The 144179-nt window shown below is 40.6% G+C and overlaps 7 protein-coding genes across 20 annotated transcripts; 1 reads left to right on the top strand and 6 right to left on the bottom strand.

Annotated features, from left to right (window-relative positions):
- Positions 1-1615: 1615 nt before the first annotated feature.
- On the bottom strand, positions 1616-18625 carry stox2a (storkhead box 2a). Of its 2 annotated transcripts, none has more exons than XM_069167133.1 (4): positions 18067-18625; positions 8782-8934; positions 4129-6709; positions 1616-2459 (listed from the first exon to the last, which is right to left on the bottom strand). In XM_069167133.1, exons 1-4 carry the CDS (start codon positions 18425-18427, stop codon positions 2258-2260), a joined length of 3297 nt encoding a protein of 1098 aa, XP_069023234.1. In that variant the 5' UTR covers positions 18428-18625; the 3' UTR covers positions 1616-2257. The 2 variants fall into 2 exon arrangements, with proteins under 2 accessions (XP_069023234.1, XP_069023233.1); XM_069167132.1 differs by lacking the exon at positions 18067-18625 and adding an exon at positions 10700-12159.
- A 1876-nt stretch (positions 18626-20501) lies between these two features.
- On the bottom strand, positions 20502-26173 carry casp3a (caspase 3, apoptosis-related cysteine peptidase a). Its single transcript, XM_069167681.1, has 6 exons — positions 25988-26173; positions 25516-25649; positions 22949-23077; positions 22639-22814; positions 22420-22528; positions 20502-22324 (listed from the first exon to the last, which is right to left on the bottom strand). The coding sequence occupies exons 1-6, from the start codon at positions 26050-26052 to the stop codon at positions 22095-22097; spliced, it is 843 nt and encodes a 280-aa protein (XP_069023782.1). The 5' UTR covers positions 26053-26173; the 3' UTR covers positions 20502-22094.
- A 3042-nt stretch (positions 26174-29215) lies between these two features.
- Positions 29216-40593, bottom strand: LOC138209010 (oxysterol-binding protein 1-like). 5 transcript variants are annotated; one of them, XM_069167312.1, is made up of 18 exons: positions 40512-40593; positions 39528-39698; positions 38878-39086; positions 38538-38700; positions 37977-38088; positions 37674-37872; positions 37428-37542; positions 37231-37294; positions 36970-37137; positions 36627-36872; positions 36027-36147; positions 35695-35798; positions 35495-35590; positions 34847-35031; positions 34344-34573; positions 34169-34207; positions 33937-33984; positions 29216-32115 (listed from the first exon to the last, which is right to left on the bottom strand). In XM_069167312.1, exons 2-18 carry the CDS (start codon positions 39659-39661, stop codon positions 31973-31975), a joined length of 2376 nt encoding a protein of 791 aa, XP_069023413.1. In that variant the 5' UTR covers positions 39662-39698; positions 40512-40593; the 3' UTR covers positions 29216-31972. The 5 variants fall into 5 exon arrangements, with proteins under 5 accessions (XP_069023413.1, XP_069023415.1, XP_069023416.1 ...); XM_069167314.1 differs by lacking the exon at positions 40512-40593 and adding an exon at positions 40230-40335; XM_069167315.1 differs by lacking the exon at positions 34169-34207.
- A 1571-nt stretch (positions 40594-42164) lies between these two features.
- sart1 (spliceosome associated factor 1, recruiter of U4/U6.U5 tri-snRNP) lies at positions 42165-44993 on the bottom strand. Its single transcript, XM_069167373.1, has one exon. The coding sequence runs from the start codon at positions 44692-44694 to the stop codon at positions 42316-42318; it is 2379 nt and encodes a 792-aa protein (XP_069023474.1). The 5' UTR covers positions 44695-44993; the 3' UTR covers positions 42165-42315.
- A 130-nt stretch (positions 44994-45123) lies between these two features.
- pcm1 (pericentriolar material 1) lies at positions 45124-67537 on the top strand. Of its 9 annotated transcripts, none has more exons than XM_069167363.1 (40): positions 45124-45250; positions 46563-46677; positions 46933-47181; positions 48222-48551; positions 49575-49745; positions 50307-50426; positions 50696-50882; positions 51138-51247; positions 51515-51788; positions 51877-52027; positions 52408-52623; positions 52862-53028; positions 53607-53836; positions 53947-54089; positions 54176-54305; positions 54912-55082; positions 55197-55378; positions 55602-55841; positions 55932-56190; positions 56349-56494; positions 56579-56832; positions 57381-57561; positions 57652-57959; positions 58183-58344; positions 58590-58646; positions 58853-59025; positions 60020-60151; positions 60942-61071; positions 61550-61711; positions 61818-61912; positions 62180-62314; positions 62422-62628; positions 62721-62774; positions 62865-63015; positions 64531-64679; positions 64793-64853; positions 64937-65205; positions 65347-65439; positions 65547-65670; positions 66744-67537. In XM_069167363.1, the coding sequence occupies exons 2-40, from the start codon at positions 46582-46584 to the stop codon at positions 66767-66769; spliced, it is 6495 nt and encodes a 2164-aa protein (XP_069023464.1). In that variant the 5' UTR covers positions 45124-45250; positions 46563-46581; the 3' UTR covers positions 66770-67537. The 9 variants fall into 9 exon arrangements, with proteins under 9 accessions (XP_069023464.1, XP_069023469.1, XP_069023468.1 ...); XM_069167368.1 differs by having other exon boundaries at positions 64940-65205; XM_069167367.1 differs by having other exon boundaries at positions 48225-48551.
- A 685-nt stretch (positions 67538-68222) lies between these two features.
- On the bottom strand, positions 68223-74058 carry asah1b (N-acylsphingosine amidohydrolase (acid ceramidase) 1b). The gene is made up of 14 exons (XM_069167776.1): positions 73939-74058; positions 73743-73789; positions 72195-72285; positions 72009-72095; positions 71840-71918; positions 71650-71724; positions 71514-71559; positions 71285-71429; positions 71089-71143; positions 70932-71013; positions 69573-69704; positions 69089-69212; positions 68867-68923; positions 68223-68772 (listed from the first exon to the last, which is right to left on the bottom strand). The coding sequence occupies exons 1-14, from the start codon at positions 74005-74007 to the stop codon at positions 68683-68685; spliced, it is 1179 nt and encodes a 392-aa protein (XP_069023877.1). The 5' UTR covers positions 74008-74058; the 3' UTR covers positions 68223-68682.
- Positions 74059-75424: 1366 nt separating this feature from the next.
- frg1 (FSHD region gene 1) lies at positions 75425-87072 on the bottom strand. The gene is made up of 9 exons (XM_069167930.1): positions 86951-87072; positions 85666-85733; positions 84855-84977; positions 81400-81457; positions 80958-81072; positions 79396-79500; positions 79085-79176; positions 76334-76444; positions 75425-75575 (listed from the first exon to the last, which is right to left on the bottom strand). Exons 1-9 carry the CDS (start codon positions 87007-87009, stop codon positions 75539-75541), a joined length of 768 nt encoding a protein of 255 aa, XP_069024031.1. The 5' UTR covers positions 87010-87072; the 3' UTR covers positions 75425-75538.
- Positions 87073-144179: the final 57107 nt, after the last annotated feature.

Raw genomic sequence — 144179 nt, forward strand, 5'->3', positions numbered from 1 at the left:
TATTTCTTCCATGTTTTCTTACATACATGGTTATGGCCATTTAAAATAAGTTGTAGACTTTAATGACCATGTTATATTTGTTTCTTTGAGAAAAAAAATTATCATGTAAGAAAACACAAAATATAGGCAAGAAATACACACATACAGTGACTAAGTACTGGCTCACAGGAAAGCCAAATTCACACAATAAACATTGATGATAAAACAGCAACCAATGACTGTTATTTACTCACGAAGCAGGTGATGATCCGACAGCAAGCATACAAGTAAACACAAACATGATACAGCAGAAGCAGCTCTGCACCGGCTGTTATGAAAGCCAGATTTTCAAAATATCTTGATGATAAAAGAATTGACCACTGACATTGTTAATATTCACAGAAAGAGCAAGAGCATCCAACTATCAGTTATTAGACTAATGTGCATTTAGGCCTACAGTACAATGGCATCATGTACATACTTTCTTATTTTACTATTCTACTTATTTCACTAGCAGGACCTGGTTGTTACCATGGGATGCCTCCAATTTCATATTATCCAGGTATGTTCAGTCTGGATTTAAAACTGAGCTGCTGCAGGCTCTGAAAGACAGTAAAGTCGGCCGAGGACGAAGACCGGCCTAAGGGTCTCTTAGGGTTGAAATGTCCTTTTATCCCATATGAACTGAAGTTGTGTATGAAATGTGCAACACAAATAAACTTACCTCGCCTTGTTGATGATCTCGTCATCTCCTCCTCATCCTACTTGGCTGCTGTTAGCCGCTAGCTTAATCCGCTCCTCCAGCTTGATAACCGCTGGCTCCCTGCTGCTCTCACTGGGAAACAGGGCGCGGAGGTACCCGTCTCTCATCGGGTTCGCTGCCGGTCTAGCTATCAGTTGTTGATTACGATACCATTTTGCACCAGAATAGCTTCATAGTGAAATCCAAAATTCGCACATGGTTGCCTTGGTTTGGGGTCACCAAGAAACCTTTGACCTGAAACGTCACTTCCGACTGGACCTAAAGTTTGGAAAGTGTGGATTTCAGAAAGAACTACAACCTACTAAAGTAGAAAAATGACCGTTTGAGTGTTTTTTTTTAAAACACGTACAACTGTTGCAACTGTGATTGCAGTCAACTAATTCTGCCTATTGTTCCTATAATGCACTTACACCCCTCGACATGATGACACTTCTCTACCGAGGAGTAGAGAAGTAAAGAAATCAGGATATAAGAGTTGCATAACCCCCAACGTTTGACACTAACACCACCTTTGAGACTTCAGAAACATCGAGATAGTTTACATTTGAATTCCTCCTAATAAAAATTGGACTAGATTGAAAGGTCATTCTTAATTTTCTTGTAAACTCCAGTTGACGAAACAAAACCAAACACATTACATCTCCTGAGGAGGATCACGAGACGTGATTGAAAGCTCAGGAACAGCTACAAAATGTATGTTGTGGCGAGACTGTTTTCTCAGCTGCTGAAAACTGGGCAAATTCCATCTGCCAACGAAGATCATGTTATACTCCAGAAGCTCCAGATTATATTGAGTGAGATTGTACTTTGATTGTTGTGTAATGTCCATGCAGGTGAGGAGGTGTAGCTCACTTTATCCAGACACCATTTTGGTCACATAGCATCTTTAATACCACCATTATAATAATTAGGATATCAAAAGTATCGAGTATACATACATCATTTGCATTGCGGTACACAAATCTGAGCTGATTTATGTTTTTATATCTTTCATTCGTTATTCTCAGGATCAACTTTTATTATCTCGACATTGTGCTGATACATTAAATCGTCCTGAAGAACTTGACGCTATTTCAGGAAGGAGAACATTTAATTGGACATGTAGTGTTAAGCAATATAAAAAGTTTTTTGATATTTCCAAATGTAACTTGAATCCTATAGTCTACTACTTTCCAATACCAATAATCAAGAATCTTGATATAAGCCAAACTAGAGTCCATGTCACCAAAATCAGAGTACTTCAGGTGCAGTAGGTTCCATCACCTACAGTGGTCGTGATATTCTGTAGTTTTTCTTCTCTTTTTTGCAGTTAAGTTCTTGAAACTGTGGGAACAGTCTCTTGAAGCCATGCCTGTTTTTATAACAGTCCCAGTGAATGGATTCTCAGGAGTCTGAAGATGTACGTGTGTGAGTGTTTATGTGTGTATTGGTTGAGGAAAGTGAGGGTGAAAATGGTGAAACACCTCACTTCCTCTCTCCTCCACCACCGTTCATGGTCTCAGTCTGTGCTGCCTGTCAGACGCTGGTGATGGAGGCCAGGCAGTTCGATGACTTCTGGAGTTTCTCAGGCTGTGTGGTGGGGGGCTCTGGGATGGCGCGAAAGCTGAATGGCAGTCCGATACTACTGGTGCCAATGTGGCCTGGGCTCAGCGCTGGATTTTGCCGTCTATTGCTTTCCACTATGCTGGATGTGTTGGATGCAAGGCTTTCACGTGTCCTGCCCAACAAAGACAACATAACATTAGGCTGTTGATTTGAAATACATCATGAAGTAAACCATCAAACAACAACAACAACAACAATCTTCTCAGAAAGGAAAAGCTTTCTTTCATTTAAAAAAGTTCATAGATTAGAATAAAGGACTTCATTTGTCATGCATCCTGAAAAACATTGAAAAAAGGTCATAGAAAAGAATAAAGCAACTTAATGAGTCCAAAAGTTGACACATTATAAATAAGTCACAGTGTTATATATGCAGTTATATAACTGCCAATCATTTATTCCTGATATCTTTACAGGACCCCATATTTGCAGTATTTCTAGAATATCTATAATAAAGCAGCATTCCATCAATATTTCACATGAAGATCAGCCTGTGAAAACAGCTGTATAATGTCATCTTATTATAAGGGAGTTTTTCTAAAGTTTGAAATGGTAACTCAGGTGACGTCATTGAGGTTCATTTTCTCTGGGGGTTTATTGGGGGTTGTGAGTAACTCAGAAGACAAGACAGGTTGAAAGACAAAGGTTTGGAACAGGTCTAAAGACAGATGCTACTGCATTGCATTGTGGGAAATGTAAGCTCTTGAAAATTTTTAGCTTGACACATACTAGGCAATAAAAGTTAGGATAGTTCAGCCTCTGTTGTTTTTGTTTTGACTTTTACTTTTCTAATCTGTCTACCAAGAACACTTAGTACAACACCAATTTGATGGAATACCCCTTTAAATGTCAATTAGTCCATGGGTAGGTCACAACGGTGTTCAAGTGGGTGCATATTTCCCTCAACAAGCAGAAATAGCTTTCGAGATAAACAGATGTTTGCAACTGTTTTGATATAAAGTTAAAACTATTCATCATGTCCTCGTGTGCTTCATTAATTATGTACTTCTTACAATCACTGTACTGTTTAAAGTTGAGGCAAAACCATTTTTTATTGTAAGATAGTTATTATTACAATAAGTCAGTTACTGCATTCAAATCAAAAAAGATAATAATGACCCTAGTATGTCACAATTGATCAACTTCTAGTCAGATCAACAAACAGATTTAACATAATTAACTGTTTTTACGCAGATTTACCGAAACTGACAGTAATGCAAGTTAATAGGATGACTTTCATCTTTGTAATGAAAGTTTAAGACTGCTTTTGAAGGTGGGTACCCTTTGATTTACAAGTTCACAAACCTAAATGTCAGCTTTACACAAAATCTTAGTCCGGGACTAACCCGGTGAAACAGGATGTGAGTATAAAACAACAGTCTGACTGTCTGGTCTTCGATGGGTTTGGCTTTCAGAACTGTTACTGGACTACTATCAAATCAGAGAGCTGGTACCTCTCTTGTAAAAGAAGAGTGCATGAGGGTCCATTCGAATTGAGGACATACTATTACATTATATGTATATAAAGGCAGGGTAACAGGTGGATAAAACATTTTATCAAAGCAAAATGTTTGTAAAAAAAAAAAAAGAAAAAAAAAAAAGTACATTGACACCTTTCACTTTGCTTTATAGTGAAGACTTAGTTTAAATCACGAACTTTAAATGTACCAATAACTGGTTAAACAGCAAACCTAATATGTAGGCCTGAGAGTGTTCCACTTTATTCTCCAAACTGCCCTATAAGTTGAAGTTTTATGTCATGTACAGTTCATTTCAGCACATACCTGGGGGAGTTGAATCCACTGTCCACCGTGACACTGCTGCTGTCCATGCTGTCCAAACGGGCAGAGTGGGCCGACTTCTGGCTGCTGCTGTTCTCTGTCTCCTTGGGGCTGAGTAAGGTCAGATTGGTCTCCAGTTTCCGCTGCAGATCGTGGTCCTTCTCCCGTTCCAGGAGCCACTGCATGGTTCCCTCTCCTACACCACCACTGCCCCCACCATTACCACCCCCTTCCCCATGGTCTTTGCTGTCCTCTGCTGTCGCCAACTCTTTGTGCGAGTGCTCCTCTGCCTCTTCCTCTTCTTCATCGTCCGATACATTATAATAGTCAAAGGAGGCGGAGGGGACTGTTGGCTCTAAGCAGCCCTGTAAAACTGCAGGTGATGCTGAGGAGGCGGCTAAATTGGAAGGCTGCTGGGGCTCAGGATTGTCTAGGGCCTCTGTTGATTTGGCATGTGAGGCTTTCCGCAATGTGCCGGACTTGGTGTAGCTGCTGTCCACGTAGCCAGTGGACAAGGCATTGTGTGGAGGTTTGAACAAAGTGTCCTTGCTGAAGATCTCTTTCCTCTTGATCACCATACCACCTCCTCCCCCTCCGGGATCTACATTGTGTTGGTGTGGCGTCAAACGGGCATTTTGCGCCGGCTCCGGCGTCTGGCTTGGCGTCAGTCGCGCCGAGCCGTTCTGTCCCTTTGCTGCCGACAAGTCCTCTTTGTACTCCATCGTGTGAGGAGAGGTGAGGTGAGGCGTTTGGCGTTCAGCCGGAGAGCCCTTTCGGAGTCCCCCTGATGAGGTTAATGTGTCATATTCTGATTTTGCCTGAGGCGAAGGGGCAGTTAGGATTGTTTCATTTGACGTATTGCACTGAAAGTACTCATCTGTTGAGGGCTTAGGAGAAAGTCCCATTAGCTCATTGTACGTTGGCAAGCTGTCTCTGCTTTTGTTCCTCTCCATCGTACTCCGGATCCTTGACTCGTCCAAACTCCCTTTCCCCAAATCAGGCACATTAAAATCAGAGTGGAACTTAGCAGCAGAGAACATGATCCTTGAGTAGTGGGAGGATTTCTGCGTGGCCCGCAGGGTGCCATCGTCAGTGTAGTAATGACTACGCTCCTCCAGACTGGGTTCAAAGTCTTCTGGCGCCCCCAGTGATGGGCCCTTGAGAGAGTTGTCCATGGACCGAGATCGTTCTTTAGCTTGTTCTGACCTCTCGTGACGCGACTTCCTGTCCTGATTGTGACTGTGACTTCTTTGCACTCTGGACTGGCATGTTCCACGCGAAGGCTCGGGGAAGGGCATCTCTGTCCGTCTCTTGGCTAGCTCCCCAGACACGTCCCACTCAGGGGTAACAGGGCAGTACGATTCAGTAATGTTGGGGTTGCTGTGCACCAGGTACGTTGCGCCTCCACTTCGCCGACGCTCCAAGGTGTACATGGCCTCCCGTGGCGAGCGAACTAACGAGTGGCTAAAGAAGCGATAATCCCTTTCCATGAACACCAGATCCCAGTTTGAACCCTCGGATGGGTCTCCCCTGGAGGTCCTGGGTTTGCTGTGAGAGCGGGACTTACCATGTGGAGCCCTCCGGTGGCCTCTGCCCCTCCTGCTGCGTGCACTGTGCTGGGCCGAAGACCCCGCCTTGTTCTTCTGTGTACGCTCCTCCTCCAGCCTCTTCATCACAGCTGTGTGCCTTGCAACATTCTCCACGGTTAGGTCAGGGTTGATTCTGCGAATTATCTCCATCTCCACCTCACGGGGAATGGGCGTGGTTGGCACGTCCTCATCACGAAGGGGCCACTCCTCTGGGGGGAACTGGGCTGAGAAGGTGGCCAGCTGCCTCATTTTGTCCTTCTTGAAACTCAGTCTGAACAGCCTAAGTCCAAACCTTTTGGATTGCTTCTCGCCACTTCCACCACCACCACCACCACCACCACCACCACTTCCTTCTTTCTTTTTGGTCAAAGTGTCAGTTTTATAAGCGAAAGAAGTGATGCTTTTGCTCTTATCGGCTGAATCTTTAGGTGGCGGTTCGGGGACGGGAGGGGAGGTGGGAACCGGGGAATAGGGGTATGAAGGTGGCTCTCCTCTGTGCTCCTTGGCCAAAGTGGTTGGATCCCCGCCACTGTGATCCTTGGGTGGCTTACTTTGATAGGAATCTCCCCTGTGCTCCTTTGGTGACTTACTTTGGAGCGCAGAGGAGTGAAGTCTGGACGGGTCTTCGCGGTAGGAGTTGTATGAGTCACTGTGATTCTTGCGAGGAGGCCTCTCTCTCAGGCAGCCAGATGTGGATGGTGTGACGTTGCCAGACTGAGGTGAAGTACAATGCTGAGGTTGCTGCTGCTGCTGTTGTTGTGGTTGCTGTTGTTGTTGTTGTTGTTGCTGCTGCTGCTGCTGCTGCTGCTGTTGACGCTCTGGCAGCCGATCATCCAGGTGATACCACTTGTTGTTTGTTCTGATGAGGGAAGGGGTGATAAAGTAGGTCTGGGGAGTGACGATGAAGTAGCCCTCTGGAGTTGGGTAGATCTTCCTCTCTCGCACCAACATGTTCAGGGTATGTCGCAGAACCTCGGAGCTGGGTGTAGGCACGCCTGCAGAAAATAGAGTAGATTGAGTTGAACCGCTGTTCCATGAATTTGGATTTTTTTTTTTTTGACAGTTCAAACATATGGGAACATTTTGTTGCATCCTGGGGACAATTTGGAAATAGTAAAATAATCAAACAAAGAAAAGTTTAGGGAATATCTTGTTTTTTTTTTATAAGCATTAACTACATACTATTGAGTAAATAAGCACTGGCTGACAGTATTCAAATGATTAACTGTTTTTTCATGGACAACCTCACATCAGTTACAATATATATATAGATACATCACATTAGATGCATACGAAAGATGACATGAGTAAAAAGCAATAACTAGACAAAAGACAAGAGACAATGATGTCAGGAATTTCTTCTTTTTTTTCAGGTTATGATGGAAATTTTAATTAAAAAAAATACACAATTAGAGCATAAATGACCAATGCCAAAAATTACTAACCACAACTGCAAACACATTTTCAAATCTTCTGATTAGCAACTAAAATGAAGTATTGTTTAAGAGTAAATTTATCTTCTATTGACACACATTAACTTTGTTAAATGTTCAGTCCAAGAACAAAGCTGCAAAATTCAACATGGAAATATTGTAGACACCTCAGACACAGCATTTTACTTAATTTCTACTTTGTCTTTTGTCATTTTAACAATATAAATGTATCATTTTATTTTCTTTATATAATCTAAAAATGATAAGAGTCAGTTAAAGTTTATTTTATGGACACGAGCCATAGCTTTTACATCTAGTAAAATACTAACACCACAACATACTCAAGATTTAATCTCGCTGTTAAATAAATAAACAAATACTCCAGTTCCCCAATGACTTGTGAGAATTTTTAATAAAGATACAAAGTACTATCAGTTGCATGAGAGACCTAGTTTTTATCAATATCAAATGAACATTAAAAATGGTCCATTTCAAACAACACCACTCACAACGTGTCTAGACCTTGTGTTGCCGGACATTACATCATCCCAGTGAGAGTTTTTACCACAGAAATGATGCATGAATGTGAAGGACATGCTTCCCATCAAATCTCACTAAAAATTGGCGACAGTGAAAAAAACCTGGACTTTTATTTGTGTCAAGAAGCCTACAATGAGCATCGTATTGTTGTGTTTCAGGGCATTTTACGCTTATTTCACTAATACTGTTCAAAAACAAGGCTGAAGTCAATTGTCTTATACATTAACAACAAATATTTTAAAATGCTTGATGATTTTGTTGAAGTACAGGAACAATACAGGATCATAAATAATTTGTTCATTCACACTGTCACATAAAGCAGTATTATTGGAGGATAAACAGGGAGCCAAAGTCATTCATTGCCTTTTAGTATATTTTAAGTATTTAAAAGTTGGTATGGATTTAATATTCCAGTAATTGATGAATAATTTGATCTAGAAAATATCAGTAAATCGAGAAAAATGTTCATCAGATTGTCTCAGTGCCTAAAGTGACATCTTCAAATCATTTGTTTTGTTCGACCAACAGTCTGAAATGTAAAGACATTTCATCTTCAATGGCACAAGCCAAAAAAAGCCTTAGTGGGAGATGGGTGGAGAAACTAGAACCAGCACTTTGAAAAAAATTCAAATTCAAATGTTTTATCGATTATAGAAAAAGTTGCAAAGTTATTGTATGTAGATCGACAAGCTGCCTGTCGAATGATCCCTTCAGCTCTATTCCTGTTTAAACATTTTGATGCTCTTTGCAAGATTTTAAGCATTTAAACTGAATGTTTCAAAAATGTAGTGAGAACCCATCAGGGGAAATCAGTACATGTTTAAATACTAAACAGAATGCTATTTTCCTGTTTGAACATAGACTCTATACTGTTTTTGATGTGTAAATATGAAAAAGTGTGATTGAATATGATTAAATATGATTAAAGTGTGTGAATCTTTTGCTGGCAGAATTTAAAACTGGAAACAGACACCAAATTAAAATACAACAAACTACATAAATAAATCAGGATCACAGTTTAGTAAAAATTTTTTTTAAAAGGAAACGTGTCCGCATGCTTTGGGGCATGTTAGGAAGCAGGTGAGAGGGCATACCTGGGAAGCTGGCAGTGAGGTGCTCCACCAGTGCCTCCTGGTTGACAGGCTTGTGGGCAGAGTTCATAGCAGAGATGGCCAAGCACAAGATCTCCCCCAGCGGGATGAACTGTGACTGGCTGATAGGTGACATACTGATCGGAGACACGTCACCTGCAGGAGGAGGAGGAGTAAGAAGAGGAGGAGGAGGAACAGGAACAGGAACAACTGTTAGATCATGAATGAACAGCAGGCGCAGCGTGTGAAGCTATGATGTAATGGTCAAACAGCAGCAGTGTGCATGCTGCCTGAGAGAGCTCCACCCCTCCTCTCTGTGCTTCCTTAGCCTCTCGCTCCTCCTGTTTCTTGTAGGTTAGCAAAGCGAGGCAGCTGCTGCAGCAACCCGAGTGTGAGATCACCTGAATCTCTGCAACCCGGTTCTCTGATTCACATCATGTCACAAACAGCAAAGAGAGCTCACGCAATCCTTCAGTAGATTAAAATCTACATTCTTGAAATTTGACTACATAGAACTGACTTTAGCATCACAGTGAGAGCTAGCACACAGAAAACCTCAGTTGCCTTAAGCTGGCTTTGCTGTCAGCAGTAGTCAGCAGTGAGATCATCCAGACGGCCGGGCTTCAAGCTCCTCTGCGAGCAAACATCTGTCCTGCTGAAAGGTTGCAAAGCAGCACACTGGATTCACCGCTGCAGCATCTGTGCTATAGTGACCCTGTCCTCTGACCTAAATCGACAGAGGATCACACGATATGATTCAGGAACTGTAACATCAATGCTTCAGTGTTTCATTTATTATTTGTTACTTGTGTTTTCTCATGTCCACTGTGAAACAACAGATTCAATGTTATTGATCACTGTTGTAAAGTTTTGGTATTATTTGCTATCCATGCTTCTTTTACCTGAGCTGAAATGTGTGCAGGGCTCTGCCTCCTCAGCACACCCAGCTGAATGGTCAGTTCAGCAACACGATGACGTTATCTCTGCTTAGTATTGCAAGCCCTTAAGCTTTATGTGGCTTTACTTGGTTTCTAGTAAACAGGAGAAAAGCCGGATCTGCTTGTGCATCGGCACAAAAGGAGATCATTTTGTCCTTTGCTTTTATAGCATCTTATATTGAAGCAAGAGAGAGGACAGAGAAATATGCAAAACATGATAATAAAAGGGACAGAAAGGATCTGATTTTCTTGGAAAGGACATAACTTCATGACATGAGATGTCATTTTGTAATCTGAGCTAACAAAAAAACATGAATATGTCACAAAATGAGGCACAAAGGTGATGCAATCCTTCAGCTACTTAAGTTGGTGGTATTCACATCTGAAAAACATGCAAATCGTTCAAAACTGAAATAGTGCATTTTTTTGTTTTGTTTTACAATCAGTTTTATCGACATTGTTTAGGTTAGGTTAGGTTAGGTAGTTACTTTATTAATCCCCGAGGGGAAATTTTTTTCGCTACAGCAGCATACAGAAGCAATAAGATAATAATAGAATAATAGAAAAGCAATAAAATAGCAGTAAAAAATATTAAATATAAAATGCACAGTATATACAGTACAGTATATATATCTATATATATTATATACTATATATATATTATTTAAATGTGGGTCAGTAAATACGAAAAGAAGGTAAGAAAGTTGAACAGATTTCGACCCACTGGAATACAGTTTAATGAATTTTAAAACAAGCCAAATGAGTCGAGTAGGGTCTAAAATAAGGAGAGGCTTTAATAATTCAACATAGCATCGCTATTTTGCTGAAAATGACACATTAAAAAAGCAGAAGAAAAACTGTCAACATTTCCTACTAATAATTGTGTCCCCTTTAAACTCCAAATAAAACTGTGACTTTTACAAACTCTGAGCAGCCGTGCGTGGGGTGGGTGGAGCTTCTGGGAGTGGGAGTTTCTGACTCACCTGGCGCACGATAACTTGGCGGGGATGGAGAGAAATGAGGAGGAGGAGGAGGAAGATGCTGCTTCTGCACACGGACGTCTTTCTCACTACGGGAGAGATTGTGCTCCAGCGGGCGATCAGTAAGCTCCGAGCTGGGCCAGGCCCGCCGCAGATTGCTGCTGCGGTTCTTCTTCATCGTGACCCCTTTACCAGGTGGCCCTCACCCCCTGGGGGCTTCTGGGATAAGGTGGGGGCGGGGGGGGGGGGGGGGGGGCACGGCGGAATGGGGAGGAGGAGGGGAAAGGAAGGAGGGGAAGGGAGGGAGGGGGGGTGTGCAGGGGGAGGTCGACCAACCTCAGGCTCAGTGCCTCCCCCACATCAGTAAGAACGTCCCGCTAGAGCGATCACACACCAGACATGGCAGGAACCAGTGTGCACCTTCACACACATACACACGACTCATTTACATCCACGAGCAAGCTACAAACGACTGTGTTCGCACTGTGGGTGGTTGTCATCGGCTGCTGGGCTCTCCCAGGCTGATATGGAGTGATGGCAGTGGCGGCGGAGGTGCAGGTGATTGCGCGAGGCATCACCCTTTCATCGACATCAGTCCCAGCCACCATTTGTAGCATCCCCATTTGCATGCGTAGGGAGGCACATTACGTAGCCACTCTGATGTGGGAGGAGGGAGCAGGAGAGAGGTGGGGGGGCAGGGGTAGAGATGAGGGAAATGGGGCATTGGAAGCAAGGAGGACGGTGAGGAAAGATTTCAGGGGAGATTTTTGGGGATCTGCTTGTTCCTTTTTGAGCAGAAGGTAACGGGGGAGGGAAGGGAGGGGATGGATGGACGGTCAAAGATTCAAAGCTTGAGAGGCCCAGTCTTCGACAATAGCTCAATTCACCACAGGAGTGCTCGGCCGATCCCCGTAAAACAAAAGAGGCCACTTAAAAACAGAAAAAAAAAGAAATAAAAGCTCCATTCACCCTAATGGGCAGTGAAACCTCAATAGTATGCCAAGCACCGGAGACGCCACGTTCACCTCCATCTTTATCCGATCAAGCACAAGACCCCATCGTCCTTTCGACAACAGCACACCAGCAGAGGGTGGGGAGAAAAAAATGGAGAGCATAGAAATAAATAAATAAATTCAAGAATAGATATCCACCGCTTCCCGCAATCCAATGGAAGAAGCTCCCGAGCTGATCGCCATAGCATCCATTCATTAACAGTGGGGGATGCAAACTCCAGTCAACGGCAAATCTCTTTCAACGCTAATGCTGCAGCTGCTCCCAGCACCTCCAGGAAGGGTGTGTGAGTATGTGTGTGTGTGTGTGTGTGTGTGTGTGTGTGTGTGTGTGTGTATGTGTGTGTTTGTGTGAGCGTGTGTGTGTGTGTGTCAGAGAGAGAGAGAGAGAGAGACAGAGAGAGAGAGTGTGTATGCGCGCATCCGCCTGCTGCGCGCGATTCTGCGTGAGCATGCATGCGTCTGTGTCTGGGTGATTGAGGCTGAGGGGAGGGGAGGAGAGGATGCAAGAGAGAGAGAGAGAGAGAGAAAGAGGGAGGGAGGGAGGGAGGGAGGGAGAGAGATCGAGGACATACATAAGGCAGAGAGGAGAGTAAATATCAACAGCTCGAAACACACACAAACAGAAAAACAAAAAATATTCAGCCCTCAGATGATGTCCAGGGAAAGAACTCTGGCTAAATCTCCATTCTCACCCGCCTTCTTGTTCCCTCACCCTCTCTGTATTCCTCGCTGCGCTCTTGAAGGATGAGGGGCCCCTTAAACCACCATCCTCCCTCTTGTTGTGTCTCACCTAACTTTAAGACAAATCCACAACCGATGGGAGTCGTTTTAAAAGGTGCTGATTTGTGTCCCTCATCAGTGCTTCCCACTGGTTAATTCAGTCACTAAACTGTGTGGCGCTGCCGGTTTAGAAAAGAAAAGAAAAACTAAAAGTGTCACCTTAATCACATCCAAAGTGGCAACCCCTGCTCGAAGCAGCCTCCTGCTGACTCACATGTGTGGAGTGTGAATGGACCGTCGGAGGGACAGAATAAGGAGCAAAGTGAGAGGGCAGGACGGTGCACGGGCGGAGGGAGGACGGTGTCACAACCAATCTGCTCCAGTTCACTGATACCAAAAAGAAAGAGGAGAGGAAGGGAAGGGGAGGAGGGGTGAGGAGGGGGAGGGAGAGCAACACCACGCCAGCCATTTTATTTCTCAGTAGTGCTGCAACAGCCTTTGTTGCCATGACGACGCAAGCCGATGATCTCATAGCTGTTACCTTTGAGTGCTGTTCCCTTAAAGAGCCAGTTACTCAAAATAGAAAGCAGACAGACACCACACAGACGAGGACTGACTGTCGATTCTACGGACAGAAAAATACTCCAGCATCGCTGCTGCAAAATCTAAATCCTTCAACACGTCAAACTGTTCACTACTAGACACAAAAACACTAACTCGGCTAAAAGAAAAAAGCATAACGTGGTGATAGTGGACAGAAATTTGAAAAAAAAACAAACAAACATGTATCTGCTGTGAATACAGTGATTTAATTTTTTAATTATTACAAGATCTCCCCAGGAAAATCCTGGTTTAAATGTGAGGGACCTAGAGTTGAAACAATTAGTAGATTATCCAATTCAAAATTGGAAATTAATCAGCCTATTTAATAATCAATACTTTTTACCCATCAACATTCACTGGTTGTGGCGTCTCAATTGTGATGGTTTCTGTTGTTATATATGACAACAAACTAAATACCTTTGGGATGGTGAATGCACAAAACAAATCGGAAGAGGCCACTTTGGAAAATTACAGTTTTCTTTCTATTTTATCACATCTTATATGTAATAAGATGACATATAATGCAAGAGTCTGAAGCCACACTAGCTGCTTTGTGATGTTGTGCACAACAGTATGTGCTTGTATGTAATGCATGTCATTTAGATTTAAGACTTTATTAATCCCGCAGTGGTGAAATTTGGTTGTCACAGCAGCATAGAAAAAACAAAAGGTACACATAATATGAAAACCTTTACAAATACATATAAGATATAAGAAATAAGATAGATAGAAAAAAATAAGAGCAATAATAAAGACACACAGACTATACACACAAAAAAATAAAATAAAAATAAAAATAAATAAATAAAGTTTAGGAAAAAAGTGTCAGGTGCTATGGAATGAAAATGAAATGAACAGTGCAACGTTATTATAGGGTGGTGTTGAAAAGTCTGACAGCCGTCGGAACAAACGACCTGCGGTAGCGCTGTTTCCTGCACTGAGGGTGCAGCAGTCTGCCGCTGAAGGAACTGCTTATAAAATAGACTTAGCTTGATCTTAAGTTTGCAGATATTTGGCCATTAACAAAAGTACTCAACAAACTAAAACTTTTAACCCAACAATGGTGCAATAAAAAATTAAGTTGATAAAACAAAGTACCAGATTATACAAGTATGTAGTCACATCTGCGTAAACATGTTGAATGAAATAATAAACCTAAACTGTTACAGCTTGTGCCGTAGTTTGACGAGAGGTGGTTTAGCATTTTTCTCATTAATACCGATAAAACAACAGTAAAGGAACTCTGCATGCCGGAAAAAATATTACACAAAACAGATATTAATGCTGCAATATGTTTTAATATCCTGCCATTTAAATGCTAGGAACCAGGTGTTGTATGAACTATAAGAAAGTAAAAATATGAATAATGGACTGTTACAACCTCAACTTCCTCACAAACAGGAACATTCTTGCCAGCAGTCTGCCACCCAGTGGCACATTCATGACAACACACCTCTTTCAGAAACCAGGTGGCTCTGCCAGACGCTGAATGAAGAGACAAAAGAATTTTTGTCACAACAAACTACATAACACATCCTGACCTGTCACTAAGATATATGGCGAGAGATCTCTGTGCTGCGTCACACATTTCCCCCAATTCTCTGCCGGGACCCTCCCTTTCCTTCCAGTGCAGAGCTGTGCTACAGCAGCTGAGGCAGTGGAGGAGTTTTCCTGAGCAAATGCAGCACTTTTCCTTCCTAAGCCCCCCAGCTCCATTGTTTACAGGCTGCTAAACGGATACAAAGTCCCTCAGTTAATCAGATTGAGTTGTCTATTCAAAAACACTCCGTTTCCACACAGCTAAAAATCCACAACTTTAGTCTACATGTATTAATCCAGCTGCTATTTGGCTCTGAGCCTGAATCAAACATTTTCCAACAGTTTGGTGGATAATCTGGACTATGTGAACCTGTAGCTTCAATATAAGTAAATTCACTCTGTGAAAGTCTGAAAACAACATTTCGCTGCCTACTGAGATTTTACAGAACTTTATTTTCAAGCGACATATTTTAATCAATGTTTCCCTGCAGCCTCAATAATAATTTTGTTTTCTTCCTGTACAGTCGTGTTTGAGGCATGTCCATTAAAACTTTCTCAGATGCCTCCATTTGTCCAAAACATTGTTAATAAAAGGTCATATCATTGTGCATACATACATGACTCTGATCTTCCACATACATAGTTCATGAACAGTCGATTGTGAGAATTTGTCAGTACTCTGTTTGAACACCACAGTTGAGAAAATGAGTCACCGAATCCTGCAGCTCACTCTTGAAAATCAACACGATACTAATTTTGATTTCTATACTGTCATTAACGACTGTAGGAGGTTTAAAAGCAAATTCAAAGTTATTTAGAGAATTCCAGGTATAATCTAATCGACTAAGAGAAGTTTTCCTAAATCTCCAAGAGGCACAATGGTTAAAATGTAACTGTTAGTTGAATTCACATGACCTTATTACTAAACCAAAGATTAATTGAGATGCCTGACAATGTGGTAGCCACAAAGGTAAATACAAAAAAAAAACCACCCTTCCTTGCACTGTATTGCAAAAACACAACAAAATTATCTTTTAATATTGGTCCCACATAGTGTTCATGTCCAAGTTAATATCCCAGATTGTGAGAAAGATTATGTATATCAGGTATACAGGCTGTTGGTTTAGGCATTATAGAGTCTGGTGAGTTATTAGCTGAGAGACAAACATTCCAGAGCTTATCAGTGTTTGCTTCAGGAGTATCAATGAAGCTCTGCCACCTCTTCTGACACACAGACAGAGAAACAAGCAGCGACACAATCACAGTCTATCTTTAGACTGTAACACATCAGAGCTTTTCAGTTCAATACAGCTGATGTCTAGCAGCTCAGTATAGAAGTCTGATCGCAGGCCACGAAGAGAAAGAACATTGATCACTTTAAATGTATTACCGAGTTACAGTAAAGAGTCTGGTTGGTGCTGTGTGCACCATCAAACATACAGTGATGAATCCCAAATGTCTGAAAAGAATCAGATCAATTATTTAAGCTATAAAAAGCAACACAGAGGACACACTGCAGAGATTTCCTCCAAGAAGCATGTTTGAGTCAGAAACTCAACATGCTGTAAACGCAACATGACGTGCTGCTTATTCTCAATATAAAGTTGATAGGGGGCACACATGCTACCATACTACCAACAGAAGAGCACATTTGGAGTCACTCAAGTGCTCTATTCACTCACTTTTTAGATCTGATTTGTTCTACACAAACACCTCAGAGAAATATTAGGCTGCATAGCTGCTCATTGCTCCATTTTGTTTACAACCAAGTCATTAACTGTGTCTGTACGGCTTCAGTATAACTTTTTCACAAAAAAAATCAGATGTTTGAAATGACACTGATGAGAGACTAAATCCAAATAGTGATGTGGGGCTTAAAATCTCCCCAAAACAAGCTAAAAGATGCTAAAATGCTATATGGCGATAAAGGGGGCTGCAAAGCCGGGTGACAGCTGTTAGTGAATTAATCCCTGCCAGTGACAGCTGACTCAATGTTAAAATAAAACTATTGATTGGTGCAGCCTTAAATAAATACTGCTATGTAGCAGTAGCACTTTACTCTTTTACCTAGAATGTTTGTATTCTGTTTCACAACAGTGTATTAGTTCTTTATGATGTTAGTGGAGTTGGTGGCTTCCACCGTAAAGGACTGCCAGAAACTCTGCTACTTTTTCCTTTAGCCCTTCAAATTGCAGGGAAAATGCACCAGGTAAATAATAATATTGATTGTGCCTTTACAATACATCGAGTGTGCAATCAATACACAGAACAGACAAAAATGTAAAGCTCCACTAAATCTTTCTCAACTCTCCCTCCTGCTTTGTAACGGTTTGTATTTTCTTTCCTGCTGTTTGATGCTTCTCAGTGATGGGATAGACAATTCAAACTGAGGCTCTATTGTGAGACACATAAATAAGATGATCTCTGACATGCTGAGACACACACACACACACACACACACACACACACACACACACACACACACACACACACACACACACACACACACACACAGGCTTGTGAGGGCACTATGATGGATGCAGCGGTTAGACTTGCTGACAATACGTCAAGTCGTCCAAACCTGTCTCAGCACATACATGAGTTATGGCCTTGTCAGAAGAAAAAGACTTTGGGAATGTTGAACAGGAGTAATGTAAGAACTGGGACTCAGTCCCGGCTCCTCTATCTGAATGAGTAAGCCTGTGACATGAAACAGCTGAGGTTATGAGGTGAGAGGATGCCCAAACTCCTTTTTCACTCAGACTAGCTTCGACGAGTTTAATGCACCCTGCCGGCAGGGATCCCCAGCTTGACTCACAGATTCATAATTTCCTATAAAAACCTCAGGGGAAAGTATTTTATCTCAGTTAATAAGAGGGAGGGTCATTTTGAGTTGAACACCAATCAGCAGCATTTGTCATTGAAGTGAAGAGCCATGAATGATGAGAAGATCTGCATGTTTAGTCTTTGTTCCTAATTGTCCATGTGTTGAGGAGGCCAGTGGCATGTTGGGATGCTCCCCCATGTATATTAAATTATGAACATACATGGCCTACCAATATGATTAATAGTTTTCTTTAATTATCTTGTCTTCTGTCTTCACATATTATAAGCAGGAGGTCTGATTAAGTCCTTTTCACTCATTTTTAAACACCTTCACACTTAGTTTATTTTTTTTTAAAAGAAAAAAAAAAGCCTATTTCTTTTCATTAGTCAGTCTCGCAGCTGGATATGCAGGAGTCTGTTTTTTGTTGTGGTGAGTGAAATTCCCCACACTGCACACTGAGGGCTTAAACTGGCCAAGAGAGCGATAACAGTCTCCAAACACGAATAACTCCCAACTTGTTATGGTCTCAGTGCTGTTTCTGTAACCCAAGCACGTTCAACCAAATCACAACACATCCATGAGGAATGAAAATAACCCAGAGGAGGATTGTGCAGCTTTCTATGTTGCTTCGTGGTTGTTAGTCGCACTTGTCTGAACAATTTACCCACCTATGTATTTGATGTCAAAGCCCCGTGGTGGTTTCAGGGTCCGTCTCGTCCATCCGTTCCTGAGGACCTGAAGGTGCACTTCTTTCCCCTGGATCAGCAGCACGCGCTCGTCTATCCAGCCGAGGAAAAAGATCTCCGACAGAGCATGTGTCAACATCTTGTTCCAGAAGTGTTGCATGTTGACGGCTTTGAAATTGGCGAAAACCTCGTAGCCGGTGTGATGCTGTAACTTTACGGAGAGCGCGGCCGGTGGCGGTGGTGGTGGTGATGATGATGATGGGGAGTCCTCCTCATCCTCCCTGCAAACCTGCGACAGCACCAGAGCCAGGGAGTGCGGAGTAATCTGGAGGAACTTCTCCATTCTCGCTTCAGTCAAACTTGATCCACATGGAAATGAAAGACAACCTCCACAGTGTTCAGTCCACGCAGGTGTCTCACGGTTCTCACCAAAAACTGATCTTAACTGGTTGAGTCATGTTAAAGAAACAGGTGGAAGAAAGTTCGCAGCGCTGAACCAGAGTCTGCAGTCAGTTGTTACGAGTGTTAAACTCAGGTGCTCCATGTAAAACAGGGAAATCACCAACCGATATACCGTCGGTCCACTGCAGTCACCACCTCTCCCCAACTGTCAAGGAGTATCAAGGCCTTTTCTCTGCGACAAAGGAGGCGAGGACTTGTGCTGCGTTCAAGAGCTCCTCGTAAACTACTGATCTACTACCTCTTTGGACGGCCAAAATGGTTTACCAATCAAATGTTGATCTAACTCTGAACCAAAACAACAATTTAATGTATGACTCAAAGCACACAAAAGGCTCAACACTAATATGAAAAAAGAGCCCTGGAAATCGATAAAAGCCTGACTGATTCCATGCAATATTAACTTAGTTAAAGGACAGAGAATATCTTGCAGCCGGGTTTGCAGAACAAATACAGACTTAACCCTAATTAAACACATATATGACTCAAAACACCAAAGGAAATTAAGCTAATATGGCAAAACAAAGAGCCCTGGAAAAATATGAACACATGTATGATGCAATGCAATGCCAACTTCAACTTAAGTTTACTTGTAGGAAATGACATTTCTCGCAGCCAGGTATGTAGAAATAATTCCCACGTAAACATTTGAAACATCAAAAAACATATAAAACACAATCCTACTACAGAAATGTGTAAAAAAAAATATATATATATATCCTCAACATCTCTATGCAAGCATATCACATAAAACATTGTACACCAGTGCCAGCATCATAAAACCTGCTGTACATCAGGACATCATCATCTCACCCAAACAACAAGACTACCATCATCACTATTAACATTACAGGTATATGGAAGACTGTATGCCTTTGGTAACCTGAGTGTTTGTCCAGAGGGAGGTTCTGATATTTTCTTAAAATGCTATTTTTTGTTAAGACTACTTAGTTGTTTGTGTGTTGCCTCAGTTCTATGGTTGATAGTAGGCTATAGGCCTACTGTAGTTGTACTGGACCGCAGTATCCTGAAGGGAATTTTTGTATTCACCTCATTTGCATGCTTTTGCATAGAGGCCAACTTCTTAGGAACACCTCACAATATCTTGCAATCCAATAAGGCACCACAGAACACATTTTAGGAAGCACCCTTCAAAATAGTAGTATTTATAAAAGGATTTTTTTTTTTTTTTTTTTTTCATCCTGCATTTTAAACCACCAGAGCCATCTCATGATCATTTATAGGCAGAAATCAATGTCAATAAAGTTAATAAAAATCAATAAAGTTACTCTGTATCGGTTGTTTTGCATCTTCAGCTGCAGTAGATGCTATTAACCGCCATACTTATTCCATAACAGTGTTTTAATTAATTGATTAGGTGATTGTGATATAGGGTATTATGATGAGCATTTTCCAAAAAAAAATTAATAATTGGGGAAAAAAAATTAGCACAAAGTTTTCACCAGATTACTCATAAATTGTTTAAAAAAAATTGTAGTGAAGAACCAAACTATTGAGCAAGAGATCCTAAATTAGAAGGTTCAGAGTCATAATGGAGTTTTAATATGTAATTTAAAGAGAGATCAGTAAACCAAAAATACTGGTTTGAGTCAGGTCAGTGTTCACACAGTGGCTGGTTGGATGGAAGCAGGTAAAGAGCTTCTGTGCTGGCAGTAAAAGAATCAGAGGCCCAGTTTTATTTGGCCATGGGCTTTGGGATCTGGTGGCCCAGTTCTTCTCACCTCCAGGCAGGCCAGATTTAGAATAATCCGGCCTGTTTACACTCAACACAGCGCACAGAACCAAATCCATTATTGATTGTAGAGGTTGTACGAGATACAAACAAAACCAGCAAGATTATCGTGAGAACACATCTGTAAGAGTTCAATCATTTTTGGTGATAGTTTAATATTGTTAAGATCTACAAGCCTAAAAACAAATATCACAGTTTTACAACACAGAATGAAAAGTGGTCTTTATTTAGGAGAAACACAAAACATCAACCTCACAGTGCAGCTGCTTACAAAACAGCGTTGTTCATACCAAATGTTGCATAATATGACTTATTAACTGAATTGTCAAACATCGTATATGAATGAATATGAAATACAGCACATGTAACAGATACAGTGAGTTCGCTGTAAATATTGAAAACTACTCAAATGATGGGGATCAGTACACATTCAAATTGTGCTTTGTCCGTTATAAATAAGCTGATGCTGTCTGACAGAGTTGTACAATGGTCCACTGTAATCTGGTTTTCACATGATTTCACATAAGTACAAATTCATAAAAAATTTGCACCATTGAAGTATAAAAGTTAGCCATGTTGGGTCCTTCATTCTCTATTATGTCACTCTGCTTTGTTAGTGTAACAGTCTCCAAATCTGTTGCTCATTTGTTTTTGTTTTCCGTGTCATGTAATTACACGCAGAAAAACTCAAGCAAAACATGATTATTCCATCATGAGTACTTAAACCTTTTTTCACTATCACTATCAGAGGCACATCATTATTTCATGAAGAATTTTTTTTACATGTTTTTTTGCTTAAAGAAAGAAAGAAAAAGAAACAACCTTGAGATACATTTTCTGCCAATTGAGTAATCAATAAATAAACTTAATAATCTAACTTTATCCCTAACTAGCCCTAACCTTTGCCCTTCATGAGGTTCATCTGGCCTTTTAACGACTGCTGAAAGTGAAATGTAAAGTTCAGTTCAAGTATGAGTAACGTCAGCCGAAAAATAAAACTATAAAGAAAAATCTATATCTGAACTTTATAACCCCAAAATCCCATGTCATCTTACACAGTATTGTCCTGATTAATTTACACTTTGAGCTCAGGTGCCGTTTTCATTCAGGCTTCACAACTCATCAGGTACTAAGATTATGTTTTGGTTGTGCAACCTTCAGGTTAGGTGTCACGACACTGACACAGCATTGGAGAGCTTACATGAGTGTAAATAAAGACAAAAGAATTGCAGACCGAATGACTGCATAACAGACTTTCATCTGGCTCAGACCCTCGAGTTACAACAAACGGCTGGTTTGTAAAAATGTTGTTGTTGCAGGGCAGAAGCCCGTCTATGATATCGTGATGACAAAAAAACTGAAGTCAGACTTCCTATTAAACTGGTTCCCAGCATGTTTCCCTGAAATGTGTATAGTGTAAACAGCAGTGAGGCATCGACTGGTAACACACTGTCAGCTTTGACCTAAAGGTCCATTATTACATGCAGGTCTTTGATGATTTCATTTTATGATGAAATTGTTTAAAAAAAAAAAAGAAGTAAGCTTTTTAGATTAAATATGTAATAGGAGAGCTGCTTGAATAAAAAATAAAAAAAAAGCCATACATTTAAGATCGACACTCCACCCTGAAGGCCGTTATAATGCCAAGTTGGTGAAATATGGCTGCGACTCTGCATCACATGTGCAGGTTTCAAGAGAAATTCAGTTAGAAACTGTAAACTAAAATATTTCACACCCTCCCAATCAACTCGCCTCAGCCTTTCATCTGCCAGGCTCAAATTTTCTAATGGAGACGACATCAAGGAGAAAAATACATCTCTTTGGTCAGCATTGACACAATGCAGGGGATTTGTTTCCTTGCATCAAAGTCTGGAGAATTGGAGACAGACTCAAACTCTACTGCCACCTTGTGGTTGACCCGGGTCATGATGTGCTGGAGCTCCAACTCCCTTCCATATTTGCCAAACATCTCGCACAGTGACTGCATGAACCAGGACCCAGTCATAGTATTCCTCCAGGAGTAGTAGCCTGTGCATGGATGAATGATAGAATATGAGGTGTATCGATACAAGGTTTAGACAGGAAAAATTATATATGCAAAATGACCCGTGTTTAATATTGACCTGGGGCTGTGGAGAAGGCGTAGAGGAAGTCTGCTTCCACAGGGATCTTTGTCATGCCTTCTCCGCTGTCCGTTTCAATTCCTGCATCCAGATCAGTGCCTCTGCAAGCCTACTCAATGTGCACACAAATAAACAGGATGTGTTTACAGGATAGATATACCTGAGCAGAGCCCGAGGAGAGTTTGTGCTGGTGGACACATAGACAGACTCATGCAATACCTGGATGAAGAAGAGTTTGGGCTTTCCCACGAGCGACTTGCAGTGATCGCCGCGAAAAAGTGACGTCAGGTTCTTTAGCGCTATGGAGCCGTCTGTGCCGAAGAACACACCTTCATCTCCGTGACTCAACAGAACACAGATAAATGAGGCTGAGCCGCTGTGATCTTCCGTTGACGCTGGAAACCAAAGATGAAAAAAACCAAATGTACAGCGGACACATAATATGTAAAAGACGTCGAACAGTACAAGCCTTATGCGTGTGCGTGTATAGGTTGTGGGGTCATTTGTATGAGTTTTGCACTTTACTTACCAGCCTCTAACACCTGTTGCATCTGCTTGACTGACTGGTCATTGTGAACCTTCACTTTATATCCCAACTTTGTAAACACTTTCATTGCGTTGGCTGCATCTACGTCTGTACCGTTTCGCTGATTCATGCCTTAAAAGAAAGAAAACAATCAGAATAGTTCTGGTTACTTGAAGGCCACAAAGTAAACAGCACATTTAACTTTCTTTTTTCTTTACAGGCAAAAGACTAAAACACGTTTTCCATATGGATTTATCTGCAATACTTCATATGAAAAATGGTTTCATTGGTCTGTCTAATTTACGATGCTGTTGGTACACGGAGTATTTTGTTTACGTGTCACACAGCTGTTTGATTTGGGACAGCACAGGTGACATTTTCAGTTTCATGCGCATGAAGAGAAAACTATGTCAAACCTATAATCTGCAGTGACCTGATTTAAACTCCACCCATCTTTAACCTGAGCAGACGGCCAGAAACAAAAGTATGAAAGGACCAACACTGGTGTAAATAATACCTAATGAAGGTTGAATGTGATTTTCTTGTTCTTTATGTCACGCTGTCATGGCTTCATGGGACACTTGATTAGAGCCATTGTTAAGGTTCAGGTAACACATGGGCTTTTCCCACGGTGACAAACCTAATTCTACATTCACTTCATATCAGAGATACTTTTTTATCCACCGTAGTTTTCCACTTGTAAATAGAGCACACATCAACACCCAAGTTGTAATTATTACTGGGGGAGTCTAGTTTTTCTGAACGCTCCAATGTATCAATGACACTAAAAAGTGTCATTTTTCAGGTCCATTGTTAAAAGGTAATATGCCGAAATTGTAGTGCTTTAATAAAAAAAAATTTAAAAAAAAATACTGTACTTTTCAACCTCACACATCTGCAGTAAAAAAAATTAAATAAACTAGATAATACAGGATCAATTGCTGCTTCAGAGCAGATACCCCTGAAATCGATATTGTAGGGACAACTATTAGTGCTTTCGCTAAATAGTTACACAATAAGATGTTCGATAAATATTTATTACTAATGTGGATGTAATGACTAAAAGCAGGTCATGGCAAATAACAGACTGCTATTTTTGGAAGATTACATCACTTTACTGTAACGCAGCCTTTAAAACCGGTGAAAGACAACACTTATGCCATTGCATGATATTACGATAACCAAATTCTACGACCATATCTTGTCTCTTATCGCAATATATCAATATATTCCCCAGCGCTTCATCTGATGTTTACCTGACTCGTATGATGTACTTGCTCCTAAAACATTAACATATTTGTTGACTGATATTTGCTTTTCCAGTCCTGCTAGACAGGTTTTCGAAACACAAGTCTCACAGCTAGATAAGACCAACATACAGCGACTGTAATTCTCTATAAGAGCAGACTGAAGCTGCCTTCCCTGGCAGTCTTAGCAAAGGTCTTCTCAGACAGACATTAGAGGTTCTTTCAATATTAGCAGACACGACTCTTCAGTTTTTCAGGCTCACACCGTCCCTAAAAGGCAGGCAAGGACTGAGGCCAGCTGAAGCTTTCATACAGTATCTCCAAATACTGCAGACATAAAGCAGTTATATCCTCAGAGAAGCAATTCCAGGACATAGTCAAGCTTCACAAAATTATTATAGACACTCAAAGGACACATGACAGTTGCTGTAGTTGCTTTCTGTATCCTGGCATCCGAAAAAAAGACTACCAGAACATTCAAGTGCTTCGGCCATTAAATTATGCACAGAATGGTAATCCTCATGCACATAATCCTCTATAGTGGTGAAGAGGAACTCATTAAACAGTGGATGCCCATGTGGTATGCATCAGATCATACTGCAGGTCATGTGGGCGCCTGAACTTCCTGAGCAGCCGCTGAATTGTAATATGTTATTAAATGTAAGGATAAATACTTGTTCTCATTCTGTCTACAGCTAACACAGCCTGCCACAGAGCTAACCTGAACGTCTAATTAACTGGCATGGGATGCAGTTACAATGGTATCCACAGCAGTAAGTGTAAGTTGAGTCCCGTAGCTCACCGATCACCTCGTGAAGTGTAGATATGAGGTGACCGACCTGCTTTATTATACACCGAGATGACGAGCGTCAGAAGCAAAGCCTTACTCTGGCGCCAGCATTGGCCTTTTCTGTATGGAGTTCAAACCACTCCAGTGTACCTAACATAATGCAGTGAAATGATAAATTGTGACAAGGAGGGATAAACACCACAAATAATCCCCAACATAAACAGACACTTGTCAGCGGAGCAGACGGGTGAAAGGTGAGCCCTGCTGCCTGAGATTAAAACATCTGCACTCAAGTAGCATCCGCTCAAAACAGAAAGCTCCCAAGTAGAAAAACTCACATCCACCGACTGGAAACAATACAACAGGTAAAACAACTCATTTGGCCCCAAGTGAAAAGAAACAGGGTTGCAATAGGCTGGATTTTAAATCATTTCTGTTATCACATATATTTGATCTCGAGTTTGTTTTGTACAGATATGTATGTCAGAGAATAAAGTGACCACAGGCCAAACCAAATAAAACCAAACAATCACCTGTTCTTCTGTCAAAGTTCTTGTTGTTGATGATAACGCACTGGCCGATGCTGGGGAAGCTGAGGCTGTATCTGAAGCTGCGGGACTGGGCCTTGGCGTCCACGGGGACAGAGGAGGACGAAGACCCCGCTGACCTGGAGGACAGCAAACCAAAAGAGTTTAGACTTTATTAATCCCACAGTGGGGAAATTCGGTTGTTACAGCAGCATAGGAAAAAAAAAAAAAAAGGTACACATAATATGTAGTGTATTACAAACCGCATTGTTTATATACACTACATATTATGTGTAACCCGTGCGTACGATAATAAACATGCAGTAAGGAACGCTTTTACACGAGTAAAATAAGCGGCAGCTTCCTTGTGACTAACAGAATACGTCCAGTTTCCTGATTACTGTGCGCAGACTTAAAACAGGACAAAGCAGAGCTGCTGCAGATAAAACATGCTGACTGGCTAAATTAACTGACTCACTTCTGTCCATCGTCTCGCCTTGCGTCTGTAGAGTCCTCTCCAGGTCCACGTCCGTTTTCCGACATATTGTAGAGTCAGCAAAACTAAACGGTTGATAAAACAGTGAAATTACACGCCCTGTGAGATAAGCAGCAGCCCCAGCAGACAGCCGTGTTCAGACCAAACCGAGGACGTCGCACTAAGTGCTGCGCCTCGTAAACAAAGAAGATGATGTCATGCGCAGATTCGCTCGTTTTAACCGCCGTGACGTCCCGCGCGGGAGGCGACTCAGGGCAAAGACCTGTCTGATCGGATTACCAGTTAGGATTTTAGAAATACTCTTGTAAAATGTTGTTGCCTAATTGTAGACCCAAACCTGAAAATCCTTTATTTCTAACCTCTTTATTTGAATTTGTATATCCTTTTTTTTTTTTTTTTAAACACCAGAAATAAAATATAAAACTGAATTAAAACTGAAAGCAGTGATAACGGGCCCTCCCACGCTGAAGTGAATATCCCTGTTTAAAGTTGCTATTTTTGTCTCGTTTCCTGTCTCCAGCAGGGGGCGCTACGACTGTGACGGAATATTACTATCAGGTGAAATTAGGTGTCGGAGCTGCAGTTGAGGAGGCGTGGCGAGACGTTTGGCCACGCCCACTCACAAAACACATCCGACACGAAACGTGTCACACACATCCCGGATCGTTGTCTCACCACGCCGGATGTGTGTGACGCGTTTCGTGAGGTTTCAAGCATCCTTTGACCTTAAACATCAACTTCCTGTGTCACAGCCAGACCTCAAACTTTGCCGCATCGTCACGGCGACGCCCATTGACAAAATACTTATATATATCATCAACTACATGTTTTATGTTATTGTGACCCGACTTTACGTTCATGTGATCAACCAGCTCCACGTAGAACGTGAAAGTGTCATTTCCAGTGTCCACCAGGGGGCGCTATGACTCAATATTACCACACGGGGGTCTTCAGGGCTCTTTATCATACCTGTGATGTTTGGAGACGGTCGGTCCATGTACATAAGATTTAAAGCAACTCGTAGTTTCATATGGCGAGGCCCTCAAAATGGCCGCCACTTTACAAGCACATGTATAGACGAAAACGAATTATTTCTATGAATGTAGGTAAATGTGGCCGCCGGGGCATGTCTTTAGGGGGCGCCGGCGAGCCATTCGGCCGCGCCCACTCGCGACTCCACTAGAATATGACATTTTTCATCGGGAGACGTGTGTATCCACTTTCATGAGTTTTTGAATATGACAAAGCCTCCAAAAAGGCAGTTTTTTTGCGGAGAAAAATAAAGAACGAGAATAATAATTTTACGAATAACAATAGGGCTTTCGCACCTTCGGTGCTCGGGCCCTAATTACCTCATCCCGACAGCAGCTACATGCTGTGTCAAGACCCTCCATACAGTGCCACGAGGAACACACTTGTGACTGAACTTTTTTTGAAAGAGGCCCTGCTTCTGTTTCCACTAATGTGTCAAAAGATTTATGGTTGTTTTTATTTTTCAGTGATTGAATGTTTTTCTTAAAGTCATCTTTCTGTCATCAGAAGGCACCAGCTGAACCGTCATGTGGTCACAGGGTTATGAGAAGTTGGTGCACAACACTGTGACTTGACATGTGACTTCCTCAGACAAAAAAACGTGTATCTGTTCTGGAGACACGTCTTAAAACTAAAGGTGATGAAGCATTTTCAGTCAGAGCCCCCAATTTATGGAACGAGCTGCCTGAGGGCCTAAAGTTTACAGAGTCAGTGACATCTTTTAAGTCTCTTCTTGAAACATACTTTTATTCGGAGAGCCTTTGCTGATTCTAGATGATTTAAGTGATCAATTCTTATTAGGGCCCGAGCACCGATGGTGCGAAAGCCCTAAACAGACGCCCCGGCTGCTACATTTACCTACTGTACATGCACGAAATTCCGTGGACATGTGTATCACACCGAGATGTACAAAAAAGTTCTGATGCACCATTATGTCAACTCAACAGGAAGTCCGCCATTTTGAATTTAGTTGCCATTTTTGGTGATTCACACATGTTGTACTTTAACAAACTCCTCCTACAGACTTCGTCGGACCGACTTGAAATTTAGTCTGTGCAATCTTAACATGTTTGGAATTAAAAGTTATCAAAATAATTTGTTTTCATCGATCGGTGTGCCCGTGGCATGTCGTCCAAAAAGTGACCCAAAAATGACTTAATAGAGTATGATTTTTTTTTTTTAAAGTAATAACAAAGGGGGGCTTGAACACCCAAACATTATTGCTGAGAGGCATCACTGCTACCCACTACACCATCAATCTTCCCACAAATTAGTCTGCATTGTAACAAATCTTTGGCTCACTGCAACCTATAACTCCACTGTCCACAAATATTCATTCAAATGCGACCAAAATTGCCGCAGACATTCTTTGGATAGTAGATACACGTGTTTCTAAGGGGGTCTGCAGTGATATTGAATATCTTCCTGTAATGTGTAGTGTATGCAAAACTTTTTCAATTTCTCCAAACGTTTCCACTTCACTGAAAGTTGAATCACCATCAACAGGCCGAGGTGGAATCTGAACCATTAATAGCATCCTTGGTGAAGGAGAATCTTTTACCTGTTGAGTTAACCAGACTGTTGGCTGTGCTTAGAGCAGTTGCCTCACAGTGAGAAGTAACTGGGTTCAATCCCCAATTCAATTGTGTGGTTAAGACTTGTTAGAATTCACTTGTTTTAACGGCTTATTTTATGTGAAGCACTTTGTAACTGAAGTTTAGAAAAGTGCTATACAAATAAAGTTTATTATTATTATTATTATTATTACATTGTTCAAGTAAAAATAGTTCTCCTCCTAGAGAAAATACTGACTCTTAAAGTCTAGTTTACCCGACAATCTCTAGTAAGACATGTTTCCATGGTAACCAGAAGTGGGAAAATATTGACACAAGTACTGTAATTAGGTAACTATTGTAGACTTAACTACAAAAGAGAAGAAAAGGTAGTCAAACAGGAGCAGCTCTACTTTAACAACATTTAAATGCTGCAGAGACGCTATACTGTACTCTTAATTCTACATCTTTCTTTCTAACTACTTTTCTTAGGTATAGGCCACCCATACAGTAGTTCAAACAGTTAAAAAAAAAAATAAAAGCCTTCTTTGAAAATTGTATTAACCAGTATAAACCATTTTGTGATACTTTGTTGGAAAAATGAATGACACCACAGACAGGCACATAATCTCCATTCAGACTTTAATACAGTCTAACACAATCCTCAAAAAAAACAACTGCGTTAAAGGACAGAAAAGGTGAAAAGTTTGCTCAGAATTGCAAGTCAATACATACTGTATTTTTTTTTTACAAATGCTGAGCACGACAGGACACAAGGTTTGTCCATAACGGACTCACACAACAACAAACTGTTCAGTAGCCAACATCCAAAGCTGATTATTTATTAGTCGAATAAAGTTTGAAATCACTCATGTTGTACTAAAGTGCAAGAACACCGTCAGTCTCTTTTTAGGAAATGTAAGACGTTGCACTGTGGACAGTGGCAGTTTCCACAGTGCAGGTTAAACATCATAGATGGAAACAATTAAAGGGATTTAAAAAAAAGAAAAGAAAAAAGAAAAAGGGAGATCCTTAAGAAAAAAAGTAGGTAGAATGGTAGGGCTACACAATTAAAACCGTTGCTCAAAAAAACAAAACAAGGTTGTTTAACAAAAAGACTGAGAGGACAGAGAGAAACCTTTTAACCCGCTCTGTAAAAAATGCAGTGAATCATCTATTTAAATGGTGCATAATGCAACAGTTGAAGGTCGTAAGGAATCTTGTCGGTCAAAAACAAATTATAATCATTTAAAACAAAGCTATAATTGGTGGCTCATTGGAACATGAAGCATTCAGCTTAGACAGGGAATCTGTATCAAGTTCTGAGTGAACAAAAAAGACAAAAGAAAAAAAAATGAATTAAAAGTGCATCATCGCCTTTAACCAGTTAATACCACAATTACAATTACTTCACTATTTAATATATTTACAAACAAATATTCGCAACATTAGGTTTTGTCATCATATTTTTGAGTGTTCTTAGTTTAAGTACACTTGAATATAAAATGAAATTTTTTTATTTTCATCACCCACACACTCCTTCCACTCACAACAAACAACAACGGAGACAAACGCAAAGATGGAGTTCAGTTTTTTTTGCAGCTTTATAGTGTTCGTGCTTTGCGCTGCCCCCAGTGCCACGTGTATCGGCAGAGGCACTGTTATTGTTGACTGCTCAGAATCAACACTCTCAGCACGCAAACACCACAATATCTGTTATCAAGGTTAAAGCTATGATCAATATGGTTGGAGGAAACACTTCATGTTTCACACATCATCAAGCCAGTAGAAATCTGCACACAGATCAGTGACAATTTAGAGCACAGCTCTCCTGTTTAAATGTAATCTCAACTTCACATGAATAATCTCAACATTTACTCTGAATTGAAATGGTTGATGTTAGTTAGAAAAATACATCTGAATTTCATGTACTTGGGAGAAGCAGGGTAGACTTTCTAAAACAATTTATGTTAAATATATTTTTAGTAAATTTATTACATTATATCAAACAACATCATCTGATCTAACCGGGCTTGTGCGCTCCATGACCCAAAGGGCAACAGCTACACACTTTAAAATAAACTGTGGAAGGAAAAACAGACCAAAAAAAAAACCAACAAAAAAACATGGTTACACATGTTTTTCCTCCCACTGCTGGTAATAGTGCTATTGGTATTTTCATTGGTACCAACACAAATTTGTTTGGTGACACTGCTTCATTTAGTGTGATGTTCAATATGTTACCATATACGTGTATCAACATTAATGTGGTACACACAGAAATGTCATTCTTCCTACATAAGAACGAAAGAATAGAAAAAGGAAATGTCATTACTTAAGAGGGAAAAATGTAAAAAATAAAAGCCTACCAACATAATATATAGAAAGACACGTAGCCATTGAAGACACACATTAAGGGATTCTTAAAATGACCAAACCGGAATTTATCAGGCCAATGTGAGGAGCAGCATACACATTATACCGTACTATTACGTATTTTAAGTATTGGTGGGGAAACAAAACTCACAAACCGATTTTGAAATGGACAAGTTGAATGCAAAAATTATAACAAGGCTCATTTGTAGATATAATATTCCTCCAGAGTTGTTGTTTCACTTTAGGGAATAAAGTAGCACCACAAATCACCATAAATTCAAAGGCAAACTCTGTATCATGTTTTTGTAACTGCTGAAAAATACCCCAAAAAATACCATTAATTCCTTGGATGAGATTTTTGTTTTTAATCTAGAAACCGCTGAAGCCCAAACTGATGGTCTGAAAGTGGTATCATGAATATTTACTGTGTGAACAATTAAAAACGCTGGGTATGATTCAACTTTGACTTCCAGTGTTAGGGTAACTGCAATCAATTCATTGCAAATGAATCCAAATCATGACTGCATAAACAAATTAATAAATCACATGGTTGCTAGTGGCTAAGCAAAGATTGTTCAAATCAGAAGTTGTATATTGGAAGCTGTCTTCTGGATGCCTCTGACAATTGTTTGTCCAAAGAAAATAAAAAATGTCGTCACTAGAACCTCCAGCTAAACGCAACTCAGAAGGTGGATCACAGAACCCCGGACTGGAAACAAGCAGTGGATCAAGATAAACATCGGTGTTTGACAGGCAGTGAGTTTGAGCACTGACCAGCTGCTCTGTTCCTACAACGCTTCATGAGCATCATGTCTACTTTGAGGATGAAGTCCAGCTGACATGGATCCTGCTGGAAGTTGGGGAGCTGAAGGGGCTGACCAGGTGAAGCTACGGCCATTGAGGCGAGGACGATGTCAGGCTTGATTCTCTACTTCATCTGATATAGGCGAGGGTTCCTCTTACCATCGTCTCATTTGTACACCTTTGTGGGGAAGTGATGCTGTGATCAGAAGATGTCAGGACACATGTCCCAGCTCCCTTGGTCCTTGGCCTCCCAGTAACCACCCTTGTAGACGTGCAGCGTCTCTCCGGATACAGGGTCGTCGATCTTCTCAAACCACAGTGCTTGGTAGTTGTCTGGATGGGCGCCTGAAGAAAGAGGACATCTTTTACTAAGGAGCAGCTTTAGAGTGAGTGATGTGAGGGTTCAGAAGCGACTCAGCCGTGATATCATGCTTAAGTTAAGCTGACACTCTCAGACATCTGCCGGAAAGATAAACACATCAAATGTGATCAATCGCTTGGTCTTCAGAGGAACCTTATTCAAACAAAATGCAGGAAGCAGATAATGATGAGCAGTCGATGAAAACGCCAACCTTCTCCTTTATCATCTGTCTGCATGGAGAGAACATGGTTCACGACTACTGCACTAACTGCCCAAAGTATGCTGATCGCCTACAAGTCCAGACCAAGTTTAGATCAAATTTGATCCGGTTAGATTTGGTTTCAAATCGCAATTCTGCGCATGACATAACTACGTCCTGTCCTCGTCATCTACGTGGGCTGCGTCTTCCTATACTTGAAGCTGATTGGTTTGTAGACAGGCGTGTGTCTGGCGTGTTGGCAATTCAGCCGGTAACCTTTTCAGTTTGAATGGAGAACAATGAATCAACCGATTCATTTCGTTGCCACAATAATTTTGCTATAATGGCATTACTAAAGCACAAGTTACAAGTCTCAGCAGTTTTATATTCATTTTCAAGCTGACTGTTTATTTCTTGATGAAACCAAACCATAATTAAATACTTTCAGTTTTACTTCTCTTTCGAATCCGTTTCTTTTTCTGTGGTTTAATGGTTGAAGGTAGCGTGTCTCAACTTCCTGTTATTGGTCCGAACGTTAGAACCATCTAGAAAGTGTTTTCAAACTACAAACAAACCAAATGATTGTTTAGTTTGATGTGGAGCAAGACCCCCTCTTCCGGTGGCCCGGACTAAACTGGAAGTCAGAAGGTCCGGACCAAACAAGGTATGTGTGAGAGCACATTAAAATATTTTATTACTACATTTATTGTGCAAATTCTAAATTGATCTACAGCTAGTCTGTGACATTAGAGAGCAGGACTGTTGTTACTTGCTTTTGGCTGGAGCTCCATAAGGACCTTCCTTGCCTTCCACTAAGAGACAGCGAGTTGTAAAGGATGTACAGAGGAACATGAAGGAAGGTGAACAGGGGTTTTCTAATCTGGATTCTACTAAATGACTAGAACGTTTGACAGAATTGCTGTATGTTTTATATTATATTCAGAATACTTGCTTAGATAAGGGAAGACTGACGGTCCATAAGGGGCTGAAAACAAAAAAGAATGAAGGATGATTCTTTGTTAAGACATGAAAGAATGGGTATGATGTGAAAAAAGAACAATGAAATTGTAAGGAACTACTTGCATGCAACAGGTGTATGAGGGGAAGAGTCCTCTGTGTCAGCTGAGCAAACCCCAGCACAAAGAAAAGATGTCAATCCACAAATCAAACACTATCCCAAATCCACACAGATTCGCTCATTTACATTTTAAAGGTGCCATGTGTTGCATCTTAGGCAATATATTCTTGTCAAAAATACAATGACAATTTAATAGCCTAATTGTAAAGACAAGACCAGAAACCAGTTTTTGATCTCATATGCAACTACCTGTTGTCTGCGATAAACATTTTGATAGGAGGAAAATGGCAGTGTTGAATCTGTGCCACAAATAATTAAGGCAATCCCGAAGGCAAAAAGGGAGTTCAACCTGGTACTAGCCAGGTGTACCTGAGGAAGTGACCAATGAGTGTATATCAGCACTTGTTTGAGGAGGTGTAAAGTCATTATCATTGAGAAATAAGCCTGTCGTTCCTTACTTCTCTGTATAAATGAACACGAAGCACCCTTAAAAGTTCACTTTATGTTAAACTGTAAAATGATACTTGCTTTCATCAGAAACCTCACTTGCTTCTGTGCCAGTCTCTTGTGCATCAGCTACATGGAACAGACATGGATGAAGGGAAGTTAAAATGTAAATGATCTGTTATTAAGATGACGTTGAGGATATCTAGCACCTTGATAATACACACAAAAACATGTTGTATGTGTGTTTTTGATTTCCAGAGCCGATATAAAGAGTAGATGAAGCGTGAGAAAAGACTAAGAGAAGAGTACTTGCTTTTTAAAGGCGAGTCATTGATTGAATCCTCAGTGATAGCTTAGGGGTTGAGACAGGGATAAGCACGCAAGGAATACCAAGACAGACAAAGTGGACAGAAGATGAGAAACATTGGACAGAAACACACAACAAACAGATAAACTCCAAAACAAAGCTCCTTTCTTTCGTCTCCTACCTTCTTCGGGGGAGCTGACTGCTTTAACAGCTTCTCTCTCTCTTTCTCGACGGGCGGTGCGCTGTTTTTCCTCTAGCCTCTGTTTCTCTGCGTTAGCCTCGTCCCAGCGGCCGTCCTCCATTAACCGCTGGTCGGGGCGTCGCCGACTGTCTGTTGGCGCCATTCCATCTTCAGGCTCATTAAGTGTCAAGGCCAGCGAGGAGAAGAAGTACATGTTTTCAGCTCCGTCGCTGCAAAGTCAACACAATGACATATCAGAGGGACAAAGCAGCACTTTACAAAGGCGTAAAAATGTTGATATTGATATATTTTTAATTATCCCCAACATCTTTTCCTGTATTAAGTTCAGCAAAATAAAAAAAATTCATATCAGCGCATATTGGCCAACCTACCATATACGCCAATATATCTGTGATAGGCCAATATTGGCCGGTCAATATATTGGTCAAGATCTAATTTCCTCTTTTTCAATATCTCCAATCCGCCATTAAACAAACACTTACGGTAAAGGGTTCTTCCTCCAGATTTCTTTGGCTTTAAGGGTCTGATAGACAGTCCTCTGTTTGCCTTCGGTGCCATTCTCGCCTTTACTGCTCTGCATTATCCTGGAAAACTCAATCTTCTCGTCCCATGTTCCTGATAGCACGTAATGGGCCTTTCCATCCTTATCCGTCACAACTCCTGTCACCTGAGAGTAAAGCACAGGTATCAGATAAGAGTGTGATCAAAGTGCCTACAGTAGTTAGTAGAGGGGATCACCGTCTGATATTGGAGGAAAGAGGCAGTTGAATCAGTCACAGTGTAAAAAAAAAAACAAGAAACAAAAAACACAAATTTGTTGTTACAAACATTAAACATTTTATTTTAAATCAGTCACATAATATACTGCATTACTTCCCACTAGGGAGCATTGAGCTCAGATCAGTAGAGAGTGATGATACTAACTCCTCCCTGCTTGGGAAAAGCTAGGCATAGAGTTAAGTTCTTGTCCCTATACAGATATCACCAGGTTTTGGCAACAATTTTAAAATAAACAAAAAGCTACCTCCTTGGTGTATGTACTTAGCATCACTCTTGAAAAAATATGTTACTCGGGGCCCAACAAGGCCCAAATGTTTTTATTGATGAAAGGAAGGAACAGAGAAACCCACCTTTCTTGGTACATCTCTGGAGAAGTAACTGTAGGGAGCAAACTTGAGGTGGCAGCGATCTCCTGTGTTGTGGTTCACCACATCTATCTCCCCTGACTGGTGAGATAAGGAGAGAAAATGTTTTGCTGTTTAAAATCTACAGGATTAATAAACTTGCCCAATACGTTAATAATACCGTTAATCTCTCAGATTTAAGTTACCTGATCAATCCACAGTTTCCCAACAATAATGTTGTGTACTGTTGTAGTGACTTTTTTCCAAGAGTAGTGATTGTTGCTCTTCTCAAATAAACACTGAATAGAACCTGGTGAAACAGGAAGATAATGTTACATTTTTATCCTGCTAAACTTAAATGTATCATGCATACTGAAGATTGAGAGTGAAATAGGCAATTATTTTATAATGTGCAGACTGACGGTAAATAAAAACATGTTGGTAAGTAACAATAACCCAAGAATTAGCAGAAATTATTTTTCTTCCATGTTGTAATTGTTTTTTCAGTCTGTTGTTATATATACACACACACACTCACCGAGGGGCATGATGGAGAGATATTTTCCTCTAAACTTGCTGGCCAGGGCGATCTCCTGTCTGAGGGTCCAGCCCTTTTCAGAGATGGCATGGTGAGCTGCAGCAGGTGGGTGGTGACTCACCTGAGAAAAAAGTGAGCGCAGTAAGGAGGGAGAAGGAGTGAAAAATTTCAAAATATGCTCACTGTAATTATTTGATGGCTTGGAGCTATTTAAGAAAAATACACATGCTTACATTAACATACTTCAAGTATGTTTGGAATGGAAGCAGGTAAAATCTGAATATAGATCTAAAACTAGTTCAGTCAACTAGAGCCTGTAAAGTCTTTTTAAATGTGTCACGCAGACTATTTTCATGTTAAAGGTCAATTATTTTACACTAATGTAGTGTTATAATTTGAAGTCCTGATATCCATAAGAAGATAATGTTGCGGTTAAGTTCCCAAAAACATCTCAGCGTAGTTTTACATCTCCTTTCTTCAGCTTCTCTTTGTGGCTCTACCAAGAACTGGCTGTTTTGTATCTTTAAGGCTTATTATTATCAATGGAAATCATAATTTAAACAATATTGGACCTTTAAGATGTTTTTTTTTTCCACATACCTGTTCACAAAGAGAGCGGTAACCACACTCTCTGAGTCGATCAAGCTCAAAGGTTTCTCCCAGCAGAGGATTGAAGGGCTTTCCTGTGCGGTGGACGGTGGTGGAGTAGGAGGACACCGTGAACGCTGCCACATAACACATCTGCTCCAGAGAGCTCTGACATTTGGCAGCCTTATCCAGGAGTTCATAGTACTCCAGGTCTTCAGATAGACGTTGCAGCATTGACAAGGGCTCATTGAAATTCACCTAGAAGGTACAAAGTCACAGAGAGAGGTCTGATCACTTCTGATTATTTTCACAAGGAAAATCCACTTGGATGACAATAAGTGTGCAGCTTCCTTACAGGCATCGGTATCTTTGAGAGTTCCTTTCCAATACAGTTCTTCATGATGCTCCACAGATTGAGGTAATAGTTGGGTTTGTCAGGGATACGAGTTCGTCTTTGTTTTACTGGCACCAGCTCAAGAGGCTGTGGAGACTCCAGATTGGATGCCAAGGACAGTTCATCAAACTGGTGGAGGAAAAAGGAAAACGTCCTTTAGGGGTATATTGACAAGTTGATACAAATCAGAGCTCAACGACAAAAACAAACTCATCAACACACATTTACTGACTGATCGTCCATCCCAATCTCACTGCTGAGGCCACTGACGTTGCTGCCAGATCTCCTAAAGAACAGAGAAACGAGTAGGCAGAAAAATAAAAAAATAAAAAACACAATGAGAGAAACTAAAAAAAAAAGAAAAAAAAGAAGGCTCGCATTCAAAGATAAAATGACATTTGAAAAAGAAAGCTAGTAACCTGTGATACTTGGGGTCAGCGGGGACGGTAATAAACTCTGCGGGGTCTTCCATCGCATCAAAGAACTCATTGTCATCATCCTCGTCACTGGCATCACCTTTTCCTGAGACACCACCTGAAAAGAAGAAACAAAGTGGAAGAATAAATGACAGAAAGGCTTGACAGTTGATCGGTGGGGGTATGTGGCACAGCAAAATAACATCAGGAGTCCAAAGACCGAAGTCCAGTTGAAGTTGAGAGCTGTACCTTTGCTGCCTAAGGTGAGACTGCTGAATGAAGGAGGAAGAACTGTAGCTCCTCTGAAAGCGCGTTCCAAGTGGTTGTGCTGTTTGGCCAGCTGCTCCAGAGTCTCCTCCAGACGTATCCTCTGGTCTCTTTCAGTCTGTAAGGCCTTCTGCCAGCGCTTACTGTGGTTCTGGGCCAGCGAGAGGAAGTCTCGACATGCCTTGGGGGGGGGGGGCATTGTGCAAACAAAAGAGCAACATATCAGAAACAGACTAAGCAGCAGTGATGTGTGCTCCTCTCTGATGACCACTTGGGAAAACTTACATTGATCATGGCATTAGAGGTGATTCGGAACAGTGTGGCCCTCTCTGTGACTTGTCGGATCTTATCCCCCATCTCCCCTCCAACACGGATCCCCTCCAGTTCTGATAAAGACCTGAGTTTGTGGCATAAAAAAAAATAATCAATAAACACATAAACAAACCAACAAAATATATTACTGTGTTAGTGGGGCGTGGTTGTGGGTCAGCTGCAGGAGGGACTGATTGGGGGTGTTGTTCAGGGAAAGGTGCCAGGGAGAGAGTTAATTAGCGCAGGTGCTTTGTATTACTGATCTCTCTCTCCACATATATCAGCAGTAGCATGTCAGACGGCTGACTCCTGGGGACGCAGAGCAGCAGGGTGGCTGCAGACCTGCCGTTGGTCCCATGTGCTCTCCTGCCGTGCTTCTGAGCACATGGGACTGAGAGTGTTTTGTTGTTGAAATAAACACATTTGGCAGTACTTCAGCTGTTGTATGTGTCTCTGTGCTGAGGGAACCCATGGAAGTAACAGATGTGTGTTACAATTACCATAATTAATCTTTTCCTGTTGGGTGAACAATACCTTTGGAGGGCAGACCCATGCTTGACAATGAGGTCGTTACAGGTGGTAAGGTCCTCCACTTTGCTGCCGAGAGTGCGTAATGTGGATTGGACTTCTGAGTTTCGACAGCCTCCACCCTGTCCTGGAGTGGGGGGGACTGCAGGACAATCATCACCTGAGTCATCTGAGGAAGAGGACAGGGAGGATGCTAAATTACCACAAACACAGATATGTCACAGGAAGTTTGCACACAAAGAAATACACACATTTGTTTCTTCTTTATAAGCTACACAGATTTTACGCAATTCATTTTACTATTATGTCTCCTGCATTCTCCAACTACTGTTTGCTTCCCTCTCACCAGATTCAGCCTGCATGCGGACAGCCTTCGCCTTGGCAAGCTCCAGAGCAGTGATCCATCGCTGACGCTCCACTTCTGAGCTGGCCTTTAGGTGATAGGTCTGCGCTCCTCCGTTGGAAATGACAAAATTGCACGAGTCCTCCACAGCAATGTTGGCTGTGGCCAAGTTGATGGTGCCTCGGCATGTGTGACCCATCTCCGCCTGGGTCCTTGGGACGGACAGAATGAAGAAAGTCAGATGCTGAGTTGTTAAACCCCTATTCTGTTAGATTAGATATTCTCATGCCACGTCAGTCTGTGGAACTTTATTTGCTGCAATCAGAGAGAAGACAGCTCTACTTAAATGTTAATACATTTGTACCGCTCATTCAAATTAAGTTAAAAAAAGACAGGGATCCCTGTGAAACTTGCAAGTTTCAGCCTGTAGGTTGCTAACTTGGAGGTTGTTTCTGTCGTTTCCCCTCAGCAATGGGGATTTTGAATACAGTAACACATAGATAGTGGAAGAGGAGCCAGCCAACGGCAGGTTAATACTCACAGCTTACATGTGGTGAGCCTGACAAGGTACCACCACATACCTTTGAGCCAGGGGTAACCATGTAAATTCATTGCACATCATTACAGTTTCAGTAATATTTAGCATAACTCACCTATAGTAAGACAGCAGTCCATTACTGAGAACAAACCAGCGTCTCTGGTAACCTTTGATGTAGTTAGTCCACTTGAAAAGCCAACCCTTGTACGTGTCCCCAGGGGTTGGAGTAGGGGGCTTCGGCTCCGACATCACAACAGCCTTTGGTTTCAATGGGTGAGGTTAGAGCCTGTGGAATAAAAAAACGTAATTGAGATTGGCAATAATATTCTTTTGTTGCACACATTACTATCCAGTCTGCCTAATGGAAAAGGTTTTACAATCCAATAAAATGGATTGTTAATGTCTGAACTTCGTAAACCGAATCAAACGTTTATGATGTCACACTACAGTTATTACAGAATGTCTTCATCAATCACAGCCGAAGTAAGATACAAGAATATGTTGGTTTTAACTTTCTGGTTATTGAAGTTAGAAGATAATTAATTAACATCAACAAACACTGATAACTATAATCGTGAATTAAAGCAATCCAAAGTCCTCGAGTATGAACCCGATATTACCACCGGTACCAGATTTGTTTAAGTAATGTCTTTGCCGTAGTTTTCATCTTCTAAACACAACAAAACAACCCGTCGAGGAGCGCTGACATGACACCTAATAATCTGTTGATCTGACGGCGGGTTTACTGCGTTTGACAGGCAACCGACGAAGCTTTAGAAAACACAGCTCATAATCGCTAATAGTCGGCTTAACCTACTGGTTATCTGCCAGGATGACAACCAAGCGCCAAGTAAACACAGCCTGTGAACTGTGAGGGATGTTACACCGAGGAACAAGATGCCAATTCACCACATCAAAGCTCCTTAAAACTCTGTCCGTCACTAAGCTCGCTGCTAGCTAAACAACAGGAAGCTGGGAAACAAGCTGACACGTCGCAGACGATCGTTCCCTGCGGCGCCGCTGTCAGTCTTTATTTGACCGATATATTAATGGGGACACGTGAAGACGCGATCACGTATACCTGCCGTGCAACACTTACCTGTCGATGTGCATGTCGTGTTAGACGAAGCGACGTTAGCACGCGAGTGATAGTTCCGCTAGCTGCTTAGCTACAGGTTGTGCTACCGAATAGTGTCCGACCAGCTCATTCCGTCAACTTTAGTTCCGCTGAAGAGTGGCAACATACTAAAACTACCCAAAACAACAACAACAACAGCAATAACAACAACAACAACAACCGTTAACTACCGCAACCTGCACAATATCTGCCCGTTATTTAAAAGTCAAAACTAATGTTCGTTTATAATGTTTGAATTCCAGATGAATTCAGCATTAAATCGTTTTACCCAGTGTCTATGTACCTGCTGATGAACCTTATGAAGGCAGCCACCTAATGGATTAAAACTGAAACTTAACAGGAACAGTAATGTAAACGTAAGTGGTTTTAATTTTCACTGTGTCGGGTTATATACCGTGGTGGAAGAAGTATTCAGATCCTTTACTTCACTTAGCTTTGCTTTGGGTAAAAGTACCACTACAGCAACGTAAATATACTTTGTAGTACTGCATGATAAATCATACTGAAGTAAAAGTACGCAGGCTAAGTAATACGAGCAATATCTAGTAACAGTATTAAAGTGAAAGTACTGGTTTGGCCCCTCGCAGATTAATATATATGACCATTAGATCATTAACACTGAAGCATCTCTGTGTAAACAGCACATCACTGTTGTAACTGATGCAGGTGGAGCTGGTTTGGACTGGTTTATATCCAGTTTTATAAACAGGGCCAGCAGATAAATCTGACGGGTCGGCACATGATTACCGGGAGCAAAAGGAATAAAAACAATGCTTAAATAAAACTGTTTTTAGGTTTTGGACTTTTTTCTCAAATTCTTTTTATCTTTCGAGAGACATTGGGTCATTTGAACACTAATTGAAATGAAACAGACATTTCGAGGGACAAATCACTATTTGGTGGAGTTGTAAACAACTCAATGAAATTAAAAAAATGTGACTTCAACTACCCACTGGTTTTTGTAAGACGTCAGAAAGTGAACAGGTTTGAAACCACAAGTTTAATCTTCAACAACGTGTTGTATTTTAAAGGGCTGCTGTATTATCCATTATATAACATCTTCAGCTGAAAAGCTTTCAAATAAAAGTAGTGGAGTACAAAACCTAATATTTCCCTTTGAAATGTAGTGGAGTGTTAATATTAACGAGGATCAAATTGACAAACTCGCGAAGTACAAGTACCCCAGAATTATGCACATTGTGCACACTACCCGAGTAAAATTGTTAACTTTCCATCCCTGGTTAACTTGTCTACATAGCAGTGTTGACTGTCAAAGGTCAAAATGACATTGTGGAAAGTAATTTGTAAAAGTATGAATTTCAGCCCAGTTAATTTTGAGAAATAAACTTAAAGTATAACCAAGAGTTAAAATTAACCCCATGGAAACCTTTTCTTCAGCAATGTGTGATTCCACTGAGCATTTTCAGTGTTTACATTTTTGCATCATGTATTGTGATATTAATATCATTGTATACATTTAAATTGAATCAAATTGATTACCCAGGCCAACATGTTTGGTTCTCCTTAAAGCACGAGTCTCGTCCTGAAGACAGTTACCATCTAAATTCATCTTCACCTTTGAAATTTGCAACATTAAAAAAACAAACAAATACATTTTTTTGGTCACTTGTATTGATTTTATTGAACAATTCTTTAACACAGCAATGAAGCTTTTAATAATTAGGACATAGAATTGTGGCATTTACTTTAATCAAAGGATGTGTGTGTCTATGCATGTGTATGCTTCCATGTTAAACTAACGTACTTATTTAGTGATGGTGTTTGCATTCATACTCTTCCCGCTTCCACTGAGCACAATATATGGGGTTTTCTGAGATTTCTGCTTCTCCTGAAGCAAAGCCACCGTCCCAAGAGGAGTGTCACTACTGCTCATCTTCTTCAGCAGTGCCTCCTCCTCCAGCTTCTTCATCCTCCTCTCCGTCTTCATCTTTCCAGACCCTTTCCCGTGGAATCGATGCGAAAGCTGCCTGAAAGCTTCCTTTGGGGTGAGCTTCCGCCCAGACTCGTCCACGTACTCGATCTTGACGTCAGGCTTGTAGCTTTCCTTCTCCTTGAAGTCTTGCGTGAATCCTCTGTATTCTTCTCTGCGACTGTACTTGTCATCAAAGCCCATCTTGTCCTCAATGCAGTAGTTGTCATTGGGCAGGGCGCCCTTTGTTGCTCTGACACGAGCTACCTTCTGCATTTGAGTGTCCAACAGGCCTTTATTTTTGCAAAGCAGGAGGGCATTTGCAAGGCCGGAGTTGACGATGGGCTCCTCATCCAGAATGGTGGCAGATGCTGTGGAGAAATCAGGCTGTTTCTGCTCTTCGTCCAGGTTAACTGTGCTCCATCCAACATTATCATCCATTTCAGGGTCTGAATCTCCAGCATCATCCATCTCCTCCTCCTGTTCAAAGTCCATGATATCTTCTTGATCCTCTCTGTTGCCCGACAGTCCGTAAGTCGGAATATCACCCAGAGTTCTGCAAAACTCTGAGGTGGCGTTGAACACAATGTTGTTCTTCTTCTCTGGGTCATTGTCACTGTCACCTTTACCAAGACCTTTAATCTGCTCGGCAACCTTCTCCCCAGAATCTTTGAGAAGCTGCTTCTGCCTTAACTTCCTCTGCTTCTCCAACTGTTTCTGCAGCTCCTGCTCTGCCTCATCCTCTTCTATTACAGCTGGCTCAGGAGGTGTAAAGTTTTCATCATCACTTATGTCCATTTCTGCCATCCTGATGTCATCAGACATTTGGGGAGTTTCCTGTGGCAAGCTGTTCTTTTTCTTCTTCTTCTTCTCTTTCTCTTCCTCATCCTCCTCCTCCTCGTCCTCCTCCTCCTCCTTCACTTCTTCACCATCATTATTATCCAAATGTTTGCGGCCTCGACCGCGTGTCCTGGAGCCAAAATCAGTGTTGCGGGTGTCATCCAGTTGAAGTTCATCTGCAACCGTCTGCTTCTCCTTCTTCCTGATCTTCCTCACGCGGCGTTTTGTCTTTTTAAAGCCCACCATTTCCTGAGGGCTGAAATACTCCGAGGCGATAGTGAGAGCAGGCATTTCCAAGGACTGGGCCTGATCTCGAAGTGCTTCTCTCATGGCCTGCAGCTCCCGCTCTCGTTCCCCGTCAGCAAAGCCCCCTGTATTCAACCGGAAACTCTTTTTCTTTTCGCCATCAATTTCCTCATCGTACTTTGACAGAACAGAGCGGGGCTTAAACTCGACCATGTCATCCACACTCTCCTCCTCTTCGTAGGGCTTGTAGTCTGGCTTTTTCTTTTTTAATTCCACATTCTTTTCTGCTTTTTCCTTGTCCACCAGTCCCACATTTACGAGGACATCCTCCTCCTCCTCAAGTACACCTTTGTCTTGTAGGGTCAGGATGACAGTCTGGCCCTCACCGAAGGAGCCCACCTTGTGCTGCACCTTAAGTCCCTTTAGATCTTGGGATGTGTACGAATCCTGTTTACTTTGCGCAAATTCCTCCTCCACCAGACTGCTGACACCAAACTCTTGGTCCATCTCTTCGAGGAGTTTGGCTCTTTTCTCCGCCAACTCCTTCTCTTTCGCCATATTTCTGCTTCTCTCCACCCACGCGGCGGTGTCATCCAGCCAGTCGTCGTCAGCTAGGGATTTGACTTTTCCCAATTTCTTGTTCAGGATGCGTTTTTCTTTCATCGCTGCGAGCTTCTCTTTCATCTCTTTCTGTTGCTTGATGAGAACGGGGTTGATTGTCTCGGCCACCTTTGGGTCCTCTTTGGTGCCGAGTTCCTTCTTGTTCTCATTCAGCTCCAGGGGCTTCAGACCCAGCTTTGCCCTGAGTTTGTTTGTCTCCTCAATGCTCAGAGATGCGTCTCCGCTTGCAGACTGAGGCCCCACTTCGATACTGCTCTCTTCATAGCCCAGATCTACTTTCTCTTTCTTCACTCGTGGCTCCCCGGTGCTCCTTTCCCCTTTGCCGCGGCTGTCCCGCCTGCTTCTCTCCCTGGACCTGGAGCGTTTCCGTTTCTCTTTGTCCCGGGTCCCATCTCGATCCGAAGCGTCCCTCTCTCTGTCCTTGTGGCGATGTTTCTTATGTTCCCGGCGCCGATCTTCCGCGTCTTTGTCGCGGCTTTTTTCCTTGTGTTTCTTGGACGACCCCATTATTTCCCCTGATAACACACAGTCCCCAGCTACTTTAAAATACACTCGCTCACGCAAGAGTCTTTTTTTTGATTCGACGAAAGCGGACAACGCAGTTAGCTTCCCTTCGCTAACTAGCTCACGTTAGCTTTTGGAAGCTACGAGGTTCACCGAGGACACAACTCACTCGGTCCGGAGGAAACAACCGCGTCTTACGTTCAAAATCCGATATCGATGGATCGTGGGGAGCTTTTCTTGCGTCGTTTCTTCACGCCAGGTTAACGAGCCAACCTCGACGGCCTGACGAGTTTGATCCTCTCGCAAACAAAACGACGACGTTTCCTGAAACACACTTCCGGTGGGTGACGCGTGGCTGACGTACACCGCCACCTGCCGGACGGGCGTCGTTATATCAGGCTTGGACCACTTCCATAAGTTGCTGCGTTTTTTTGGGGGGGGGGGACCTGCGAGACGTTGTTATTCAATCAAATGGCTTTTTACCAGACTCCGGGCGGATTTGTGAAAAACCTTCTGAAGTACACGAGGTGCTAGAAAACGACGCTTCCGCCCGTTTCAGGTAACATCGACGTCCCCCTTGTCTTAAACCGTAAGCTAGCTATCTTAGCAAGCGCAGTTTAAGCAAAAAAAAACAACACAAAAAAAACCCCGACCGAAGAGCCCGTGTTGAACCTGCTGCGTCTGTGGTTCAGCTCGGTTCATGTCGACGCGCGTCGGTCCTGCCGGTGTGCGAGCTTTACCCGAGCGAGCTAACTCAACCTCGGTGTTTGCCAGCTTCGCCGAAGCGCCTGTTCGCGTTCAACTTTCACGGAGACGTTTAAAGTTAGCTGCGTTGTGAGCAGCTAGGTGACATCAGGCAGCTGCGCCGGCGAGCTCGACAACTTGAGCGACTCGCCGGCGTCACGTTTGGTCTTTTTTTATGTATTTATTTATTTATTTATTTTTGTTGTCGACCAGAGTTAACGTTAAATAATGGGCTAGCTCGGTGCACGTTGGTGGGGTTGTTGCCATGGCGATTGCGGAACAGAACTGGGTCACACATGTTTGTTTTTTCTTCTTCCCGTAAAGTTCCTCCAACAAACAAAGCTGTGCACACCGGCGTTGACGGGTTTTATTATTATTATTATTATTATTTATTTGGTGAGCTAACTACGAGTACCCGCGGTGGTCGCCGCTGCACTTTCTCCGTTACCGTGTTCCGGTGGGGACCGGTGACCTCACGGAGAGCTCGCGCTGAGGGAATCTTTTCCCCGCGAACACGAGCGGGCCACAGACAAAACCCAACGGCAGCTAACGGTAACGGACGGGTCGCGAAACAAAAAAAGTAGACAAGTGTTGTTGTTGTTGTTGTTGTCTTCACGATCTCGTGTTTTGAAGCTGATTGGATGGTGGCACGACTTGGAAGTTTTAAACCCCCTTATTGGTAAGAACTGACACGTTTGATGCTTCGGCGGTTCACGTTAGCTGTAACAGCTGCGCAGAGCTCATCGAAGACGGACCCATTATTAACATTATTAACATTATTAACATCGGTGCTGGTGGTAATATCAGTTTTTAACAGCATGTTGTTATTAAGAGCTCACTGCTCCACAACAGTAGTTGCATGTCAAACTTGCTGTAATGTACAGACGTTACTGTGACAGATATTAACGTTGTCTGAAGCTTCTCTTATGTAGTTGACTTCATGTAAACTGGTTCAGTGTGGTGGCTTTTTGTTTGTTTGTTGTGAATTGCTGAAAAGCTGTAAGGAAGCATTTTCCTCAACAACTGTGTGTCAGTTTGTAATGTTTTCATACAGACGTGTCTATTTTGCTTTTATTTATTTTTTCTCAGTGTGTGGTGAGCAGTATGCATTTTGTTGTGATTTCCAGCAGGCTGTAGTTGGATGACATGGCAACCGGAGGCACTCCTTTTGATGACAGTGCAGAGGAGCTGCACAACTGGACTGTAAGCAATGGCAGTCTCGAAGACCGACTCAACAACATGGTAAGGGCTGGTCAAACCCTGATAGAAACTACAATATTGGTGGTCGTTTTGTTTTCACACAATGTTATATGCCCTAACACCTCCCATTTGATATAGAGCACATTTCCTCAGGATGCCTTCTGTAACGTACACATCTCATTACTATCAATGTTTATTTTTGTTGCCATGGTAAGCCTTAAATGTATAGAATGAAAGATGTGTGTTGCTCCAAGATAAACATGCATAATAATTAACTCTGTAAATGTTTTTGATCAGGACTGGGGTGTACAGCAGAAGAAAGCCAACCGCTCTTCAGAGAAGAACAAGAAAAAGCTGTCAGCTGCGGTGGTGGAGAGCCGCCTGACCAATGATATTTCGCCAGAATCCACCCCTGGGGCTGGTCGCAGGAGAGCACGCACTCCTCATTCCTTCCCCCACATCAAATACACCACCCAAATGTCAGTCCCAGACCAGGCTGAGCTTGACAAGCTCCGTCAGCGGATCAATTTTACAGACCTGGACGAGGTAAAATGCTGCTATGCTCAATAAGAAATCTATTTTTAGTTCATTGTCAGTGTGTTGTTCATTGATGCCCCAGGAATATTAAGACAGAATATTTGACATAATGTGGCTTGGATGACATACTATTAGTGATATGCCAACTTTGTCAGGTGTTGTGGTTAAAAGTGTATTTGTTAACTGGCATTTGCTATTGTTGATTTCCGTAAAACCAGCTGCTTAGCAGTAATAAAACAGACCTTTAAAAATCTGACCGTAAGCTTTGTGACCAATGTCTGGTCTTGTTGGATGTGGATTTGTGAGTTGTTGTTTTTTTTACCACTGCTTGCACTGTCGGCCAATGTTTTGATGAACAGGTCCTCCTACTGTTAGAATGCCTTTTACCACTACAAACACAAGGATTGGCTGAAATCTCATTGCAGATATATCAGTACGAGGCTACATGTCAGCTGTTAAATGACTCCAAATTGCAGCAAAGATTTGTTTTAAAACAGGGTCAGTCTTCTATAGTTTTTCATCCGGAGAGAAGGAACAAGTTTATTATTCATACCCAGTGCATTTCTTGGTCCCAATTGTTAAAAATAATTTGTTTGTATCATGGGTTGTGTAAAGAAATTAATATTGACAATATATCAATATTAGATTTATCAAACTGTTAAATATTCATACTAGTAACGGCCCTATAACTCCTGTATCTGTCGAACTACAATTTCCACACGAAATCTAATTTTGTAGTTATTTTTCAGGGATTAAATGCCAATACACTACTGTGGTGTTTGAGCAGCCAATAAAGGAAATGATAGCAGCTTATTTATCTGTGTATAGCGCGTTTTGGACATAAGAATATTTGTAAAAGTTGCTTATTAACGATGAACATTTTTGCATTTTGGCTTAAAAATCGATGCAATCCGTAAAAAGAACTACAGAAGTCTGCCAAAGACAAATGGACATGAATAAAAACCTGAACATTTACATCACTTACAGTTTGCAAAGTATACTTTTCAGAACCTCAAGTGGTGATTTGTTTGACTTGTGTCTTTCTTTAGCAGAGGAGCATCGGCAGTGACTCCCAGGGCCGCGTCACGGCTGCCAACAACCAGCGCCAGTTAGCTGGAGAGAACAAGAAGCCCTACAACTTCCTACCTCTGCATGTCAACACTAACAAAAGCAAGGACCTGCTCCCTCCCTCCTCCTCCGCCCCAACCACCCCAGCTATCGCCAAGGAAACTAAAAAGCAGAGCACAGGACTCATGGATACCTTAACCCCCGTGCTTCCTACCAAGGAAACTCCAAGGCACAGTCGTGGCGGTGCAGAAAGGTTGACCCTAGTGCACAGAGAATATGGCAGAGGAGATCTGAGAGTAGACAGTAGCCAGGTAATGTTTATTTGTTTGGAAGGTCGTCGTCAGCTCTTGTTTAGTTTCCACTTGATGTCTTGTCGTTTTGAGCAGTAATGAGGTGTTGGTCCTTCACGTAGATTGTGAGATTGTGCAATAGGGAAAATCGGTGTTGGCAAACTAATTAGAATTGATCCTCTGGGGAACTCAAATATATGTTGCAAATTTTACCAAAACCAAAAATAATCTGACAGGTGTCTAGAAAGATGTTGTACAAGGGGCTTTCTATTGGACTGTAGCTATACTGCATGTATAACTTGAATGCATTCATACAGTTTAATGTCAGAGAAGGTATGGTTAGGGTAAGTAATTGTGTCGTATTTTTACATTACATCAGCCGACATTATACAGCTTATGAAGCTGAAACTTGCGAGATAAAAAGTGCATGATCATTATTATTACTATTATTATTTTACTCTGAAGCTCCCCTCACCTTCTAGTGCCGCATCAATATTCACTCCAATTTCTGAGAAACTAAACCAAATGCATAACAAATACACTAGTTCAGGGGGGTTGAAAATGTGTAGCACTCTCAGCAAACACAGAGTGGTCTCACGTGAGTTATTGTGCTATTATGGTTACTTTGGAATAAGATTCAGTACAATATTTTAGATTTTTTATTTAATGTATTATTTTAGTATTGTCACTGTTTTGAAAGGCACTCATTTCACATTTAATTAGACCAGTCCCTGTGCATATGTACATGTGGGATTGTCTGTGTCACTGCACTCCAGACTACTTCAAGAAACCAGAACTAGGATGAAAGTGAGGGAGCGCTAGTGCAGCTGAAACTAGGTTGTATTTAGGGCAATTTATAAATATGCCACCCTTGGTGCCCAGCGAGCTTTGTGCCCAACCCCCTCTCTGCCCTTGTTTAGCCCAGTCTAAGCCATCGCTACAGATGCTCACTCACCTTTCCTTTACGTCTTTGTCTGCCTTCTCTTTATTCCCCTTCCGAAACCCACACCCATCCACCGCCTTCCTCTCTTTGTGCGGTCTCAGGTGGTGAGCAAACTGGTCCAGATCCGGGAGTACATCAGTAAGGCCAGCTCCATGCGGGACGATCTGGTGGAAAAGAACGATGTGCCGGCCAACGTGGAGCGTCTTTCTCATCTCATTGACCACCTCAAGGAGCAGGAGAAGTCCTATTTACGGTTCCTGCAGAAAATGCTTGTAAGTATGCTGTCTCTCTAGTTTCTCTCATATCTTCTTGAGAATCTACTTCTGTGCTTTGCACATGTTATCAGACGTGTCAGATATAATTCCAGGCAAATGTGTTTTGTCTTGTGTAAAAAATGTCTCTTGGCCAATTCATAGCAGAAAAGGAACCCGTTTGTGTAGTTATCTTGGCAGCTTGCCATATATATATTTTTAATGGCTGTCTTTCTCTGTGGCCTGAAACACTTCAACAGTTGGGTCATGTTTCGTGCTATAATAAAATTGAGACATAGCATGCCACCTTTCTGTGCTAAAGGGATAGTTTTTTCTTTGATTTGATTCAAGAATTTAATCTGTAATATATGTGAATATTTGCAAGAAACATACATTTGTATTCTGTTAAAATCACTTAAGGTTTTCTGATCTCCACATTTCTACAAATTTCAACAGCTAATGCATAAAGACATTCTAGTTTATGTCTGTAGATAAACAGCATATAGACGATAAATATTTTGTATACTTTTCTATTCAGCTATGTTTGAGTCACTGGCTGTTCTCTCTCTGCTGTGTTCACAGGCGCGAGAAAATGAGGATGATGACGTGGGGGCCCTGGACTCTGCAGTTGGCTCAGGTTCACTGGCAGAGATCACATCTCTTAACATTGAGCTTCGGTCATCAGATACCTCAAATGCAACTGTATGTATATTTGTATTTGTTTCTGCCCATGTTAATACTCAAGTTAATAACACATAACCCTTTGCCAGAAAACACGGGCTCTGTGCTGTCTTTCTAAGATTGGGAAATAAGAACCAAACTATTTGCCTTTATCATTGTTGGAGTCTTATTAGCTTTTTAGCATCTGACAAGCCTTTTAAAGCATTCCTGCTCAGTAGCAGTGCAGTATTGCTGATGCGTTTGTTGTTATATTTAGCATTTACAATGATACGTGGGCGTGAATTTTGTAGGGTGGGAGGCCAGAAGCTTTGCGTGCTGACCAGAAAGAAGAACTGGAGAATCTGCGTAAGCAGCACGAGCTGCTGAAGAAGATGCTGGAACAGCAGGAGCAGCTCAGGGCCCTGCAGGGCCGACAGGAAGCACTAATGGCCATGCAGCACAGTGCAGAACACGCACTTGCTGTAATTGAAGACACCGGTGAGGTTGCACACCAACACAGAGACAGACTTGTCAAATGTGTAAGAAGAAAAAGTAGGATACAGTTACATACTTTTCTTGCAGAGGTGAATCATAGACAACTCAGTTGGAATCTGCTTGGTCATGTTTTTGATTTTCAGAACTGATTAATTTACAGAGGTTATGTTCATGTATCATTATTTTCTGGTTAATGTTTCAACAATTTCTTTCACAACAAGTTATATTAAATGAATAAACATTTGTTGTTGTCATTAGTTGTCACAGAAACCACGGGCAGTGTTTCCGGCCTGAGCATCACATCAGAACTGAATGACGAGTTAAATGATTTGATCCAGCGGTTCCACAACCAGTTACACGACTCTCAGGTACAGTAGAAACTGCAACTGGGCTGCCATATTATCCATGAATCATAGCATTATATTATCTACAAAATGTTTTTTGTTTGTCTACTAACTTATGTACAGAAGTTTTTTTTTTATATTTCTTTAATGATAACATCAGCACTACAATATAATGTCAATAGAAAATATATTTATTTTGTGCAGTTTGATGAGACTGTAATGTGTAATGTAAACCTTGGTTTGCTTCTCATTTGACGAGCCATGTCAACTTGCTTAAACTTTTTCCTGCAGACTAAAGCAGTGCCAGATAACCGTCGTCAGGCAGAGAGTCTCTCCCTTTCCAGAGAGGTGTGCTGGTCCAGGGCTCCGCAGGCTGTCGGTCCACCTCAACACAGGCCACTCCTCCACTCTGCCTCTGGCCCACACACTGGTCTAGACACGGGAGCAACAGCTGCCAATGCCAAACTCACCAAGCTCCAAGAACTCCAAGACAAAAAGCAAACCATGGACAAGATCCTACAAGAGCTGCATTCCCTCCGAGACCAGACACTCAATAATAACTCGTGTAAGAGTACTTTCAAAGTCTTTTTCACAATCATAATGGGGCTACCATCCTTATAAATTATTAATGAAATGCACGTGGGTCCATTCAGGTCGTGGCCTGGCAGCACAGTGCAGTCGGAGTTTGGGCGGATCTTCAGATAGTCCATCTGCTCTCTGCTCTAATGGGGCATTGGCTTCCACTTCCTTTCATCCTTCACTCACACAGCAACAGGACAGCTCCAACTCCGCAGACAAGCTCAGGTACAAAACACGCACACACACACACACACACACACACACACACACACACACACACACACACACACACACACACACACACCTTGAAGCAGCTAAATAGGCAGGTCATATATCAACAGCAGGGTGTTGTATAGAGTGGGGGTGGTGTACTATTACCTTGCAGCGACAAAACCCATTACATTGTTTCCCGTTGACAAGTTTCAGTCTTTGCTACAGTGTTTTTAAACAAGACACGCAACCTCCATCTTTTACAGGAGTGTTTTTCTGTTGGTGACTCTGTACTTGGACCTTTTGTAGAAGAGGGAATTGTGAAGACATTTTTCTGGCAGGTCACATAACCTTTTAAATGATTAAATCTCGTATTCATTCACATATTCTTACAGGAAGCTAAAGGAGGTCCACAAGCGTCTGAATGAACTGCGGGAGTTGGTTCAGTACTACGAGCAGACTTCTGATATGATGGTGGACGCAGTCAACGAGAATGTGAAAGAGGATGATGACGATGACGATGAAGATGAGGATGAAACGGAGGACGGTTCTATCTTTGAGGCCATGTTTGACTCTGAGCAGGAGAACCGCCAGCCAGTAATTAACATAAGGTGGGTGTGTGAATAAAGAAATGCATATTTTTCTGATTGGATTTCTACCGAGATGCTCACCATTTCAAACTGATTCAACACCTTGTTTGGCTAAATTATATTAAAAAAACACCGGTCAGTGGAGAAATTTGTAATTGGCCTAAAGTTACAATATAATATTAATAAGCATCAGGCCATAGTCTGTGTAATTTTACTGCCGGCAGGTCACCATATCATTCACCGCACCTTATCTGCTCAGAAACCCACAGCGCAGTGGCAACTGGGCTGACTTAAACAGCCTGACCAATGGACGCAGTGTCCGAAGCAGCACCACTAACAACCGGGACGGCAGACTCAACACTCAGTGTGAGATCAACAACCGGTCAGCAGCCAACCTGCGCAGCCTCAACATCCCCTCAGCCATAGGTACACTCATGAACACACTGACACTGACCACTGTTGACATTACACAAAATTAACATTCTTGTGGACAATTTATGGTCTATTAATTTCTTGGTAAACTGAAGGTTATTTCAATATGTTCAGCACTTGATAAAAGTTAATGTTGTAAAAGTGAATGACATCGCATTTGCCTGAAGCTGTTATCCTTCCACTGTATCATCAGTGCTGTACTTTAAACTGTTTCAATCCATCCTGTGTTGGCGTAAGATCACCACATCACAATGGAGCAGATACGTTGTCTTGTACGGTAGAGTGGTACATTGTATCAGGACCATCGTTTATAAAGATGCTTTTCAAATTGGCAACATTAAACCTTAATTTATCATCAACATGAACAGCCCCCTCCATGCTCTTTGACATGTGAAATAACTTTCAAAATAAGAAACGGCTCCATTAGCTTGGTAATGTCATTTCATTAAGGAGGGTGTTGTGTTAAGTGAAGTTATGTTAATTCAAAGTTTAAAAGGGACAAGAAACACATTTTTAAATGGCATGATTAAACAGACTGTTAGTGATACTCCAATAACTTTGTTCTCATTTAGAGTGCCAGTACAATAGGGACATCCCCTATAATCAGGTGAAGGATGATGACGAAGACGAAGATGGTCTTGACAATGATGAAGGGGCACAGGCTGTGGCTCCAGACAGCGAGGCATCGGAGTCTAGTCGGAGGAGCAGCCTTGGGAACGACACGGGTTTTGTTCAGAAGGTTCATCGCCACACTGCGAAGCAAAAACTCCGACAGCTGCAGGAGCTGGTGGCCATGGTTCAGGTGGGGTAGATGACAGAATACTGATTAAGATGCCAGCAGTGAGGTTCAAGTTTTGTCTGACTGTTTGCATCAAGAATGACAAATTACTGACCCAATCTGTCTATATCCAGAGTGACGACACAGATGGAACAACGGCTAATGAAGATGAAGCTGTACACCAACAGCCAAATAATACCCGAGCTCCTCTGCCTGGAACATCGGGGGCTGGATCTAAACAAAGTCCGAGAGACCTCACTCTCTCCAGCAAGGCCAGGTACAGTCTATAAAGCATCTGAGAGGCCCATCTGACTCTCTGTTTAGTTGTTCCAAAAATTGTTGAAGTGTATTCTATTCTGAAAGGGAGAAGCTGTATGAGGAGAAGCTACGTCAGCAGAAGCAGGAGCTGAAGCAGCTCCATGAAGAGCGCCAGAGGCTCGTTGAAATCCAAGGCAAGATCCAGGATCTGCAGTGGGTTTGCCCTGACTTCCAGGTACATTCTCACATACGCAGGCACCCACATGTAGAACTACGGACAGAGAGACCAGGTTCTGAATTAGAAGTTGCACCAAATGTATGAATATAAGGGAAATACTGGGATTTGTAAAATAATTATCTTTTTTTTTTTTCTGCCTGGTAACTCTTGAAAGTGATTTATGGATGTAATTAATTTGTTACTGTTTACACATGCAGTAACATACTTATATTGCAATAAAAAAAAATGTAAACACTGGTTGTTTTTTAGAACAGGTGTCAAGTACAATTGCAGACAGTTCTGCTGATATGGAACTTCACACAGATCTGCTCAGATTATTTCATAGGTTCCAAAATAATATGCAGCATCTAAAATGTGCCCAAATGTTGTCTTGTGTGGATTAAGTGTGGAAACAATGACAATTTATATAAATACATTAAATTGATGGTCTTTGGTCATGGCTGTCCAGTTTTTGCTTCATTACATGGCCAAATATATCATAATCCTGTGTATTTCTTCAGTAAGAACCCCATTCCATTTAGTTTTAGTTTACTATGTTGCTGGTTTCATTATAAAGTGTTCCAAGATTGTTTTAAAAAGATTTTCCTCTGGTGTCCTCCTCAGTCTTCTGTGTCCAGCGCAGTGAGTCAGCAGGGTTTGCTGAGGAAGGTTCCAGTTGCTGCTTCCACTCCTGCTGCTGTCCAGACTTCTTCATCCTCTGGACCCAAAACCAACTCTGCTGTGCTCAAAGTCACTGCTCCTGAAGCAGCTACTTCTTCAGTCACTGACAATGAGGTGACAGACTCCACCGAGCTATCTTGCTGCTTCTATTTACGTGTCCAAACAAACTCCACACTATGTGTAAAGGATAAATCTGTTGAATGATTTTCTCTTTTCTTGTGTTGTCAGCAGCTTTGGTCAGAAATGCGTCGCCACCAGATTTTGCGAGAGGAACTGCGACAGCGCAGAAAGCATTTAGAGTCCTTGATGGCTGAACACCAGAGGCGAAGTGGTTTTGATGACTCTTCCTGTCGGATTGAAGACCAAGATGGCATTGCTACTCCCTCACAGCCTGTCAGTAGGGATGAACGGTAAGGGCTATATTTGCTTTAGGGGCCTCTCTCATCAATTTGAGTTATTTTGCAAGTTCATGAGTGAGATAGCAGATTCTTGCAGATGAACAGAAGCCACATTGTACATTGTCAGCTCTTTTACTCGTTTAATGGCAGATTTCATAGTATTTCTTTGATTAGTGAATCATTATTGTTCCACAGGCACCAAAATTTTGGCTAATTTTTCCAAATTTTCTTTTAGAACAATGGCCACCTGGGGTTCCACTCCCTGCCGCCTTGATGAGAATGATGATGATGATGATAATGATGATGATGAGGATGATGAAGATGATGAGGATGACGAAGAATATCGCCCAGAAATGGGTGCAGAGGAGGAAGAGGAGCAGGAAGAATGTACAGAGAGCAGCTCTGATGATGACATCCCCGTCTACTCATCAAGCAGGAACCAGTGCTCTTTCAGTAACAGGAAGAATCAAGGAAGGTGAGACCGAGTGGCCGAGGAAGGATTTGTGTAACTATCCAGCACTGATATCTATAATCTGTCTTTTATATTCATGTGCTTGTTTTCCAGCAACCTTAAGCCTCCAGCAGCCTTTTCAAGTGAGGGTAGTGGGCATCTTCATAACAAGACTAAGGCCAAGCAGCAGTCCAGAAGTTCGAACCAGTCTGCAAGCCAGCTTGGAGGCACACGGCGACAGGAGAATCTGCGCTGGGCCTCTGAGCTCTCCTTTGCTGAGGGCTCATGCCACTGGCAGGAACAGGTCAGCCAGCTGCAGACACAGTTGGACTTCAGTACCAGCATGTGCCAAACACTGCTGCAGGATCAGCAGGTTAGTGCATTCAACAAATACATGCAGACACTGAATGACATCCATAGCAGCGTTCTTTCCAATCTTTGGTTTGGTCCATTTTACTTTATGGTAATAAGGCAACTTGGGTCACCAATTCAAGAAAAGGTAATCTTTTTGTCTCGTACCTACTTTCACAGGCTCTGTCATACATGTTGCAAACTCTGCTGACAGGCCAGTACAGCGTGTTACCCAACAACCTGTCATCACCACAGGTCCACCTGGTCATGCACCAGCTAAACCAGTGCTACACCCAGCTGGCTTGGCAGCAAAACAACGTACAGAGGTAAAGGCAAACGCATGAATACTCCACTTTATTTCTATCAAGTGAGAAATCTTTCTAGAGATTGTCTTGTCTCTTGTCTTTCAGACTAAAGCAGGTCCTGAATGATCTCCTTCGTCAGCAGCAGCAGCAGCAACAACAGCAGCAGCAACAGCAGCAGCATCAGCCGCCACCACCCTCCTCTTCAGCAGCAGGTTGGCAGACACAGAAGCAGCGTTCATCGCAGGAATCCAGCTCCGGACCCTCCATCTCTTCTGGTGTCTTCCTCCCCTTCTCCTCTACCCTGCTGCAACCTGCAGCCCGCAACATGGCAACGTCTGCCTTATCCCCGTTCCCTCCCAGTATGATATACATTTTTATCTGCCTTTTTTCATTCTCGAACATATCATCTTTAGATTGCTGTACAATAGACAGGGAAAACATTTCTGAAGCTCTAAAGACAGTTTTTCTACATTTGATTTTTATTTATAGATCTGCTGAAGATTAATCTTCGTTATGACGCAACCTAAAACCAAAAAACCAAACCAAAAACAATATAAGATACAATGCAACAAAAACCCTTTTTGTTATTGTAAGATGAAATTCTCAAATAAGTCTTTGAATTTATGAAAACAATACAGGAAGTTTCATGAAATAGGTAAAAATAAACGGATGGAAAATATTCTTTTCTTCATGTAGTTCTTGTACACTGATATTGTGTTACTATTATAGGTACTAATAGTCTATTTCACTCAGTTCTGTTTTAGTTTGAAGTGAATAATACATTCTAAGGGGACTCAGTTGTGCAGAAGTGAAATGTCAAAAGTCTAACTGTTACTTCCTAATTGCTTTTTTGGATTATTAACACACTAACTGATGCTAATTAAGTCTTTTTCTCTTCCCTGTGAAGGCTTTAACTTGTATCCACTGTTCCCTGGTGCCATGGGGGAGTTTCCTCAAGGGGCTGTAGGTCAGACTTCCCCTGAACATCAGAAGCCGCCGTTAGACCCCCACACTTCAATTAAAACAGAGTACATGAGTTTCCCTCCTCCACTGCAGCGCTCTCCTCTTAACACTGCTAGAGAAAGAGGGTATGTCTGGTACTTTTGCATTAAAATACATTTATATCCATATGTTGAACATTGTAATTCATATCTGTATTTTTCACACGACTCTTCTAGGCCTTCGGCTGCCTGGCTTAATACCTCCTACACAAACAATACCGCCCGGCATCACCCGTCTAAATCAGAGTCCCAAGTGTCTCCGTCTTCCTCCCCCACTTTTGCCAACCGACACTTGCGACCTCAAGACTTTGACAAGGCGTCACAGGAAAGCTTCAGCAGCATGCCTGACCCTGTCGATCCCACCACCATCACAAAGACTTTTAAGGCAGGGCGCAAGGCCTCTGCACAAGCCAACCTGGCCTCCCGGAGCAAGACTCCCAAGAGCCGACGCAGGAGGAGCAAAGGGCACAGCAAGAACAGTGAAGGTATTTAAGTCGATTCAATACTGAGCTGAAAATGTAACATAACAAACTGCCCTCAAAGGTAGCATTTATTCTGTGGCAGTTTCATTTGGCTACATTGGCCTTTAAAGGTTTTCTTCTTTTCTTTTTGTGCCCTTTTCTTTTTCCCAACTAAACTAGCTACAAATTAACGAGAGAAACGAAGTATTAATCGTGTTTACCTTTTCATTGTCGGTGTCTTCCTCAGGCAATGACAGTGACAGTGTTAGCAGCACTGCAGACTTTGTCCAGGAGAGGGCAGTCCCGTCTCATCAGAGGGATCAGAATCAGAGTCTGTTGGACAAGCTTACTCAAGAAAAACTAGACAGCAAGACCAAACTCGGGAACAAACGGAATGACCTCTCTTCTGGTACGGCTCAAACCACCTGCAGCAGTTTTTATGCACCCACCTTTCCCCCCCACTTTAATCTAGTTTTTTCATTGTATACATTTATTATCCATATTTTATTAACTGTTGAATTTTTTTTGAATGTATTCATAACGTCTTGTCCTTTTGATAATTTACTTTTCTTTGCACATTTGTCATTACCACAGCATTCATTTTAATTTTGGGTTAATTTACTTTTTGTCACTTACAATTTATTTTACTCGCAGCCTATGCTTGGAGAACACCCTTCCTCTCTAACAGAATTGCATGCACAGAAGCACCAGGTAAAGTCACCATGCAAATCTTCAGCTGCATCATTTGGTTCATATGTCACTTAACCACCTCACGTGCGTGGGCTTTTTTTTTTTTTCCTTTTTACTTAACCTTAACTAAAAATTCCAAATATGTGTGCAGGCTGAGTGTTTGGCTCTGAAAACAGTTGCTTTTAGTTTCAGTCCAAACCTCATGATGTAAAATCTTGAAATTGCAGATGCAAGCAGCGACTTCTCGCTGTTCGAAGCGCTGAGGGAGACCATTTACTCCGAAGTGGCTACTCTGATATCCCAGAATGAGTCCCGACCCCACTTTCTCATTGAGCTCTTCCATGAACTGCAGCTGCTCAACACGGACTACTTGCGCCAGAGGGCACTGTATTCCCTACAGGTAAGTGCAGACACACTGTTTACTGATGGTCTGTGCAAATGTTAAACTGCTGATCTAATATGAACATCCTTTAGGCAAGGCTCAGATCACAAGATATTCAGTTGATCTGTTGATTTACTCCTTCATCTGCCCCTGAAGACGGCTTGGAATATGGCACAGAATATCTGGATATTTTACAAATGAGATTTTGACCTCTTCCACACATAAACTGGCGCTTTCGTGTTCATTTTAAACCTTCATATTTAATAAGTTGTATTTGGGAGGGTCTGCAAATGTCTCTGCTTCCTGGGCAGACCAGACATGCAGGAGACAATGAGAGACTGGTGAAGGGCACTTTTAAAAAGGTGGTCATGTGGCAGGCGAGACTATCGGCTATAAGGGCACAAATATGCTCCTTTTTCTATTTTGTTCCATCATTTTGTGTTGGTGTTTGTATGTTTCAGCGATATTGTGCTTATCTATTTTGTTTTCTTGTTAAAATGTAATAGTCCAATAACATGTGTTTTAGTGATGGCAATACAGAAACATTCGCAAAAAATACATCTTATTTACATTTGAGTAGAGCCCAATACATGTCAGGATTTACCCTTCGTTTCGGGAAAGCTTAGGGTGATTTGTGGTAGCGGTGGTGGGTTATGGGCAGTTATTTGACTAAAAACTCAGCATTTTCATGGAATTTAGGACAATCATCATTGCAATATTCATTTACAAATACAGTGTCACTTTATGGCATTCAATGCCATGATGTAATCATCTTGTACATAATCACCATGGATTATGTGCTTGTACGTATTATAACTGGAGGGAAAACTCTCCATGCGTGTTTGTGAACAATCTAAAATGTTTTTATTTTTTTTTATTTTGATGACGTAATCTGACGCTGATGTCTGAATCACAACTCCAGTCGTGTGAGAACGGCCTGAGATACAAACCGAATACTCCACTGAGCACTTCAGCCCACAGCTACAGTACCTTCTCTCTGGGTTTCCCACAGGACATAGTAACCAGGCACTTGGCAGAGAAGAGTGCAGCGGAGGACCAGTTGCCCCCTCTCGGTCCTGTGGTGTGGGCTGCAGGCTCTCAGTCTGAGCTCACTCCCAGCGAGAGTCTGACTACCAGCGACGCAGTAAGAGACATGTTATTGCTTCCCAGCGTGGCATTCTCCCACTTCCTTGTACTCGTCTTTTTCTTTTCTTGTTTTTTTTTTGGTGTCACTTTGGTCTGCATGTTAAAGCTTTTGCCTGCTCTGAAGTCTTTCTCTCAGTCCTCATTGTCATCCTTCTCCCTGTGCTTCCTTTTCTACATTTCAATGCATCTTTCATTAGTTTCTCTCTCAGCCTTGTCTCCTTTCATCCCTCCCCGTCGTGTCTCTTTTCATCTCTCCGTGTCTCTCTTTATTTTCAGATTTTTAATTTCACCTCCCCCATCTTCATTGTCTTTGAATCTGACTTGACAGCGAGGCTTCAGAAGCCTGTCTATAAAAAAATTGACCCTCATCGCTCCACGTCTCTTTTTCCAGATCAGACATGTGTTCTTTGTTCTGCCCGAAGGTCCCTAGAGTTGTGCTAATTGGAAGCCAGGCCTTTTGTCTGTCTAAGTAATGCCTTTGTTCAAGAATGAAGGGTGAAATGTCTAATTTTCCATTTTAGGAGAATGGCACTGGAAGCCTCCATTGCAGTTTATAGTATATGCTGTAAATTTCTCTTGGCCCTCTCGATTTTCTTTTGGGTTGGTTACGGCTTTTTTTAAAATGGGATCTGCATTGAATAGTATATTCTCTGACAGTCAGGACAATCAGGGGTGTATGTAAGACGTATTCTGTGTGTGTGTGTGTGTGTGTGTGTGTGTGTGTGTGTGTGTGTGTGTGTGTGTGTGTGTGCGCGCGCGTCTCAAAACGGACCGCTCATCTTTTTCAGGAGGTGGTGGAGAAGAACTTGAGGCTTTCACAAGACATGATGAAGAAGAGGGATGATGCAGAGTCCGTGGATAATGACAGCACCATGTCAACCTCCTCCAACCTGGAACCTTTTGCTAATGATGACCTTGGTATAGTTATGCATGCATTATGTCTGGTAAACAAAATCTGCACAGATATGATAAAACCTTCTTCCACATGGCAACATACAACTGGAATGCTTTGCTTACTGCCCTAAACTACAGCAAATTTGGTAGCTCCTCCCACTTTTTTTTCATCAGAGCTTCTAAGGGCTTTTTTTTTTTTTTTTTTTTTTTTTTGTAGACCAACCAGTTTACACCTCAGGATCAAATACTACACGGCCAAAGTAAAGAATAATACCTTTCAGAAGAGGACTTTTTGCAATGGGAGACGTTTCCCTCTCATATTTTGGGAACTTAAGTATTATAGATTAAAAATGAGACTTGTTTGATCCTGAAGTATAAACTGGATGCAAATGCATTAATATCCATTACACTCTTCTCTTTTCTCTTTTACTTCATTGGTTTTTGAACTTTTCGTTTCCCATTTGTGTCTCTCCCTGCTCTCCCTCCTGTGCTGCTCTGACAGGCAACACGGTGATTCATTTAGACAAAGCTCTGGCCAGGATTAGGGAGTATGAGCGCATGAAGCTTAAAACTGAGTTTAACCCCTGCAACCCCAGCACCGCAGGTGCTTCTGAGGTCTCAAATGCTGAACGTCCTTCTGCTAATGCTGCTGAGCCACTGGAAGGTATCCGCTGTCACGACGCTGCCTGTGTACAACATGTGCAAAGACCTGTAGCTTTGGCCTTTCATCTGACTGCTATAGACTGACGGCGTCGTTTGTGTGTGAGCAGGCGCAGTTGGCGACGTGCACTGCCCTCAGATTGACACCCAGCAGTTGGATCGTCAGATTAAAGCCATCATGACGGAAGTCATCCCCTTCCTGAAGGTAGGAGAACCAACACTGAGATTGTAGGTGGCTTTGTGACAGTAGAGGACGTGTTCGAGTTGGACACAATTTTAATTTTATGTGCATAAACTGAACTTTAAAAAAAAAAAAAGCAAAAAAAAGCAAATGCTGATTTGACATTAAGTGTAAAAATGATTGAATTTAGATCATTTTTAATTTGTCTTGCTGTAGAGTTAATCTGTTCTCCACCGTGGCTATTTATCTATGAAAGATCACTCCTCATATTTTACTCTTTTCTTGTATTAGGAGAACATGGACGAGGTGTGTTCCCTCCAGCTGCTGACATCTGTGCGGCGCATGGTCCTCACGCTCACCCAGCAAAATGACGAGAGCAAAGAGTTTGTGCGCTTTTTCCACAGACAGCTGAGGGGTATACTGCAGGTAGGACTCGGGAAGGGGTTCCTGAAAAGCAGCCAAAAGAACTGCAAGCAGATCAAATTTAAAAAAAAAAGTGCTTTCTAACGTTTCACTTCTTGTTTTTGGTCCAGGACTCTCTTAGTAAATTTGTGGGCCGCACTCTGAAGGACTGCGGGGAGGATCTCCTGGTGGAGATTTCAGAGATCCTCTTCAATGAGCTGGCCTTCTTCAGGCTCATGCAGGATTTGGACAGCAGCAGCAGCAGCATCGCTTTGGCAGCCAAACACAAAAACAACAAGACGACGGAGAAACCCAGCCAAGCCAAACACAGTCTGAAGGTCAGTTATTCCTTTTGCTGCTTCTTTCTTCTCTTTATCTTCACAAGTTTAAAACTAATTTGACCTTTGTGTCAATTTATTTCTCCAATTAGGAAAATACATTAGACGGGGGTGGAAAATTGGACTCTAACACGGATGACGACAACGTGAGTTATTTTAATACCAATAATACCACTTAATACACCAGGAATATGTGTTATAATAATGTCTTTCCTTTTTTTTTTTTTTTTTCCCAGGACCAAGATGAGCCTGAGCAGGAAGGTGCTTCTGCTGTACCGGAGCTTTTCTTGCAGACAGAGACGAAGAACAACCGGAGCAGTGAAGCTTCAGAGGTTGAGGAGGAAGATGAGGATGATGAGGATGGACCGGGAGTGCCGCTGTCAATCAGTAAGTGAAAAGAAAAAAAAATCTTTAACTTCAAGTGCTGTAAACATTAAAAAAAAAAAAAAAAAATCAAATCAATATCTATTGTGGCCACATGGCAACAATTCTCACACGCACGTATACACATTTTTCAAAGTACTTAGAAGGTACTGTCGGTTGTTCCAGCTTCCTTGTGAACTTACCTCAGTTCCTCTGTGGATTTTCGTCTCTGTGTCTTCTGTCTCCTTTATGTCACCCCAGGCTGACTCTATCTGTGCAGACAGCCAGGACTCCTTGTTCTTTCTTGCTGAAGTTATTTCTTTTCGAGTCTTGCTGTACGTTTGGGCTCGTTCTCTCATTCTGCAGATTTTTGGATCAATCAGACTCCTTGATAGTTTTTATGCGATTGATAAGAACTAAAACATCCGAAATGCAGCACAGTCCTGTACTTTGACTGAAATGGTTGGTTTCCTGCCTGATCAGGGACTTCCGTTGACCTTTTCAGTGCTTTCAGCGCTGTGCTCACAATACAGTGGTTTTTTGCACATTTTATTTTTAGTACCCGTTTGTTTTGAATTTCCTAAATTGTTTTCTTACAAATGATGACATCAGCTGAACAATTTGAGTAAACAGTTAAATCTCTGGGGGGGAAAAAAAAAAAATCTATTTTTTTGGTTTAATAACTGCACCACCTGGGATTCATGGACTTGCACGAGTTTGTTCAAACTTGATAACCCATCTTCTCGCTGCATGATCTGGCGTAAAGGAAAGACGGCCACGACGCAGTAACAATTAAATCGGTTCGTTCAGGAGAATTAACTGTCAGGTTGAAAAGTCTGTTTGCATTGTGGTGTTGCAGCTATCTTCCCTACTTCAGCACTGAAGTAGCACTACTTCAGCACTGGTGTGTGTTCCTATTTTCTTCCACCTCAGAATAATCTGACAACGATCCAGAGAACATCTCGTGATGTCGGGAATGTTCGTCTGTCTCTCTTCAAGTGCCCCATAAATGTTCAGAGGGGTTTGAGGTCAGCTGACTGTGGAGGAAAGTTCCTGCCAGTCAGCACTCCTTGGTCTTCATGTAGTTCTTCAAAGCGTTGAGGTGTTTTTTGGGTTCATTATCCTGCTGCAGAATGACTCTCCAAGATACAAACCGGAAGGTGCAGCATGCAGCTGAAGACGGGAGTGCTTGATTGTTGTCACCGTGTGTCATGCAGGTTTGATCCACCGCGGCATCTTTCCCTTTCGTGTTTGTCTACTGACACAAATCTCTGACTTGGATTCATTAGTAAATAGGACTGTGAAACTCTTGACAGTTAACATGAACATCGCCACTCGTCTCCTTCAATTGGTTCGCGAACCTTTAAATAGTTCAGAATCTTTCATATTTCTTCTTTATTTTACTTTTCGGAATGTGTTTCGTTTTCAAGTGATTCTAAATCCTTAAACCTTTTGATGATTCCCAGGTTACACGTGGAAACGTGAAAACGTGGGACATGGTTTCCGACTGCACGTCTTATATTTTTGGTTGCTTTTTAGGACTTTCCAAAGCAGAGACTCAGGCCCTGCTGAACTACGGCAGCGGAGAGGACGAGAACGAAGAGGAGGAAATAGAGGAGTTTGAAGCTGGACCTGTAGAGGTCCAAACATCCTTGCAGGCTTCTGCTGACGGACAGGCGGAGCAGGAGGTCAGAGCACACCGTCCGCCACAGAGAAATGTTTTTCTGCGTTGTGGTCGTAGTTCACATTATTGAATACCTTCTTCTCTGTTCTGACCCGTGTCATCGTGTTCTGCTCCCAGGGAACAGCCGGTGAAACCCAGGAGGTAAAACCTGAACAGACGACTTCAGAAAACGATGCTGGTGAGGCCTTCCTGATATAGTAACTCGGAATTTCCTTCCAAAAAGCAAAAATTTCGTAATTTTAGACCCCGTTTGTCTTCCAGAAGTCAGCAAGTCAATAGAGTCCACAGTCGAGGATCAGACCCAGATGGAGCCGCGGATCCCTGAGGAAGAGGAAAAGGAGGAAAAGGAGGAAGAGGAAAAGGAGGAAAAGGAGGAAGAGGAGGAGGAGGAGGAGGAGGAGGAGGGTAAAGTTGGGGCAGCTGCTGCCTCGGAAGAAAGTTGTGCAGTGTTGCACCGTCAGGAGGTCCACAAGGAGTCAACAGCTACCAGCAGCCCAGACACAGACTCACCTGTCATGATCAGTGTGGATGTAAGTCAGAGTTCAGCTGAACATTTTCAGTAAAGTTGCGTCTTCTTATGTGGAATTCACGTCAAAGCATTTATTGTTACTCTTCTGCACCGATTTTTTTTTTTTTTTTTTTTTTTTTATGAATATGATATTATCGTACAGGAGATGGGATCGGGGAGCACGAGCCAAAAGTCGGACGAGGACGACTTTTTCAAGGTGGACGACTTCCCGCTGCAGCTCACCGTCATGTGCGAGGTGTGTTCCCAAGCCCCTTTAAAGCAGCCCGAGGCGAAGACGAGGTGTCAAATCGCCGCGAGAAGGTCTGTATGTAATGACGCGCTGTGCGTGTGCTGTGACGTCAGGAGGAGCTTCAGAAGAGGATTGTGGAGGAGCAGCAGAACAACAACCTGTCTGTGGAAATCCTCAACGGGAACACCGAATCGCTGAGCGGGCTGGTGGGGAACGCGCAGGCGCTCAAGGAACCAGGTACGGATCACGATCCCTGTTAGTTGAGATTAGGTTACGTTTGTGCGGATGCCAAAACACCGTACGGGAGCCGAGCCACCGTCTCTCGTTGCCGTGTCAACGTCCGTGCAGGCCTGAGCAGCTGCTTCTTCTAGGACTGTCGTGGTGAAGGAATCCCCCCCCCCCGTTGTGATTCGGGGTGGTTCAGCAGCACAATGAGCAGTATGAGCACCATTACTCTGTTCTTCTGTTCTTGCTAATTATTCCAGTTATCCTGATTTTAATGTTACATAATTACATCTTTATTTCGGAGCCAAATTTACATATATTGTTGCTTTTTTTTTTTTAAATGACAGTTTTAAACATATTACAAACTAGTTTATTGGCTCTTCAAGTACAAATCTGGGCTGGATATAATCATAAAAATTCAAATCAAACATTCTTTTTTAAAAAAAAAATTTGTTTTGTAGATTTCGACCCGAGTTGTCACTTGTTGGGCGAGCGCCTTATGTGGTATCAGAGGACATCGGAGAGGGGAGAGGGGTAGTCGTGTTCCCAGCGCCGCTGTAAACCCCGATGGTGTGCTTGGTGCACAAATGCATTTGTACTCGAGGGCAAATTTGAAGAACAGAGAACATCTATCCCGGTTGTTGTAGCACCAGGGGAGCGCACAGACTTTACATATTGACCCGTCGGAAATCATTCAGTTAACAGCCAAAATGTTCCCGCTCTGCAGAAGTTACATTTGGTTTTGCAAGTAGAGTATTAAAAAAAAAAAAAAAAAAAAAAAAAGTGAAACTCGACGGCACCGGATGAAAACTAAAAGATGGTGAGCAAAAGAAAACAAACAAACCCTCATCCATTGTTTTCATTCTGAAGTTGTTTAACATTCAATACACGGTTTACAATTGAAAAACAAGGAGGGCCTTGTTTCCTGGAAAATACACATAATGTGATTACAGCAGTTGTGGCGGCCGCGTGCCGTCTCCTGCTGTCGGCTTGTCGAAGACAGTCGTATTATGTCAGCTCTGATGTTGTCTGCTCATGAACAAGTACTCCGGCTTCGACTAAACTGTGTTGTTTTTCTTTTTCAGAAACTGTCGCTGACCAGAATGCGTAAAGAATTATATAGATGTCTCTAAAATGTGCTGTTTTTATCAGAACACTACTTCCATCCTCCGTCTGATCGTTTATCTGTTAGTTTCAAAGGAGCAAAGTTTCATTATCCGAGTCACAAGTTAGCTGTGACTCATGCGCGCGCACACACACACACAGACACGCACACACCATGCATGCATGCACACACACACGCACACACACACACACACACACAGTCAGAACAGATCAAATGAATACCTGTCCACAAAGTCCACAGTTCGAGTTGATTTTCTCCCTGAATGTTTCATGTGATTTCTGGATAATCTGGTCTGAAGTTATCGCTCTGCTGCTGATCACCAACAGTTAAGCTTCTGTTTTATTCTTTCCAGCTCTGAAACTCCTGTTCAGCCTTAGTCTTCTTCTTGGTTCTGGGATCAGTTTGACATGAGTTGTCATTTTTGTTGTTGTTGTTGTTGTTATTGTTGTTTGTTTTGTGTTGGCCTGGCCTTACTGTTGTACAGCTCATCTTTTCTGCACTTGATTCCTAATTATAAAGAGATTACAGTAGGATGAGAGTTCAGCTGTAGCCCGGCTGACTTCAGCTAATTGTTTCTCCTTTTTCCTTTTAAATCAGAGCTCCCAGCTCAGACCTAGCTTTTTATCTTCTTACACACCTCTTTAGATACTGTTTTGTTCTGTTAATGGTTAGTCTCCCATGATTTCCATGCTGTTAAAATGTTGGCTACAGGAATTAAGTTTTAATTAATAAAACTTTCTGCTTTCAAAAATGGTGGCGTTGTCATGTGGTTTTACTGTGCGGGCCTTTCTCATGTTGCAGTGTAACCGGAAAATCTGTTGTTTCCACTAATGCATAGCCAATTAATCAATTAACAGAACATAGTAAATAAAAAACAAAACAAAGGTCAATATTATTTTTTCATTAAATATGACTCTAGCTCAAACTTCCTAAATGTGAGGATTTTCTTATTTTCTTTTCCACGTAGGAGGAGAAATCAAAAACTAAAACCTTCACGAGTAAGCGTTCCAAGTTTCATCGCTTAAACAAAAATCAAGCGTCCGAGTTACTCACCTTTTTGTGACCGTTGGTGTGTGAACATGAACATGAACTTAAACCGGAGCAGATCCACAGTGGAAATCACAAATGTGCACAAACTAAGGGTCACAAAAACTCAGGTTGAACAAGTGACATTATTTCGAATACTTAAAGCTCCTTGTTGTTGGCCCTGCTCTGTGCACGTCACGGTGCTGCACTCTGTTCGCATGCAACAGGAGCTCTCTGATCTCTCTATTATGATGACATACTTAATTCTGTGACAAAATGATATTATAAAAACAGTTGTTTTATTGAGATTAATCAATGAAAAGACTTAAAATCACATTAGTACTGGGGGGGGGGGAGTAAGCTAAATTTATAAAGCAGCCAGCTCAAGAGTAAAAATGTCATGAGAGGAACATCAAGTTTAGAAATCTTTTATTTAACCAGTTAAAATGACAAATATCTGCAGCAGCAGTGTGTGAGATGGTCAGTCGTCATGTGGTGACAGAAAGTAGCTGCAGCTGAACCTTTGGTGAGGAGTTGTGAGCTGGATTTGAGAAAACCGACGAGAATATTTTTGCATTCGCTCGAGACGTCTCCGGGGTCCCGACGCCCATGTTGAGATTCACTGATGGACTCTTCCTGCAAAAATTCTACAAATATAATTACAGTGAAATAACTGGGGAAAAAAAAACCCCATTTACCGGTTTGGTTTACTTTTTCTTCCCCTCATTAACAACAAAAGTAGGATTATCAAGAGCATTTCTGAACGGTCCCGTCAAAGTGACGTCCCCGTTACGAACACCAGTCCGGGTGATTAGTTGCTGCGTGAACATGTAAAGCTTCGAGTTTGCTCGGGTTTATCTGGGTTCGGAGGATCACCAGGGCATGCACGGGTTCGGGCAGTCCCGGATGTACGACTCCAGTTTGCCTTCAGATACTTGCATCAGTGTTGTGTATGTGGTCAACTGAAAAGACAGTAAAAGAGGCAGAAAACTCCCATTTAGACTGAATCCAAGTAGCTTTTGATGTATGAATGAAAAGTGGTGGGCAGAGGCTCACCTTATTTAACACGGGTTTGGTGGAGAGCACGTCGTACAGGGTCTTCAGGGAGATGTTCTAAAAGAGGAAGCGACAGATCAAAGAAGGTGACTGAACGCTTCGATAAAACGGGGATGCAACGGTCAGACACAAAATCACATGACGGTGAGATCATGTATCCCATCTGGATAGGAAGTGCGAGTGGTTATCATCATCATCATCATCATCATCATCAGTACTCACCGTCTGTGTGGTCTGGTTCATGCACTTCATGCCAGGAGTCCTGCGGTCGTCCAGGAACAACGGCTCCTTCCAGTGGTCGTAGTTTGTCTCGAGGACGTACCAGCGTCCCAGCTTCGGGTCGATCCTGAGGGACGGGAAGTAAACGAGAACCTCAGCGTGTGGCGTGCAGATACACGAGTTAAATCTGGTGATCTGAAACCAAAGCCGTCGTCGCTTCCTGTTTGTTCGGGTTTTTCCACAAGAAACGAGGAAGGAAGGCAGCGTCACAGTGACTGTGAATCTACTTTATAACATTTCAAGGTGTGTTGGCAAACTGTATTTTATAGTACATTCCAATTTTTAGTTTGCCGTCGACTACCTCATACGAGCTCATTCTGATGGCGATTTAGCGTACAGAATGTCAAACCCCCACCTCTTCATCCAAGAACGCAAACATCCTGTGACGTTCCCATGAAATGCTCTAAAAGGTCACTGCAGTACTCACTCCAAGACATCGATGCTGAGCAGCCTGGACCGGGTGATGATGCAGCCCTGCCCCGTCTGGTTTCCTCCCAGGATGAAGTAGGCTGGAGCGAGCAGCTTGGTCTGAGCCAGCAGGCTTTTGGCTTCCTCATAGCTGGTGGGAGCAGAACCGGAGTCATTGTTTGGGTGGAAATGTGGTCACTTGATCTGAAACATTCAGTCACCTCAAGTTCCTCAACTCTCCATTCCTCTGAATGAAAGTTTAAAACTATTCAATCTGATTTTGTCTTTCAACGTAGTTTTCGGTTTCCCTGATTAAACAGTTTTATTCCATTTTATTTTACTCTATTTAAATCCTATTATTGTGATTTTTTTTTTTTTTTTTTTTAAATGGCCTTGTGTTTCTTTTATATCGTAGTACCTTTTGATTTATTGCGCTAAGCAGCTGCATCACCTCGTTTTTGAAAGGTACTCGTCTTGAAACTAATTATAGCCGTTTACTTTTCCGGTTGCTGAAAGCACCCTGTCAAGACTTCATTGTAATACAAATGTTGTATTTCTCAGCAAATTGTTTCTAAATCCTTATGAAATGATGAATGTATTTTGTTTAAAAAAAAAAAAAAAAAAAACTTTTATAAAGCTTTATCTGAATCTTCTACTTTAAATCAGCTTTTCTGGTGCACTGCAACATTTCACAGCACATTTGCTGCCACCAGACATTTCTATTGGCGTCACGGATAAAAAAAAAAAAAAAAAAAAAAGATCCATCGTACCACTGCTGTGCTGCAGCTCATCCAAAACTCCACAGAGCGGCATCAAACCAATAGCGCGGAGCTTTTACACATAAATTATATTCGAGCATCATGAGTTCACGTAATGCTGTTTAAATAATTTACCACCAGATAACTCGCTGCATTTCACAGAACACAGAGTTTTTAAATCTGGCGTCTGGTGATTCCCGCTCTGGCCCAATTTAGTCATGAGGCTCTTCTCGACTTTTCAAAAGTTACCAGGCTGAATTTAACAAATTCCGATAGAGAGTCATTTCTCCGGGGTTGGGATGGATCAAAACAATGAATCCTTTACGGTAGCAGCTGTAAAACTACTCTCACTGGCAGAAGGGGCGGATCATAGACTGTATAAAAGTAGACGTAGTTCCCAGGTCTGAACAATGAGGCTGATGCTGAAGTGGTATAAACTGCAATACCACAGATTAGTTTTCCTGTGGTCCATCTGGAAATAATTACATCATTAATTAATATTCGGCCTCAAAAAGTTGATATTTAGGGGCGGGGGGGGGGGGGTCTGTTTGATTGACAGTCCTGTGGTGCAGTCAGGTTCCTGCCGCAGGTGGAAATATTAAAAGGGAGATATTAAATACCTGTTTGCATTTTCTAGGACTGATCGGGTGAGAAAGCTCATCCACATCCCGTCTCTTTGTCCCATGATCCACTCCAGGATTCCTGCAAACACGGCGAACAAGTGGTCACAAAACGCGCACCTCGTCTGAAATGCGTGCAGCGCTGACGATAACTCACCAATGTATCCTCCATCGAGGCTGAAGCGCTCGTTCATAGTCAGAGTGAAGATGTGCTTAAAAAGAGAGAAAGCAGGAAAATATATGAAATCCCTCTTGCATCGTGAAAGAGGAAACTCCACTTAAGAGCCGTCGCTCTCCTTAAACCACGTTTAACGCCGACAAGAGTCTTCAGTCACGGTACCAAAATGACTCACGGGCTTGATGCCAGTCAGCATGCCGACGTATCCGGCAAAGTTTGTCGACTTGAAAACCGTCCGGTTGTTTCTCTTAAAATCCAGGTTGACCACGAGAGGCTTCAGCTTGTCACTGATGATCCACGACTTGTTCTTCACGTCCCAGCTGTGAGGAGGCACACAGTCTTTTACCGGTCCGAGTCGCGACCGAGCTTCTACGTTTAAAGTTGGGAAACGGTGACGCTCTTACCCCATGAACAAGCCGAAATCTAGATTCCTGCCGTGAAGGAGGTTGCCTGGGGGAGTTGCAAACGGCATTTCAGGGCCCGTATTTTATGTTGTATTGCTACACCGGTTCTAAACGAACGCACAGCCTGTCGACTCACCTTTGCTGTCTTCTGCAACGATAGAAGTGCACACGGTGAACACCTCGTAGAAGATGTTGAACAAGACAACTTCACCTGAATTATACAAATGAGGAAAACAATGGGCAGAGGTCAGGGAAGCTTTTATCCTGGCAACAGGAAAGTTGTGTGCACAGATATGTATATATGTGCGTGTGTGTTTTTTAATTACCAAGAGGAATCCCTGAAACATCTGCAATCCCTTTGATTTCATCACTAAACGGGTTCGGGAGCGTGTCCGCCATTAAAGGCTGCAGAACATTACAGGAAACGGCGCAATCAGAAAACCTTCCGCGACAACAGAAACCCATCAGGGATTCGTAAGAGAGAATAACACTCACCAGTGTGATGTCAACCAGCTCTATCAGCCTCCCACTGGGCACAAACGCATCCGCCAGGTCTTTGATGGCTTCAATCATGTTGACCAGCTGAAACGGAGACAATCACGAGTTCAAAATAAAAAAAATGAAAAAAAGGTTTCCCGGATTGGAAACGTGTCCTTACGAAGCACGTCGCAACGCGCTCACCTCGTTTTTTTTGTCGCCGATCAGAGCCGCCCACCTCTTCCCGGGCGGCGAGTCGAGGTCCACCGTGTACCAACCGACAGCTCCGCCGAACCTGATCGGAAAGAGAAGCTGTAAAAAAACACAACAACCTGATGTGTGCTGCTGTACATGAAATATTCCATTTGCTGCATTTGTGTTCATTTGAATGCGCTGAATTTGGAGTTCAAAAGCACAACGCGAGGCCGTGCAGGCTCATTAAACCGGTCCAGTAAAATCCTTCTACTTTCAAATTTAGAAAAAAAAATACGTCATTTGACTAAAAAAAAAAATGATTCGTTATCAAAATGCTGAAAATTCCGTTACTTGTCTCCGTTTTCAGCCGGTGACTTTAATACATTTTTTAAAGGAAAAGATTGATTGCTGGATCAAAGAAACAACAACAAAATTAAAGAGTTGAGATTACGCCGCAATGAAAATAGTCATCTTTTGCAGCCCTGGTTTGATCTCTTAAACCGGGCCGGGACATCATTAGACCATCCTGCTTCAGAAATGTAAATGTTAGAAATCTAAATATTAGTTTATGGAATGGAGAAGAGAAAAGCTCATTGAATATATATTTTATTTGAAATCAAATTATCAAAATATGCAACTCTCATTAGACCTTCGGGGATGTGCAACATACACAGCGTACTTCTGTTGTGGTTTTTCATTTAATTCTTTAAAAATTTCAGGAGAAAATAAAACGGAAACACTTCATCCTAAAAGGAAATGCACCAATCTCGTCTGATTTAAGGGGTGCTCTTCCAAATTTGGTTGACTTGCAACATATACAGGTTTATGAAGAATGGTAGCAGAGACATAAATATTGGCATATGTGGTAAATATATGAAATACTGGTCAAATTTCAAAACCAATAAAATAATCATTTCACCAATAACAGCTGCATGTCATTGACACTGACTGACACTGCTCGCTAAAACACCCGCAACTTTTGGAAATGCAAGATACCGGCTCGAAGCCCAGTAGGACTACAACTACCATCATTACTATAAATCTGTCTTTTTGTTCAAATTAATAGTTACTACTTTTCTTTTAAAAAGAAAAGTAAAAAAAAACGTTTGTAGTCCAATAAACAGGCAGGTGTATATTTTCAAATTGCACTGATCTAAAAGCAGAACAAAGCAGCATTTCTTCACACATTGATTGATACATGGCTTTAAGTATTTAACTCATCGTTATCTCCTTAAATTTAGTTTCGGCTGTTTTGAGGGCAGAGCGGAGATAAATAACCCTGATGACATCATCCTTTGTCAAAAGACACGAGACGACTTGTTGTGCGGCGCAAGTACAACAAATTGTGTTTGTGTACCTACGGTAGCAATTGTCCAAGTGTAAACAGCAACCAAAAGAACACAACTACAATGTCTATGTGTACGTATGTATCTGATTTCCCCCCTCGAGAAACTTGGATACGATCATTTACGAGGAGCACTTGAAGGCAGCTGTTGTGTTACAAAACACATCAATTAAACAAAAGACTTTCTCTTCTGCAGACTAACAGCTACTTACGTGGGACCATTTGGTGGATACATCGCCGTCCGGCAGTCTTCCGTATACTGTAAATAAAGGAGTTAAAGCAGTAAGTAACCGGGCTGAAGGAGTCAAAAAAACACAACAACAACAACAACAACAACAACACCCAGACGACTCTGCAGCTTTTTAACAATGTGTGTTAAACCCGCACCAAGCAGAGATGTTCGCTTACCGGCGGTAGAAACTGTGTCAACGTGACAGAGAACAGAGCAGCTAAAAGGAGACAAACACGGGGACCCATTTCTGCACGACTTCACCCGAACCCGTCCAGCGTCGGTTTGTTATGACATGAAGTTTACTGCGGAAGTTGCTGCTGTTTACCTCGTGCCGGTGAGCCGACTTTTACGCAAGACAGGGGAAACCGGAAGTTGTCGAAAAGATACTGGACGTTTTCTGCACAAAGACAAAGGGAATCCATCGTATGCGTCTTAAACTAAAAATAAAAAGGAACAATACTGTTTCTCGTGTTCGTGATAAAAAGCAAGAGCCTCGGATAGAATAATGAAAGTATCTCACAACACCCCTCGTTGGTGGGCCAGTGGTTGTTTCCATACGGAATCGAAAACAAACTCGTGGTCGATTGCATTTACTTCCTCATGTGACACCTGCTCCCTCTGTTTAAATAGTGACCATATGTATTTGCTAACCACCGTTTTGCTTCACTAAGTAACTTTACATTTGGTTTGGTATCAGCTAAATGACACTTTGTGACCACAGCATGGACGGATTATCAAACAAAGTGGGACCTGGGCACAGACATGTAAAACGGCCCCTCCACCCCTCATCTCATAAAGAGGAACAAGACCCTGTAGACTGAAGGAGATCAAAATGAAACAAAAGAACAACCACACACACCATGCAGCTGTGTCGTTTGTAGTAATTTTGTGTCCCCACCTGTGTTATCTTGAAGATGTCTCTTTATAGTTGTCTCTTAACTCGTCCTGGTCATTTGGAGCTCTTTCTAACAGTTTTGCATCTTCTTGTATTCTACGTCGTCTCTTTGCAGTTGTTTCAGAGTCATTTCGTATCTCTTTCTATTATTTTTTAGTCTATTTGTGGTCATTTTATGTCTCATGTGGTTGTTTATTCTCTCTTTTTGGCATGTAAGGACCCCATGTCCCTACAGGCCCAGGGTTCATGGGGTCCTTACATGTGTGGACATACGTGGAGCCGTTCAGTAATCCATCCAGGGGCCAAAGGGACAAACTTGCTCGATTTTGTCTTCCCACATTTTGATTTAAGTGAATTCACCACCTCTTTTGAGTGACATTTATCTTGATTAAATGAAGTCGGTGTAAACATTATATAGTGTCCTGTCGAACTGAGTCGCAGTGTAAATACATTATACATTCTGAGCTCTCCTCAAAGGTTAGTTAAAGGTCAGTTTTTGTAATTGATTGCCCTGTGAATACCAAACACTCACTTGTAGTATATATTATCATTTGACTGAATATTTAATCAACACACACAAGTAGAAAATGCAGCAGAAGCATTCTAAGAACACAGAACTTCTATGACCCCAAAAAACAGCAGAGTCAAATCATGGTTAATTATTTACACAGAATCAGCCACTGGGTCATCTGAAACTAATAAAAGTCACCACGGATGTGAACTAGCTTCAAAAACAACAACAACAACAAAAAACACAGTGAAACAGATTTGACCATTGCATGTTTATTAAAAAAAAAAAAAAAAAAGTAAAATCCATGTCAAGTAACCAAAACTGTAAAATCAAGACATTTACAAAGACATGGCAGTCATCCACGAAGTCTTCATTTGCAGTACCTGTCTGCTTTCATTTTGCTCCTCCTGTAATGACAAAAATCACATTTATATTTAATGTTACATTTTGAATTTAAAACCAACCATAAACAAACCGTGACACATTTCTTGTTTTCATAAACATACTTAACTGTGTTTGTGTAAATAACAGGGAATTGTGTTTTCAATAACTCGGAAAGTGCAGCTTTGTTTGGTGTTTTTGTTGCATTTTCATTTCCAGGAGTGACAGATGATAGAACGCATAAACTGTCACCTTATCCTGCTTCTGCACGGAGGATGACGTGAGTGCTCTGCCTTTGTCATTTGTGTTTGAAATCCAAACAAATCAATCCAATATATCACAGCAGGAAGGAAATTCAGAAGATTTATCTGAAGTTTAAAAAGGACACTAACAGAAACATATCATTTACTATTTTATATTATCTAACCTTTCTAATCAAATTGACTGAACTGTCTTCTCTGTACTTCTTTTTTTCTGAGCACACTTTGAACAGCAATATTGAGCAGGTGCAAATTGGACTTTGAATATACAGGAACTGATCTTGACTGCCACCCCCTTACTGTCTTTTTATTATACGGTGTGTGAATATACAAGATCGTCTTTAATGCCATTTAAATTCAACACAAATCTGAGTGCATCCTCTGAAGTGAAAACCCTCCGCTGACAGTTTGACTCTAATAACTTCTTGCGTAAACGTTCTTTTAAAAGAAAAGACATTTACTGGAGAGTGCTTATTTAAAAAGAAAAACTACTAGTGTTGACAATAATGAGCTTATTATCTCACCTGTCAAGCAACGTTTCGTGAAACTTTCCATCCGTTCGGGCTTTCTTTAGTGTGAAGCTGTCGCCCTCATTAACCCTGAGTCGCCGGTCTTGAAAACTCTGAAACTTCTTCCTGTAATTCAAGCAGCAACATTAATCAGACTATTACAAAAAAGGATATGCAAAGGTAAATAACTCCTTATCGAAATCAAAACACACTCAAACATAGACTCAAAATTACAGAAATGTTCACACACTTATCCTGTTTGAGAACTGACACTGAAGCTCTAAGCAGCTCAATCTTAAGAAAAATAAAAATAAAATCCAGATAATACACCCAAGTATTAACTAAAGCAGACTATTTAAATGTTGACAGTGGCAGCTAAACAGCAAAAGTGGCTAAGCTGAGCAGCTGCCACAAAGCGACATGTACATTCAGCAAAGTGAGGAGGTTTTACTGGGGATGGAGAAGTTTCCTTTTTATTAATAGGGATGTCAGCCTGAATTTATACGTGTATCTAAATACACTACAGCTTCAGCAGGTACCACTGCACTCTGTGACATAACAACATATAAATATGACGAACAATTATTCAAACGGAAGCTATCTTCACAAAATATTGAAATATCTTGGACAATAGTGCTTTAAAGAGCAGAAGCATCTTGTCACAAATTTCTCTGATATCGAGTTTCCCTCCGCTCTGCCTGTATTTTATGATTCCCGAGTTGCACTCCATCCTGAGAGGCATTTCAGATACTAAACACTACATCAACACCCAGGCTCAAGGGCAGACATTATCAACATGTCAGCATGATGACTCCATTTCCCCAGCATTCATCTAAAAACAAATAATAGAGCAGGAAAACAAGCCAAAGCGTGCCAAGCTAACAGCAGCCTCAGACATCTCACCTGGAACTTAATAGAGCACCGACAGGCGGCGTATAGAAAACACTTAAAGCAACGGAAGCCAAAACATGGTGTCGCCTGCTGTCTCTTCTAACAGCAGACCATCACTTTGCGCCTTTAAGGCATGGGATTGATGAGGCGGAAGCTTAAAGGCGTGATCTCATATCCAGGCGTGTTATTTTGTTGTCAGTGTTGTCAGTGCAGACTGACAAACTGAGAACAATAGACATCACAGCTTGTTTTTCCCTCTATCGGAATGAAATGCTTTAATTTTAGAGGACGCTGCAAGGTGTCCTGCTTAAACTGTAAAATGTCAAACTGTTGCGATGCACGAAGCGTGATTCACAACAGCTTAAAGGACAAATTCCTCTCGCTGTGTGGATGTTTACAAGGAAATAGTGTCAGCCCGTGTTACTGACGGAAAACAAGAACGTGAGTAACAGAAAACAACACATACAGAGAGGCCAGAAAAACAAAATCAACACAACCGTCCTGGAACATAACAACAAAGTAGTAAAACATTTGAATTGTAACTGTGTCATTAAGGAGTGGATTACGCTTCCGTCATTTTTGAGGCAATATGGTTGAGTTGAGCCTTTTATAGTCCCGTTAAATGAATCAAGTGTGTGGACTCACAACCTCTCGCTGACTGAATACATATGTTGATTCTCACTAGCAGTGGAGGAACAAGTATTTAGATCATTTACGTAAACCTGCAGTGTGGAAGTTGTATCGCCCCCTTCTGCCAGCGACAATAATTACAACAGCACTGTGCTTCTATCACACGCTCTGCAGCAGCCTTCGCCATCGCAGCTGTAAAACTGTAAATAAAGTGTGGATAAATGAAATATACGGCTTCACAAACCCCCACAATAGAACTTGTTTCACGCTCAGATTTTGATCCATTCGGTCCGATAAGATTTGAAAAGTCTAAAAAAAAGCCAAACGATTGAACTGGAAGTTAGCTGAGTCGGCCAACAGAAGTCTCTGGTGCTCATGATCTGCCCATAGAGCACACTGTCAAATACACAGAGATTTATTTATCTGGCAGTGACAGGCTTCATTTGCAGTGTAAACTCAGACCTTCATTTATATGTATAAGTCCTGTACTAAAGTGAAAGTAGCAGTTTTACAATATCAAAGAATTCATACTTACAGTACATGCAGGATAACAAGTATCAGAAAATATGATTGAACTATCAAAAGTGAAAGTACTTATTAAGCAAGTACAACAGATCATGTCTTTGTCATAAATACTGTAATATCATTAAATATGCAAAGAGATCGTTTAATGTTGTAGTAAGCAGTGAAGGTGGAGCTACCTTTCACCACTTTTTGTTCTGTTGAGTAGTTTAATCTACGACAATAGTTCACACTAAAACTAAAAACGTCACTTGCGAAGTTACTGCAGCTGTCAGATTAATGCAGCAGAGTAGAAACGACAACATTGCCCTCTGAATTAGGAAGTAGTAGTTACCTTAAAATTGTAGTAAAGTGCAGCACTGCAGAAAAAGTAATTGTTCCATTTCCCTTCTGACAACCAATTTAAATAGGTTGGAGATTCACTTTTTTCTTTGTTTATTACAGGGAACTTATATCTTATTCACTATGTATTTAACATGCATGTAAATAACTACAGCCCCTCCTCCCAGTGCCCTAATTTGAAAGCACTTGGGAGAAATATGCTCTGATTGGCTTTTAACTGCACATTAAATGCAGCACAAACTGAACTGAGTGAATAAAAGACAAGGTAATTATAACATTATATGCAGAGAGAGTCCAACATGGGTTCCCTTCATTTGTTTTTGATTGGGTTGCTTATGTATTAAATGAGAACTGGAGCTATAAACAGTAGAGGTTACGTACACATAATTGATCTCGCAGGACTTCACGTTGCCCCGGTCCTCATCTGCAATGTCATCCTTATGCTTGACCTCTCGTTCCGCACTCATTCGGATCTGCTCATCATTTGGGAGGGGGGGAAAAGAAAAAAAAAAAAAAAAAAACAGAGAGAGGGAGACGATGTATGTTACATATCAATACCTTGAACTCCCCTGAAGTGAGGTCATAAACTCCCCCCCCCTCCATCTCAACAGTCAGATCCCCACAGAGACCGCATGCTTAAAAATCAAAGGATTAACATGCAACCTTGTGGAAGAACACCATTTACACATCACCTTCACCATCTCGCCGTCCCCCGCTGTCTTGCTCGTGGCCGCGATGTCCCCACTGTCACTGTAGGAGATGAAGCAGCTATTTGCTGCCATGAGAGCCATTTTGCCCTGAGGCAGAGCAGAAAGCAAACAGAGGAGGAGGCAGTAGATTAGACAGAACTGCGGTGGGATTGGTTGTTGTGACAGGCATGAAAGGTTGCCCGATATTTGATGTAAAATAGTCTCAAGGTTGAGCCGGGCAAGTTGTTTGTAGTTTCAACAAAGCATCAAGGCGGGCAGTGTGCTGTAGTAATAAGGAAGATGCATTCTGCATAATGAGTTGGTGGCTGCATCTAAATACGTCCTCTCATGGGGTAAACATCGGCCACGAAATGTGCTGTAAAGAGGAAGGGGAAGATGTAAATAAAAACTAGTCTAGTCCTCTTTTATGCAACTTTGAACTCTAATTCAAACACTAATTGTTGGTAATATGGGCGTTACAGAAAAGCTACGTTTTTACAAAATCGTCTGTACAATATTTATTTCAACATTCTTTGAGTTCTCATGTAGTTTAGTTCCACTTTAACCTACAATGGAAAGTAACGATTATATTTATAATCAATGAATCTGCTGATAGTTCCCTTGAGTAATCAGGCTATTTTAATCTACAAAAAAAAAAGAGATAAATGCTCATTCCAGTTTACCTACACCCAAGTTAACATATTCAAATGTACTGATTTATCAAACCAAACAAAAATCTAAATGACAAACAAAAACATGGAATATTCACATTTGATAATCTGCGCTTTTGCTTTAAAAATGCCTAAAATTATTAATCATGCACAAAATATGTGATGATTGATTTCTTCATTATTCAGCTGTTTGCTTTAGCTGTAATTAAACCACAACCTGGTGAATAGAGTTTACAGTAACATTTACAACATTTATATAGTAGCTATTGTTTGTTTTCCTACTTTGATGTGACCTGTTATCTTTGTGTATGTTTTTATCTTGTATAGTATAAAGCAACCGAGAGCTACTAACAACAAATCACCCGACAAATTAGTCTATTTCCTCAAATGTGTCAACAAACTCAGCCAACAAGTAACACAACATTCAAACATACTACATAATAAATAAAAAACCCAATTGCATATGGTGATAGCGAACAAATAAAAAGGTGCCATTAAGTTCATGTCCCTGTCTTTAAAAGGTATCAACACAATCTAACAGCACCCCCCCGCCCCTTCAGACAATGAAGCCACACAGTAATGGGACTGAAGGAGAAAACAAACAGCAGAGTGCCCTGAGTGATTGTCAGCAGGCATTGTGATGATGAAAGCAATTCAAATTCATCTTAATCAAGATGTCTTCAGCAGTTAGTGTGGTTCACACCCGTCCAGTCTCTAGTGAGGTCCGATGCCGGCATCACTTCAACATGTGGGAGTCCTGTTTAGATCTACAGCGGTTCTGAGTAGAAACTTTATATTGGTATGGAGGTAAATACATTAAAAAAAAAAAAGGGACAGAATGCATGTTATTACTGGACTAGTGGCTTACATAGATTAAGGAGAAGATGTACTCACACCCTGGAAGACTGGTTCCCATTGTTCCCTGGAGCCGATGGCATCAGAGCGCCCCACCACCAAACCCTCAGAGTTGATGCCCAGGTACTTTCCGTAACCAGACTTCAAGGCTACCCTGCAACAGCAAGAAATACCAAGTGAATTTATTCTACTCGAATATTCAAAACATGTTGGCTTTTCCCACAGAATGTTTTTCTTAGTGGCAACAAATGTTCAATAACATTAGAGTGTGAATCTGAGATCCATCTCTGAAACTAATGCAAAAGAAAAGCTCTGTAACAGGCAGCATATCTTCAAGGATTGATTGTCCAGGGCTTGGTAAATTACTTGTGTACCATCTAGACAATAGAGGCAGCTCCTTAATATAAAACACAGAAATGAGGTAATAAATCTACTGGTGATGGATGTAAAAACAAAGTGCAGTTTGTCTTTGCATGCTCACCGTGTGTCTGAGACCTTGATGGCAGTGAACTGTTCTGGAGGGTCTGGTCCTTCATCATCTGAAAAATAGAAAACAAAGTTTACCTTTACTTGCTGGTACTGCAGTTCAGCTTGTTTAAGTGTTACTTAGTTTTTTTTCCTTTTAATTAGGGCTCGGCGATATGGACAAACTCAAATATCAGGATACGTTTGACCTAATACTTCGATACCAATATTGCGAAAGTATTGTGGGGATAACCATCTGTACTCACATAAAATATTTACACAACAACATTATGAATAAATAATCATCAGTAATGTGAATATCCTTACTAAATGGGTAATACAAATAATAGAACAGCTAAAATAGTTTGGTAAATTCTGGAAATTACATCATTTTACAGAAATGCAGCCTTTACAACCAGGAAAAGACAACACTAATATGAGACCATATCTAGTTTCATATAGGCTCGGTATCGTTCAAAAGTTTTTGAAACCGGTACCGATACCTTGACTTAATACTTTTCTTGAAAACAAGTTTATAAAATTCGCTTAATAAACAAGAAAATTACATCAGACATTTCAGTTCAAATCTTTTGTTTTCGTGCAGTTGAGAGGGGGAGAGTGTAACCCAGGTTCATTTCTGTAGCTACAATTCACAGATGTTCCCCAAATGCCTCACGAGAGCTGTCGCTAGATAATACAAATTACTGACGTACCCTAAATGCTTCACACGCTATTAGTAGATACGAGCTACATGGCTGCACACAGAGACGCTGCCAGTTACTGACGCACATGCGACTCAGAAAGGTATGTGGCCAAAGATTAGTTTGAAAATAAAGTGTTTTAAAGTAAGATTTGGATCATTTGAAACTGCCTGAGTGTATCTCCTGTGAGCAGATCGCTCAAATACAGCCGACAGTACGTACTGTAAATGCAGTGACTCACTGATGCTCGTGAGATTTATTTTTGTCTAAGCAAAGCAAGTCATGTGTTTTAAATCTGTTTTAAAACACAAAAAATGAATGTTGCCGAATTTGGTAACAAATGATGCGTTTTTTTGGGCTTTTGATACTGATGCAATTTGTTCGGTGCCACCCGTAGTTTTTTCCTTCTTTACCCAATCTGAGTTCAGTCGTTATCCTTTATTTGCAGTTTGTAAGTTTAATGTTTTTTTAAATGTTGGACTTTTTATGCTTCTATTGTCTTGTGTACACAGGTCACAAATACATAAGAGAGTGGACTGGTCACACCTCCGGTATAATTAGGTCTAAATGTTAAATGAATTAATTATTAGTCTCCTGTTCACTTGTTAAAAGTAAGAAAAACATTGCAGTGAGCTAACAACTAAGTTAAAATATATCTGGGTGCACGCCTTTGACCGGCAATCATACTCTGGACTCTGATCTTCTCATTTTGACAGAAAAAGCTTTTGTAACGCAAAAAACTAAATTTTGTACTTAATTATTTACTTTGAAACAATTATGCGCGTCTCTTAAAATGTGTGTAATTTCTTCAGACGCAGTATATCCTTAAAACCTGCTTCATGTTTTACTTATGCAGTCTTGTAATTAATAATGCAGACCCTCTGGTGTGGTGCTGATCTGGGTCCAGTTCACCAGCATGAGACATTTATGAGAACACATGGAAGGAACTGCTTTGTTGCATTTAAATGTTTTATTTTACACTGAGATCTCCTGTGATTCCATAAAACTGCGGCTTGTGATTGGGCCACTTTGTGACCTTTACAATAAATTAAAGCTTTGAGAAATGTGTAGTGTGTCCCACAGACATCCAATCAAGGTGGAGCAGAGTCTGAGATACTAACCAGGACAGCGTTAATAAAGCAGAAGGCACGTAGGCTGCTATTTCTAAAAACGGACTATCTTTGGAATATGTCAGACTTTGACCTTCTGAGTTGGCTGAGCATATTTCCTTTGACCTGCAGGTGAATGTGAACATTTTTTGCAGCTTTCTGAAAGGCTATATCCTCCTCAGTGGCTGCTGTGCAGGAAATCCAGTAAAGAGAGGGAAATCTCTAATCTCCCTTTTTCTACTGCTAGCTCATGTCTTCTTTCATCTCTTAGAAATGGGCTTATGTGCAGGCAGAGGATGAGGACCTACTCAGGGAATTGGGATGTTTCAATCTCCCAGCCATTCTCACTGAAAAGGGAGCTGAATTAATTGTTGGTGGTGTATCCCCCGGGCAGACTGTTTTTCCCTCAGAAGTGCCTGAAGGCAGAAACTAGTAAAAAAAAAACTCAGACCTTGCTCTGTCCTTCTCCTCAACTCAACCCCTGCTCAGCCTTTTCAGTCTGCTGTGTGGGTTTAATGCTTAAATGCTTACTGCTTTGTGGACAGAAGGCAGCCCCCTTCTTCATCCTCACAGTGCCTGAAGCATACAGTAAACGCAACCCCAAAATTAAGTTTTAAGTTCTTTTTGTACGACTGTGGGTAAGTGAGCAGGTGTAGACTTTTCATCTTCATTTGAAGTGCAGACAAACTAAAAGGTAGAAGAGCTCATTGCACTGCAATTTCTTCCAGGTAAAGTCCCTCTTCTTTCTTTTGTACTACACACACAGTTCTTACTTCTCTGGAAATGGTCAAATGGCTGAAATCAGCATTCTTATATAATACATAGTATTTTACACAAAGTCACATATAAAATAATCTAAATGTTCTCAAATATTGTGCATTATTTTTAGACAGACTTCAAACAAGGACTGCACCTCTATATTTTTCTGTCAATTATTTTATGGTTTCCCAATTAAAACTTTTGTTTATGAAATATCATACAAACACAGGTGACAGTAAATGTTCTTTTAATTGGCTGATTATGAATTTACAAATGATTGCAGCACTATTTAAATAATGTAAAACTAAAACCCACAAAAATGCTAGCTTTCAAACTAGAATATGTTTGAAATCATTTACATCACCATATGATCATCTGAACAATGATGTAAAATAACTCTTCCTGGGTTCAGAGGATTATTTGTTATTTGTGACCTTAAATTACCATGAAACACTACAGAAGCTAGCCTTTAATTGCCCTTAATGAGTCTCTGGCAATTATTTGCTTAAAAATACACATTAGAGTATAAAACAAAATATTTGTATATATATATATATATATATATATATATGTATATCATAAAATATTAATTGTGAAAAATGAAACTGTACAAATTGTGGGCATCAGCAGTCAGAAGTAGCACATGATGCCAACTAACAAACTGCACCATCAAAAAGAGAATATCTTATAATAAGTGTTATTGCATACAGCTCAAAAACAGATTTCAGTGTGAAAATCTGATTCTCCTGTATGTATGGAATACAATGATAGAGTACAGGGTTCGACACACACCCACATTAAAATGTATACTGTACTGAGAAAAAACAATGACCCGCATGTAAGAGCTGAACCTCTAAAATAGCGGAGTCAAATTTTTAAGTAACTCCAGTCTCTCGACTTACCTTTGTGTGGTGCACCAACTGTAAAGAGTCCAGTATCCAGAGCATGGATGTAAGAGTTGTTCTGCATCTCTATGGCAACCGTTCCTGTAATTTCCCCAAAGCCACTGACAGTCCACCAACCACCTAGTGAGCAGAAAGACCCCTGTCAGAGGGGAAATAATACAGCCCACTACTGTGCAGATGGTAGCTAGAGTCGTGTCAGAGCACAACATCTACTCAGAGTAAACTGCAGATAGAAATCATGTGCTTTAAGGACAAAAATTGGTTGCTGAAATCACATTTTTATCGAAGTAGAATTACAGTATTCAGCATTGGCAGACATATAACATTTCTTTTACCAGGGGCTTGAAGCTTAGTGAGGTTGTACCAGGGTTTTTGCATCAGTAATGTTTGTACAAAAAACAACACGTATGACTTAAAACATTACCAGTTTAGAAATGTGAAATGCTGAGATGTTTCTCAATCTAAGTTCACTCAATTGTAAATATAGCTATATATATATATGTAGATTTTGTGGTCGTTAAAAAATGAAATATTGGTTGGTGTTTACATGCCACGATTACAGAATTATTAAACCTCTCTAACATTTTCCTCTTAATATTCAAAACAAAAAAAAGTTCTTAAAAGACTTCCCGTTCATTTGAGAGATTTCTAAAAGAAGTGGAAGATATTTGGTGTACTTGTCTCACTGAAATCATGTCAGCTGTTTACATAATAAAATAATACTGGATGGTGAGTGGACAGATTACAGTATATCTCAAATATAAAATGTCTTTAAATGGCTGCCTGTGGTCACTTCTGAAACACATACCAATTATATCAGGTTTTTCCTCCTCGTCTGCAGCTTTTCGCTTCCTATCTTTGTGCTTCTTCTTCTTCCTGTTGGAAGAAAAATAAAATAAATGCTCAGAAATGTTTTCATATGTAATTAGGTGACAAAACATTTAATTACACAGGTAGACTTTGCAAACATATAGATTTAGACTCTGAAAGTTGGCGAGTTAATTTCTAGAAAGGTAAATACATTTTATTGAAATGCAACTACAAGTCTCTTAACAATAAATCAGAGTTATCATTTAGTATTCAATTTAAAGGAACGTTCTAAGATGTGAGCTTCTGCACTTTCACCTAAATCCAAAACAAATTGCAAACAAAGTGAAAGATGTATTAAATTAAATTCTTATAATCTCTTGCAAACAATCAAATGTAAATAAGAAACGCTGCGAAACAGCAGCAGCAAACCAAAGTTTTGATATTTCGTTGCAAGTGGTTCATAACTTTATAATATGAAAATAAATCCTGTTTGAATTCACATGTTCATGTAAGAGTCAACACAGTGGATGCATTGTTCTTTTAATGAAGTTAGTGGCGTGTACTGTACTTTCTAGACAGGGCAGCTTGTGTTTTCTCGGTAGTTATCTCTCAGGTTTCTTTGACTTTTTGTGTGTAGTCACATATACAAACTGAACAAATGTTTCTACAGCTTCATCATGTCCAATAAACAATATATTACATGATCTCTGATTTAAAAACGCCGACCAGATGCTGTGGCGACGTGACCTGTCGGGACCTTCATGTAACTTAATGAACACGTTTGTATTTGTTCTTCCGACTCACCAAAAACGTCTGGAACAACGCTACTCGTATTATTTTTTGACGCTTTAGTAAAAGTAGTTTGCAGTCGTTATATTTATATTCACCTCTAGACACGGTGAAATGGTTCAGCGTTAATTTATTCAATGTTGATGTCGGTCCTGAGGCAACGCGTAGACACGGTTAGATAAAAGTGCCGTCACGTGAGCGAGCCTCAAGCAAGCCGACTCGTTTTTTGTTTTTTTTTTTGTTTTAAATTGCGCCAAAGGTTTCCCTCTTTTACTCTGCGGAGAATTTGCTTGACAGAAGTCAAACCGGATCAAAGGAGCCGCGCAGAGGAGGAAAGCAACGTTGTTGCGTGTGTTGTCCGTGTCATTCAGCCTGGCCGAGCATTTTAGCTGAAGCTCGAGAAACCCAAATAGTTCGTCGGGAATAAGAGTGCAGCTGACTTGAATTGATGATACTAAGGAGGATATATTTTTTTTTTAAAAAAAGAAGCTTACCCTTTGTTTAGACCTTTCAAAACCAGTTTGGTTGATTTTACGTGTGAATATTCGGCCATTTCGTCACCTAACGCTAGCGGTTAGCACGACTAGTAAACAAGAGTGCTGTTTCCGATTCAGTACGGAAGCGGCGGAGGTACATTCAAAGCCTGACCGAAACTCGTCCAACACACGGTCACGTTAAAATAATCAGGTTACGTCCAACTACCTACTAACCTACTTTGAGGAAAGTGTTCCAAAACACTTGAATATCTTCTTACACTTTATTGTACAAAGTGACCTACAAATAGAACCGCTCCTACTGTAATGTGATCCTTTCAGCTACAGTGTTGTCTGAAATAACAGAAGCCTATGTGAAGAAAATGCACTATGATAGAGGTGTTGGTATAAATCTATGGTAATCATTAAAGGTATAATCCCGGGGTGAAGTTTTATTGGCCTATACTGAATTGTGGTGTTCCCGATCACTTTTGTTTCACTTTTAGAGGAAACTTCTAACTCCTTCTAACTTTTGTTATAATTCACAACATGTAGATTCCCATGGTCACCCCTCTCTGTGTCTTTGAGTTATTTTGTAGTTGTTTCTTAGCTGAGTTCAAACTGAGTCTGGTTATAGGATGTACGTATCAACTTGTGACAACAGAGGAGACTAAAACTCCAGTAGACCTTGATCAGACCGGCACACAATATTCCCACAGGTCTTTGTGGTTTGACCTGCCCAACATTTCCAAACTATATTCGAGCTGACTACAAAAGAGCATTGCTGACATTCAGTGTCATGTACATTGTATTAAAATGAACCTAACGTCATCTATCAGATTTAATCATAGCAGATCATAAATCATAACAGTCATCTCCTTCTACAGTATATATCAGGATTGAGGTCAGGGTCTGAAGATTTGGCATTTGACTGTTTTTGCCTGCCCATACATACACTCAGAGACACACACACAAAGACACACACTAAATGTTAAATATTCTTTGAGTCAAACCCCTGAGACCCCTCTCTTAAATGCAAAAACCGTCATACCAATCGAGGTAGGCGGGAGGGGGGGGGGGGGGACCTCAAGGATGCTGTCCTCATCTGACTGTGTATGCTTATGTCGCTTCATTAAACATGAATGGCCCAATCAGGAGCCTGCAACAGGAGATAATAAATCATTTGTGGACACTGTCAAGAAGTAAAACAAATTGGACAGTGGCTCGTGTTATCTGCTCGCTGCAGTAAAACTCTACTGGTAAAAACTCTATCATCCAATAGGGGAAAAAAAAAAAAAGTGGAGAAATAAAAACTACAGCAGGCCGCCCACAACTTCAGGATCCTGGGAAACTCAGTGATAGTGACTGGTGAGACTCCTGGTGTTGTTGTGCTTGAGGAAAAATTGTCTCAGAGTGGGGAAGATTAATCTGGTCAGAAAAGTCCTGTAAACCAGAAGGAAGTTAGTGAGTGGTCTTTTCAGAAATCATGAATCATCATTTTACCCTGAACTGAATCCCACTTGTACTCCTTCTGTCATTTGTTAAATCCAGAGATACTTTGACAGCAATCCCTGTTGTTGATGGGATTAAGCAGTCATAACTTGTGGTGAGAAAGCTGAGTGGTTAAACCCATAAGTACTTGAAAGGAGCTGGAGGGAGATGGTGACATGAAATGGTAACACAGTACCTGATACTTCAGGCCCCTGGTATAAAAGTAACAGCAGAAAATGACACTCCAAAGCAATACCTTACTTTAGACTATCAATGTAAAACCCTTTATAAACTTTTGTTTCAATAGTCAGAAATACCAGGAAGTTACTGATGACTTCAATATTAATTTTGAGGATTAAGAATAAGAACAGGCCCAGTTTACTTGTTAGGAGCTGATGGTAACATTTTCACTCTCTAAACATTTTGTAGTGCTGCTAGTCTACATTAAAAGCATTTAAAACACAGGGTGACTTAATGTGAAGCAGACACATGAAATGTAATGTTTCTGTGACCATGTGTGTTTGCTGTAGTATTAAATCACACTTATTCCTACCACCAGGTTTTATGGGTGTCGAGAAAATAATCAGGACTGAAATCTCAAGCATTATAATATCTGCAGTATGCAACCTTTGCCAAACAGCAGCCACTGTGGCTACAAAAAAAGGGGATCATGGTAAATGCAAACATTTTGTGTAAGGATTACTCAAGTTCAGAAGAGTCATTAGGTCTGTGAAATGACTCAGTAATGTCAGAAATCTATGAACAATTTTCAAAAATCAGCCACCAGAAGGTAATGGTCATAACAGACTTAATATGGTTGAGGCTGAAACACTCCTGAGTGTACTGGATTAGGATTTTTCTTTTGAAGTGTTTCTATTTGTCAGAGAAAGATTGTGTTATTTTGTCTTTCAAAATGTGGCCTTTCTTCATCAAATGATTAATAAAAAGTTTTTACAATGATCACTCAAGTCTACAGTTGTAAATGTTATTAGGTTGTTTAAAAATGATCATCTGCAGCTCTTTGCCATGTGGTGAATGATCAAAGGGTCTGTAGGAGGGATCTGAAGTAAAGAGGAAGCTAAAAAGACAAAATAAGCAATATCATGTTATTAATCAAAGCATCAGAAAATACGTCATTGGCAATTAATTAATTAAGATTAAGATTAAGAAGACATGTAAAGGATATAAAGGTGCAAAAACACACACACACACACACACACACACACACACACACACACACACACACACACACACACACACATATATATATATATAATATGCAGGTACCCTATTGTTTTTATTGTAGTTTCTATTATACTGACAGGAAAAGCAAGTTATGAAAGGCAGTCATTGCTCAGTTCTCCTGTCGTCTGGATGTTTATTGCCTCAAAGATACATCACAACAACAATGGTGTGCTTTGCCATCAAAAAGACGAGACAATCCTTACAACCTCCACAACATGAAAGATGGCACAATTTATAATAAACAGTACAACACAAGTCACAGTCTCAACATTTGATCTGCCATCCGGTGAAAGATGAGTTAATTCAGAAACACTCCAATGTCCTGTGTCTTTCATGCCCTTGTTAAAGTGCCATTTTGTCTAACAAGCCTGCCTGCTCCATTAGCTGCCTTTCAACTGCAAAAAAGCACATTTATCATCCTTCATATGTACTGTACAAAACCCACAACACTGGCAACAAGGAATTAACTTGCATTGCCTTTCATTTAAGGCTGTTAATTCCTGTCTGCCTGTCAGTCTGGCAGTGGACACTTTGATCTAAAGTGAAATATCTCAGCAAATATTTGATGGATTACTATGAAATTTTGTACAGTCATGTTGTCAAGAGAATGAATCCCAATGAATTTGGTGAACCCCTGAGTTTAACTCTGCTGCCAGAATGAGGTTGACATTTTCAGTTAAAAACTGATTGATGGTTTGCCATGACATTTTGGTATTGAGAGGATAAAACCTAATTAAAGCCCGACCGAAACAGCTTATTTATGGCCACTACCAACCAAGCAGCAACCAACAGTGATGTCACCCATTGGTTTGTGAACGGCTGTTATGAAGACTCGAGTTAGGATGTTGGCCATCTTGCTAGTTTGGAGTGGTTTGGAGCCAGAAGTAAACATTTTTGGACGAGCTTTGAAGGAAGCGAGCGGTGGATCTGACTCAATCTGATTGAAAACCAGACAATACTACAAGCCTGTCAATCAAACAGACATGCCCCCACCAAAACACTTTTTGAGGCCTGATATTTAATTAATGACAGGATTATTTTCAGATGGGCCACCAGAAAACTGAAAAGAACAAGTTACTTTAGCTAACAACACCAAAATGACTTGTGGAAAAAAATGTATTGACTTCGTATTTAATGAGAAGTTGAATGGGAGTCTATGGAGGTGGAGGCTTTTTGGAGCCAACCTGTATTGGCACACTGTGGTATTGCAGATAAGGTACTTCCGCATTGGCCTAATTTTTTCAATCCGGAAGCTATGTCCAATTTTCTAACAGTCTATGCCACAATCATTAATACTGACAACATAAAAGATAAGTTGCATTGTAATGATAATAAGCAGACATGTTTGCAAATAATTTTTTCCACTCTTCTGTTTAACCAACTGAAATCCAGACTGAGCAGGACAGTTGAAAAATTAACATGTCTGTGCTGTCGGCTGGTTGAAATATGTGAAAAAGACACTGCTTATGAATTACCATAATGCTATTTCTGTGTACTGCATAAATAGCTCAACATCTGCTCAAAATATTGGCGCAAGAATTGTTGCAGAAACTCGTGGCACCCAGACAATATCCCAAAGACTTGGTGGCTCCCTGAAATTTGATAGCATAAAAGTTGGTATTGACACCCACCCTACAGTTTCAAGGATATTAATACACTCAAACAACACAGTGACACACAGGCACAGTGGGGGCAAATACTTGGCATCACAACTAAAGCACAAAGTTATTTAAGGAGTGTAAATTGTTCCAACATGCTGCTGTATTGTAATGAAATGTACTTACACCTTTTTTTTAATTACTTCTCTATTAAACTTTCCTGTCAACTCTTTCCTCTCTACTTCTCCTTCAGCTGTTTTCTTGCTTCCACCTTCCTCTCAAACTTTTCCTCATGAAGTCACGCCTGTCACCTCACCCCTCTACCTCACCCCTGTCACCCCCGTCCCCTGACCCCCTTCCTGTCCTACATCTGTCACAGTTAATCCCCCAATGGGGATTTAGGTGATAGAAGGTTAAGTTGCTGACAGTGTGTAGCAGGTGTTTTCATAAGTGGCAGCGTGCTGTTACATTGCACTATGGCCGCACTCTCACTTTGTCAATGTCACCGCTCCTTCCTGACATGTTTCCTCGGCTTTCACAGTGTGCGTTTGTACGAGCTGCCAGAGTTTTATGAGGTGGACGACATCTGAAAGAGGGAGACAGATGAGGGTGTATCAGGTAGCTCGGTGCCCTGAGGCTGCTTAGTTAAAAATGTTGTGATGATGTAATTTCCTGAGAGTGACAACGGGGAGGAGAGTGAGACGTTGGACCGGTGGAGAATTTAAATGAATGGCCTATTTAAGACGTTTAATGTGTGATTATTGTGACTCTATCCACTTTAATTGATGATTTAGGGCGGATGTGAAAAAGTACATTGAGGTCAGTGTCACGGCGTAATTAATGACAGGTATTAAATCTTATTTATCTTCCCTTAATGTCAGTTTTCTAAAGGAATATCAATATACCGAGGCTTCATTTGACTAAAATTACCTGTCACATGGTAATTATGTGATGGAATATTGCATCTCAAGTTGTGACACAGTGAAATTGGAGGCTCTTTGGAAAAGAAAGTGCATAACATGCATATTTATTCTTGTATTACTAAATGAAGGATGCAAAAACATTTATCAACAAAAGACACACAATTAAAAAGATTAACCCGAGAAGCGGAAGGAGGGCTATTTATCCTCAGATGAATTGAGTGCCTGCCTTAGTACTTTTCATGGTGGACTGGACTGTGGTATTACTTAACTTCATGGGGCTCTGGCTCTGGAAATTGACTACAGTCTACAGTCATTTAGAGGTCTTATGGCAATTTGGCCGCAGGTTATGGAAGAGAGGAGTTCAGCGAATGAATAAACACCTGTGACATTTCCTTTCAGCACCATGTTCAAGGTAAGTTTCCACACAGCCTATTTTCTCTCCTCTCCTGCTTGGTTTTTAACGCCTCCTGTCAAGGAAAATGTCCCTGTGCCGGATGTTATTCCATTATTTCACTCCATATCTTATATGACTGACATGCTGCACATGTTTTAATTTAACATGTACGACTTCATGAGGTAATCAACGTTTGCTTAAATAGTGCCGAAAAGGTGGTGTGAATCCACCTAACATTTCCTTGACATAAATGTATAATGTTGAATATTAAATAATACATATTGAGACATATTGAAGGGTTCTCTCTTGGTAGATAAAACTGTATTTCAAAGAGTCTAAAAACATAAACCATCACGCTATCAGCGACCTCTTTCAAACATATGTTACTCATCAAGGTTATAGAGGAAATAAAAGATGTTGAAACTTTTACAGCTTGCTGCCCTTGAGGACTGTGCTCAGTGCCAGGCTTTAAAAATAATAGTACTTTGGCTTCTGTCTAATTATAACCTTCCTCAAACCAGTCATTTTGTGAGCCACTGAAAATAACCTTTTTTTTTTTTTTTTTTTTCAAAATTTTTTGGTCTAGAAATAACATTGCAGGATTGTTGCAGGCGTGCAAAAGTTCAAAATGATGAGCTGCATCTTTCTCTCTCTCTCTGTGTGTCCCACTGACAGCTGCTGTTCTTTTGCTCTGAATGGTTAGCACTTGTTGTCTGTGGCGAAGCTCTGCCAGCTCACGCAGTCATTGTTCTTGCTTCAGAGCACCACAAATCCCTGCTTCACTCCTTCTGTCACCCCCACCACTACCCCTACCACTACCACTACCAGCACCCCACCACCCCTCCCTGTCTTTCCACTCTGTGCTCACCGTCTATACACAGTTCTTTCAACCCCATCTTCACAGACCTTGAGATTGCCTTCCATCAGCTGTGAATGTTAAAAGAGACTAATTTATGACCCAGCCCGGGTCCTTCTGCAGCAGGGCCGAGGAAAGCAGGGAGGCAGGCAGTCTGGGCTGCAGGAATGACTCATCCAGTCGTAGTTTAGCACAATCTCACTGGGTGGCAGTATACACACGTGACTTTTTGAGGCGAGATCAAGCCACCGGATGCCAAGCATGACATGCTCCCCGCTGATCGCAATTTGCCAGTGAATTTTAGGCAGCATCCTATAATGAATCAAGATTAGATATATTTAAGTAATGCATATATGTATTATTCAGATGAACAGAGAATTTGGTGGAAGATTTTATTTGGCCTAAAGAATGTGTTCTGCTAAAGATCTGTTAACAAGAATGGATGTATTCCACAACAATCATCTAAAACAACATTAATTCATTTGTAGAGGCTATAAAAGAAAATATTCTAGAGAAACATCTTTATTAACACATTACATGCTACCACTGTAAGTTGTTATATTGAGAGTTATTTTGAACAACAGTGCAGCTGCATGGGGGCAAATAAATTGCCTTATTTACACACTCTATGGGTGGTACATTCTCTCCTCCTAATTATTACACTGCTCCTAATAAACAAACTGCACCCCTTCTCTGCTTTGAATTACATTTGCGCTGACGGTTTTGTAGTACTTGAACAGAACATAAATGCTGTTTCACATCAGGCATTTCACCCCCAGAAAAAAATGAAGGAAAAGAAAACTCCTGATGGTCTCCTCAGTCATTTGGCACATTACTCACTGTGGCTGTGCAGCGTCAAGTCAAAAAGCCTCTCAGAGGATGAGGGGAGCGGCTGAATAATTTACCGTCTTGTGTATTTTTAAACTCATCCTTACATTTATAATGCAGAGAAATTTGAATCATGTGACACTGACATGCTCTTTATCTTTTAGTGTCTCCACATCTCCGTAGGCTTTTATTGGTGAATCACAGCCAGTTAACAAATACATGGATGCACTCACTCGCGCGCGCACACACACACACACACACACACACACACACACACACACACACACACACACACACACACACACACACACACACACACACACACACACACACACACACACACAGAGATGTGTTTCCATCACTTTAGAGGACATTAATTTGACTTGCATTCAACCATCCTACTTGCCTAACTCGCTCCTTAACTAAGTCTTAATATTAAAATCAAATGATTTACAAGGTAGGCTGCTTGTTGTTCCCAGAAGTGAGGCGGGGCCCGCAAATATGATTACAGACAAACACACACACAGGTACACGGACGCTAAAACACACACAAACATCTATACAAAGCGTAAGCCTGTGCTCATTTCCCTCTAAATCTCCACATGCACAGATGGCTGTGTTTCCCTCTCGTCTTTCTAACAGAAAGGAGTTATTCGATTTGACATCACCTGCTACCAACTGGTGGAAGTCAATCACCAGCTTTGAATGTAATCCAAAAATGATTAGTGCAGTGAAAATATATTTTTTCCTCATCCTTAACAACATCTAAGATTTACAGACACCATGTCTCTTTAATTAAAGGCACCTCTGATTATCATGCACGGTACTGTATACAGCACAGAGTGAGAGACGATGGAATGAGATGGGACATGAATCACCAGCTGGATCTGAACCAAGTTTGGACCCACAGTCTCACAAGCATAAGGTAATCATGCTGTAATAAACTGTTGTCTGTTGCACACCCTGCAAGGTATTGTCCCTAACATATTGTAATGGGTCTGTTCATACTGGGGTAGCATTTGCACTTAACAACACACACACACACACACACACACACACACACTTACACACACAAAACCACCGTTCCTATAACCTCTCCGACTTTCTGAGCAGTAAAGTATTGTTTTAACAAATCTAACAGAATCATGCACTGATGTAAACATACCAACAAAAAGGGCAAGGTCCTGTTGTCAGCCTACATCTGTCTTTGAAAATGTCAAACTTGACAAAAAAATATGGAACATTTCGCTTTTTGTAGCGCATTCAGCTCACAAGATAAAGCCTTTTGTTTATGCATTTGCAAAAATAATACAAAGTGGGACAAGAGTTCAGAGAGGCAGCTGTATCACATGCTTTGGCATAATACTGGGATTTGACTGTGGACATTCAGAAATGTCAGAACAGGTAAGATTAGTTGTTGGTTGCATTGCTTTAATTATGATTGATGCCAATTGAACTCAGTGGCTGAGTTCAAGGCTACTGCATGGTGGTCAAAGACGACTAATGAGAGCAGGCGAAGTGATGTTGTTCCCTGCAATCAGACACACTGCTGTTAGAAAATGATCAGTGACACTGACACAGTTTAAGTGGAAAATCGAAGCAGAATTCCTTCTAGATTTCTTGAACTTATTAACAACCATTTTTCTGTGCCAGCAGATAAGGGACTCACAATGGTAGTGGCTCGAATGGATTTTTCTTCTTTTTCTTGTTCTTCCTCAAATCATTGTGAGAGTAAAATAGTACAATATGTAGTTGTTTTTTTTCTAATTAGAACCTAATTAGCACACTTGAATTGTTAAAATAGTATTAACAGAATCACAATGTGTGTTTTATCATATATTTTCTGCTACAGTGTGTTTAGTTGTGTGATACACCATGTTAAATAGCTGACTTATTGGTACTGTATTGGCAACATGTCCTTTTCTTCTTATACGTCATCATAATGCCATGGAAACTGGGCTAGGATTATGCACAAAACATGCTTTTCAGACACAGATTTGCATGTTTGGATTAGTAAAGCCTCATAATGGAGGCATGCAGATAGCTACCATCTTGTTCTGACACATATTGAACCAATGCATGGTTGCTTTCCCTTTTAACCAAGAGACATTACTCATCTGTCTGTCTGCCAGCTCAGATGATTTCTGGGGAGAAATTTTGTTCGGTTGCTTATAAACATAGGAAGCAGAGGGAAGAGTCTCTGCTTTTTAATTATCAACCTCAGTAACCAATCTCTTTGCATCCACAATGTCTTCTGAACAACAGCCACTAGATCAAATGCACTCATTAGCATTTGAGGCGTCGAGAAAATTGAGTGAGCGAAGCGTGGTACTCTGTATGCCTATACCCCTTACTGACACCCAGCCAGATTTCAATGCATCTGAAGCAGAATTTACATGAATATATGGAAAAGAATACAACTCTTAATGATAATTTAAGCCTCTGTGTTAAAATCTTATACTGGCTGTCTTTTTTGACTCACTTGCTTGAGGAAAGGCATATGTCCTCCAGGATTCTGTGTTACACTGAAACACATTTTGTTCATCCACTGCAAGGCCCAGCTGTGAGCTTGTGAAAGTCAAAGATCTCAGTAACACCAAGTGGAAAGTTACAAGATGTCACTTGGCTCTTTCTTCTTTCTCTCCAACAAAATGAACATGATGTGCTATTAACCATAACTCATGCCCGAATCAAACAGTGAAGCCACAAATTGTATCTACGGTAGATATAACCAGAAGTTAATGAAGTATGACAGTATCAGCCCAGCTTTTGTTTATTGCAGTTGGTGTGAGTAGTAAATAAGACCGCCTTTGACATAAATACAAATTGACTGCTAAAAAAAAAAATCTTTTTTCAATGCCACTTTTCTCGTACTATTATTTTTTAGAACAATACTGAAAAGAAAAAGCCAGTTTCTTAGCAGAGATGTTCAAAAATAAACTTCTCCACTTCACCTCCTATATATCCACGACATAAATCAAAATGACCAAGGTTGACGTCTGATGCAACTGCAGGTAAAATAGAGTAAACTGGAGATGCTATTGTGTAAACAGCGGTAGTAGGTCTATATGAAGAGTGGCCAGTCACTGAAAAAGTGAGAGGCTACATTAGCAAAGCAACAAAGTTTCTGCTTCACTCTGTAGTTGAATTAATGGATTTTCGAATAGTTTAGGTACGAGTTGAACATACAACACTGACATATTATTACCTAATGATGTTGTTTTAGTGTATTTACTGTTTAAATATCTTGCAGACACTGTTAACATAGACATTTATTTGGGAAGGGGTTTCTGACCACTCCAAAAATGTCCAACAATTACTTCACTTTTACCACTGTTTTGGTCTCCACCAACTCCTTAAAGAAAACAGAACTCACTAAATCCTACACTTTTCTCACCAGCTAATTTCTTGCTTTGTCTGTTTTTTTGGTTTTTTTTGCCTGCTACTAAATGACTTTGAATATACAGCTGTGAGAACAAAACAGGAAACAAAAGCTAAAACAAAGAGCTACAGGCCACTAAGATGATTCACCTGAGCAGAGCTGCAGGCGTGTGTGTCTTCTGACAAGTGTTTTCTGCTTTTACATCGATTTATTGTTAACATAAAAAGCAACTGTTGCAGGTAATTTCCCCGAGGGTGGTAAAAAAAAAAACAGGATAGCTGATCCATAAAGCAAATTTGATAATGCTGCTACTTTCTGGGAGATTTGATGCATGTCAATGCTTTGGCACTGTATGTATTAATGCAGGTCAAGACTCCACTTAATTACTGGATCTGTGGATTCATCACTGTGAGCTGTGGATCAAATGCTAATAAATACATGTAAATAATACATGTTGATGTTGTTTAGTGCAGCTTTAAAGATGCACCTGATGTGATTGTTATCAGATGGTTGAATCACACATTTGTCCCAAATATAGGGACTAGCGGGGCGTATTTGACGTACTTCACCTACAAGTAGGCCAGTAGCTTACAGTAAGTGCAACCTCTGGTGGATGAAATAATTATAACGGGAGAAAAGCAGGAAGTCAGGTGATGTAGTATAAAGATCGACTAAGTCCATAGATGAAGGTATTGAGGTGAGTTGGGGTTTGCGGGATAGATAAAGCCTAAGACTTTGTCACAGGAGACCGCTGTGTTTGTCCTGTGTGAGCACAAAGGTCTAAGTGGACTTATTCTAAGTCATATATGACATGTTATTCAACGTACATAATGTTTTTGGTGCCTAAATGTTGTGCCCATTTCACAACATTAACCACATGTTTATCATTGTTACCGTGACGATGAAGGTCTTTTACGCCAGTCGCTGTTACTCTTCAATGGTCAAATATGTCAATAGGCTGGCTCCATAATTGGCTGTAAACTTGACAGTCTGGAAAAGGTGGTGGAGAGGAGGACGCTGAAGAAACTATTATCCATATTGGATCATCCTGACCTCCCTCTCCACCACCTGCTGCAGGGACAGACTCCTCCAGCTCCGCTGTCACAAGGACAGATACAGGAGCTCATTCCTGCCCACTGCAGTAAGACTGTACAATAACTCACCTCTGGTCAGATCCATCACCCAACAATAATACCGTCGGTTGTTTGTTTGCTTACTTAAATCCTTGCACTATTGTTTAGTTAGTTTAATTTCATATTATTCTATTTTATTTTATATATTGTGTATTTTCATATTTAATATTTTTTACTCTGTTATTTTTTATTGCTTTACCTGTATCTATAATACTGCTGTCGTGAAAAAATGTCCCCTTGTGGGATTAATAAAGTAACTATCTATCCGTCTATCTATTGGTAATGGCCGCCTGAACCTTCCAGCAGGATTAACAAGCCCCGCCCAGCCCATATATAAAGGCCAGATATACGATGATAACTGCCAATTCAATATTCTGACAATAGTCAAACAGGGTGGATTATTTGTGATGAGGATCGGGTTGATGTCGTTTATTTTGTGGTCAAAAAACAAATCTATTCCTGCTTGACTACAGAGTCAAAAAACTGTTGGATAGAAATGGCCCAGAGGTGGTATTTCCAGCACAGAGAGAGCCTTGAAAATTCTGTAGTAGTTTGGATGTTTGATTCCTACTATGGTTCATCGCGTCTCTGTGGGTTCCAGACACCACACATTTGTATTCATCTCAGTACAACAAATCCAGTGGTTGTGGCAATTTTGGTGCTGCATGTAACCTAAAAAAAAAAAGAATAATGTGTCTGTTACTTTGACTAAAATTAAATATTCAGAGTGAATTAATAATGTGTGTTTAAATCAATATTCTTAGTACACTGCGATGTGTGGGAACACGTTTACTGACATGCACACATACACAATCATTTCAGCATGGGAACTGGCCGCTATTTCCTGCTATCAACAGTCACCACGTCTAAATACCATGAATTACTTGAATCAACCAACAAACAGACCCATATTACAAAACAAAACAAAATTAATGAAGTGAGCTCTGAGTATTGTCCTCAAAATGATTAACCTTTCCGTCACACAGGTGGTGTGATATTACCATACGAGTTTGTCATTATGCTACTATTCAGAACAATGGCAAAACATAAGCTTATTAGATGAGCAGGGGTGAATGCACATGAGGATTAGCAGGCTGATGGAAAGATGAGGTGTTCAGAACCATATGGCTCTGTTTACACAAATCACTTTAGCAGCATGGTGTCATTAAATCACCAGTATCATGACGCTTCAGGGGTTATCGTGTTCGTAAACGGCCTCATTCTGACATTGTATCTCATGCAAATATCTGAACTCCATCTGTCTGTCCTTCAACACGGGCTACAGTATCGACAGGCAAAACAAATGAAAGTCAAATCAGTTTATTGCCGTACTGATAAATCCTGACTATTGAAACCAAACCATACACAGAAGATGCAACTGTCCCATTCATCAGATGTCTTCGCTTCATCTTTGCTTTCTCCTCTGGCAGCAGCACCCTGGGTTATTTTAGACAAATCAATGTAAGCCTCCAAGCTTTCAAACATACACAGTCATGAATATTCCTGTCAGGTCCGAACCAGTGGACGGTCAGGACCTTCTTCAGAGGACACCCAGGAGGCTACTGAGGAGCCAATCAAGTCCCACCATGAGGGTCACTGGTGATTATGATGCAGGGCATAGTTTTCATTATCATCTGCAAAGGCGAGACAGCATGACACAGACCACAGCTTGGTTACTCAGTCCTTGCAGTTCCTTGCTCTTTACAACTTTAAGTCTGCCGCCTTTAAAAGGAGAGATTTCACTACGTAGAGAAGTGTGGCAAAGCGTGTGCTGCAATGAAATGGGTCACGCTGGAAAACGAATTTTATTTGCTGCATAAGTGATTTCGAACCACATCGTTTAACTCTTATCAGACCTGATGTGCAGAGAGGAGTCACAACTGAAATGGTATGATGACAGTTTTTAATCTTTTCAGGTACATGATGGTAATCTCAGAGAGTCAGGCAGGCACTCTAAATTAAATGAATAGTTCAACAATTAACAGATAGGCTTACACACTGTCCTTCTGATATTTAGTTGAGAAAAAACAAATGGTAATTTTTACATTTTTACACGTTTTTGTGCAAATTAAACAAACAAGACATGTACATGTTAACAAGTGAGTGCTGGTTTGTGGACTTGGTTCCCTTTGGACAGATTCAAGTTAACTTATTGCTCGTATTTCCAGTATTTATGATAAATAAAGGTTCCCAGACTAAAGCTGAAAACACACAGGCGCTGCGGCACGGTGGTGCGTCATGTGACGCGCATCAGCTGGTACCCGCAGCACCGATAGGAAGACCACAGCACGGAAAAAAATGAAATAATGGACAAGTTGTGGAAAATAGGGCCCTATGTTACTTGGCACACACCTAGCTGCTGCCGGTGTAAGGATTTTCATAGAAAATAATAGGTGCGGCTGTTTTGACGTGCTGTATGTTTTGGCTTTTTGATACAAGATGCAAGAAAGCTTATTTCTAAAAATGTAACTACTTCTTTAGTAGTTAAGCATAAATGGTGCTTTAATGAGCAACTGGGAAGTGGGAAAGTTCCAACCTCCAAGTGATAAAATATACCTGAATGCCACACAAACTGCAGATATCCCACAAGCAAAGTGGAAAGTTTTTGGAAGCTCCGAAAAGTAAGTTTGACATCAATTGACATTGCATCGTTTGTGGTGAAAGGAAGAAATGTACTTGCTTTCAGGTGAAATAACCAGACTTGGTTAGCCTAGCCCTGCCTAGTTAGCAAGCAGTGTTAAATGTTAAACACGTCATTTCATCAAAGAAATATACAAATGTACTTTACAAATAGTATTGACCTACTGAGCTCCATTTCCGACGTGTTGATATATATGGATGATGACAAAGTTGTCCATTTTCTGTATTCTGACAGTAAAAATAGGGCACATTTTCTAGAAGCTGATATGTTGACCGTTTGTGAAACACTTTCAACTTGGAAGGAAAAGGTGTAAAATGTAGTAAAATGGGAACTTTCCCAATTCCCATCTGCCTGAATGTATGAAAAAATGTGAAGAAGATTGAACCAGCTTTTCAGGCTCTTTTTGCAACAGAATTTGTAATTTCAGGGAAAACCATGAGATGTAAAATTTTCCTGACAAGTTACATACATCTACAGAGTTTTTCTTCATACAGTAGCATGATGCACTGGCTGCCTGGCAACCTCACTGTGATGACATAACGCAGAGAAGTCTCTGGATCCATACAAAAACTGTTACAGCATGTTACTCTCTCTAAAACGGTTTGGGTAAACAAATGAGACATAATGTGTTAATCAATCAGCTGTAGATGTGCGGGGATGGGATATTTCTCAAGTTTAGTTTGGGCCAGGCTAACTCCCTTTACTTCAATCACTTACTGATTATTAAACTCAATCTTGGGATTGACTGTCTCAGAGGGCAGACAAAGATTTCCCTCATCTCTCCAAATGTATTTTAGTAAATCCATTTATTGTTTGTCTGCACCTCTCTCACCCATTAGCAAGCATAAAATGGCTCATTTATCATTTGTGAATGAATTAGGCAGATGTCCTCTGCCTGTTCGTGTCTTCCGCATCTCCCCAGTTCTGTCTCGTCTTGTCTCCCTTCTGTCTCCCTTGAACCCTCTCAGTATGCTGATAGCGTGGCTCTGATTGGAAAGGCATTAGACAGACACAGATGAAAGATGAGAGAGGGGAGAAACAAGAGGAGGGAACGGTGACTGTGAGTGTAAGTAAAGAGGACAGAGATAAAGTATAAATGTGTTTGCAGTAAAGCACCAGAGAGGATGGTTGAGGACAGAGGGACTTGAGAGGCTCAGAGCGAAGAAGAGAAGAAATGAAAGTTTTACTTAAGTAAGTAAAGGCGTAGGAGCATGTGCACTCATGTGTGTATGAAATATTTCCCCTGCCTTCTCCATTGCTTGGTACTATCCTTCAAAAAGCCTGTTAGACTCCCAGTGTTTTATCAACACCAGGCAGTCCTGCACCTTTCCTTTGAAGATGTAAAGAACAAAAAGGTGCAAAGCCAAATAGTGCCAAGTTAGGTCAAAGACAACTCTCATTGTGTCCACCAGAAAGCTCTTAGTGCTTAGTGCTATTTCACAAAATGCATTTGCTCCAAAGAAACCAAAGTATACAGTGAACAATTTTTAGAAATAAGCATGCATTTTGCACTTGGATTATTATTTTACTTTTATTTCTTAATGATTTGCTCAAGGTATTTTTTAGTAGGCTTTAAAGCTGCATGTATTTTGGCCACTAGAGAGTGAGCCACCTGTTTCCTGCTGCTCTTTTGTGTCTGTGGCAGAAAGCTAAGCAAGGTAGCCACAGCTCTTCTCCCCAAACACGTCCTGCAGCACCCCTTTGGGAGGATCTCGATATGTTCGAGAGCCAAATGGGAAATGTAATCCCTCCAGTGCGTTCTAGGTCTGCTCCAAGGTCTCCTCCCAGATGGACATGCCTGGAAAAGTTCTGAGGGACGTGTCCAGGAGGCATCCTTATCAGATGCCCTCCTTTCACCATGAAGGAGCAGCAGCGGTTCTACCATGTTACAGAGCAAAATTATCTTTTATATGGTGATGTGAGACTTGTTACCTGATGAATTTAAGTGTAATATTTTTGATATTTTAGCTTGTGGTTTGGTTTGTGAATACAAATGTTTCAATTTCCAGACTTGCAAGTCGCTAACTCTCTTGTTTTGTGTTGGGCAGTATTGTCAAGTCGATTTATTTGGTTCTTTAAAAAACATGTGGCTGTGAAGTTTGACTACTGAAATGCTAACTGCTTTCCTTCCTATGACTTGCTTAAAAATTTCACAGGATTTTAACTGTCCTCACAGAAGCAAAATTATATTTCATCAGTTGTTTCAACTTCTTAGGCTTCCTATTTGATTTGAAAATTGCATTGATCATTTTTAAAGTGCCACAGGGTCTTGGACTGAGTTGTACTGGTGATCTGTTTACCTCCAAAGTATGTTTTTGCCCCACTCATGAAGAATTCCTTGATGTTTTCTCATGTTTTCGGGCGGCACGGTGGTGCAGTGGTTAGCACTGTCACCTCACAGCAAAAAAGGTTCCGGGTTCGAATCCGGTCCTGGGCCTTTCTGTGTGGAGTTTGCATGTTCTCCCTGTGCTTGCGTGGGTTCTCTCCGGGTTCTCCGGCTTCCTCCCATCATCCAAAAACATGCACCTCAGGTCAGGTTACCTGGCGCCGCGCTAGTGACAGCCTGCTGCAGCAGCTCCCCCCTGAGAGCCCCCCTGCTGTAGTGAAGAAATTTCCCCTCGGGGATTAATAAAGTGTATAAAATCTAAAAAAAAAAATAAAAAATGATTGGTCAAGGTTGGGATTTAGGTACTTCTGTTGTCAGGGCTCCAAGACTCTGCAGAGACTCTTATTGGCGCTGTATTATACTGTTGTTTAAAGATAAGCTAGGTAATCTTCATCTAAATTGGCAGGTGCACAACACACATACACTCTGTTATACACAGGGCAGCAGCACACAAAATGCAAAAGAGTAAAAACAAAAAGATTACACTGTTAAAGATTATTATCGTGTAAAACAATCTGCTCAGTCTGAACACGAGCAGATCTGTTTCCTCTGCAGACAAACCTTTTTTTCTACTACTTGGAAAATCTGCTGTTATAATAGCAATCCACCAATGTGCAAGCACACCTGGCATTTACAGGTAAGGGGACATGACACTCTGATCAGTTTATCTCATGTTAGGACCAAGACACACCTATGATTAATGAGGAGACTAAGTGCAACCCATTTGAACCATGCACCTTACTTTGCTTTGAGATTAAACTTAAAATTGGATTTGGACATGACACCCTAACTGTACTTGCACCATGCGCTTTAGCAAAACAATGACCTAAAAGAGGATTACATACTTCGTACAGTCATCCCTTGACAGCTCTCACATCGTGCTATAATCATTCAATTTATTTTAATATAAAAATAGTAATCAGCGCAGCTTTAGTGGTATATGGGATAACTTTAAATATGTATCGCTGTGTGTATTGTTATATAAATGCAAATAATGTTAAAAAAAAAAAAGTATAGTGAGCACAAGAAAAAACAAGCATGTCAGGCTTTTGACTGGCTTCAAGACCAAGGATAGAGACTGTGAACTAATACACAACATCAATTTGGATTTTTAGACTACATCTGAATGTACTCACCCTTTAGGACAACACTATGCTTGTGTCAAATTACCTCCTCCTACACCAACACACACTAAAACACACGCTACAGTCAGGGAGGGAACTATGTCTTGTAGGTAAAACCATTAGGGAACAACACTATCTGAACAAGCACTTCATTCTGAGTGTTCCCAGGAGAGCGAATAAGCCCCCGGTGTTTTTAAGAGATGCAGCATAATTGATGATTGCCAACAGTTTGCTGTGGTGCTCTGTAATGTGACTGTACCTGTATCTAAATGCTCTGACAGTCGACTCCCTGCAGAGAGAGGCCGCTCAGTATTTCTGTCAACACAACAAAAACCTTGCTTTGTTATTTTCTTCCCTGCTGGCTGAATCTAACAAGGAAAACTTTCCTTTCCTTGTTTTTTTTCTTTCTCGAACTCCTGCTCCAGACAGAAAAGAAAATACCAATGGGGGAATATCGAGCTGGCTAACAGACTATGACAGTGTTGCTTTAGTGAGGTGTGAGCGACATTAGAGAGGAGGAGAGTGTGTGGGTGGAAAATTCAATCACGCTGTGAATCTGGTATGCAGAACAATCCTACAGAAGCAGAGTGAATAATTCTAAGTCTTTGATCGGACCAAATCATCTCGAAACCTTTGCCCTGCTGGGTGTGAGGAGACGCTACAGAGGGTCGGGCCTGAAGGAGAGAGATGAGGCCTCATTTCTGAGTGTAGGAGAGGTAGGAGTGAGGAGGTGATGAAATCGAGTGCTGCCAGTAGAGGGTCATATGTGTGAATGTGATAATGTCTGTCTTTGTATTTTTTTTTTTCTTAACATGAAGTGTGAATACAGTCTAACAGGCCCTTTGCACCCAAAGAATTAGCCGGCCTCTCAGAGCTTCACATGAAGTCTGAAAATAACTGCATGACACACACCAAAGAAAACATCCATCACAGCTTATTATTTGATCACTCAGTCCATCTGCTCGTGCTCTGCAGACAGGCTGAGTGATAAATTAATAAACATCAAGTTCATCCATAGAAAATTAGGATGAGGTAGAAAAAAATACTGAAACGTTGGATAATTTTCTGAATTTCAGGAACCCGTACAGTTTGTTCTCACAGAGTTGATGAGCCTTTCTATCCAGTTAAATGCTTTCTGCTCGGTCCAGTTATATATTGTGCAATTCTCTGCGATGTTTCTGCAGAAAAAGAAAAAACCCTCCTGGGATGTTGCCTTCAGGGAAGAATTTGCAGCTCGCAACAGCAAAGCTAGATCACCAACTGAGCGAAGTGGGCAAGTGCCCCAGAGCTCCAAATCCCCAAGACACCACCAGATTCAGTATGAGTGGATTCGTTTTTGGTAACGTGATTCAAAAGTTACAGCATACAACGGTACCACCGAAGTGCAACACGGACTAAAATTGTTTCTACATCATTTGTTTAATTAGCAGACATTTTTGGACTGTATTGTAATCACACTGTTGTCCAGACAGGAAACCTGGGGGCAAGATATATAATAAAGCCTTTGTTATTGAACATTGTATTTTGCACATAGAGGTGTCAGAGTATAGATACTGCACAGAAGGGAAGGTTAACAGGCTCACACATTTTTCTCAGTTAAAATTAGGCATGAGTATTTACTACTCAGCACTACAAAATTTCCCCACCGTAGGATTAATAAAGTCTAACTCTATAACAAGATGATTAGTCAAGACGGTCAGACAGAAGATTATATAGAAAAGTGGACGTAGCTCCCAGGTCTGAAAAAGTGAGGACTACGTGGAAGTGCCTTAAACTGCAATACCACCGGTGGAATATCTGAAAATAATTCTATAATTAATTAGGTATACTTAGGCCTCAAATAGCGGTATATTTGGGAGTGTGTCTGTTTGATTGACAGGTCTGTGCTGCAGTCAGATTTCTGCTAGCGGTGGGCGGGCAAAGTGTCCTTGGGTTCTTCGTCAGATTCATTGCCTGATCCTCCAAGTTTGTCCAATTATGGTCACTTCTAGCTCCAAAATATTAAGATGGCGATGGCCGAAATGTCGAACTTGAGGTTTTATAACGGCTGCTCACGAACTAATTATTGACGTCACTGTTGGGTGCTGCTTGGGTCAGACAGTTTTTTAAAAAGGTCAGAGTTGAGCTCATTCAAACTGATTCTACAAATAAAATGTAGGTGAAAGGGAAAATTATGATGCAGACTGACCTACACCTACATAGTTGTGCAAGTACACAGTTTGCCAATGCAGTAAGTTATAATGTTTAGGGGTTCTTAAGCCTTTTAAAGTGTTTTCCTACCTTTTTTTTTTTTTTTTTTGCTTTAATTTGACAGGGACAGACAAAAAGAGTTGAAAAGAATTGAGGGACATAAAGGACATAGGTGGTACATACCATGCAGCAAAGATAGCTGGACTGAGGAAGTTACAGTACATTGTCAGTGTTTTATTATGTTTAATCCTAGGACACCATACCATGAGCAATATTAACTATATTTTGAAAAAAAAAAATGCACATGTAGCAGTCAGCTATTTCTTGTACTAAATAAATGCAAAAACAAAACAAACACCTCAGTGCAGTGCATAAATGAAAGTCAAACAGGTCTAAGTGTAAAGAGATTATGCGATGTGATCAAAATAAATGGCCCAAAACACCGTGTAATGACTCTCGATGTATAGAGTAAGATTGATGGGAGAGGTTAGGGAAGTGAAGTGACTAATCGCCACACACAGCAGTTATTCTCTTAATTAAAATAGGCGTAAATAAAGGCCAAGATCATTGGCTTAATGTCACGCAAAAGAGTGCTAATTTCTGGCAAACTGGGCACGTGGAGCAGCGGACACTCGCCACCCTGATTTATCACTGGAATCTGTTCCCACTCTGACATATGATGAATCACAGATTTAACCTGAAGTATAGTTTCCTCTTATGGATGCTGAGCAGTCCCGTTTTTATTCTGAGGGGATTGAAGTCTTGAACAAAGAATCCATCTCATTCATTCAATGTTTGTGCTATTGTTTAGCATTTAAATAAAGGAGGATCTATTTGATGGCTTTCCTATTTAATTAATCACAGAACAGTAAAGCCATATGTTGTATTGTAACACTGTCTTTGTTGTATTCTCTGGTCCCAAGCTGCTTGGGGTCATTTCAGAGATACATCCACCTGAATTTCCCATCAATACATCAATAAAAAAAAAACACAGTTCACAAATTCTGTTTGGTATGTTTTTATTCTGTGTTTTTGGATTTCAGTTTACAGAAAACAAAACTGAAACTGACATTCGTGGATAATTCTACTTTATTGTAACCAACTGTTTTCTATTCCATTAATGTGGCTATTGTTGCTGTTTGGGTCATGCTGACTTTGCAGTCTCCATCTCTTTTGTAGAAGCTCGGGGAACAAAACAGCCTGTAAACAGTGCGCCATCCGTGCAGCTTTCCAAAAAAGTGATTTTTATATGAATCATTTTGAAGTTTATTTTAAAGTCTGAGTGAAAGTAAACACAGAAATTAGAGGCTTGGACATTTTACTATCTGCATTAGGGATCCCAATCAGAGAACTTTCTACAGACCTAATACGTGGTCATTAGGTCAGCCAGTGTATTCATCAATGCACATCTGCTTGTTTATGAGTCGTAGGTTGTGGATAACTTTTTTAGTTTATCACATGTTTATGCTGAAGAGGTATATCAAACAACACATAAAAGTAAGTTATGATAGGTCTTACTTATGGTATGGAGAAGTGACCATTTGGTCTGGCTAGTTTTTCCTTCAAGTTGATTTTGTGGAGGTTAAACATCATTTAAAGGATGGCAACGTTTATTGTCTTTTTGTTGCAGCTGCACAGCTGAAAGTACTCTCATCGATGGGTGCATCAAGTTTTTTTAAGTCTTGCATCATCAGGCTCCACTCTTTGCAGCAATTTTTTTTTTTCACTTGGCAGCAGAGCAGCGAGCGCAGGAACACAAGCAGTTTTCCAAGGCAGGTATCTTTGAAGATGAGTCTGTTGTCTCTGACTCTTCTTCCGTCCTCTAAATCTCATCTTCCATTTGATTTATCTCCTTATCTGTCAAATAAATACGGCCATCCATCAAACGTAAATGACTGGCTTCCGTCCTCATCATGGTCTACAGGGTATTGCACTATTGCATTTAGATGTTGAGTTTCCAGAGAGTGTCCTTACACATGTCACTAAACTTGTACGTGCATGTGTGGTGATTAGGCCATCCGGCAGGCTGTCCCTTTTGGAGATCCCTCACACAGTTTGTAAAATGACTGTTCCACTCTGCTACCTTCTGTGTTTACATTTGGTCAAACTCAAAAATAAAGGTTTTAAAATGCTTAATGTATATTATTATTAATTTTGTTTTGGAAAGACCTTACAGCTACTTGTTCTCTTCAACAACGTTTGAGAAAGCAAAGTTTGCATGACCCAATTGAAGCACAATAGGCACATTGATGGGAAATGTGGAAAGTTGAAATAAACCAGAATTATTGTTGAAGATCTAATTGTTATTTCCAAGCCTCCTTCAGATGTGAAGTAAAGTAAATGAGAAATATAGTAATTTACAGCTCAGTATCAAACCTCAGTACATTTTTCATAGTGACACATTTGTATAAAAAAAAAATTGTTGTTGAATGATCTAACAGGAGGCTTGTTGACCTATTTTTTGGTGAGATATTTCCTGATCTTAATTGATTGTCCTTAGCCATGTTTTAGATTAGCCATTAAACCAATTTTATTTCACATTGATGCATCATAGAGTTTGATATATTTTATTAAAACATTTTTATATTCCCCAAAGTAAAGTGTTGTCTATGTACTAATATCAGCCCTGCTGGATTCATCCTATGAAACACCCACCATGTCTTGTTCTTTGGAGAGAATAAAGGTCTTCTTGTTGCTAAAACCACCTAATTCCTAGACATGTCCTCAGTGGAAGCTAGAGCTCTGGATTTGAGCCAAAGACCTTTCAGCTTCATCCCAGCCACCTGTAGCAACAGGAAGCTGATATAATTCAATTCACAACAAAGCCCTCCAGTATTTCTATTCCGCATATTTTGCATGATGTTTATTTGTATGTTTTATTGGCTTATAATTCTAATTCATTAGCATCTACATCTATAAAACACCAGCTATCTATCTTTTTAACTGCACTGTATATTCCCACAGGTCCGCCCACACACATGTGAGTTGTGTCTGCAAAATCTGCCGGATGACAAGATTTGCTCACAACTCCTCGTCTTTGTCTGAGTGTGTAGGTTGTGTGGCAGGACCCCTGATGGTTTATAAGGATGATGAGTTCAGGTGTCGCTTCGCAGACCCGCCTTATACCTCCCAGCAGATCGCTATCGCAGACTGCTGCAGTGAGAAATGTCACCTCGGATGTCTCATAGGATGTTACTCATTTCCACAGTCGTCGGTTTTGTAAATGAAACCGCTGGAACACGTCTAAGTGACGGACTCAAATGGAGCTAATAGCAGATGCAGAACATCTTGCCAAAGACAATAGGCGACAGCGTTCAGTGTGACAGGAGCATATATAGAGGTCAGTTGTATAGTGATAGAAAATGACAATGCCTCATGATAAAGGCTCCTAATAACAAAAAACACAAATAAAGGATGACTATAATGGGCATACAAACTAATATGGCTGCCTCCACAGATGAGCATCCGAGTGGTTTCCATTTTCCCATTCACACCTTATTTACCATCCCACCGGTCTCATTTGCATTGTAATGATTAGACTGTATGCATGCAAAATAGCATGTAAAAATGGTTTAATAGTTCTAAATATATTCATGAGATTCCTGGGAGAGTTGTGCAGACCTGTCACAGTGGAAACCCACTGCTCGCACAAATAAAAACCAATGCAAAAATCCTCTGTGCTTTATTTTTTTTGTCAGTGTGTAAACCTGAAGAATTCAATGTTCAGCCAAAAGCTAAAGGGATGTGAAGGTAAACAGTTTTAATATGTGCCGGCACATCCTGGATATCTGAGACTGTGTGCTGTGTTTGTGGATTTAAAAGAGAAAGTTAAAACTACAAAAACATAATGAATCCGCTGTTAAATGTTACAGCGGATAGTAATCTGTGGATGTCATACAAAAGCAAAGACAGTAATTGTTATTTATACACTTGCTCATTTACCTAATTCTGATGGTTTTTAATTGAAAAAAGGTTAACATTAAAGAAAAACTTACCATTTGTAATATTCATCTACAGTGTAAAAAAAAATGGCTGAAAGATTGGTGAGATGTTTAATGTCCCTCAGTGGTTGTACATCCTGGAGCAGCTCTTTGGCATCGTTCAGTCCAGTCTTTATCCACCTGTCTCTTCAGTACCATTAACCAGAGCGACATGAGCTGGAACTGGGGGCTGCTTGTGATGGAATAAAGCTTTGATAATGTCATCGTCCTCCATCATGAAGGCTGTAAAGCTTTCAGAGCGTAGTCATAGGCTACTTAATAGATGCCAAGGTCAGGCAATAGAGAGCGCTGACAAGGCTTGTGCACCTAAACGCACCTTCATGGTATCTTTTACTTAAAGTAAAATGCTCTGGCTGACCTATTTACTTCCATGGGTTTCTTATTATTGTGTTTTTAGGAACATCGTCCTTTGTTCAAAGCTGAAGCCTCCAATGAAGGCGATGAAGTCATGCCCTCTGTATTTCTTCATACTGTAACAGTGGCACGTTTAGCTAAATGCTAAATGCCAGCAGGCTGTGACTAAATAACCTGGGGTGAGAACAAGCTGGACATTTTTGGTGTCTTTTCAATACTTTTGTGTGGAGGGTATGTATTGGGGGGATTTTGTGTCTTGACCTTACTATCACCCCGTCCCTTTTGGAGATGCATAGTTATTACAAAAAAGTCTATAAGATAACAAATTATTAACTGTTTTTGTGCCTTGTGTTCCAGCTGGTTGCAGTTTTAAGTGAGCTTTTGTAATCCCAAAGTCCATTCAAAGTCAGATACACGAAGGAACAACTGGCAAAACTTTAGCATGGTGTTCAACTTAAGCTAAGCTGGAAGTTAAGTAAAGCATTCAGAGAGCTGCTTCAAAAACAGGCCCGAAGAGGTATGAATTAAAGGAGAGGAACAGAAGACGGGAGCGGTAGTGTTTAATTCACCCAGCAGCTCTTAATTGGATTTTGCTTTGATGTCCAATACCAGTCACCATGGGATGGAAAGAAGGGGGAGATTTATTTTATAGGCGGTAAATGTTCCATATTTCCTGACTAACTGGAGACTGGAATCAAAATTACATAAAGAGACAACAGAGAAAACATTCTTTGGTCAAACCTTCAGTTTCTTTTTCTTTTTTTAAAACACTGCACTATATTTAAACATATTTTTGTTTTTCCAGGCTTTCAACAGTATGTGGCCATCTAAATTATTTTCAAGTGGTGTGGAACGGTAAGTGGTGCTGCATTTGATACAATCTGTCAACTGTGAGGACCTCACTGGAGATGTAGTGTGCCAGGTCTTGCAAAAACAATTGACTGAAACTGTGAAATCCCACACACCTCTAAGCCACTCCAGATATGTTGGATATATATGGACAGTAGAAACCCAGAGAAACATAGAGGGACATCCTGAAACTAATTGAATTGAACCATTCAGTTCTTTATCAGTTTGTCTTGATGACTAAAAAAAAAAAAGACTATTTCAAGCTGTTGATAATCAGTTTTAGAACGATTTGACAGATGACACAAACTTTGGACTGATTTGTTGCACTGTTGCATCATGGGAGGATTCATTAAAAACAAGATACCCGGAAGGGAGATGCTGTGTGGGTGGACAATAGTGCTTCAAACTCTGGCATGATGCAAGTGCATGTATGTGAAATACAATGTTTGGTTTTCATTGCGTTAGTGTTTCTTCTAACACATTAGATCCCAACCTGTTTGTTTGTGAAGTGACAGCATGGGGTACTATACTATAGGACCAAATGGGCATAAATAGATAAGCCTTTTTTCTTCCCATAGACCCACTGATTTGTGAAATATTTTGTCAAGCAAAATTTGGGAAGTTCGGCTACTTAACGTGAACATGCAGTAGCCAGACCCTAACATGCGTTTATACATGTGCCAGAAGTTAAATGATAACCAATGAGTAACTGTATATATAGTTAGAAGACAATGCAAAAGGTCTTCTTTATTTGGTCCTTCTTCAGGAATTTGGATCAAATTAAAATTGATCAAAATTAAGTGAGTACCAGGCTTATCTTGGCTTTTAAAGATTTTGTTCACACCTGCAACACTGACATTTATGAAAATATCCCAGCGTCTTGTACCTTTGACCTGGTCTGAGCAGGTGGTGGCATAAACTCAAACAATGATAATCCTTGTGATCAAAAGTGCTGCTTATTGTTGACACACCCACTTTTCTTTGACTTTGGCACAGCAGCGATCCCAGTGAGTCTCAGAATGTCAAACATGTACTGTGACACAGTGTGCAAGTCTTCAAAACAGAAAGAGATAAAACTGAATCCCTGAATAAGAACTAGGTGTTCTTAGGCTGCCAACCAAGACAAATCCCAAGTTTGTTGTCAGAGATTCACTTGTCTATATGGAAGTCTATATCAACGACTTGTATAATTACATTGTCCCACAGTGCCATTGGGGCCCTTTACCAGAATTACAGTTGTATTTCATTTCGATCTTTTTCACTGAAGTAAAGTTTGTGCAATCCATGTGCTGATCTGTAAAGTCTGTCAAATGCTGCCTCCACAGAGCAGAAAATAAGAGAAAGCTTAAAAAGAAGATAAGCTGCCAGGACAGATAGGATTCTGGATGAATATATGAAGAGCACTCCTCATATATTTTTTCCCAAGTAAAGGTATGTGTCATTGTTGAGCAAAATTTTAAGGACACTACCACTTGCTACTAATTGTGTTCAATACTGACACAATATATATGGTTAATATCAGAAATGAAATAAAAGTGTTCCCAAAGGTTTTTGTTTGTTAAATGTTTACTTATTATGTCTTAATTGAATCCTACAGCATTTTGAATAAATCATTAAAATAATGTATTTGTTTTTCTGTTTATCTCAAACTGACAGAAAAAAACATTTTTGAAACAGCATATGACACATTTATCTTCACACTCTCAGTCAAAATAAACAAACTCCTTAAGACAACTTTTCTGTTAAAGTGACTTTCACAATAAAGGTCATATCTGTAGGAAGAATCCATTCAGTTTAATTACAGGCAGTAGATTGATACACATCACATTATCTGCTGTGAATTTTCTGTGTAAAGTTGTCAGTTAGACTATGTTTTATGTTTTATATATCACAACATGCAGTACACTTGAATCTCACACATAGCATACTGACATTAATTTGTACATTTTAACTGGGAACTTTAAACCACATATACTGTATGGACATCCTTCACAGAGTAAAGAATAAAAAAACATACTAGTAGTACTACTACTAGTAGCCTAATATCAATAATAAAACCTATGGGTGTGGAAGAATACCCATAGCGTCTTCAAATGTGTCTTCAAAAAACCCTCTGAAGTACAGTAACCCTTGGCTGTTTTACAGTCTGAGCTGTAAAGTGATCAAGCACGTTTTGGAAGAAAGTAAGCCTGCCATTTTGTGAAATAAGCCTCCTGATAGAGAGCTCACTGAGCTGCCTGCCATGGGATTTAAGAAGTTTTAAACTAATACTCTGTCACATATTCCCCATGTCCCACCAAGTTCCGGTAATATATCCTTCTATAACATTCAACACACACTCAAATTACTTTTGTCTTTTAGAGTTTGTCCCTATTCTGCGTTTTGCCATGCTGACACTGTAGGCCATCTTAACCTCCTTTCTATTCCGTGTATTTTAGAAAGACTTGAGATCTCCTGTGGAGGTGGTGAGTGTTCCTTAAAAGCATTTATTTTCCTGACTGTATGACATGTCCAGAAACTTCGAGAATGATGGGTGTATCACTCTTTGTACTTCATAACTTGACCTCCTTCTTTGGCCCTTGTCATATTTTGCATATACTTTTCACATTTACAAGGCAAATCGTATTCTGTATATGACGCATTCGCTGGTGTAGTGACTGCTGTGTTACACATTATGGCGTAATACCGGGCTGTATGTCAAGGTGCTTCATTGAAATATAATTTTTTGGCATTGAGAATAGATTTACAGTGAATATAAACAGGAATATAAAATATTTAAAGGTGTACAGGTGGGTATACTGCTACTAAGATCCTCAATAGACGAAATTTGGTAAAGTCCATGAAAGGCTGTCACCTCTATGGCCTCCTGTACTTGTGCCTGTTAGGTCCATTCAGTAATCCAATCAAGACAAAGCCCATAACTAAAACAAGTTATGCTCTTGTTTACTTTAATTTGTTTCTTATCTTTTTGTTGAAAATGTATTCTTGTTCAACCTGAAGGAAAAATGCTAATCAAATTATATAAATTTAAAACTCTTGCAAAGGCTATTTGGTTCATTGCTCATAAAAAAATTGCATGTATTTTGCAGTTATCTTCATTCCAAAATGCTGCTGATAGCAGTCATTTTAATGTCATGAAAAATTATCACTTTAGTAAATAAATTAATGCCACAAACAAACAGGGAGACTTTACAGAGTCTGGTGTGAAACTCCCATTATCACAAACTCTTGTCATCACACTTGAATTATTCAGTAACTGTGAATGACTTGAAATAATCTGCTATTGTCTCCATCGCCTAGTATATTGCAGGATGTAGAATAATGCAAAGTGCATTACAACTTACTAACTACTTGTAATGCAATACAAAAAGGCTTTCTTTCCAGGATCTACATTCACCCTAATTTACTTATTGTATAGTGTTACATTGTTCTCTAGTTTTCCATTTTACACATGAGCCTCCTGCCACTGATATGCTCAGCCTCCAACTTCCTTTAAAATGCTATGAATAGCAGCTCTGCGTCTCGATTCTGAGGCCTTGTGTTAAATTCCTCTAAAAGACCACACTGTTTCCTACTCTTTTCTTTTAACAGAGAAAATATGGTTGTTTGTTTCAGCACTCTCTCCACCACTTTACTGTGCCTGAAGGCAATTTCCAGGAATAAATAGTAATAAAAGTGAAACACTCTGGACTCGGACTTGAGTAGAGGCTGGAGTGGCTCGAATGGGAGTTTTCACACAACATGGCTGATTGAATTTGCTGCCAATACATTCCTCAAGTGCAGACAAAGGATTAAAACTATATTGTGGGCTGTGCTGTGTGTTTGGAGCAGATGATGATGATGATGATGATGATGAGGGTGATAATACCTTGTCAAGACAAGAGTGTCTCTTTTTTCTGTGCACTGAATTCAGCATATACACTCCGGAGGACCTGCAGCTCGATTAAATTCACCGGATGTCGACTCCCACTGAGTCGTTCACTTGTCTTGTTTTGTTTACCTCTTATTTGCATCATACGCCCACGTCACTCCTGTTGGTATCTGATCCAAATGTTGTGATTTTCTTTCTAAAATTTTCTTCAAAGAAGCTGCAGGAGCTACAGTCCGTGCAGCGGGTGTTTGCTCTCTTGGCAATGTTGATAGATTGCTACAGTAAGGATGACCATATTGCTGTGATCATTCATCTTGCCAAATGTGACACATCAGCACAACAGGGCATAACTCAAGATAATCAGCTGCTGTTGACAAAAGACTTGACTTTACCCAAGGGCAAACTGACTAACATCAGCTATAAGAGCTTAAACATCCACCGGTTAGACCCAATAGCTAAAAGCAACCTGGAGTTACAGTGTATCTTCACTGACAGCAGAGTTGACATTTAAAGGTTGCTGTTAATTTCACTCGCTGTTAATGATCTATGTCGTGAAAGGGTAACATTTCCTGGGGAATACTTATCAATAAAAACACCTTGGTTTAGAATAAATTGCTGGCCATGGTCAAAACAAGCCAAAGGTGACTGTCAGTGGAAAGTAGGGACATGGAGTGCAGTCTCCGATGGGAAAACCGACTGCTTTATGTTCCCAACCCCAAGACCGTTGGGTAACAATTTAAATGTACAGTTGGTTTACCAATGAAAAGAAACGCTAACCATCAGCTGCACACAAACTGAATTTCAGCTGTATTTTTTTTAACCATGTATCTGACACCTGATGGAACAGATTTTAATAAATTCAGGGGTCTTCACATTTTACTTATGCTTTAAGCCTTTGCACATGACCTGATGCACATTTTTATGCTTATAGTTCATTTTCCTGCATTTAATGCACGTTATTTAGTTATGTTTGACTCTGAAAGCTTCTAAAATGCAGGTGACCTTCAATGCAATACTGGGCTTAAATAGAGCACCTGAACTGCTTCTACTCTGCTCATGTGCAGCTGACACTAGAACCTCTTAATGTCTTAGTTATGTGTTGGACCACCTTTAGTTTCTAGAATGGCTTCATTTCTCACAATTTGTCAAGTCTCTAGCTCTACTGGAGGATGCATTTTTAAAGAAGATACTTCCTTATTTGGTGTTTGACAGTCGTGAGACAGATGTGGTAACACTTGACATCGGCAGTACAAAACTATGGTCTCAGATTGTTCTCTGAAACTCGTCAACCACTGCAAATTTGCAGAGCAAAGAAAACCTAGTTAAATTCAGAGTCAGAAATTTAGGACCAAAGTGTAACTGCTGCTACGACACAAAACTGCCAGACGTAATACAGCACAAAAACAGATGCAGAATAGAAAACACATTCTTATTCCCAGTGTGGAAAATTCGGCTGTTTTATCAATGCTGCCATTTAGAAGCACAAAGTGCCGTGGGCCTTAAATTTAATCACCAAAAACAATGTGGAAAAGATGATGATTTTGGTTAAATGTAACATTTATACATAAATGTTTGATTAGAGTTAGGAAAACAGATTTTGGTTTGGGTTACTAAGAAATCCGTGTTGACTTTTGTTTTATCATTGACTTGAACACCGGTTTCCTGGGTGATAGTCCTGGGCTTGTTCCCTCCTCCCTTTGAGCGAAACTTCCTCCCTTTGTACTTCGTCACATGACCATTTTCACCCCACCGTGTCACAGCACATAAAACAAGACAGAACTTGTGCGTATATCTAAACATCGAAGAACACCTTGAGTGCATCTCTGTCATGCCTACGACAGCAGTTGACAACCTGAGAAGTATCTGGAGTAGACATGGCATTTCTGCCATTTTAAATAAAGTTTAGGAAAAAAAACCACATTCAAACCAAACTGATGGAGGCAAAAGGAAAAAAAAAGTATAAATTTCACAATCTTCAAACCATTCAGAGGGCGGTGCCCCTCAAGGAAGGATTTGTGACAGTTCTGTTTCTCAGCAGACATGCATACGACAGAGGTTTAAACGTATGTGTGCTCAACCCACATCAGACCCAGCTGTCAGGTTAATGTCTGTTTGTCAGTGTTAGCTGAAACTCCAGTCTGCAGTGTAGTTCTAAACACTTTAGTGATAAAACATTGAATTGCAGAAAATTACACTCCATAAAAGTTGTTTATTGTTTTTGAATCCAAGGTACAGATGCCTTTTCACCAAACCTTTCAACTCTGGCAGGAGAGTTGTGAAGGTCTATTGATGCATACTAACTGATCTCTGATGCAGCATCACGTTATTAATTTGAGACAATGAATTATCTAAATGAAATAGCAAAATAAAACATTGGTCCATGTCCTCCTGCATGACACATTAAAGAGTCCATTTTTCCATGGTGAAGGTTTGGCTAGATCTAGGCACAAATCTAATTTACTTAAGGATAGGGAAATGTGGTGTGTTGTTACAATATTTTCTTTCTTTCTTTTAACAATAAACATAAAATATTAAATCGAAGGAGACATCTTCTCTTCAACATAAGATGCTAAACACATATGCTGAAGTCTGACAACTAAATTAGAGGGAAGATATTCATGGACGTCAATTTTTTTGGTATAATTAGCGCACCTAGGCTGTCATAGTTATGATAAAACCCACTGTGTTATGGTTTGGGAGTGATGATGAAATCAGCTTAGGCTTTTGGTAGGAAACATGAAGTGAACAAATGACATCTTCAAAAACAAATCTCCTTTGATGAAGCATGTCTGCATTCATCTGTTTCATCTCATTGTACATTTATTATCTACATGTGACTGAATTGTAGCCCTGCCGACGCAGAATCACAGCCTGTCAGTCTAATCGATGTCTTCATGGTAACAATAACGTCATCATTTTGTGTGTGAATGCTGCCATTCTTCACTTTTTTGGGACTTGGAACATCTCTTTCGAATGTTGTAGCTCTGATTCATATCGTGCTCTCTGTTGCAGGAAATAGTCCTTCTATCAGCCCGCAGCATGTGAACCCAATTTTGTTGCAATTCCTTCCCTATCAAGGAGAACTTCTTTGGCAATCAGTGTAATTCAGGTTATACCCTGAGTTCTCTCAGACCTCTGTGTGTATGTGTGTGTTTGTTTGCTGTGGTTTGATAACATTAGACTCATGGGAGTTAATCTGTGGTGGTGTGTACGCCTGCAGAACTCAGATTAAACTTGCATTATCAGTGTAGGGACTGCCTGCTGCTTCCTCCTTCTCAATCATAAGGGTTCATCTCTTGGTTGTTATTGCTGTTTTCTCTGTAGAAAAGGAACAGCAGTAGTCATTTCAGTTTCTTGGCACATGTAAAAAAAAACATGTCCCTCGCTATACAAACTTTGGATGTAGGCTATTGTCCTGATCTGCTCATTCATTCTGTTATAGTTTGACCTCCTGACTGTCCCCAGATCCACAGTAATCTGAGCTATCACAACAGGGACCCAATGAGCAAATATGATACGATTTGAACCAGATGAATGCAGCTGTGGTATGCTCCCTACATTTTCACTTCAAACTTCTGAACTAAATCAAACAGTGGTTTACTTTTCTAATCCTGAAAAAAACATGTAGTTAAATTGTAATTATGAAATATTCTTTCAACATAATATATTGTCATTTTCCATCCCTTACAAGTAGGTGTTGCCACCATGCAGTGACAGTAATGAACATAATCTGCTTGATTATAAAATGATCATCTCTTTTAAGCCATGACAGCAGTCACTCTGGTGTATAATTACATGTTCTTTGGATTGAGTGATAGATCTTTTTTCAGCCTACTTTTGCTCTTCAGATTTGTAGTGTATATGGAAAATATATTCTGAGTTTAAACTTTTGGCCAACCTTTCGTGCTGCTTTATGTTAACTGGGAAAAGTTTAGACCGAAGTTATAAGACATTTACAAAGCCTGAATACAGTCCTCGAGGACACTTATTTTCAACACAATTCATATTCGTTACTTGTTATTCCGTCCAAACCAAATGGTCAGCTCCTGGTTGAAAGTCCTGTGTTTGATTCAACTGATCAACCCAACCTCTACTCTAATGAATTTTACACTTTACACTATGTCACCTGCCTCCCTTGGTCCCGTCATAATTACTACAGCCACCAAAAGTTGAAATAAATGTAAATATGGTTGGCATAAAGTGCCTGCACAACAACTTATCCAGCTCTGTTTAGATCTGTATTTAGATATTATATTATTCAAATAGCTCAGGAGATTACAGTTGTAAAGTTGATATGTTTCTATCAACGCTGATAAAGCATGCTTTATTTGATTCGATCATCAAAACGAGTCGTTTGTTTCTCTGTTGGGTTTTCCTTATTATAAACATGTTCGCAGCAGAGGCAATATGTATATTAAATGTCATTTGACCTTGCCTACCTTTCATGTCGTTATTACTAAGTTCATGGCAAACTGAGAGTGTGACTAGTTCATCAGTCTTGACTTGAATGATATGGATGACACGTGCATTGGTAGCCAGAATCTAAAAATATGTTTTTCTATCAGTATTAATGAGGAGCGTGTTTTTGCCCTTTGGTTACCTTGAAGGCCGTTCATGGAAATTATCTTGCGCTTTAATGCATCATCAAACACACTCTCCAAGTAGCAACTTTATTGTTTCTAACAACAACAGAGTCTTTGATCAATAGCGTGTAAAATATACTAGTTTCATTACGTTTCCACCCTGTTGTGAATATTTGATAAGTATTGAGTCAGAGGAAAGGTGGTCTGCCCTTAGCGGTTAAAACTCTCCCAGAGGACTGAGAGCGCGATGCTAACAGCAGGCAGTCCGTGTCTGAGCTGATGAAGTCAGACACTCCTTGTGGCTGGATATTAACCAGAATGGGTGACAATGTGTTTTGTCTTCAACAGAAATAGAAGCACAACACTGCTGATGCTTTTTGAAAAAAGCTGCCAGCATTACAATAATGATTAATCTTAAGTGACTCAGCGAGCAAATAACAAAACAGGCCGTCTGTCCTTTGACAATTTCCCTGAGAGCATATAATTACCGAATATATTCTCTATTATTTTGTCTTTTTTGCATGCTTTTGTTCATTAGAATAAAGTGCTGTCACTTGGTGCAAAACATAATATATGGTAAATTATTCAGGAAAAAGCCAATAGATAAAAATCTTTTGTTCCAAAGAATCTGTGTCAAATTAAATGCCCCTTTGAAAAGGTTTACTGTATTTGGCCCTCTCTATACTGCATGTTTCAGTGTACAATTAAAATGTATTTTAATATACACATCTGTAGTCTCTTCATCTGCATTCAAACAACTGTTTCTGTGAGGATATTTTACGCCATATTTATTCAACAGTACACAGCTGAGGCACAGCTACATTAAAGGCCCAAAAAAATTTAGCATGACTATTTAAGGCTCGTCTCCTACAAAAAAATTACAGTACTTAGAGTTAAAACATTTCAAGTGTACTGTGTGGTGAAATGCCGGTGCTACTTGTAAATTTAATCTGCATGCAAAACTGCTTGTGTGCTGACAGAATTTAAGTCAGCGTTTGGATTGCTGGATCTCTTTTCACCCATGTTAATGGCAAGTCTTCTATGGTTATCAGTGTTGGTCTCTTTGTTGATCAACTATTTTATTTCAGACCAAGCAGCAACCAACAGTGAAGTCAACAATTGGTTTGTGAACTGCCGTAATGAAGCCTCAAGTTTGACTTGTCGTCGCCGTCTAACAGTTTGGAGCGGTTTCGAACCAGAAGTGATCATTTGGACGAGCTGGGGAGGAGCGAGCGGTGGATCTGACTCGATCTGGTTGGAAACCCAACGATACTAAGCTCCGCCCACCTTTAGAGGAAACCTGACTGCACCACAGTCCTATCAATCAAACAGACATGCCTACTGTTTTTTGAGGCCTGATATCTAACTGATGATAAAATAATTTTTCGATGGAACACCAGAAAATGAATAAGAAGGAGGGACTTTAGCTAACAACACCTAAAATCTACTGACTTTGCATTTCATGAGAAAGCTGAATGGGAGTCTGGACCTGGAGGATTTTTTTAAGCTAACATCTCGCGGCCCTCGGTGGTACTGCACTTTCGGGCACTTCCTCATTTGCCTAATTTTTCAGACCCGGACGTCCACTTTCATAAACAATCTATGGGTGCAATGCGCGTGGTATTGAATACATTCTCACAAGCAGATGGTTCAAATATGAATTTGAGAGCAATTCGAATTTTTATTTCATTTTGTTGCACATTACAACTAAAAATGATGCTCAAGTATTACTTCATACAAAATCATTAGTTTTAGAAATAAATACTGATTCCTTCAAAAGACTTGAAAAGTACCAGAAAAAAGTGTATTGTCCTTCATAGAAAACTCCATTGTCATTCTGTCGAGTCAGCGTGTTCTAAGGATACACATATTTTGGCTTAAATTAGTTCTTCCATTCCATCCAGGCTCCTGGTAGTAGTTTCCTCTTTTAAATATGTATGCTTTTAAAAATCATTTTTGGAAAATGTAAAAAGTAGTGTACAAACAACAAGAGTTAACAAAAGCTTACAACTCCAGACATAAAGTACAGTAAACTGCCAAATTAGTTTTCATGGTGACTAAGCTCATTTTGAAGGATACAGTGAGGAGCTCTGGCTGAGGTGGTTTTGGCATCTGGAGGCATCCAAGTTTCAGGAAACCCTGGGGAAAAGCTCAGAACAAGTTAGAGGGATGATATATCGTAGCTGCCATGACAAAGCCTCACAATGCCCTTCCACTGCTGTTCTATTGTTTCCTTTGTCCGTTTAACATGATGCTGCTTTCAAGTGTAATCCAAAATTTTTTTCATAGTCTTTGAAGATTTGGTATTGGTTTACATGGTGTACACTCTTTGGCGACTGTTTCATCCATTCATAATTTGGTTTGTTGCAGCAGCAGCAGCATACATAACCTCTCCTCATCTCTTTTTCAGCTAAAAATCACCCTTAATTAGTCAAGGTTACAGTGTCTCTCATTCTGAGGAATTTCATCTTAAAAGTGTGAATTTATTGAGGTAAGAGAGAAGAACAATTTAAGAATCATCACTTATAAGTTAACGTTTTGCAAGTTAGTTAAACAAAAGCATATTCATATTAAAGGCTAAATACTTGAAAGTTAGGACAATGCACTGTGGTTATTGTCGCTAAATATATGCACTAATTAGGTCATCTTTACAAAGCATGTTGCAGCATTTTACTGTTGGTGCCATTTTATATACTGTTGGGTGATTTCAGCTACAACAGTGCATCATGTTCATATTATCTTATGGTAAAAAAATATGTTTTTATGGATATAATTTAAATAAAAACTCTCAAATAAAACCAATGTTTCTGTTAACTGAATGTCAGGTTAGATTTGTAAATGAACAACAAACAAGTAAGATGATGAATTCCGGTTTAATTTCTAGTCTGCTGATGTGAATGCAGTAAAAGCCTCCTGAGAGCTGTTTAATTTAGGGGAGCTGGTAGTTTGGCCATTTCCCAGCAAGCACAAAGAACCAGGTTAGCCTGCTCCTATTCAACAACTTGAAAATCTCCGCATTGAGGTTACAGAGGAGTGACTCACATTCATCACCGACAGTTATGAGCCCCCGCTGGGGAGAAATGTTCCTCAGTACACCCTTATAACATTAGAGAGAAAGAGAGGAAAAAAACGTTGACATTCTTTGTGGCTTTATTATCAGCTGGTTGGCAGCTTTTTTATATTGTATGTGCATATGATGCTGTTGCATTAACATTTATTTTGATAAACGTGACACACAGCCCATTTATGTGAAATGAATTCATGTATTATATTTAATATTTCATTTACTTAGCTATGCTCCTATGACGTCCGGTGAGATGATAACTGCCGCAGAAAATCAGCATATTCTCATATGGGCCAATATTTTATTGTTGGATCCATGAATTATTCATACTCGCTCACCAAGTTTTAAAAAGAGACATGAATTGTCTTTTCACTGACAGACAAACATGGACAGATCTTTTTCTCAAACCACACAAATGCAGTGTAATATAGCTCATTTATGTCTTCATTTGTGAGCAAGTTTCTTCCCCATTACATATTCATAGATTCAAAGGGCAGAATAGGCACCACGGAGAGAAATTTGTATTGATTTTTAAATACATTAATTTTGATTCAAATGAGTGAAACGTGAAGTCTCTGTTGAAGGACAGGCGGTTATGAATTCTAATTTTGCACTCTTCATTTTTGCATGGAGGCTTGGCCGGGCCTGGAGGCACTTTTCTCTGCTAACAACCTCAGTGTGCAATATTCATTTGGAGGTAAATGTCTGACTGGAGTAATTCATCCGTCCTGAAGGCTTCTCAGTGAAGAATTTCACTTTTGACATCTAAAATGACAGCAGGGACCAAATTCTTACAGGATTTTCAATTGCTTTAATCACCTGCTCTCTAACACCTACACTCTGCATCTAAATTAAAAATGAACTCTTAATTAAACAGGTAGAATAACTTAATAAATCTAAGTGTACAAATACAACAGGCTGATTATATTACTTTTTTCCTTACTATGACCTTAATTTCATGAAAAACTCCAGAGTCCACGGGTTCCTCTTAAAGCCCAAAATCTTTTAGCCTGGTTCTGCCAGACTGCGATTAGAGTCTGGACACGCTGCTCATATTAACGTTGCTCAAACTCTCTGAAGGGCGGACCAATCAGCGACCAGTGTTGGTGGGTAAGTGCGATGATGCTTAAGCCAAGCGTTTTTTCTGAAGGATGTTGGAGCGGTGTCTGTCAGTTTCAACACATACTGATTGGTTAAAGCTGCTCCAATAGTTTTAAAATTAACCTGAGGTTTATGCCGAGCAGGATACAATGACAGTGAACAATTCCCAGACCCTTATATTCACACAGTGACTCTGGGTCTTGGAACACCAGGCTAAAAGTCCTTAAAAAAGGCGTTATGAATACATATAAGGATTTTTTCCAAAAGGCCAAATATTTTGTGATATAGCTGGGCATTGTTGTTTTTAGCAAATGTTCAAACAGTAGTACAAAGTGTTTTGCATTATTGCTCGTGATATGGTAGTCCTGGAAGTATATGTGGCAACATAAGAGTGATGTAAGAGTCCAAATGATTTAAAATGGCCATTTCTATATATTGTAAATATAATGAGGTTACTTATGGGCAGACATGTGTCACTGGAAACTAAATTTGAATCGTCTAGATTTGAATTTGAATTGTTCAACTTGAATAATTTGAATCACTTAAATTTATTTTGTAGTATTTTACTTGGGCGCCTCTCTCTGGGGGTTCTCCAGGCATGCCCAATGGAGAGGAGACCCCGGGGTAGAACTAGAACACATTGGAGAGTTATCTCATCTGGCCCCGGAACGCCTCGTGATTCCCCCAGGATGAGCTGGAAAATGTTGCCAGGGAGAAGCAAGTCTGGGCAAACTCTCGAACTGCTGCCACTGCAAACCAACCCCAGTTAAGTCCAAGAAAATGGATGAATGAATAGTATTTAGAAATAATAATTGGATTGAGAACCTAAATCTGTATAGCATAATTTACATTTTTATTTGTTTTATTTTCTTGGGAATTTCAATAAACTAGAAACTGAATGTTTAATTATAAAACTGAATTCTTAATCTGAAACCATATTCGATCTTTGAGGAATTCACAGAACTTTATGCTATTGCTTTTAAACATAAACCTTCTTCTCATACGAGCTGCAATCAAAAAGTTTAGAGACTGCTCCTGTTGCGTTCAAACAGAGCGCAGCATACAACAGTTCTATGGCACTGAGGCTAATATAAGACTACGGTCAGGCAGATGTAGAATCAATCCCTAGTTGCTTTTGGTCGGTACATCTCATGCTGACAATAAGAACAGCACTAGAGGTCAATTTACAGCAATGCTAGCTGCTCTGGGAGACTACTTAGGCACAGTGGTGCATCAAGCTAAATCCTAGTGTGAGAATGTTAACATCCTCACGATGTGAGCGTTAAAAGGCTCATGTTTAGTTGGTATAACATTACCTTTGATCATCTTGGAGTGTTAGCAGGCTGACAATTAGTGCAGCTGGTTAATGATGGGAATGTTGCTAGTTTAAAAAATATCAGACATAAAGTATATAAAGTATTAGACAAATAAAAATGTTCTGAAGGTCAGAGACAAATCTAGAATATCATCAGATTTATAATTTAAGCATGTTTTTTTTTTCTTCTACAAAGCAAATAAATCCTGTCTTTTCCTTTAGTACTGCGAGTGTGTTTTCATGTATTCCTCATGTATAACAAAGGAACAATCTATAGACATGTCAAGATCAAAGACATGGAAGGCTGCAGCTACCTCATCATCCTAATTTACACTTTGATGACACACTAATTGAACATGACAGTCAAACAGCAGTGGGCTGTTACCTGCTCCATTAAATCACATCCATTGGTTGTTGTCATTCAGGAAACTGGAGGAAACCTGCGGCTGAGACTCCGGTGCTGAAGTTGGAGCATGAAAATTGGGAGAGTTTCTGGGACTTAAATTAGGAAGTGAAGCTTTACTTGTGGTGGTTCAGTGTTTTCCCATCTTTGGAATGAGGTGCAACATCAGCACTAAACTACCTTACTGCACACTCACAGATGATTTAACAGCCAGCTCTTAAGCGTAGCCGCGGATTAATAGAGCTTGACATAAAGCCTTTTCACTGGCTTTATCTGTTTCTCCTAAGCTTGGGGGAATTGAGCACTGGAGCTTTTCCCAATGTGACACCAGTATCATTTGCACTGTTTCACAGTACTAAGGCTTTCTTTTTTAAAACTTTGGAGTTTACGCTGCGTTGGCAAGCGTCTCCTTTGACTATTGGCAATTTTTCCCTTCAGAGATTCAGATCAAATAAGTATTGGCTTGTCTGCCCAAAGATTAGCCTAAATCAAGACCCAATTCTATGTAAAGCCTCTGTGGGTCATCTAAATTTGTAGAAGTCTGTCAGATACAAGTGTTAGTGATGATGCTGCATTGGTTTATGGGAGGTTATCAAGTGCATCTTTAATGTGTGGGATGCTCTGTGTTTTCTATCAGGCTTTTATTTATCCACTCGTGCCTTGAGAAAACACAAGAAAATGCACTCAGTCCACTGAATATATACATAGCTAGTTAAAGCTCAACAGTACTGAGACCAAAACACTGAGGTGCAGATATTTTAACTGTCAACTTCTAAATGACCTCATGTTAAATCTCCCTCAGGGGCTTTACTTGCAAATAATGCAGCGTAATATTGGGTGTAAGTTAACTGGAGGTTTTCTTTTCTAAACACTGTTGGTCTCAACCTGCAGGTGACCTTACAAAGTACAAAGTCAGTAAAAAAACAAAAACAGCTCCATATTGAAGTTTTCACAAGAAAGGCAGCTAGCGCAAGATCTGCAGTGCTCAGAATGTGAATTAAATACTGAGAGATTAAGAGGAGATTCTTCTGAGATGAAACAGAGGATCCTGCTTCTGCTAATTGTCTCCCTCAGGGAAAGAATCAGCTTTTTCCCTTTTAAATTGTAGGATTCTTGTGACTTTTTGTGTGTGTTTGTATTTGGAAGTGGCTGATTTCCTAATGGTGTCTTAATGCTAAATATTAAATTGCAAGATTTGGCTGCTCAGGCTGCTGTTGTCGTTACCTGCCAGAGTCACTCGTGGCCCTCACATACACCTGAACTCATTTTAATGCAGCGGTTGGTCTTATTTTATATGACATGCACTTTACTAATAAATCCATTTAATTATACCACAGCAAATTTATCCTGATTAACCTCTTATGACCACTTTCCTGCCATCTGGTGACCCCCTTATAATCTTCATTGCGTGAAACTGTTGGTCAGAAAATAGCTGCTTTAAATATTTGGATTAAGCTGGCTGGTTGTAGAGCTGAGGGAGAAATTTTTTGTGTTTACAGGGCAGTGTGTTGAACCTGACAATAAATCATCTTCTTTAATAATCCACTTTCTGAGCCATGCTCTGATCAAAGGTAGAGATGGCAGCTACGTTTTATGGAGACATTTGTCTCACTGTAAAAAGATTTGCTCTTTTTCTGGTGCTGTTCCAGTGTTTTTGTCTAAAACCCTCAGTGGATCATTAAGTCCTATATTTAGGAGAAAAACACTGTCAGTGCGCAACTGCCAGTGGATGATTCTTGACCCCAGCAGAACTTGCGGCCAAACCTGCGTTGCGGAAGACCAGTGCGGTTCATAAATGCCTCCTGTTAAAGGAACAAGCCTCTGGGATCATTGACAAGCTGTCATCAAAATTCAATGAACAAGACGGATTTTAGACAAAGAGTGGAGCACAGGATGTTTGAGAATCAGCTATGAGGGAAGTATTTACGTCAATCTCAAGAGCCTTTTTTGCAAAATAGGAGCGTCCTTTTTTAAAGATGTAACATCAGTGCTGTAATATTTAATATCAAATGCTAGTTTTACTCATTTTCAATGTCCTGATCCAATTTCTTACAATTCATTATTATGGTCCTTAGTAACGGTAGCAGAATTTATAGCTGTAATAAGCAAAGCAAAGCAATGAAGGTCTATTTCACACACATACTGTATATATATATAATTTTTTTTTATTATTATTATTTTTTTGTATCTTAACAATGTGATGATTAGAGGAAGGCAGTACACTGGAGTGGTGGAGTTCTCACTGGATTGCCAATTCAGAGTGCTGCTGACCACATGAACACACACACACACACACACACACACACACACACACACACACACACACACACACACACACACACACACACACACACACACACACACACACACACACACACACACACACACACACACACACACACACAATAATCTGGGAGAAAGCTAGTGCGTGTTTGTGGGTGAGAGAAAGAAAGCGAGAGAACATCAATCTTACCCAACATGATTTGCTGACTGGATGAAAGCACTCCATCTGTCTTATGCTGTTTATTGAGGGAAAATTGATTGAATTTATTGCAGTTTTTCCAGAAAGAAAGAGAGAGAGAGAAACATATTAGGAGATGTCCTTGCCCACACCTGTGGTGGAGCGAGATATTACTGCAATAGTAGGAAGTCAAGAAAAAGAACACCTTGCACATTATTATCAACTATAGTGCACTTTGTGAGTGTTTTTCTTTTGCAAACTTCTTTTACACCATTTTTGAACATCACAGCAGGGCAGTGACAAAGTTGGACTCCTATAATGTTCACATGGATGTGAGGTCCTTGAAAAGATTAAATGTTACAACCTCATAGTCCTTATTTGATTTCAGATGTGCTGAAGTACTGAGCTGACAGAACAAAAAACGTGTTGATCTACTTGGCTCTAGACTCAATGGTATTATTAGTCACAACAAATATTACTGACAAGCACAACAATAAAGAGGATGCTGCATGAAGTCAGATCGAGGCCAAAGGCATACACGTTTTAAAATGGAAAAAGAAAACGTGGTAACAGAAAGAACAGAGCCTACCAGACTTCAATAGTGCACTCTAAAACTCTGCTTCAGCCTAAATTGTCTGCACTTATAGAACACCTTTTTACACCTGCTGTCTACAAGGCCCATTACAGCGTTTCCAATTCACACACACACACCAGTGGTGACAGAGCAGCCATGCAATGTGCTTGCCTGCTATTGGGAGCAAATTGAGGTTCAGTTGTCTGGCTGAAGGACACTTTGGCATGTGGACAGGGGGAACTGGGGAATGAACCACCAACCCTACTATTAGACAATCTGAGCCACAGCTACCCCACAAGCTAGCAGTTTAACTACATTAGTCACTACTAGTCACATCTACCTCTTCAGATGTGGACCTTTGGAATTTTCAGTTTGGTCCAAACCAAAATATTTGGTCTGAAAGGAGCCTCAGACCACGGTTTGAAAGTGTGAAAACACTTTCTGGATGGTTGGGACTTTTGGACCCATTACAAGAAATTCAGGCAGCTTGTCATCACTCCATAAAGAAGAGAAAAATATAAATAACTGTAGAAGGTGTAAAAATTAGTTGTTGTAGCACATGGGGAGAGGAGGAGTGTATAAAACTGTAATTTGGTCCAACGAAGAAACCAAAACAAAACTTGAAATTGCCTAAACTATTATTTTCAGAGAAAAATAAGTGCCGGTCGTAACACCATAATAACAACAATTAAGTGTCAATTAAAATAATCTGCTCAATCATATTTCCCCATTCAAACGGAAAAGGCTACAACCTGAACTGACAATACGCCGACGTCAGACGTGCGCCGTCTACAAAACAATCAAATGTCAAAGAGAGCAACATGTCATGCGAAGTTCGTAACTGCTCGCACACTTTGTGGTGTGAAAACTCCCTGCGACTAAACTGCTGTATGAGAACTGAATTGTGGGTAAATTAGGCATCATCTGTTGGCAACAAAGAACACTGTTTAGAAGAAAAAAGATCTCAATCCATCCATTTTGAGTTTCTTAAGTGCAATGCTAAATTGGTGGAGTACCCATTTAAAACATGTCCTTGGTAATATACTTTTCCATCCCTGCACAAATGTGAAGAAGTCAAAGTGTAAGTCAGGTCACAGTGTCCAAGCCTCACTGAACTCATGGAGTATGCTGTGTCAGCCCTCTTAGTCCAATTAACAACACAAAGGTTGGGTCCTGCCAAGGCCCTAATCTGTGCCCCTTCTCTGCCCTCAGCTTTTTGTGGCAGTCCATGACTGCTAAACAGCTTGCTCAGAAGTATTTTTGCCTGAGAACCAAGGAAGCTTTCTCAGACTTACTTTTCTCTAAAACAGAGAACAGTTTTCAATACGATGTTAGGTGTGCATACTGATGGTTCAGAGAACCAGTACATTGTCTGAACCACATATTACATACTCTTCTCATGACTGATTTATAAGTCTGTTTTGAATAATTTATTGAATCTCTGAAATGGGAAAAAAAAAAGTCAAATGTCAAACGTAACCCCCCCCCCCCCAAAATGTTTAAAAGAATAGTCTGAAAAGATCAGTATCATTCTGCTGTGAATGATACTGAGACATATCTTATTAATGAAGTAAGCTAAGCTAACTGGCTGTCAGTAGTATATTGATTAGCATGTGGACATGAGTGATGTCAAACTTTAGTTTGCAAAGGAAATTAGTGTATTTCTCCAAGAATCTCACATTGATTGAGATGAACTGAGATTTGTTTTCTACAACTAGGTTAATGTACAACTGTAGTTGTCCACCTGTGACTCTCTTAATTTGACTTTTATAAAGATTTAAGCCACTTTTTTATGATACACTTTTTTGACAATATATCTTCACTGGATGAAGCAAACATCTGGATTTTAAGTAATCGCATTCCTTTTCATGATCAAACACTCCTTAGACAAATTAGAAATCCCTGGCTAACGCTAGCAAGCCTTTCGAACAGCTAAACATCACCATGGCTGCATGTAAGGGCATTGCCAGCCAACATACTCACCGTTGCAAGACAGCATCAGACAGTTTGCTTACTCATTGTCAGTACTAGCCCATTGCCCTTTGACCTACATTTTTTTTTTTTTATCATCAAATATGTCCTCCGTTTCCCATTTTGAAAGAGCCAAAAAATCATAAAGAGGACATTTTGTCTCTACTGTTGCTGATGATGAAGGCTGATGAGTGATAATATATTCTGATTAAGATTAAAAGCTAACCCACACTCATCTGCTATAAACCTGTGAACTACTTGGCATACTAAGCCAGCCAAAGATTAGCAGCATAATCACAGGTCAATAATGCTGCTTTTTGCATCATTAGCCTTCAGTCACGTTGGACTGTGTGATGCACCACCCACTGGACCAAGCGCTGGAATGACGGCAAAGCCCTGAATTTTCTTTCCCAGACTGGTTGTTTTCAGCAGCTGTTTTGAGAAAAGAAAAAAGAAAAAAGGACTGCATTTTGTGAGGAGCCCGTCCAAGTGATCACAGACACAACAAATGTTTGGCAGCAGGTTTTGTCTTTTTTGCCACTGTTGGGATTTTGCACTGGCAAAGTTTCTCTGCTTCTTTATATAATTATTTTTTATACCAGATTCTTTGTGTTGTCTGCTGCTTATGCATGTTTACTCTGTGGCAGACATGGCAGTGATTGGTTATGATGAGCGCAGGCTTGGATTATAATATGTCCTGGCGTAATTTAATGCACTGCTTCACACAGCAGGACCGACACATCATGCCACACTGTCAGTCAGACTGAGCCTAAAGTGTATTTTGTTTCCCTGGCTTTATAATTTTGCTGAATGTGTGACAACAATCATCTTTGGTTGTTACTAAGAATGAGGAAGGGGTGTCATAAAGCTCACACCAGATGGCAGCCAGTTTCAGCAGTCTGAAATGTAGAGGTGTGAAAGTACTTTATGCCTTTCCTGGGTGACAGAAAACAAATTTAGTTTATAAATGAGACAGCTCACTGTGGTCTCCCCTTTTGAATAGAGTAAATTCAATCAGAAGAAACTCAATTTCACATTTCCATTTTATTTATGACAATAAATTGAATTTTGAGCATAAAAGATCTCAAAACAAGAATCCAGCTGCTGTTTGTTGTCTGATGTGCAAACTGACATCTCAATACTTAAACATTCAAAGTGGGTTTTTTGGTCATTAGTGGTGCCAGAGAGCAATGTTCTGATGTGTGGGTGCCTGCAATGTTTGTTCTGCCAGCATGAGGATGTACATGTACTTCACAAACACAGAGGGGATGGAACACATATTTCTGCATACTTAGGTATGTCAATTTGTAAATGTACATGTAGATGCCTTGATGAAGGAAAATTATATTTACAATAATATTAGTTTTCATTTTGTAAGATTTTCTCATCATTAGATTATAGTTTTTTTTTTTTTTTTAAAGCAGGCTGTATAATGACTATTATTAGGTTATTATGTATCATCTCACTGATTCTATTTCAGATTTATAATTAGTGTGGTTACTTAGGAAATAATAATATATCACAGTACGATGCTCAGGAAAATGGCTACACAGTTTTCATGTGCCATTGAATGGATAAACATGATGTTAACATGCAGGTTGTCTTGCATGCTGATGACCTGCTTTAACTAAAGATCAATACAATGTTGTCATGCATGAAGTGTGTTGATTACTGATAAAGTTCCTCTTCTGGCATTTATTAATCCTCTCAAAACAGATCTATTAATATGCAAATGTCCCTGCCTCTATCTCCACCTGCCCCTCTGGCTGGTTCCTTGGGTTTGAGATCTATGAAAACCTGGCTGTTTAAGTCTTTGTTCTGGAGACTGCCAGACTGTCACTGCTCTTCCAAAGCAGAAACGCTCAGCATTTACAAGGTTAAAAATGTGATTTTCACGTGACAAAAAAAATAACAATAACAAGCTATTTTCTTGCAATCTTTTGGGCAAATGCTCTGCGGCCAAATAGCTTTAACCCTCCCATGATCCTACTAGCAACCTATACCTGATTGCCGTTTTGATAAATGTGCCCAGTAGCCCCGGCAGCAGAGCTGTGTCGTGCTGCTGCCCATTCACATTACAGAACACCAACTACGCTGGAACGGATGAGGCAGCAAGAGCTCAGCCTTTGAAAGCACCTGAAAGCAAAGGCTTTGCTGCTTACCATTACCTTCATGGTATGGGTGGTTGATTTTCAATGTGCTGCGTCCATTTTCTCTCAGAGGAGAATATAGATCTCAGCACACTCAGGTGTCCTCTGATCTCCTTCCCATAAAATCCTCAACTAAACAACCAGCTCTCTTCCACTAGAGCAAACCCCCGGGATGCCATACCTCAGGGTAAAATATTAAGTAGGCATCAGAGGACGAGCTTCTCTGAACTAATGTGGCTACAGATCTGTGCTTCTCAGCCTTCAGCAGCTGGAAGCTCTGAAGAGGGGCAGGGGCCAGAGCCAAGCTAACTTGAGGGTAAAAACATTATTCTTTTTCTAATCTATTGCTTTGTTTTCAGAATTTTCTTTACACATTGTTTTTTTTTAATATTATGGTAAGAAACATGATTCCTCCCTCAAATGTGCACACATGACTGCCAACACAGGTTAAAAACTTAACTTATAGGCCATTAAACAAATAAAAGAGTAAGAATCAATTCAGGTTAACTAGGAGGCACCTACATCACTGTCATTCACGCCCAACTGTACGCTAACATGTAGTTGTTTATACTTCCATAAACACGGTTGATTCAGAATGCAGACATGTTCCTGTATCATTCACAGTGTTTGATACTTGTCTGTTAGTGATTCATCCTCAATGGGTCACAAAGGTCCGCTCCAATTTTCCAGGTGATGCATCCATTATTTGTCGAGATGTTTCACTGACCAACTGACACCGCCGTCCCGAGCGACGCAAGTTTTCGTGTCAGCGAGTCGTGTTGTACATTCTTAATTGTGCCCACAGAGTCTGTTGTTCTTTCATGGTGGTTTTACTGGCGCAGAGCTCAGAAAACATCGGCAGGTAATAAATAATAGAAAGATTTATCAGATGAAGACGTCTACCAGTTTTCCTAATCACAAACTGTACCGCTAGTTACCGTACTCTTTGCTACTAAGTGTGTGTGTATACTTGTACAACAATCTACGTGAGGACCAGTTTTAGGTTTACACCAGCGTAATGAGGACATTTTGACAAAGTGAGGACATTTTGGCCTGCCCTCACTTTCTCACTTGGTTCTAGGGTTAAGGTTAGAATTCGGTTAAATTCAGGGTAAGGCGCTGCTGTAATGGTGAACGTCAGAGTAAAGGACTTGGGAATGCATTATGCAGGAATGTCCTCACAAAGACAGGCACACGACTGTGTATGTGTATGTTTTTGCAGTAAATGGGTGTTTTGTTTTGTTTCCAGCAGCAGCTCTGGGATTTCAGGCAGAAGCCCATGCACACTGGGGAGAAGTCATTCGACAGCTTCTCAGGCCTCCCAGGAACAACAAAGCCCCCATCTCTTCTCATTATTGAGGGTATTTCATTTTTTATTTGGAACTCAAAGCAAAGACATGCAGCTCATTTATTGACTTAATATCTATATTTTATAACTTCCCCACTATGTTCCTTTATGACACTGAAAAATGTACTGTTTGACCATTAATTTGCAGTTTTGTGCTGGACTGGCAAGAATACAAACAGGCTTTTATTTCAGTTTCATTGGCCACTTATCTGAACAACAAAGATAACGCAAAGAGAGTTGATAACAGCACTGATTCCTCTATCTTAATTACAGAGCTCCATTAGGAGCCACAATGATCCTCAACAAAAGTCGGCAGGAGAAAAATTGAACTTAAAGTGGAAAGTGAATGAGAGGAAATGGTATTAGTAAAGTGGATAGGAATGAATGCTGAGATTATTTGAGTTTTTCTCGTCCGGGTCTCAAACTGTGTTGCTTAAAAAGCCTTCTCTGAAGACAAAACACTCTCAGTGCAGCTTCATGTCCTTGCATTCATTTCCAAAGCTACCTATAATACTTCACAGAGAGGGGGGCGAGCTCTCGTCGAAGCCAAACACAGTGGCTTCATGCTCCTGCATAATTCACTATCGTGTGCAGTAATCCACAGAGAAGCTGGAGTTAAAACCACACAGCTTTTAATGGAGAGAGGGCTGAAAGCTGAAAGGTCACTATGTCACTAATGGGACAGAAACCAACATTTCTCCAATGCACCGTGTGAAAATCAAGTCCATAATTTATAGAACAAATACAATTACTTCATCATAACCTGGATTACTAAAAGTATCCACAAAAGGAAATATAAACTTTGTAACGACGCAAATTGTACAAACATGACAGTAATTTTGCAACAAATTAAGAAAACAGCTCATACTTACATAAAATATGCAAAATGCAAATGGTGCCTGTAAGGTGAATAAAAAAAACACTAAAACTGAATCTAGACTTCTAAGTTATGGGTTGCGGCCTATGTATGATGACTCTTCTATCTTCCATTTTCCAATAATCCTCAACCCCTAAGCTGTAAATATCTACAGCAAGGCTCCCCCTGGTCTCAAGTGTAAATGCACCTAAAGTCCATGTAAGGTAGAAATAAAAATGGGTTTTAAATTCTTCACACCACGGAAAAATATATTATTATTCACCCAGCCAAATTTGGATGAAAAAAAAAAAAAAATCAACAAGTACATTAAATCAGGTTTTAAAATCATGAGAAAAGAAGCAGTACTCACTGCTCTCAAATGCGGGAGGTTTGTCCTATGCCACCTCTCTGAAGAAGCTAGGTTCTGGAAAAGGGATGCTCCATCCAGTAGTTTTATAGGACTTGTTCAGCTTCACATGTTTGAGTCCCCAGAGCCAGAATCTAGGTCTGATTTTGGTGGATTAATTTGAATGCAACAATGCAAACCTAATTTCATCATCATTTGTTAATCTAACTAAGGAGACTGAGCTGTCCAGAAAATGTGCGGGTGACATAGCTAGCAAGCAAACCGTACACTAACAGGTGTAGCCACCAGCAAACAAATGGGACAACCGCCGATGTTCATGCACCATCGGTTTTTAAATCGTTTCTTGTGTAAGGGGAGAAGTCATGTAAAGTATGGCTCCACGGAGATACAATTTCAGCCCCGCACAAAAAAAAAATCTAAACTGAAAAATGATAAGAAACAGTTTAAAGGTCTAGATCTACAATTCAGTACGAGTTTCAGTCTTTTCACGTTTTCAGCAACTAATTTGAAACATTTAGAACGTGTTTAGAAGCAGATCTCTGAATTTACTTGACATTACTTTAAAAATCATTCTTGTTGGGTGCATTGAGAGGCTTACGCACGGTGGCACATTTAGGTGAATGCTGCTACAGCATGCAAACATGCAACCTACCCGTAGACGTAGCTTTCGGCTCTGAAGAATTAGGTCGATGTGGAAGTGCCTTAAGCTGCGATACCAGTGGGTGCCGGTAGAGGTTGGCTTCAAAAAGCATAATTTTAGTTAAGACTTTTAAGGCTACTTATTCGTCGTTGACACAGGCTACAGCTGGGGCTGATGCAGAATCCCTGCAGGAAAAATTAGGGGGAAACCAAAAAGTAGTTAAATTCATCCTCAGGGGAACATCCAACCATCCATTTATTATCCATATCTTCTATATCCTGCAGAGAGTCACGGAGGTTGGAGCCTTTCCCAGCAAATGTTGGGCGAAGGTGGGCAGGTCGACGGTCCATCACAGAGCAAACACAGAAAGACAGACATGGATCCACTCTGCTCACATTTCCACCTACAGCCAATTTAGAATCATCCACAGAGGAACATGACTGCTCTAAATTTAATAATCTGCCCACATGTATTTGTCAACATATTTCAATCTGACCAAACTGCTTGTGTGGCTAAAAACAACCAACCATGTCTGAATCGTGTCACACTTGAAGAGATTTTTTTGCACATAGCTCATAAAGTTTGCACAGCTCGACAAAAAACAGGTCATTGAATAGTTTTGGTGACCGCCTGTCTGCTGTCTTAATTAATGACACTAAAATCCAAACAGTTTAAAAGGTTTGTTGTTGTGACACAAAGTCAAGCTACTTGTTCTTCTGTTCTCATATCTGTTATTGCGGTTTCATCAGAGCAGAGCTCAGAGAACATCGAGCATTATGAGATATAATGAAAATCAGATAAATCAGATGAATTTGTGAAACAGTTTTTCCTCATCACAAACAGACTGTGCCTTTGTTTACTTGTTATGATTGAGTTTGTGTGTTTGTAGTTAGCTCTGTTGAAAAAGCACTCCGACACATGTTTGAAGGTGATTTAAGTTCAATCTTTGGGTGGCATTAATTTCACGTGCCAACATAAACCAAAGTTAATTAACAAAATGAACCAAGAGTCAAATGAATCAAGCGAAAATAGCTTCTTGTAAACACAGTCTAAAGGCACCTTATTTTACGTGAGATATTGTTAAAACCCAATAAGACTTCAATGAAATATATTGGAAGAGATAAAGACATTTTAGTCCGCTGTATTTTTAGCATATAAACACAGCTAAAAGTAATAAAACTTACTTCTACCTCACCAGGTGTTATTATTATTATTATTGCTGGAAGTTCGATTGCGTTGGTACCTATGACAGACACCACTACAGCGAATGACATTTTTAGAGCTCTCGTTGAAGCGCTGGACCGGGTCGGAGTGGACTGGACCCGTGCTGTCAGTGTGGCTGCAGACGCTGCACCATCAATGATTGGGAGAAAGTATAAGCTGCAAATGGAGGACAAAGTTTTTGGACATTTCACTGTATTTTGCACCAGGAGGCATTGTGTTTCAAGTTGTTAAAAATGGATCACGTCATGAAAGTGGTTGTCCAAACTGTTAACTTCATCTGAGCCAGAGGGCTTGAATCACCGCCAGTTTGACAGCCTCCTCAGTGATAAAGATATCACCTGTGGCCTACCGTACCACACTGAAGAAAGGTGGTGAAGCCATACTGAAGCGTTTTTTTTTTTTTTATCTACGAGAGGAAATTGGACAGTTCGTGGAGAAAAAGGGCAAACCAGTGCATGAATTAAAAAAAACCAGAATGGCTGCAGCACCTTGCATTTATGGTGGATGTTACAGAGCACTTGAATAACCTGAACAAAGATGCTGCAAGGCCGTAAGAAAGTTGTCACACATTATTATGACAGCATACGGGCATTTAAGTTGAAGCTGACTTTGTGGGAGACACAGCTGTCAAGTGGTGCCGCTGCTCATTTCCCTCATCTAAGAAATGTGCAAATGACTGGAGTTACTGCTGACATGAGTCGCTACGAAGACAAAATTACAGAATTGCTGCAGGAGTTTGAGCAGCGGTTTCAGGTCTTTGGTGAGCTTGAGACCGAGTTTGCAGTTTTTCGCTCGCCATTTACAGTTAAGGCTGCAGATCTGCCCGTCGACATACAGCTTGAGATAATTGACTTACAATGTGATCAGGATTTAAAGGACAAATTTGCCTCGTCGGACTTGGACACATTTTATCGGTATCTTTTGCCAGGATACCCCAAATTGACAGCCCTGGCAGCAAAAGTTTTGAGCATGTTTGGGACCACCTACCTGTGTGAACAAGTGTTCTCTGTAATGAACAGCACAAAAACAAAACTTCGCTCAAGACTCACACACACAAGCACTTCAATGATATTCTTAAATTGGCTGCTACTCAGGATTTTAAGCCTGATATTGATGCACTTGTGAGGGCTAAAAGATGCTAAGTTTCAGGAGAAAATTAATCGGTGAGTTGACCTACTTCATGTAAGATAAGGCTTCAGACACTTTTGCATCCTGAAGAACACAGTTCTGTGAAAATGAAAACGTACTGTTGAAATATTTGACACTTAACATTGTGCAATATAATGTCAATCAGCAGCTTCAGTACAAAAGAGTTTGGTTTGATGGCTCATGCACTGCCCCAACTTTTTTTTCAATGTATAAATTCTATATTTTCAAGGCAAGAGGGGTAACTTAACCTCCTTACTTAATAGCTCCCACGTTTGTTTGTATTTTGTGGTGAGTCAGTTCAGGTGTACAGATAACTACACGGATGTGGAAATGTTAGTTAGTACATTTAAAATATTTTTTAGATCTTGAGAAGTTTATTTTGTTATAAAGTTAAATACAATATTTTTCAGTTCCAAATACCTGTGACTAAATGTTTTGCTCTGTCGATCAACTGTGATCTGAAGTTGTAATGCACATGTGTAAATGATAAACTGAAGCACAGTATTGGTGAAATTGCACTTGTTTTTCTAAATAAATTTTCAGGGTTGTGAATCAGAACGTCTCTTAAGAATATGGAGGTTTATGAGTATAAACGTTTTGTAATTTTTTTTTAAATCGATCCAGCAATTGCTTCAAAAACAGCATAAATGCGATGTCTGCTCCGGAGGCAGAAGTGCTCGTTGCCACAGGGAGCAGCGCTCGCTGCTCGCTTTGTGACGCGTTTGACGTCAAACGCGTCACAAAGCGAGGGAATCTGCAGAGGAGAGCCCAGGCAGATAAACAGTGGGCTGATGTCTGAGTTTTTGGTCTTTATGTTTCTAGTTTAGTGTAGAAAGACCTTAAAATAGGGTTTATCATCCAAAAACCTTCACCAATGAGTTAAACATAGAGAAATATTGTCGTTATGTATGCGTTATTATGCTATGATTTTACTGGTCTGGCCCACTTGAGATCAAAGTGGGCAGTATGTGGCCCCTTAACTAAAATGAGTTTGACACCCCTGGTATAGCGTCTCTGTACTCCGTGCACATGGTGGTGTTGCACAACGTTTGCGTGGCGTGGTTGCAGTCTTGAGATTTCTTGATCCACCCACACTGAGACCAATAGAAAATAAGGAGATTTAAATCACAACACCGACAAATAACTCTGCGTCAAAAAGAAGCCTGGAGATGCTCGGGAGTTTTGAAGAAAAGAGAGAAAGTCATTTTTGCATACTTTTTTATGCAACCCAATTTTTGTACTGCTTGAACATTGGATAGACTGTAAGAAAAATGAAATAAACACATCACAGTGTGATCCAGTAATGGAGTGTTTCTACTTACTAACTCAGAGTTTAATCGCTACTCTTATCAGCTCTTCTTCTCTCTGCGGGTTGAGGTGTCAAGTTCGTATTTACACAAAAGTGTAACTAGAGTGTCAGAGAAATTCTAAATTCAACATTCATCTTACCAAGTGTCTCTTTTTCCCACCTTCAAAAGGCCCTAAAAGGAAAAACAGCTGTGAGTAGTGATATCACAAGTTTTAAGACGGGAAAACATAACACATAGGCCCCTTGGTGATATATTATTGCTTTCTTAAAAGAGAAAACGAGCTGCAGTCTCTCTGGCTATCTGACAGCCTGAATATAAATATTGTGATATTTCTCAGATGCAAATTGTCCTAAAAAACAACAACATAGTACTGTTTTAAAAAAAACCTTTTTAGCAGTCATATACTGTTGGTTGTGTTATGATATGGGGTGTGATTGGACCCAAACGCAGCACACACAACAGCAGACTTGAGATAAGAATGTTTATTAAAACACAGGACGAGGGACGGACAGTCTCGTGAATCGTGCGTGAGCACAGAACCAAGTCCGGGATGGCTGAAAGCCAATAAACAGTCAGGCCGGGTGCTCAGACTGAGTCCAGAAGGGGAGAGAGTCACCGTAATCCACACAAGAGTGAGTCGGGCCAGAGCAGGAACAAACCGGTGACCGGAGCTGAGGCAGGTCCAACTGAGTGGCGTGAGTGCCCCGGCGCTCTACACCGCCGCAGCTTGGATCCAAGCGGAGTCGTGCCGGCGACAAGCAAGCAGGCAGGTGGTCTCCGAGGACCGATGCTGCGCTGGAGGGCAGGATTGACCGCGTGGTCTCAGTGGACCTACACAGGACAACAGGACACTTCACTGGTGATCTCCGAGGAACTACGCAGGACGGCTTCCACTTCGCAGGTGATCTCCATGGATCGACACTGGACAGCAGGTACGTACCACAGCTTATCAGCTTGGCAGGCACACTTGTAGAACTGCAGCAGGCAGGAAACAGACACGGGGTCAGAACCAGAATTGCAAAACATGCAAACTGACTTACGGAGTGCCATTGTAGTACCAGGTGAGGTTATTGGACGGACTGAAGCAGGTGGAGTGTAGGACCGGGTTTCGTATACTGCCAGGTGGTGATTACTGGAATGAGAGACAGCTGTGCCAGCTGAAGGAGGTGTGGTAGTGGGAGGTGTCTGGAGTCCACTGCCCGCCTCCAGACACAGACCAATACGAGAACACACCGTCAACATTTCAAAAGGTGATCTTTTTAATATAGCACACACATATTTACAAATTTGTACCCCTATGCCGGTATAATGCATTTCCCACCCGCTGACCCCAAGGTAAAGGCAACTATAACCAATAGCTTGCATTCATTGCAACAATTATCACACCACTCTTGTCTTTCTCTCACTACTAGCTTTCATTTTGGGTTTTCAAGCGCCAAGACTAACAATGGTCACTGTTTTTTTTTTTACCACATTGAGTGCTGTGTTTAGTATAAAGTCTCTGATAAATCCTCTGTATACCGATCGCTCAGCATCAATAAACAGCTCTCTAATAGGAGATTGAATATTCCACCTTCATTCATCAGGGGGGCACTAATTCAACTTTGAAGAAATGTTGCCATGTGTTTGCAGGGTGTGTAGAATGACAACTGGTTGTTAACAAATTAGCTAAATAAATAAAATAAAAACATGTCAAACTTGGTTTACAGCTTGTTTACGATGCCGCTAGATGGCAAAAAAAAAAAACTGCTATTGCATTACAGCCCGATATCGCCTAATAGACCCTTCAGTGCACTAGAAGATACCATGTTGGTGCCTTCACTGGGTGTGAAATGTACATGTATATGACTATTGATGAAGAAGGTCATGCAACGAAGTACAACGAGCAATAAAGTATTTTAGTTCTCAAAACGTGACACATAAAGTGAATTAAAGACTTCATTCTATTCTATTGCTCATGGTTTCAACATTTCAACTGCAAAGGAATGGGGTTTCCTTTTCTTCTATCAAAAGTTACACAGTGTCACTGTACTAAAGCCACGTTTATGTCCCAGATTTTGTATTTATAAAAATAAAAATGCAGCATGTGCTTGAAATTGCTTCATGCAACTCACAATAATTTATTTCACTTCATTGTGAATTTAAAATATTTGGCAGAAATGTTTTTATTCCCCTGAAACTGTATTGATGGTTCTATAATAGCATGAAGAAGATAGAACCATTTAAAATATCCCCACAATCTAGATGCCTTTACACTAAAGGTCAAACACTCAAATACAGTAGTCCTCCCAAAGATAGAAACACGAGAGCACACACACACACCCAAGCAGATAAAGGAAGTAAGGCATCGGGACTCCACTGTCTGAGAGGGAATCATTACTTTCTTTGGTTTGAACTCTGTGTAAACTCTGACTCACTCCCTCGCCTTCACTACAGTTTTTCCACTCTCTGTCTCTCACTTCCACACACACACACACACACACACACACACACACACACACACACACACACACACACACACACACACACACACACACACACACACACACACACACACACACATTCACTCCCTCCCTCGCACCTACACACCCACCACATCTGTACTTATGTCCATACGTGTGTACTTAAGAAGATATTGTAGACACTGGTGTTCACATAATGCCACAAATAGGTGGTTCTTTGTGTTGGTTGTATGGGAGATGAAAGTTCAGCTCAGATCCACTTCTCTCTCTTGTCTTTCTTAAAGTGTGTGTCCCTCTTTCTTCTTCGTTGTGTTAGTCTGTCATTTCCTCTGCCTGATGCCTGCAGGAGTCAGGCTGTCTGCTCCTTAAATAGTCTTGACCTCAGCACAGACTTTGAGGCTGCCTCAGTCTTTAACTGTGCACATGCTTCTCCATTTACATTAGAGTGTGGTTTTGTGATTTTCATTAGAGGCGTTCTGCTTGTAGCCTCACACACTGTAGCCATGTGCTGCTTAGACCTTATACGTCCTGAATGCAAAATGTTTTAATTTCAAATCATTTATTCTCCAGACGCTGTAGTCCACTTGCTCTAAGTGCTCATGTTGAATTCAATCATCAGTTCAGAGACAGTAGAGGTTCATGGTCAACAACAAATCCCCATCATACACCAGCTCTCACTGGGGGAAATGTAATAATGCATAATAGACACAGGAGAATAACAAAAACACATAAATAATAATAAAAATGGTAATAGCATGAAAACAAACCCAACCTCCGCCAGGGACTGGCCCTTGAATGCAACTGATGATTTTTCATTACAACCAGTAATCCCCCAAGGTATGCTGCACACAGCAAAAGCAGTGTGTGTCAGTATGTACAAACATCTGATGGAAATCATAGGAGGGTGAAAGGGGAATGAATGACTTACACCTGTGGCTTACTCTATATAAAAATGTTGAGCTCCTGCTGTTTTATGTTCCTTTATATCACCAGCTGTTAGGAAGGA

The sequence above is a fragment of the Embiotoca jacksoni genome, unplaced genomic scaffold (assembly GCF_022577435.1).
Source record: "Embiotoca jacksoni isolate LCO1_2020_lvr unplaced genomic scaffold, fEmbJac1.0.p SCAF_4, whole genome shotgun sequence".
NCBI lineage: Eukaryota > Metazoa > Chordata > Actinopteri > Embiotocidae > Embiotoca > Embiotoca jacksoni.

Bases quoted from the DNA above. Each gene is read 5' to 3' on its own strand.
- stox2a (XM_069167133.1), bottom strand. From the start codon at position 18,427: ATGGAGAAGTTCCTCCAGATTACTCCGCACTCCCTGGCTCTGGTGCTG. The intron at 6,710-8,781 runs GTATGCCCTCTC...TATTTTCTGCAG, and splicing joins CCTCACTGCCAGCTTCCCAG to GCGTGCCTACACCCAGCTCC. The intron at 2,460-4,128 runs GTATGTGCTGAA...TTTGTTGGGCAG, and splicing joins AGTGGATTCAACTCCCCCAG to GACACGTGAAAGCCTTGCAT.
- casp3a (XM_069167681.1), bottom strand. From the start codon at position 26,052: ATGTCGGAAAACGGACGTGGACCTGGAGAGGACTCTACAGACGCAAGG. The intron at 25,650-25,987 runs GTGAGTCAGTTA...GCTGTCCTCCAG, and splicing joins AGGCGAGACGATGGACAGAA to GTCAGCGGGGTCTTCGTCCT. The intron at 23,078-25,515 runs GTGATTGTTTGG...CTTTCTTTTAAG, and splicing joins GAACTTTGACAGAAGAACAG to GCATGAATCAGCGAAACGGT.
- LOC138209010 (XM_069167312.1), bottom strand. From the start codon at position 39,661: ATGTCGGAGCCGAAGCCCCCTACTCCAACCCCTGGGGACACGTACAAG. The intron at 38,089-38,537 runs GTATTGTTCACC...CCACAAACTCAG, and splicing joins CATGGGTCTGCCCTCCAAAG to GTCTTTATCAGAACTGGAGG. The intron at 37,138-37,230 runs GTGTGTTGATGA...TTCCTCCACCAG, and splicing joins TGGACGATCAGTCAGTAAAT to TTTGATGAACTGTCCTTGGC.
- sart1 (XM_069167373.1), bottom strand. From the start codon at position 44,694: ATGGGGTCGTCCAAGAAACACAAGGAAAAAAGCCGCGACAAAGACGCG.
- pcm1 (XM_069167363.1), top strand. From the start codon at position 46,582: ATGGCAACCGGAGGCACTCCTTTTGATGACAGTGCAGAGGAGCTGCAC. The intron at 53,837-53,946 runs GTGGGGTAGATG...GTCTATATCCAG, and splicing joins AGCTGGTGGCCATGGTTCAG to AGTGACGACACAGATGGAAC. The intron at 61,072-61,549 runs GTATAGTTATGC...CTGCTCTGACAG, and splicing joins TTTTGCTAATGATGACCTTG to GCAACACGGTGATTCATTTA.
- asah1b (XM_069167776.1), bottom strand. From the start codon at position 74,007: ATGGGTCCCCGTGTTTGTCTCCTTTTAGCTGCTCTGTTCTCTGTCACG. The intron at 73,790-73,938 runs GTAAGCGAACAT...CTTTATTTACAG, and splicing joins TGACACAGTTTCTACCGCCG to TATACGGAAGACTGCCGGAC. The intron at 68,773-68,866 runs GTGAGCCTCTGC...CTGTCTTTTCAG, and splicing joins CCAAACCCGTGTTAAATAAG to TTGACCACATACACAACACT.
- frg1 (XM_069167930.1), bottom strand. From the start codon at position 87,009: ATGGCCGAATATTCACACGTAAAATCAACCAAACTGGTTTTGAAAGGT. The intron at 81,073-81,399 runs GTGAGCATGCAA...TTGCTGTTGCAG, and splicing joins ATCAAGGTCTCAGACACACG to GGTAGCCTTGAAGTCTGGTT. The intron at 76,445-79,084 runs GTACGTAACCTC...CTTGAATTACAG, and splicing joins TCCTGCGAGATCAATTATGT to GAAGAAGTTTCAGAGTTTTC.